At 52.0% G+C, this 104,521-nt stretch overlaps 1 protein-coding gene and 1 long non-coding RNA gene across 4 annotated transcripts; one reads left to right on the plus strand and one right to left on the minus strand.

Annotated features, from left to right (window-relative positions):
• Nucleotides 1–9,382: 9,382 nt before the first annotated feature.
• On the minus strand, nt 9,383–11,538 carry Gm16225. Its single transcript, XR_003955124.1, has 2 exons — nt 11,480–11,538; nt 9,383–9,528 (listed from the first exon to the last, which is right to left on the minus strand). It is a non-coding gene; the product is annotated as a predicted gene 16225 (long non-coding RNA).
• Nucleotides 11,539–11,806: 268 nt separating this feature from the next.
• On the plus strand, nt 11,807–69,152 carry Runx3 (runt related transcription factor 3). Of its 3 annotated transcripts, NM_019732.2 has the most exons (6): nt 11,807–12,325; nt 43,950–44,218; nt 46,444–46,600; nt 54,393–54,497; nt 62,271–62,420; nt 66,462–69,152. In NM_019732.2, exons 1-6 carry the CDS (start codon nt 12,268–12,270, stop codon nt 66,992–66,994), a joined length of 1,272 nt encoding a protein of 423 aa, NP_062706.2. In that variant the 5' UTR covers nt 11,807–12,267; the 3' UTR covers nt 66,995–69,152. The 3 variants fall into 3 exon arrangements, with proteins under 3 accessions (NP_062706.2, NP_001355979.1, XP_006538569.1); NM_001369050.1 differs by lacking the exon at nt 11,807–12,325 and having other exon boundaries at nt 43,707–44,218; nt 66,462–69,149; XM_006538506.4 differs by lacking the exons at nt 11,807–12,325; nt 43,950–44,218 and adding an exon at nt 44,638–44,893 and having other exon boundaries at nt 66,462–69,147.
• Nucleotides 69,153–104,521: the final 35,369 nt, after the last annotated feature.

The raw sequence follows: 104,521 nt of genomic DNA on the forward strand, positions 1-104,521 counted from the left end.
GTCTGACACCTTAACCACATACAAGAAAGGAGGCTTATCTAGCTGCCTTTGGGTGCAGCCTGCAGAGCAGGAGAGGAAGGTGTCTTGATTTCTTTCTTGCTTCTGGCTGTTCTACCTAGAAATGGCTTCTGTACTCTTGGTAGGGCTGGGGGAAAATGTCACTCATGTATCATGTTCAGGCCACCAAGAATGGCAAGGTCTTAGAGTCACATGGGAAGGGTCCACGCATCGGTTGAGTGAGCATGCAGTGATGGATGGCTCTGTATGCCCCCTCGGCTGTCACACCTGACACCCCAGCACATCTGCCTCCTTGGCCTGAGGCCTGCTGGGTCCATGTTCCAGTTGTGGGTGGGACCTGGTGACTCTGCAATTTATCTGCCTATGAGAAAGCCATTGTCGCTGGTCTTCAAGCAGACTTGTTGGTATTGGGGAGAGACAGGTGGAGCCCTGGGCTCTCTGAAGCCAGGAGTTTCTGGGGTACTGGAGATGTAGCTCAGTTAGTAGAATGCTTGTGGTGTGTGCACAAACCTCTGGTCCAATCTTTAGCATCCCATCAACCCTGTGGAGTAGAGCATACCTGAAGTCTTAACACTTGGGAGGAAGAGGCAACAAGATTACAAGTTCAAGTCATCCTTGGTTATATAGCAAGTTTTAGCCAGCCTGTGCTATATGAGACCCAAATAAAAAATGAATAAATGAATGAATGAATGAATGAATGAATGAATGAATAACAAATACTTCCCTGCTGGTTGTTAGTATCCAGTGCTTAAGTCCCTCTCTGTCCCTCACATCAAGCCTTGCCGCAGAGCCACAGTTGGCCTGCTGGCTGAAGGTCCAAGGTTTTGGAGGAGTTTCTTTCCGTATCCCATCTGCACGAGTCTGCTCTCCGTAAATGCTGCCTTCCTGTAGCTCTGTAGGCACAGCTGCCCTTAGCCGGCTGCATCCACCCTCTTGTGCCTTCCTGACTCTCAGATATGCACTGTGGCCTCCCCTCCTATGGGCCCTCAGTTTCCCAGCATCCTCCCTGCTCTCCTGACCCTGCCTTCTCAGCCATTCCTGCCAGGTCCCCGGTCCTGAAAAGGACACGTTAATGCCTCAAAGAGCTGTAAGTGAAGATGCCCAGTTCTGTGCCACATCCCCAAGCTGTCCCCACCCTCTGGCTACTCGATGACAACAGTTCCACCAGTGTCACCGGTCCTCTTAGACTCTCTCCTAGGGACTGCTCTTATTTGGTCACCTTCTGAGCCTGGTTAGTCACCCTTGAAGTCTGATGCAGCAGCCCCTCCTCTCTTACCCCAGCTCTGCCCTCCTGTGTGCCACAGCCAAGCCCATGCAGGGGACGAGTGCTAGAGTCCTCAGTTCCCCAGAGGGGAACATCTGCCTCTGGGAGGACTCCCCAGCCTGGAAGATCATCTACACCCTCACAGCTCTGGCCCGAGAAGCGCCACCCTAGTTCCTAGGGTTCTCTCCTGGTTCCCCGGGTTCCTATTTCCTAAGGACCCTTCTTCATTCCCCAGAGTCTTAGTTCCCATTCTACTGCTGTAGAGAGACCATGATCAAGGCAACTTATAAAAGAGCATTGAATCAATGAACATCATGACAGGAAGAATGAGAGCAGACAAGCGGGTGTGGCATTGGAGCAGTTGCTGAGAGCTTACATCTGGTCCACAAGTTGGAGGGAGGGAGAGGGAGAGGGAGAGGGAGAGGGAGAGGGAGAGGGAGAGGGAGAGGGAGAGGGAGAGGGAGAGGGAGAGGGAGAGGGAGAGGGAGAGGGAGAGGGAGAGGGAGAGGGAGAGGGAGAGGGAGAGGGAGAGGGAGAGGGAGAGGGAGAGGGAGACTTGGCAGGGTGTGGGTTTTTAAAACTTTAAATCCTGCCCCCAGTGACATGCCTCATCCAGTGAGTTTACACTTCCAGATCCTTCCCAAAACATTCTACCAACTGGGAACCAAACATTCAACCATATGAGCCTGTGACGGTTGATTCTCACCCAAACCAGCACACCCAGGCTCCACCCAATCTCCTAAGGCTCCTCCCTTACCCCTCAGGTTCCAGCCCTGAGCTTCTCCGCTCCAATCAGCTACTCTAGGCCATAGGAGGAGTCTGTCTTCACCCAGTCGACTTCACATCCCACTACCCTCCTTACCACCCTGTCCTGTTCCATCCCTCACTGCTCACTCCTGTTACCTCCCATCACTCCAATCCCTGTTTTCATTTGCAGAGTCCGGGGATGTCAATGGGCTCAGGGTAACTGTAGGCAGTGCCCCTCCCTCACAGCCCCCCTCCCCCCAGCTGACCTGCCGTGGGAAAACGGGGAGACTTTCTAACAATCTACTTAGCCTTGTGCCTGCCACACCCAGGCCTGGACCATGCTCCCCACAAATGTAGACCCGTTCCTGCTTCTTCAGCACCTGTAAAAGAACCCACCTCTTCCTGGCCCCTGCTGTCTCCCTCCTTTCCCAGACCTCTGCTCACACTCTCTGCTCCCATCCACCCTCACAAGCTTGCCTGCCATGCTTGGATCCCTGTCACTCCTGAATCTATAGATACTATGTCATCTAAGCAGCATCTATGAGTGAGGTTAAGCTGTTATGTGTGAAGTATTTGCTGGGGCTCTGGTTTCTCCGATTACATTCTGAGTCCTGTTTGGGGAGAAGAGGTGTCCTGTATGCTGTCTTCTATAGCCTGCCAACAAGCACAAACCCTCGCACAGGCATAGCCATGCAGTTGGGATAAAATGAAAGGTGAGCCTCTTAGTTGGGGTTGTAGTAAAGCAAAATGCTCATTAGATTCCTTGTCTTGGGTCACTCAATTATATATTCATTCAACAAACCCCTGTGCATGCCTGCTTTGTACCACGCCCTGTGCAGAGAGCTAGGGACACACTTTTGGTCCTCAAAAAACCCACAGATTGGTAAAGAAGGCTAGAAATATAGGAATCAGAGAATTTGAAAAGGGTAGAACTGCTGAGGAGCCCAGATAAGGAAAGGTGTCTGAGAGCCGTGTCAGGGAGCAGGTACCAGGTGGTGGCAGGCCACCCACAGAATCAAAGCCATAGTGCTGAGGGCAGACTAGAGCATAGCATGCCCCATACTGCCTAATCCTGGAGCCAGTTGTGCCAGTAAGGGGAGGGCAAGCCTTTTTGCAGAAAGCAGGATGTTGTAGAAACTGAGGCAGGCTCTGCTGACTCTACTTACCTGAGAAAGAGAGAGATGAAGAACCAATTGCTGATGTGGGAGTAAGAAGTGACATGAGGATAGACTGTGACTCTATGATAGAGCATGTGCATAGCATGTTCCAGGCCCTGGGTGCCATCCACAGAGCCAAAAAGCAAGATTGTGATTTGGAAGGGTTCACCAGCAGGAACTGGGGCATGGGGATTGGGGAGAAGATTAGAGGGCGAGCTAGGACCTGACTTGGGGAGAGGGGCAGGCAGAGCCATTCACAAGAGACAGTGAGTAGAGGCATTTTGAGAGCTGAAGTTTTTGCTCACCTAACAGACCTCTGAAGAGAGGATCTGGCATTTCCACACATCCTGGTCATTCCTCACCCAGCCTCACAAGACAGAAGAATCAGAATGTCTCCAGACTCACTACAACAGTGCAGGGACAGAGAGGGCGGTAGAGAATCCTCAAAGCACAGAGAAAACTTGACTTCAAGGGCTATTTCTATACCCAGCCAAACTATCCAGGAAGAAACTCTAAATCCCAGGTCCTATGCACCATTTCGAAAAAATATTCTGGAATCACACATACATACAGAGAGAGAGAGACAGAGAGACAGAAATGGAGAGAGAGACAGAGAGAGACACAGAAGAGAGACAGAGACAGACAGAGACAGACACACACAAACAGAGATAGACAGACAAACAGATAGACAGAGACCCTTAGAGTCCACAAGATCCAGAAATATTATTTGTAAGCCAGGCTGTCTTTCAGATGGAACTGGGAAATCTCAGGCATGAACCTAGTAGTTTTTGTTTGTTGTGTTTTTTGTTTTTGTTTGAGTTTGTGTGTGTGTGTGTGTGTTGTTTTGTTTTGTTTTTCGAGACAGGGTTTCTCTGTATAGCCCTGGCTGTCCTGGAACTCACTTTGTAGACTAGGCTGGCCTCAAACTCAGAAATCTGCCTGCCTCTGCCTCCCGAGTGCTGGGATTAAAGGCAAGCGCCACCACGCCCAGCTGTTTGTTTTTTTAACAGCGTCTCACTGTGTAGTCCTGGCTGGCCTAGGATTCACTCTGTAGACCAGGCTAGCCTCAAGCTCACAGAGATCTGCCTGCTTCCCTGACAGTGTGGCAGTCAGAGGTGGGAGGACAGTGGAGAAGATGCACGTGACAGTCAATTCCTGCCCACCACACATGCCATCCTGGCTTGTGCTGGGAAAGCTCTCAGGCTGGGTACCTGATCCCTGGGGAGAACAGCAAGAATGGTGGCCTGAGAACAAACATTCTGAGAGCACTGCTCAGAGACAGCGCTGGGAAATGGTGGGTACATCTCCACTCCAGCAGCTCTGCATTGTGTTCCATGAGGTCCCGACCTGGCTGAGGCCCGAGCAGGATAGAGCCGGCTGCTTTCCCTTGCCTATATCCCTCCCCACTTCCTCCTTCTCCTCCAACCACCAGAGATGGAGACAAACCCTCAGATATACTCCTTACATCTTCTGAAACTCAAAGTCTGCCTTTATGGAGACCCAAACTAAGACAGTGGTGCTGTCCCTGAGTAACCCAGCAAGTCACTGGTGGGGCATGACTTTAGCTGTGTGACCTAGGGAAAAATCTCTCATCTGTGCCTGGCTCCCTTAAGTGTCAGCCATACCTGTAGCCTCCCTGGCCAGCCTCTCACCCCACAGCACTGCCTCCTCCTCACAGAAGCTGTGAGCGAGCGTCCATGGGACTAACACAAGGTTGGGGAAGCCGCAGGCCTGGCTGGGAGTTGATCTTCTCATGTCCTGGAAGGCCGCTGGGATTCCTGGGATGCTAGCTCAGTGGCATGCGCCATGCCCCACCATTTCCCAACCACATAATGACAGCCCCTCTCCTTTTGCCTGGGTCAGCAAATTTGCCGGCCAGCGCACCCCTGCAAACCAAGCTATTATGACTGAAAGGGGAAGGAGGGGGGAGAGAAAAAAGGCTTCTCCTTGGGCTCAGGCCCTCATATGGAAAGGAAGTTGGGGCTGGAAGCTGGGAATGGAGCAGCCAGAGAAACTTGGATGTCGGGGTGGCGGGGAGGGGGAGATGGGGCAGGGTCCCAGCTACTGGGGTTCCAACATGGCCTTCACCACAGAGAGTCTCAGCTGTGCAGCAGAAGGTCGGTTTCTTTATGTCTCTGAGCTTTACAACCTTCTCAGTAAAATGGGAGAGAAAGGGTAGTAATGCCCCCTACACACACACACATTTGTTAGGATTACCTACAGCCACAGCTCTGTAAAGCACCCATAAGCATTTGCCGTCCTGGGGCTCCCATAGGTCCGAATCACGGCTCCTTATCCAGCTACGCGGCGTTTAATTTGCCAGGTTCCCTGAGTCTCTTTCTTTCCATCATGAAATGAGTCAGGGGACAGTGCTGTGGATTCTCTGGCCTCAAATGCGGCCTCTGGCTCTGCTGCTCTGAGCCCAGACTCGTGACAGTCTGTAATGCTCTGTCCTTTATCTGTGGCAGGATTGTTACGAGATCTGGGGAGCTGATTTATGTGGGGCCCTTCGAAGCTCCTTAGGTTCGTGGAAAATATCACTCAAGGGCAAGGTCATACAGCCTCTTAGCTCTTATTTCAGCTTCACAGTGAGATCATCAAAGCAAACCTCAGGCAGAGGGAGTGGGTAGCAGCCAAGGCCAAGAGCCTGTAGGGTTAGGCTCCTCATGAGGGTAATCCCTGTTGCCACCTCTGTGAGTAGGGGGGCCTCCTTTGCCCACTTCAAGCCAGGTATGGTCTCCTTGAAGACGTCTCTCACAGAGGCAAAGACCTGGCAGAGTTTGTTGATGTAAAAAAATGCATCGTTCTAACCAGAAGACAGTCAGGTGACAAGCAGAAAGGACAGTCGTTTGAAGTTTCTTTCTTCCTTCTAGGGCATCCAATCAGAGAAAAGCTCTGAGCAGGCCTCCCAGGCCTTGGAGGAAGAGGGAGGTTCCCACTGACCAGCATCTCAGGGATCAGGGCCCAAGCCCAGACTGGTCCATGTAGCATCCAGATCTGCCTGAATCAACCTATTTTGTCTAGGGGACCTTAGGCGTTGTCCCCACAAGGGCTGAGGGAGCTGTGGGTAGGTGAGCCCGCTGAGGAGTCACCCTCATGCCCCTCCTGCCTGCCCTTCCTCTACACATGCGTGTGTACACATATACATGCCCAGAGCTCTCCGGACATTCCTGAGCAGGAGCCATCCTGGCCCTGTACCCGTTGTTCCCTCCTGAGAGTGCCTCCCCTCCCCAGCCTTTAAGACCTAGCAGGGTCATTTACAGTTCCCTGGATACAGGTGAGGACAGTCCCTCCCAACAGCTGCATGGGCAACACTGAGCTGGGGCTGGGGGGCAGGGAGGGGACAGCCAGGTGGAGGTTGGGGGGGCAGAGCCATGGGGTGGGGCAGAGCCGGGGGTCGGAGGTCAGAATGCCGCCCTTCTAACATGGTCTGCATTCCTCAGTCTTTCTTTGGAACTTTAGGGGACGTGGCATGGGATGGAGGCCTAACATTGGTCTGAACTTCTGTCAGCTAAGGTATACACGGAGTTCTCACCTCTGTCAGCTCGAGTTTACTTCCTGTCTGAGGAGCAGCAGCCTGGCACCGAGAGCCTGCTCTAGAAGGAACAGGTGTTGGAGTGTTCGTGCTGAAGGACATGGCTAGGGATGAGGGAGACAGCAGCCATCACCCGTGGTAGCAAGGCTGTACCCTTGCCTGGCTCAGCCAGTGCCAGTCCCTGGGTGTCCCGCTCTCCAGAGGACACTGATCTCCAGAGAACCCTGTTGGGTCAGAGCTTTAGGCTGAGACTCACTGTTGAAAGGTCCTGAGGGTGAGAGAGACCTCAGGGAGACTTCTTCCTTGGGAAATAGCCGGCACACTCTGAGCCATCACAAGTGACAGCTGACGTCCCTGGGATGGCGGTGAAGGGGTGAAGGGTCTCTCGAGGCAGGAAGGTGGGGGAGGGGAGGGCTTGGCTTTGAGGGGGGCAACACAGACAACTTTTCAAAACAACAGGAAAGAGAGGCAAGGGTGGGTGGGGAGTGACAGCGGAGAATGCAGGCAGGCGATGCTTCTCTGGGCTGGGATTCTGCAACCTTGACCTGAGAGGCATTGGCCTCCAACATTTGTCCCTCCTTTGTCCACCTTTGTCCCTCCACAGAGAGCAGCAGTAAGGACAAAGGACAATAAAGCCACTCGGCAGGGGAGAAGTGTCCTCAGAATTATTCTCAGAGATAAGCCTCTGGATATGCAACAGGCTCTCAGCTCCTGGTCTCTCAGCCAGGCCTGGTTAGCCTGGTCCCCAGGAGGGCTGCGCTGTGTAATGGACAGCACCAGCCACCTTGCGGAAAGGCACATATCTGCCCTGGACACTAGCAGAACCCTCTGGCCAGCTCATATCACATGGCACCTCTTCTCTTGCGCACGGCTTGCTGGTGGAAACATAATCTGAACTCAGGCCCAGGGCTTAGCTCAAATCTGTGGCTGTCTAGTTCCAGCTGCTATGTAAAGCAGGAGGCCAAGGCGTGGCACTGGCTTCTCTGATTCCTCTTTTTCTTCCTGAAAGTGAGACCAGATGCAAGGGACTGGGGGGAGAGGGAGGAGCCAAGAGCTCAGGGAGGGGTCACCTTTGAGACCTGCTCCTGAGTGACAGGATTCCCAAGTCACAGGAGCCCAGCCCACTGTCAGGTCGAGGTCCCAGCTATGCTCGTGGTTAAGGAACAATTTTATTTCCAGCCCCAGGTACTGCTAGGCAGCACCTGAGCTTTCAGGTTACCCTGTGTGTGTCAGGGGTGGGGGGTGGGGGGCACTCTCTCTCCCAGCGACCCCTGAGCGTGGTGACAGAGCATCATTGGCTAAGGGGCAGGTTCCCCTCCCCTTGGTTCTCAAGCCAAGCTTTTTGCTCTCCCTCTTTCTTGCTAGAGACATCTCAGGCATGGCTGAGTTGTGCATTGTTTCGTGTGTGTGTGTGTGTGTGTGTGTGTGTGTGTGTGTGTGTGTGTGTGTGTGTGGTGTGCACACGCACGCGTGAGTTCCTGTATCTTGCCAGCTAGCCCTAGGTACACCACAGGACAGCTTCCAAGGGAATGATCTCTCGCTGCTGCCTCCCGTGCACGGTTTCCTGGCGCCCACAGTGTCATCCTGCCTTGCTCATCTCTGGCTCCTTTCGCTTCTGCTTGGCTCTCCTGTCGATGGAGGTCACAGCTTTCTCTGTGCTCACCCTCCGTCTCCCTCTTTCCTTGGTCCGGACCCTAATGGGGTGCTATCAGTCCCCGGGGTGATGCCTAACACTACACTCTGATTTTACGAAAATTAGGTTGAGCACTTCAAGAGATAAAGACAAGCTGCTAAGAAAAATACTGAAGCTGCCCCAGGCCTGGCAACCCAGCTACTCAGGAGGCTGAAGCAGGGAAATTATAAATTTGAGTCCAATCTGAACCACCAAAAAAAAAATTTAAAAGATTTATTTATTTTATTTATATGAGTACACTGTGACTGTCTTCAGACACACCAGAAACCAGAAGAGGGCATGAGATTCCATTACAGATGGTTGTGAGCCACCATGTGGTTGCTGGGAATTGAACTCAGGACCTCTGGAAGAGCAGTCAGTGCTCTTAACCGCTGAGCCATCTCTCCAGCCCCAAAATAAAATTTTTATCTCAAAAACAAAACTAGACGATATAACCCAAAACGACAGTGAGCTAAAGTCTCCTAGATCCTATTTTATAATTGCCTTTTATTTGTAGATACAATTGTTGTGATCCTGTTTATGTTTATTGTTGAGCTGATCCAACACATTGTTTAGCACATTGTAAGAGAAAGACGGGCTGTGTCATGTTTGCCAGCAGTATGGCTGTGAGTGCTGGCTTAGTCTGTAGTGTTTGCCTCAAGAGTCCGAATACAATGCTTAGTGTGGTGGCACACATTGTTATCCTATAGCTGGGAAGGTGCCCAAGGCAGGGCCCCGGGGCCACCAGCCAGCCCGGCCAGATCACTTGCCGTGCTTTGGCTCCGGGCTCTGAGAAAGAGAACCTCAAGGTAACGACCGCCCTCTGCAGGCACGTAGGCACACATGCACACATGCATGCACACAGACTTACACATAGACCTACATGCATACCAATACACACAGTGGAAGGGATGGAGGGAGGGAGGAAGAAAGGGATGGAGGGAAGGAGGGAGGGAGGGAGTTGGGACTGGGCTTCAACAATGAGTCGATTCTATTCATGGGTGTTTTATTTTTCTCTTTGGCTCCTCTAACTTCAGGGGATGGGGGGCGAGGTTGGTGGGGGGAGTACCACAGATGGCCACATGGTCCAGGAAACCAGGTTCAGAGAGTGAGGTCTGCAAGATCTCACAGCACCCTAGAAACAAAAGCAGGCTTCAGACACGGCTGGTTCTAGCCTCTGCATCCCCCGCCCCCAATGCCTGCATGAAGAAATTATAAGTCTCTCAAAGGGAAAGGTGGGTGAGGACCTTGCCTGGGATTCGCCAGTAATGGCTTGCCTTACAGGAGAACAGCAGCTCAGGACCAGAGGTTAGGATGGGCCCCTGAGCCCCTTCATACGCCCCTTAGGCTCCCTCCAGTTCCTGGGCCTAGGCTCAGTTTCCAGAAAGGGAGAACCCCTCAAGGTGATCAAATGACAAGGGCTTGGGGGGCACACGGAGATGTGGAAAAAACAGCGGGGTGGGGTGAGAAGTTAGAAAGTGGAGGGGGCGGTGTTGGCACAGTGGAAACAGCCACTGCTGGGAGCGGGGAGCAGGGTCCTGTTGACTCACTTGGGGTGCTTGGATGAGTCTGTCTACCTGGGGTTGGGGGGGCTCAGTTTCCACTTCTGGGGGAAGGGGGGTCTTCCTGCCATGTCGTTTTCTGCTCTGTCTCACATTGCAGGCTCCAGAGTCCTCCAAAGTCCCCCGAGCAGGTGTCCCCTCTACCACTACCCTGACACCCAGGGCCGGGCCAGGCCAGTTGACTGGTGGGAATAAAGTAGCCTTCTCCCTACACCACCGTGCTGGTTCCCTGCCAGGCTTACTCATAACAGAGCCCTGTTGCATCATGGAGACTCCACCGAGGAAACCAGTATGTGCCAAACCCTCAGTCAGCAAGGCTCCGCCGACCAAGGTGTCATCCCCATTTTACAGGAATACAAACTGAGGCCCAAGGGAAGGAAAGTGGAAGGCCCCAGTGCCTAGCAGTTTCAGGACCCAAAAGTGTCTCCAGAGCCCTTCAGCTACCTCCACCGGTCGGAACTCAAACTCCCTCCAACCTCAGCAGTACAGAAGGCCGGACCTAAACTTCAGACGGAACACTTCTTTCTGACAGAAGAACCCTGTTAACTGAGAGGCAGAAAGGGCCTAAATAGGCCCCTCCTCCCTAAGTGTTAGACCTGAGTCAAGGCCGGTCCTGGGGCCTGGCCCCTGGCTTGGATTCTCTGGGTGAGAGGTGGTATGGAGCCCAGGCTGCAGAGCATCTTTCTGAGGTCTGAAGACAGCTTCAAGGGCAGTGAAGGCCGCCATGATGTCCTGACTGAGGCCTGGGTAGGGGAGCTGACGGTGGGAGTTCTAATCTCGCTTTAGAAGGCTGTGAGTGAGAACTTGGGCTGTCTGCATGGCCTTGGCCTCTGTGGTGTGGCCAGTGAACTGGGAGGGAAGATCTCTTGAGGCAAAAAGGAAAAGCCACCCTCCCCTTGTCCCTTACCTGACAGATTTCTGAGATAACAGAATCAGACAGAGTAAGGTGTCTTCCTTGTCTTTTGAGCCTTTCTGAGCTTTGGCACACCCGGCAGGGGGCCTGTCCGGTGCAAAGTCAGGACGCTCAGGGTCTCTGCCTGTAACACCCTAAGAGCATCAAAGGCCCTGGACCAGTGAGCTCAGGCCTCAGGCTCCAGCAGGGAGGAGGGGCGGTCCTAGGTCCCAGCGCCACCATGCCACAGAGCTTTCCCAAGCAAGGCCTTTCTTGGTGGGCAGGCCACAGCAGCTGTACCTCATGTGTTTCCAATTTGTACATAAATCCCAACTCCCATAAAACCCCCTGAAGTGCCACCCAGCCACATATGTGGATGGCTCTGCCTGGCAGTGTGGTGACGGGCATGGCAGGGTGTCAGCCGCAGCCCAGGGCAGTGACAGCCATGGGGAGGGGTCCTCTGCCCTCTGGGGGAACCAAGCTTTGGCTCCTGGGGAAGAGTCAGCAGGTCAGTACTGCCTTTCATTATGACGGGGTCTCCGGGGCCACTGCAAACCACAACCCACTCAGCGGCTCCCAGCTCGGCTTCCTGGGTTCCACGGTAAAGCCAGATCCACAAACAGAAAGCCTACCTTCTCTCTCTCTTTTTATTCTTTTCCTTTCAGCCTCCAAAGGAGGGGGAGCATGTAGCCACAAGATCTTCTAAGGGGCCGTGACATCACAGCCCAGGTGACAGTGGCCTAGCCAATGGACCTAGGCCGCGAGCTGGCTTCTTGCATCCTGTGATGTGAGATTGGGTTGACACTGGGAAGGTCTGGTCCCTCAACCACAGAACCACAAGGCCAGGCCCTCGCCGCCTCCAGGGCCCTGCGAGGAGCTGGTTGGTTCCTGGTGTCCCCACCCCCTGGCCACCCTGGCCCCTGCCACAGCCTGGGCTCCGTGGAGGGTGAGCCTCGTTCATTCATTCATTCATCCAGGCTGCTGAGTCTGGACTGGCTGCTGCAGCCCCGGGCTCCTCCGCCCTGACTGCCCAGAGCCCCTTCCCACCATTTAATGATACTCTGCACATAGTGCTGTTGAAAATTTGTGGCTAGACATTCCTGTGGGACTGGGAAGCCAAATTCTTGGGTACAAACCGAAACTTTCTTTCCTTGGAGATTTTCTTCTCTCTCGCCCACAGACGCTCTCGCGTTCTTTCCCCATTTTTTTTCTTTCTCTTCTTTTTTTTCTTTTTTTTTTTTTTTTTGTAGCAGCAGGGGGAGAAAAAAAGAAACCAAACTTTAAAAAAAAAAAGTCAACACCTCCCCTTTTTTATTTTCGAAAGCAACTTGAAAAAATATATATAACAAAACAGCAGCCAACCAAGTGGGTCTGAACCCAACCCCCTGAGGCCGAGTCCTTGCCACTGTCAGCGTGCGACATGGCTTCCAACAGCATCTTTGACTCCTTCCCCAACTATACACCAACCTTCATACGAGGTAAGTGCTGAAGGCGGGGATCGGCTCAGCTCTCTCCGGTGGGGAGCTGTAATGTTCTCAGACCATTACTCTCTAATCCGCTGCTCTGGCCACCTCAGCGGCTAGCCTCTGAGAACTTAAGTGGGGAGAGGGATTGGTGGCCTCCGTGGTCTCCTGGTATGAGCGTCGCGGTGTGACTTTGATTCTCAGCTGGGTCAAGCTTGTGACAGTGGCAGTGGCCACCTATAGACCTCAGAGGGTTCTGGGATGGAGAGAGCAAGGCAAGAGCATGGCTCTCCGGTTCCTGCCTCCTTTACAGGGCACCGGGATAATCTGCCCAGACCAGGGCTCAAACAGACAAAGGTCAGATGTATCTGGGAGGCCCATGGGAAGCCAGCAGGGCCAGGGCTCTGCCCAGGCCTTAAGATCTTAAGGAGCACCCCCAGTATTCTCTGCGCACTCTCAGGACAGTGGGAACAAAGGGTGGAGAAAGGACCCACAGGCCTCTATGAGAATCTGCTCAACATGGGCGGATACTGTGGGAGACCCTGCCCCTGGAAAGTTTGAAGTACTGGCCACAGAGGAAGGTGTTTGGGGGTGGCTTTTGTCTCTATTCGTGGCACAGAAGGACTCAGAACTTTGCGATGTGTCCCTCAGCAAGGATCGGGCCAAGATGTCTGGTTTAGGCTAAATCCCAGAGAGGCCTGCCCTGCCTCTGGCCTTTGAGTTATGCTGGCTTCTCATACCTCGGCCACTTTCCTACTCCTTAGCAGGAGTCCACAAAACTGTCACCTGAGATCAGGGGACCCCAGGTCCCCAAGCTTCAGCCACACAGCTGTGCCAACCTCAACAAATGACCCGATATAGGCCACTAACGTCTCTGCCTCCGACAAGTTCCCTGTAGCTGTGGTGTTCTGTTGTCTGAGCTGTACAGGGGGACTAGCCCCTCTGGAGAATATTCTAGAATTCTAGGGTTGGGAGACAGTACCTTTTTTGAGTTGAAGTGGCCAGGTAAGACATAGAGGTCTGCCATGGTCAGCTGTAACCTGTGACCATGGCAGTGCTCAGCACTTGGTTTGGGACACTTTCGGGTCTGTGTGGCAAGAACCGGTCTAAGAATAAGGTGTATCTCTTTCCTGATGACCTGGGAAGCCTGAGGCAGGTTGCGCACTTTGATTGTGGTTGAGCCACGGGAGAAGGGATGCTTCCTCCAAACCTGGCTGTGGCTGACGATAAATGTTTGCCCTGGGTCCTGTAACATCCAACCACTGCAGTTGTACTATGTACACACCCTTTATAGTCTTCGGGATTAGTTCAAAGTAATTGCTCGGCAAGAAAATAAGAGTTTATAAAAACCATTTGCCCTCCGTGAGCAAGATGGAGAAGTTGAACTTAAAACAAAGGAACCGTAGAAGACAGGGCTAGCTAGTGCTGGCTGCCTTAGATGGGGGTCCTGACACAAAGCCCTGGACACGGCAGCTGGAGGCAGGACAAAGATGGGGTCATAGCAGCTCTGGCCCAAGAAGAAAGAGGTCATATGGCAGAGTGACTGGTCCCTAGTCAGCAGGTGGAAGGTACCGGGAGGCTGGAATCACCAGGCAGCCTGGAGATCCCAAAGAGATACCCTGCCCTTGTCTCCTATCTCTCTCCTTGCTCAGCTCTCTAATTTAGAACCCCCACAGCTCCTGCCTCAGGATCAGTTTCCAATATATTAAGACCAGCTTGTGAATTGTGACCTCGAGCCTCTCTGGAGACACCTGAGTGACAGCAGCCCTCCCTGTGGATTGAAAAACTAGTATAACTCGGGGTGTGGGGAGGGGAGTGCTGACGATAGACATAAAGGGTCATCTGCCATGACCCTCCGAACACAACCTGTGGTTTCCGTTAGTGGCACCGTCATGCTGGAAAAAAGATGCTAAAAGTTGTTTCAAGGTTGCTAACAGAGGGGAAGTTATCATTGTTTCCAGCCGGGGTGATGGACCCCCTGGATTTCTGCTTAGGTCATGAACCCCCACACCATCGCGTTCCCACACACTGGTTCTCAGGATCCCCCACCTTAGGAGTGTTGCAATAGAGATCCCTGTTGTGGCTCTCTCTCCTGCAGTCTCTCCACTTCCCCTGTCCTTCCTTCTCCGAACACCTGCCAACCCTCCTCACTCCCTCAGCAAGGCCCCAGCCCCACTCCTAGAGAGCTTGATCCCCGCCCCAGACTGTGGAATCAGCGTGTGTTGGGTTTAGATCTGAAAATTCATCCATGCCGATGAATTGGGCAGTGCTGGCAGAAAGCTCAGTCCTCTGGTGGTCACCAATGCCCATGTGCTGTGTGACTCCAAGCAAGGCCCTTGATGTCTCTGAGTGCCATTCTTTCATGGTAAATGAGGATGTGTGAGTTAGAGTTGGTGCTTTGAGGACAGGCTGACTCCAACCTCTGTGTGTCCCTGACCCCACCCAGGGTGGGTCCCCTGAGCTGTCAGGGAGCCCTGAGCCCCCCCCCCCCAGATTGGAAGAGAATAACTTCATCTCTGTTTTCTCTGGCATCCGTCTCTCTATGCCCTCCCTGCCTCTGGGCATCAATGCTCAACTGACAGTGTGGAGACTCTGGAGGCAACAGGGGACAGGCAACTGGGCCTTCTCGGAGTCAGGCAGGGCTTGCGTGGAACCTCCCAGAAGTTACCCAGGCCCCCTTCATGATTTCTCAATCCTGCCCTTGAATCAGGCCATTCACTGGGCCCAGGACACCCCATGGTTTTCCTCATGTTTCTCCTGCACCAGAAGCCAAGGAGAGAATGGAGGGCCAAGGGGCCATCTTAAGCTCTGTTGGGGACTGGCAACCCGAGGCCTTTCTTGGCATTAAGGTACCTCCAAGCTGCAGGTCCCTGGCATTGCTCATTCACAGACAGAACGTCAGGATCTGAAGAAGTGGGTGGCACTGCTTGCACGCAGACTTAGGGGCACCCTGTGCAGAGATGGCTTTCACTTGCTAATTCAGCCATTCCACAAAACGTGCACAAAACTTGCCAAGCTTAGACTCTGGACCTGGACTTTCTAGTTGAAGCCTAGATGCTGCCTCTCTTAGCTCACATGGGGGAGATCCTTTCGCCACCTTGTGCCTCAGTTTCCCCTTCTGCAGGAGATGGTGGGATCACCAACCTTCTGGGGCTATGGACAAAAACCAGATGAACAGAGAACCCTGCTCAGAGGCTGGGGTCAATGGGCAGCTCAGACCTTGGGGAGAAACGGGAACTGGGCTCTCGGGCGTGGGCATTCCTGTGTGGTAGCCGGGTGCTGGCAAAATGGGTCGCATCATGTCTAGCCTCAACTGCCTGACTTGGATGGCACCGAAGGGGGAGAGAGCAGGACAGAGGTCTATGTTCTTCCCGAAGCTTTAGCCTACAGCCAGCAACAGGGAGATTTGGGGGGATGTAGCACCCAGTATCTCAAAGCCCAAGGACGCCCCCACTGACAGCCCATCCTGTGCTCACCCTGAGCATATGACCCCATGGCCTTCTCCTCCACTGAGCTTGGTGGGAAATGAGTGTCCGCCAGTCTTTCCCCACCCACCATGGCGCCGTGTCTACCAGGCTTCTTTGATGGTGGCTCCTAAGGCCTCCCTACAAACCATCTCCTCAAACCACCCTGTCTCGCCCCACCCCCAGGCTGGAAAGAAGTTCCTAGTAGCCCCTCACTGCCCACAGGGTCTGGGTGTGTGTGAGCTGGCCCCACACAGTGGGACTGTGTATCCAGGCCTCATCCGCACCCACTACGGCCAACCGGCGGCCCCTGGCGGCCCTGCAGGTCAGATAGTGGGCCCATTGATGGCAAGGGCCTTGAGGTGGCCACATCAAAGCTGGGGCTTGCTTGGTTACCTGAAGGGGAGGGGCCTGAACACATGACCTTCCAGAAGACTCTGTAAGACAAGAAGAGAGGAATAACTGAGAAGGAAGTCTAGCATCTGGCAGACCTGACTTTCTGAGAGGTGGGGAGACAACCCTGAATTGGGGTTCAGTGCTGCATCCAGAAGGTCAGCTCATGACCCCAACTCCTAGGAAGCTGCCATTGGCAGCCTCTCTTTTTAAATATTTTTAAATGTAAAAGTTCTTAAGTTATTTTTTTTTTAATCAACGGATGCATATATTATATTTGGAGCATTTTTCTTCATATCCCCCCTCCCTCTCCCTGCCTGCCCCTCCCCCTCTACTTGGTCCTCTGGCCCCCTGGACAGTTTCACTTCCACTTTCTTGTCATCTATGCATATGTGATTGTAGGTATCTATATAAAAGTCTAGGCCCCACAAACGAGAGAAAACATACTACTGATATTTCTAAAGCTGAATTAATTTGCTCAGTGTGATTGTCTGTAGCTGCTCATCTTCCTGCGTGTGATGGGTCTGATTTCTTCTTTATGAATAAAAAATCCATATATATATATATATATATATATATATATATATATACATATATATACATACATATATATACATATATATATACATACATGCATATAGTACACACACACACATACACACACATACACACACATGCACACACACACTTTCCTTTGTCCTCTATGGCTGCGCTGGGGTTCCTTTGAGTGACTGCCCAGGAGTAGTATAACTGGACAGTGTGGAAATTCTATTTGTAGGGTGGCTTGTTTGTTTGTTGTTTGAGACGGGAATCTCACTACGTAGTCATGGCTGACCTGGAACTTGCTATGTAGACAAGGCTGGCTTCAAACTAAAGATATCTGCCCGCTTCTGCCTCCATAATCCCAGAAGTAAAGGTGTGAGCCACCACACCCAGCTATTTCTAGTTTCTTGAAGACCCTCTAACTGACTTGCACGGTAGCAAGATCAGCTTCTTACCAGAAGTACAGAAAGGCTCCCTCGTGCCTCGCCAGGCCAGAGTTTGCTGCTTTTCTTAATGCCTGTGGAGGGGGGTTTGCATGCAGTGTGGGTTTTGATTGTCTTACTCTGGGGACGCTCGTTTTTCAAACATCTATTGCCCATTTGCATTTCATCTTTGGAGAATTGTCTGCTCATTTTGTTGTTGATAATGTTGTTGTTGTTCGTATATTCTAGATACTAATTTGTCAGGTACAGAGCAAGCAAACCAGTTCTCCCCATTCTGTAAGCCGTTGCCTGTATGACTCGCTCCTTTTGCTCTATGGAGCCTTTCGATCTTTCATCCCACGAGGTCCTGTTTGTCAGTTGTTGGCCTTAATTGCCTGAATGAGAATTCCACTCAGAAAGGCAACCTGTATCTGGAAGTGTTTCCCTTACGTTTTCTTCCGACAGAGAGTCTCTGGTCTGACATGAAGACCTTTGACCCAGGGCTGGGGAGATGGCTTGGAGGTTAAGAGCCATCTTCTAGACTGCACAGCTTTGATTCCCAGCCTGCACACAGAGGCTCACAACCGTTTAAAATTCCAGTTCCAGGGTGTCTAGCGCCCTCTTCCAACCTCCACGGGCACTGCATGCATGCAGTGCCCATGCATACATGCAGGCAAACCCTCACACATAAGGAAAAAGTAAATAAGCCCTCAAAAAAATTCTTTGACTCATTTGGAGTTCTTCCTGTGAAGGGTGAGGTTAAGTACCCCTCTTTGCTCTCCATCCTAGGGGAACCCAGTCTTCCTAACATTGTCTGTTAAAAATGCTACCTTTATTGCAATGTGCATTTTGGCTTTTTTGTCAAAAATCACATGGCTATAGCTGCCCTTCTATTCTGATTGGTGTACATGTCTGGTTTTGTGCCATCCGCAGACCTATGCTTAGTGTGTCATGTGTGTTTCTGTGTGTGTGCTTATGTGCATGTGCATATGTATGTGCCTGTGAGTGTGAGCGTGTGTGTGTGTGTGTGTGTGTGTGTGTATTAAACTTAGAGCCCTGGGCATTCTAGGTAAGTGTGCTTTTGCTGAGCTACATCCCAGCCTGGCCTACATCTCCATCACCCACTCACCAAGAAGTCTCTCCAAGATCATCTGCAACAAACCAGAACCTTGGAACTCTGAGCCTCAGTTCCCAGAGCTATTGTCAGACTGCTTGAGTCATTTACTGAGAAGGGAGGGAGGAAGGAAAGGAAAGAGGGAAAAAAAGGCTTCCAAGCTTGGGTGTCCTATCTGGGCACCATCACAGACCTTGAAACAGCAGCTCCTGGAGAAGAGCCCTGGATGCTACTCATGGTGGAGTGGAGAGACGGGGCAGGACAAACTGGGTCTCGCCTTCAGCAGTCAGGACAAGAACTGAGACCAGTACCTCAATAAGAAGTTATTCCCAAGAAAGATGGAGTGGGCAGAAGACAGCACCCTCCTTGTTTCTTAGATGAAGAAAGAGAGCCCCAAGGAGAGGCTCAGGCTTATGAAAGGTTCGGTTTAGCTCCAGGGGAACCAGTTTTGGAGTTTTTCCCTCGACCCCTGGGGAAGTTGCTGCTCACCTTGCACTTAGTTCAGGGTTCATGGCTTGAAGCTACTTAGCAGCTTGGTTCCCTCAACCCTCAATTTTACCCATTGTTTGGCGGGAGCTGGGGCCAGGAAGGAGGCTCAGTTGGTAGAGTGCTTGCTTCCTGTGCGTGAGGTCTGGGTTTGAGTCTCAGCACTGCATCAAGTGGAAGGTGCCTATAATTCTTATCACTCGGGAGATGGAGGCAGGGGGATCAAGCATTTAAGGTCATCGCTCCCCTCTAACGGCAAGTTCAGTCAGCCTGAGATATTTAAAACTGTCTCAAAAAATGAGAGAGAGACAGAGACAGGCAGAGAAAGGGAAAAAGAGGGGGCAAGAGGGAGAATAACAGAGATAGAGTCAGACAAAGAGAGACAGACAGACTAAGAGAGACAGACAGACAGAAAGGAAGAGAGAGGAGGAAGAGTGAGACAGAGAGAGAGACAGAAACAGAGACAGACAGAGAATGGGGGAAAGAGAGGGGGAGAGAGGGAGAATGACAGAGAGAGTTAGACAGAGAAAAACAGAGGAAGACAGACAAAGAGGAAGAGAGAGGGAGAGAGGAAGAATAAGAGATAGTCAGAGTGGGGGGAGGAGAGGAGAGAGGAACTAACAGGAATTTCAAAGAGGAAAATTGACCAGTTGTATAGAAGGGGTTGAGGCTGGGAATGTGGTTTAACCCCCAAGGCCCCGTGCACGGCACAGGCTAAGAGTGTCTGCTGCACATTGGCCTCCTGTCTGAAGCCTCAGGCTTGCTCATTCTCCAGCATATGGCTCCCGCCTTTCTAGGGAGAGCTGGGCAGCTCAGAAAGACTGCGAGGCCCTTTGCACATGGTGCGTGGGGCAGAGGACACAGCACACAATTCAGCCGTATAAACCCGGCTCTAGACACGTCTTTGCTGTGCATCCTAGAGAGAAGTGCCTCACCTCTCTGTGCTTGTTCTCTCTGTGAAATGGGAGACATTAACAGCACCCAGCGCAAGCTGTTTGGGAGGCCTAGGGATAGAATGAGGGTAGTGCAGAGCTCGACACGGCCAAGACCTTCATTAGTGCCACAAAATATTCTGAATCCATATTCTTCCTCTTCCAGCAAATGAAAAAAAAAAGCTGCGAACTAATAGAAGGTAGGAGCCTTGCCTTTCTCCTCAAGACCCCGCTTCAAGGCCACCCTTTTAAGAGCCGTTTTTTCCCAAGAATTGGGATGCCTGTTGTCATCACCCCTCACTCTTGAAGCATCTAAAGAGAGTTCCAGGGAGTGTCCCTTGCTGCGGTGGCGCGGGGTGAGGGTCCGGGATGGGGAACCTGCGGGGTTGGTGATTGAGGGAGGGATGAGAGGGCACTGCTGTTCCACGCATGCGCATTTCCATGCCCTCCTCACTTCCCCTCCGCTGGCTGGTTTTTCTCTGAACACCGAGCCAGAGCTCTCCTAGCCTATGGGTGCTGGCGGCTCGGAGGTTTAGGTTCCTCTTTGGGGTTTTCTTTTAAGTCTGGGAAAGGCATTTTTGGCACAAGGCTCAGACTTGCGTGTGGGCGGAGAGGAGAGATGCGTCTAAGTTACAGTTTTGAAGGTTGCCACGGTCAGTACCACCCACCCAAACACCTTCCCGAGGAGAGTCCAGGGGAGCCTTAACTCCTGCCAGGGCTCCACTGCCATTGGACCGGAACTGATGTAGGTCCTTTCTTGTCTCCCACCTGAACATCTGTCGGGCAACATCTGGCCCCTTTACATCTGCCGAGAAGAGGGAGTGGCTAATGTGAGAGGCAGCAGATGTTGGGAGGGGGCCCTTGAAGGTCCCGAAGGAAAGGGAAGAAGATGAAGGGAGGGGCAGAGAACAGGAGAGCTTCCTTACCGTCCCAAGCCCACCTCACCTGGGAGTGCTGGTTGCTGCCCAAGAACTGTCCCTCGGAAGATGTCCTCTAGGTCTCACTCAGGTGCTGGAGGCCTCAGGTGCTTCTGGGAAGTAGCATTGATCCAGATCCAGGGTGTCTTAGGAAGGATTACAGGTCCTGCATGTGCAGGTGGGGAGCAGAGTTCCTCGTGGGTTAGTGGGGCCCGTGGGGAAACCCTGACATCTCCCTGGCCCCGTTCCCTACATGAAGTCAAGTCCCTTCGGCAAAGGGAAGGAAACCTCGCAAGGCCATCTTCGAGCAAAAAAAAATAAAGGAAAGAAAATGCCAGCAGCAGCTCCGGTCACCGGAAGCGAGCAGAGCCATCGGAGTCCAGAGGCTTTGTGGGAAGTTCTCAACATGGAGTCTGTGTTACTTATAGCAGTAGGAAGAAGACCCTGCTTTGTATTTCCAAAGAAAGGAAGCAGAAGAGGAACCCTGGCCTCCCGGGAGCCGAGGCTGAAGGACACCCACTCTCTCTGCTTCTCCTCACAGCTCCGTCTGCTTTCCCACCGTGGCTCTGGCCTGCTGGCTAGGGACGGCAGGATCTCCCCTGGTCAGGGTAGAACCTTGCATAGAGCAGATGCCCAGGCTGCGCTTGTGTCTGAGGCAAGGGCTCTGCAGCTCCCTGGGAGAGGCAGTCTGCTCCCCCTCTGGCCTGGTTGTCTCTTTTGTGGGTACTGCTGGCCCCTCTGGTGGCACTACTGCAGTGGTTCTCAACCTTCCTCAAGCTGTGACATTTAACACGGTTCTCCACATTGCGGTGACCCGCCCCCAACCATAAAATTATTTTGATACTACTTCGTAACTGCAATTCTGCTACTGTTATGAATTATAATGTAAACATCTGATGTGCAGCTCCTAAAGGGGTCATCACCCACAGGTAGAGAACTGCTGACCTACTGTGCGTAAGCACGCAGGAGTGTACACAGCAGGCAACTGTATTTCTCCTGCTGGGGCTAATATCCACCCCCCCACACACACACACACACACACACAGTTTACAGATAGGAGAAGCAAGGCCCAGAAGAGAGGCAGTCCTTCCCCAAGACTCATAGTTAAGGACTTCTGGAACCCTGAGAGCCTGCTACAGCCCTGCTTAGATCTCTGACAGCCCTGACTCGGCCTCCCGGGACCTCTATAGATGCGTATGAACACATTGAGTCTAATTGAACGGGCATCATGAATGAGGTCCAAATGCACCCAGATGTTGAGAGTTTGGTGGGTCCTGCTCCCAGCAAAGCCAAAGGAAAGAGTAAGGACGGTGGGAGCTGCACCTGCGGGAGTCAGGTCTCATTTCCACTTATCTTCCACGAGAATCCACGTAGTGGACAGAGTCGTTGTTATCACCATGTCACGGTTGGCAAAAGCAAGTCTCCGCAAGAGGTCAGTGCCTAGCAAATGGTCTGTGTGACATGAAAGCCACCTCCTACCTGGACCATGTCTCCTCTTCCCTACGGCCCAGATGCACCACATCAGCCACAGAACTCCCCCTGGTCATTCCCAACCCTGTTCAGAGACTTCCTGAATGTTCCTGAGGAAGACAGAGTCTGAACCAAATCCACAACAGGCAGATCTGGGGGGATAAAGACATGCGGAGTAAACGGAATGAAAGGGTCACACGGAGGAGTTAGTTCCTGGAGATGGAGCTTGTGTGTCCTGTGGAGAAGACCCGGGAGAAGAACAAGGAAGGAGACAGCCTGCTGTGAGAGCTGGGCATGACTTCACGGCAGGTGGAGTCCGGGCAGACTGCAGGCTGGGCAGTGGTGGCTACCCCACATCCCATGACACACAGGCAGCTCCCTGAAATAGGCCTGCGCAGATGTGCACAGAGGAGATAGGTTGCTCTGTATGTGCGTGCATGCATGAGTGTGGTGAGACCACAGGGCTCCCAAGCTGCCCGGGCCCCTATTTTTATCCCTCCCTAGACACACAGACAGACTGACAAAGCACACTGCTTCTCAAGCACGTAGACTGTGCCAGGGATGGCCATGTCTGTGGTCTGTCCAGGACAGAGCAGAGACTCCAATCAGCTAAAATGAGACCTAGCTCAGGGACACTCCAGGGGGAAAAAAAAGTGAGGATGCAGGACCCGTGTTCAAAATTCATTAAGTCTTTCAGGATAGAGATGGAGAGATGGCCCAGTAACCCAATGCTTGTTACAAAAGCATGAGGATTCGAGTTCCGATCACCATAACCCACGTAAAGCCAGGTACATCTGTGCACATCTGTAAGGCCAGAACCTCTACAGCAAGATGGGAGGCAGGGGGTGGGAAGTCCTGGGACTCACAGGCTAGCTAGCCTGGCCCCACACAGCAGAACAAAATACCCTAGGTTGTCCTCTACACACGCATTGTGACACACACACACACACACACACACAGATATGAGACTGCTGAGAGCAAAAACCACAAATTTCAGAGACATTGACAGCACCTGGACAAACAGTCCAGCCAACCCCAACCCCATAGCATTTCCAGTCATAAAACACCTACAAAATCCACGGAGTTTAAAAGCAACCTGCAGGGCCTCAGTAGTTAAGAGCACGGACTGCTCTTCCAGAGGTCCTGAGTTCAATTCCCAGCAACCACGTAGTGGCTCTGATGCCCTCTTCTGGTGTGTCTGAAGACAGCTACAGTGTAGTCATATAAATAAAATAAATAAATCTTTTAAAAAAATATATATTAAAAAATATTTATTTAAAAAAATAAAAAGCAAGCTGCAGACCCGCCCCCCCTAGACCAAAGCACCATCATTTGGTATCTTTCCTTCTAGAATGCTCCGTGGGGTGGTTTCCCACCGTGTGTGAGGCCACATGGAGAGTACCCCAGACCCTCAGGAAAACCATTCGCTGTCACCATGCCTGTAGGCTGAGAAGAATCCAGTGTCAGGGTCATGTCTACTCACGCCACTCACGACCACTATTGTGTACAAACACTAAACACTCCATACACAGCCTGGTGTAGCGAGTACACTGGATGTTTAACATTCATTCATTCATTCATTCATTCATATGTTTGTTGTGGTGGTGCTAAAAATTGAACCCAGGGCCTCGTGCATGCTGGGCAGGCATGCTGCCACTCAGCTACAGCCCCAGTCTCATTTTTGCTTTTTATTTTAAAACAGGATCTTGTTAAGTTGCCCAAGGCTGGCCTTATGAACTGAGTCTATATATCTATAGCTCAGACTGGCCATGTAAATTCAGTCTGTATGCATACATAGCCCAGGCTGGCCTTGTGAACCCTTCTGTATACATAGCCCAGGCTGGCCTTGAATTTTTGATCCTTTTGCCTCAGCCTTCCGTGTACCTGGGTGCCTGTGTCGTGAGGTCAGGTTATTAGCTTTATTTTAAAGATTTACTTTTATTGTTTACTTTAATTATGTGCAGGTGTGCGAGTCTCTGAGTGTGTGCACAGGTGTGTGAGTCTGTGTGTGAATGTGTGCTCAGGTCTGCGGGTGTAGATGCGGGTGCTCCTGAAGCCCAGAGACTCAGATCCCTGGGAGCTGGAGTTAGAGGCAGCTGTGAGCTGCCTGTCATCGGTGCTGGGAACAGAATGTGGGTCCTCTGGTACGGCAGCCATCGGTCTTAACCACAGGCATTCTCCCCACGCCTCCTATTAATTTCATTTTAACTATTCTCCTAAAGGCACGCCCAACTGTTTCCTACGTTCTCTCTCAGACCACGGGAGGTCTCGTGCGCAATGCATTTACAGTTTAGAGGACAACTCCTGGTGATTCTGTTTACTTCATCAGATGTTGCAGGGAGGGGGGAAAAAAAGCACCTAATAAGTTCAAAAGTGCCTCTTGGTGGGGGGAGCACTGGCTGATGTGGGGCGGAGTCAGACAGTGGAGGAGGGATGGGAGGACCTTGAATGGTGTCTGTGAATGGGGCCCACTCTTCCCTTACCAAGAGCTGCTGTTCCAATTCCTGTCTTTTTCCTAAAGTGCAGGAAATGAAAGTGGAATATCCCTGTGTGTGTTCAACACAGGTATTGGGTCCTGTACATAGGGCTCAAAATGTGCAAGACAGGGGCTGCTGTATCACACAGGGTTGTGTTGCAGGACTTGTCAGAGCCTTTGGTATGCTATCGAGCATGGTCTTTAGAAAGTTCACCCTACCCAACCTCGACATAGGATGTTTCAGGGAAAGATGCAATGCCCCCACCTGCCAGCAGCTCCAGCCAGGAACAGCAGAGGATGTCACGGGAGCGTGTTAGGGAAGAAAGTACAAAAGCAAGGTTCAGAAATCCACACTGTGGTCTGAAGTTGTTAGGGTCCTGGCATCTCTAACAAGCTAGGCTCAGCCACACACCCTCAATAGACCAATTAAAGAGAAGGTTAATTTAAAAAGAGAGACTTACTTAGTGAGGTCACATTAAGAAGGGGAACAGAGAACCAATGACTCCAAAAGTCCATCTTCAGGTCCTGACAGGAGGTTTCGGTTTAAATAGAGCACAAGAGGGGCGTGGCTAAGTCAGGTCAAGGTGTGGTCCCGCCCATCTCCTGACCATCACCCTCTGGCTTCTGGTCGATCTCTATAGCTAGGAGATGTGTCAAATGCTCAGACTGTGAAAACCTGTTTCCAGAGGACAAATTCCTCTTCAGCCTGGCACCAGGCTTCAGCCTTTTCTTTCTCTCAGCTTGAGACTCCGGGGGACAATCCAGCTCCTTGTAACCCTTTGTTTCTGTAAGGGACACTGGGGGGTCTCTTCAGTGCACCTTCATTCCTGCCGGGAGAGAAATTGTGAATTGAATCTCTAGAAAGTATGAGCGATAATGGCTCGACTTTTAAGTAGTCTCAGGATTCAGACACTGAGTGATTTCCATACCTCTGCTCAGAGAGCCTGGTTAGGAGATGCTAGTATCAAACCCACTTAATAAATGGCAAGGCCCAAAGAGATTGTTGCACCTGCCTGAGACCACACAGCCTGGGTTCAAGCCCAGGCAGCGGCCTGGGAGCATTCACACCTCACAACAGGGCAGCTACACAGAAATCTGGGTTTCCCTACGTGAAGGAACACTCTTTGGCTCCCCCAGGCTCCCTCAAGCACTGGTCACACGTCTCTCCAACTCTAGAGAGGGAGAAGCATGTATGGATGGCAAGGTGGTGGGGTGGGGGATGGGAGCGGGAGACAGTCTGTCACCTGAGGAATGGAACTGAGGGCCCAGAGGAGGAGGCCGTGGAACCTGGCTGTGAACTCTCAGAAGGTGGTGGACAGAGGAGGGAAACTGAGGCACAGAGAGAGGGCCTTCAGCCAGAGTGAGCTTTGATGGGACCTGAGGGTCCTGCAGAATCCTTCAGACTTCCGTGCAACCCCAGGTCCACACCACCCCCCTTGCCTGGGGTGCAGGTGAGAAAAGGAGAGGAGCAGAAGGACGTGGGGACATGGGGGCTTGTAGTTGGTACCCTGAGCCAACTCTGCAGACCAACCATGGACAGACAACCCAAGCTCAATGAGGCTCCTGTGGCCTCAGAGCCTGTCCAGGTCTGAGGGCACCTGGAGCCCAGGGACTTGGTCTAAAGTAGTCTGGGATGGCAAGAGGTACCACCCTTCTTGCACTGCCTGTGTGGACACTGGGGCTGGTGAGAGGGCCTTTGGCCCTTGGCTTTTACCTGTGGTGCTGGGGGGTAGCTTCTGAGAGGCCTGGTAAACAGATGTAGTGGGACTATAGCTTCATCAGCAACCGGGGCTGGGGTTGAAGGCAGTGGTACCTGGACAAAGAACCAAGCTAGGATCATGATTGGGGCCTGGTTTGTGGCATCTGGGGTTTCATGTCGGAGACTAGGGCTGCGGGTGGATGGTCACTCATGGCCACCAACTCATGGATTCGGAGTTTCCTCTTAGCTCTGACATCCGCAGCCAGGGAGCTGTGCCCAACCATCTTTGACTCAATATTGAATGCCGCACCCGAAGAGAACAGCACCCACATCAGGGTTGTCAGAGGCGACAGAGACAAGGCTGAGCTCCACAGGAGGCTTGCAAGGGATGCAGAGCCTGGTGACAAACTTTGCCACTGTTGTACTGTAGGAGCCCTGTTCCTGGGACGCCACCCTCCCCCGCCCCCATGCTCTCAGGGGATGAGATCTCCAGCTTTGACAGTTTGGCTCATTTGTCTGTATTTCCCCGTTTCTCACTGCAGTCTTGTGATTTGTGTCCCAGGGTGGGTAGGATGGCAGCTCAATTAATGCTTTTTATGAACCCCATTGTTTAAACAGACAATAAATAAGAGAGGCTAAGGCAAGGCAATTCTCCCCAGCAAGCACCCCCCAGATCCAGCTGCCCCAGGCCCTGACAGCACAGGGCTGCCAGCCCTCCTGTCTTCCACACAGCTCCAAAGTACACCCCCCCCCAACTTCTGTGGAACAGTCCCTCCCCAAGTCCTTCCCATCTGTGCCCTCCTTGGTACCAGATCAATACAGCAGCCAACGTTTGACCCCATAGCTACCTCACGCCCTGCATGCTGAGCCCTGGGCCTTGGGCTTTGGGCCTTGTGCCCACTTACTGTGTGGTGTGCATGCAGAGAGCCTCATACAGGCGCAGTCACTTCTGTCACTTCAGCAGCCAGGCCCTGCCACAGTAGATGCACCCACCTAGGCATCCCAGAGAGGCAATGGAGAGGCTGGGGGTGGGGGTTCAGTGCTAGACCTGCTTCTCTTACCAGGAAATCTCTCACACTCTTAGAGACCCCAGCCACATACCCCAGCTCCTGTCTAAACACAAATGTGATGGCATGATGTGGGGGTGGCGCTCTGAGAAGCAAGAGGGCTACGGAGACTCTGGTGGCATGCTACTGGGCTTTGAGCCCTTCAGCACTCACACAGGGGGACACCAGGGACCTTCAGGCCATTCCGGTCTCCTGTGCCAGAGCTGAGAAGCCTCTCAGGAGTGAGGTGAAATCCACAGCTCTCTCGGGGTGATGGGGAAAGACATGCAAATAGGAGGGTCCCCAGGGTCCTGGGCAACCCCAGAGCTCATTTCTGGCCTCTTCTTCCTGTGAGGCGGCCTAAAAATGAATCGTCTATCACCAGGGCATGGTGAATGCTTTGTCTTGGGGTGGGGGGCGGGGAGGGGATGCAGCACAGCAGGAATGAAGCCTGTGAGCACACAGGATGACTGTGGAGAGGGGCTCGGTGGAAAGTTCTCCCTGCTACCTACCCCCAAGCCCGCTCCACTCCATGGAGCAGTGAAAGGTGAGGAAGGAGAAACTCCCAGGGCACCGGAGAAGGGGACTCCAGGCAGGCAGGATCTGGCTACCTCACTGTCAGGCCTAAGCTTCACTCTGATGCCCAGCAAAGATAAGACTGTGGCCGCTGACAGCTAGCTGCAGGTGTCTCAGAGCAGGGCTCAGCTACCCAGACCACAATGCCCCCCAGTCCCTCAGCTCTCAATAACAGCGCCAGCAGCCTGCGGTGGAAAATCAGCTATACACGGGCCTCAGCAAATTCTCTGTGGGTGAGGCCCAGCCGTGGCATTTCTGTGTTCTCTGCTGTGGGACAGGAGGCAACCGCTCCCACCTCCAAGAACACAGATCTCCCGGATCCGGTGCCTGGCCAGCTTGGGGTTTATTAAAAAGTGAGCTTTGTCTAGCCTGAGGTCACAGCATCCTAAGCCCCGGCTGACCTATGACTATCCACTTAAAACTGAGCATCTCAGAGACGGATGGAAAGCCTTTGACATGGCTTGAATGGAGCACCGAAAAAAAAATGGGTGTCGGGTGTTCTCACCCTTGGATGGAGCCAGGAGTCGTTGGGTGTGAATTGGCTTTTCTTGGGAAGAAAAGGGACTGTGCCTCCAGTTTCTTGCCCATTAGGAACACCTGAGAAACAGCTGGAGGGCTAGTGGCAGAGCACTCAGTCCTGGCCTGGCCATCTCTGTTCCAGGATTTGTCCTAAGGGTGGTGGGGTCAGGGATGTGACCGATTCCATCCGAGAGGGTGTCCCTCAAAATGATGGAAATCCATGGACACCCTAAACAGCTGGGCTGTTGGCCCAAGGCAACACAATGGTGGCCCAATCTGGGGGCCAGGCTCAGCAGCCTCTAGTTGCTGCCATCATGGAAGGAACTCGATGACAGTACATGGAGTCATTTCAAACAGTGAGCACTGACCGTTCTCAGCATTATAGGAGGAAGCAAAGAAGCCCAGGGAGGCAGGGAGGTGGGGGTGGGTGGGGAAGGAGGCAGTAAGAGCTACACAGGAGGAAGGAGCATCCGAAGGGCAGATGCCAGCATGGTTCTGGGTGGCAGAGTTGGGGTGGTTTTAATTTTCTTCTCCATAATTCTATTATTTTCCAATTTTTCCTTAATGAATAGGTATTATTTTCATACCCAGAAAAATATGTGTTTTGTTTTAAGAGAGGAGGGAGTGAAGGATTCTCTTTTCCCTCTTGTGGACTCTGAACTCTAACACCGAGGCCCGGAGTGGGAAAGGCAGGCTTCACTCATTTGCCTGGTCTGCAAAGCTCTGGGAAGCCTCTGTTCCTTTCCAGAGAGCTGGAAATGACCCATGTCTGTCCTCAGGGCATCACAGTCCTGGAAAGGCAAGGGCCACCAGCAAGTCCTCACAGAACATCAGTACAAGGAGGCAGGGGAGTGTTGGAGGTAGTTTCACAGAGAGGGGAAATGAAGATGGGGCTTTGGTGTATGCATAGGAGTTTGGTAGCCATAAAATGAAGACCCCTTGGGCTAATAGAGACTCTGCTGTGAGAAGAGGGTAAGGAGGGAGACAGGGCTGGAATGTCCTGCTCCTCTTGAGTGCTTGGCATTTCCCAGCTCTTACACTCTGTAGCTGAGTCTCTTGGCTGGGTCTTGGTTTTGTCCCCTGGAAAATGGGTTAATGAGTTAATGACATCACCGGGCCATTACGCATAGACCGTTAGAAAGAGCTCAGCACCACTCCAGGTATAGAGATGGCTTGATTTTTGTTTTGTTTTCTTAGACAGGGTCTTGCCACGTAGCCCTGACTGGCCTACAATTCACCTTGTAGACGAGGCTGGCTTCAAACTTGTAATGTTCCTCTTGCCTCCAGTCTCCCAAGTGCCAGAATATTTGCTTTCCATTTCCTGGCCATGGTCTGGAGCCAGAGTGCACTAGGCTAAGCGCTAGAGCATCCATCCACTTGTTCCACCCATTAGGCAAGCATGTGCTGAGCTCCGGGTGTGTAGCCAGGATTTGCCTCAGATGAGGAGGAGGGACTGAGGAGCCACATACAATGCAGGACAGCCAGGTTTCCTGACTTCAGGTGAACAAGGAAACATCGCTGCAGTGGGGACAGGCTTATAGTCTTCCCATCTGCTCTGTGTGGGAGACTCTAGTCAGAGCAAAGCTCTTGTCTCCCAGTGACACAGGACACAGGAGACAAGAGCTGCCTGCAGAGCACTGATGTCTGCTGAGGAGCCGGACCCAGGACACTCGTTGCCTCTCTCCAGAGTGACCACGAGCACAGTGTGGCCAGAAATCCCAACGAGAATCCGACGAGAGCAAAGGACTGAGTTACACTCTGTTCTGATGCTGTGGGGTTGTCATAGTTGCTGGGTCCTGCTCCGGCTCCGTCCCATGTCCCTGGCTCCTGGCTTCCAGCGTCTTCCCATCCAGTGCTGATGGGTCCCATCTCCTCCCAGTGCCGGCTCCCCTGCTGTCCCCACAGCTCTCTGGCCTGTTCCCCATGCCTCTCTGACTGTTCTCATCACTGCCTCCACACCCACCTGCGTAGCCCAGACTAGTCTCCAAGCCACCTGCATAACCCAATTTACTCTTGGAGCCTTAACCTGCACGGCATCTGCTAAGTCCCCTTTGCCCTGTAAGATGATTTATCCCCGGATCTTGGGACTAGGAGGTAGACATCACTATGATTCTGCCTGCAAAGGGGGCTCAGAGAAGGAGGAGGGGCCAGGCAGAGTTGAATTGACTTGGGCACACAGACAGACAGATGGACAGACAGACAGACAGACAGACAGGCGGGCGGGCAGGCCAGCAGAGGCCTTGAGGCAGGGAGTAGAAGAGACTGGCATGCTCAAGATCTCAGTGGATGGACTGGGGCGGTGGAGGGACAGTTTAGAAGGAAACAAAAACAGAGCATAGGAGGGAACAAGGCTCACAGAATCCCATCAAGGCCAGTCAGAAAGGGGCAGGCAATCAGGGACGCCCCCACCCCTCCTTGTCCTCCACTGCCCCCAACCCTGTCCCAGTACAGCCCCATGCTGCTAAGCAGCTAGCCAGTCTGAGAGTGCTCACTTTTCAGGAAACCAGTGAGCGGGTGCTTACTGACGACAAGGGCCAGACTTCTTAGGGCTGCCAGCCCCAGATCAGAGAGGATTCCATGACGCATGAGGGATCTGAGTTCGAGATTCAGAAAGAACTGGAGTGGGCAGGATAGCTCAGGGGTAAGGGTGCCTGCTGCCACGGTTAATGGCTTTGGTTCGATCCCTGGATCCTACATGGTGGAGGGTAAGAACCAGCTCCCACAAGCTGACCTCCGCACACATGCCTGAAGATGCACACATACAAATAAATCCATGTACTACAAGTTTGTTTTGATTAGAAGACCTATCTGGGTACCAGAAAGAAAATGCCCATTAAGACTAGTAGCGTGCCATAGCCCTCCGCGGTCTCCTAGGTGGCCACTCAGTGTCCAGTCACTTCAGCACACCCTCTGTGGACCTGTGTCTCCAGTGAGGCAAACTGGACACAGGGGTATTCTGCCCAAACCCCTCCCTCCAGTGTGGGCCAATTGTCAGTCTCATATCTAAAACCTGGTCCTGGGGCTCTTGGGGGGTTCTTTTGTATGTTTTGAGGGAAGAGCCGGGGTAGCTGAGAATGGCCTTGAACAACTGATCCTCCACTATCCCACCCCATGCCCACCTCCGCTGAGATTACAGGCCTGAACCACCATCTCTAGTTCACTCGGAGCTGCTGAAGGTTGCGTCCAGGGCTTCCTGATGCTAGGCGCCCGCACCAACTGAGCTACATCCGCAGCCCAGAACTAAGACAAAGAACCTCTGACTCAGGCAGATCCCTCAGCACAGGAGCAGCAGTGTCCCTGTGTGTACGTGGGGCTAAGTCCCAAACCTATGTGGCACACAGCGGGAATAGGACAGTAAGGGAACACAATGTCCCACAACCTTTCGGGAGCCCCGACGACCCCTCTCTGGGATCTGGCACTGGCTGGCTGTGGGTCTCCAGCCTCCAGACCCTCCTCCTCACTGCCAGCGTGCCCCCATTCCTTTTCCTCCCCCCACATGCTGGGTGGCAAGGCTTTGCCACAACCACATGAAAAGCCATTTCCCCGGGGTGTCCCCACACCTGGGAAAGCCGGCAAAGCGCCCAGCGCGGCCCCGCCCCGGGGCTGGAACACCGGGCGAGATCAATGCGACCGGCGGGGCGTCGCCACCTTGTTCCAATCAGGGCCGGGCGCCTTCCGCTGGGGACCGTGCCCAGCACCAACCCTGGTCCTCCCAGACACAGCCGGTGACCCGCAGGAGTCGCAGCCATCAGGCTCCGGCCACAAGTAGTACCCAGGCAGCACTACCTGAATCCATCCCCTCTTCAGCCTCAGTTTCCCCAGCTTCCAGGAACCTGAATCCTTCTCTGGTTCTCATCTGGTTCTCAGATGAGATAAAAGACAGAGGACAGCCATGGTTAGATACAGGATGACAGGAGCCTGTGGGGAAGGAAGCTGGTGTCCTGCGGTGAGCTTGGCTACCAGCTGCTGGCTCTTTAAACCGTCCTCAACCCTCAGGGCTCAGCCCAAGTCACCTCCTCCAGGAGGCCCTTCCTGATTGCCCTAAGGCTCTCCTCAGCATCAATCCTTGCAGGTCTTCTGTCTTCCCTACCAGCTGCCACACCCCTTGCTGCATTCCTGGCCCCCCATGGCACACTGAGTGTGCCCAGTGTTATGGAAAATAGAAATTAGTACCTCCCATCTCATCTCTCCCTTTATCTCTACTTTCTAATGGAAGCACACAGCTCCTGAGCCCAAGACAGAAAGCCCAGTCCCTGGGGACCAGGTTGGGATGAGAACTGGCCAGGTCTGTAAGCTTAAGGCTCTGAGGTTCTGAGATGGGCTGGGAGAAAGACTCTGGGTCTGAGGACATTTGTGAGCATGTGAGAACCCTGGGCATGTTACACTGTGACCAGTGAGACACTCGCCCCAGCAACAAATGACAAAGGGCACCGCTGTTGGGAGACTGTGGCCAGGATGGCCAGGCAGGATTTATAAGCCCACTGTATCCCAGGGTCAGCTGCCCACATCCTCAGGGGGCTCCCTCCCCAAGACACGGTGAGAAGGGACAGCCAGCCACTCAGTGCGTGGGCTTAGATTGGGAAGAGACCTCCCAAGCAGCTTCCCCTCCTCCCCAGCCCCTGCCATTCACCCCTGCTGGCCGTCCATCCCCAGGATCCACTGTGGAGCCAAGCCCACAGACCCGGCCTGATTCAGCTCTGACACTCGCTGCGCTGCTCCGTTGTGAACTTTGGCCAAGTCACCACTTTTACCTCAGCTTCCTCCTGTGAGAACAGGGTTGCCTTAGAGTTGCCTAATCCCTAAGGAGACTGAGACAAACTTGTCTGCAAATATCTATCCGATGTATATTGTTAGGAGCTCGAGGGTCCGTGGGTGGGCGGGGCAGGGGGGTGGGGATGCGGTTGGCGCATATCACTGTGTCAACAGCCAGAGCCTTCCTCCATGTCTCAACCACACTCTCCCAAGCTGAATTCTCAGGCTGAACGCACTGTCACCTGTGAAGTAAACCCCGGCAGGGACCTGGAAGATTGGTGGTAGGATTTGTGGAGGTTGCAGGGAGCATGCTCAGTGGGCACTAGTTGCCTGCTGGGTACCAGGAGATGCCTGTGCCCTGAGGTATCTTTAAGAACTATCAGGCCATTGGACTGGGAGCTCAGGAGAGAGCTTGGTAGACTGGCAGTGTCAGTGAAACAGTTATTTAGCCAAGAACAACATTCCTGGGGCTGGGGACAGTGGCTCGGTGAAACCAACCTGGAACATGGGAGGTTGTAAGTTCAATCCCAGGCATCATAAGAAATCCAGAAATAAAAGCTGAAATGATAAGTAGACCTCATTTTGATGTGTCATGGACGGCTGTATAGCAACACAGATGTAAGCTTTTGTTTGCTTGTTTTGTTGGTAGTGATTTGTTGTTGTTGTTTTGCTGTTGTTCTTCTTCTTGTTGTTGAGACAAGGTCTCACTATGTAGCCATGGCTGTCCTGGAACTCTGTAGACCAATCTAGCCTCAAACTCACAGAGATCTGCCTGCCCCTGGCTCCTGGGTGCTGGGATAAAAGGCGCACGCCTAAATGTAATCTTGTTTGATCTCTGAGGTTTGAAAGACAGAGAAACTTTAAAGCCTTTTCTATTTACTTATTAACAGGATCTCGTGTAGCCCAGGCTGGCTCCAGAGTCCATGTGTAGCAGAGGGTCACCTTAAGCTCCTGATCTTCCTGCTTCATATCTCAAGTGCTGGAATTACAGACACACAGCAGTGTACTTTGTTTTTTAAGAATGTGCTTTGAGACAGGCCCTCTATTCCGCAGCTCCAGCTGTTCCTGAATTCACTATGTAGGCATGGCTGGTCTTGAACTCACAGAGATTCTCCTGCCTCCATCTCCTGAGTGCTGGGATTAAAAGCAGACTCCACCATACCTAGCCAGCTTAAATATATATGGATGTGTATGTACATGCATACATATAATATATATTGCTTGCCTTTAAAACATTTATTGTAAAGCTTTAAGCACAGAAGAGCATATAAAAATGATTTTTGTTGAACAATGAAAGAACGGCGATAAAATAAAGCAGGCAAGCCTCTGGGCCCACAGGAGACTTAGCTGTTTCAGATCCCCCTCCTACCCTGAAGGAGCCTCTCTCCAGACACACCCTCCTGACAGGGTGGGGGTCACTTTCTGGTCTCTGCATATACTGTGCCCTTTCTGAGTTCATTTTTAGTATATTTATTTACTTATGGGAGTGCACATGTGTCAGCACACATCTGGAGGTCAGAGGGCAACTTGCAGGAACTGGTTCTTTTCTTCTCCGTGTGGCTTCCCAGGAAAAGGTTTAGCGGCCTTTGAGTGCCTTTCCCTGGGGCGAGCCATCTCACCAGCATGGCCGTATGGGCTTGTGAGGGCAGAAGCAATGGAGAAGTGATGACCAACCCTGGGGGACCTGAGGGAGGGAAGCTGAGGAGAGAGAGCATGGAGGTGACTTGTTCTCTCCACACAACAGGTGAGCAGTTGACCTCAGGGAACTCCACGGTCACACAGCCTGAGGCCCAGATGCTGGCTCCAAGGCCTGACCTCAGCGGGATCATAACACAGCCTCGGACTCTCTCTCTCATTTATTCCATAAACCTTGCCCATTAGCTGACTCTGCCCTGGCCCCTGGACCTGCTTTAGCCTCCTGCCCTATTTGACAGCTGAATTCCTCACTGTCTAGTGTCTGTCTCTCACAGCATGCAGCTCACTAGCTCCATTCTCTTTCTAGAACATTCTTAGAACTTACTTTCCTTGTGTGGAGCCGAGAGCGAGCACTCCCCGTCTCCCCGTCTCCCATTCCACCTCAGCATCCTGTGGTCATTGCCACAGGGGGTTCTTCAATAGATTTAAAAGCGAGCCAGGCATGGTGGTACATACCTGAGATCTTAGGACCCAGGAGATAGACAAGGGAGGATCGGGAATTATCCTCAGCAACACAAAGTGCAAGGCCAGTTAGGGATCTATGCCGCCCTGTGCTGCTGCTGCTGCGATGATGATGATGGTGATGGTGATGATGGTGGTGATGATGGTGGTGGTGGTGGTGATGATGATAGCAGCCAAGGCTGAGGAGACAATTTAGTCAATAAAGTGTTTGCTATGCAAACTTGAGGATCTGAGTTCGATCCCTCAGAACCCACGTTTAAAAAAGTAGGTGTGGTAGCGCGTGTATCTACAGTCTCAGTGTTGGGGAGGTGGAGACAGGAGGATGCCTGAGACTTCCTGGCCAACCAATTTAGCACCAACAGTAAGTTCCGGGCCAACGAGAGATCCTATCTAAAAAATAAATAAAGTGGAAAGAAAGGGAAGAAGGCATTAGCCTCTGGCCTCCACAAGCATGCACACGCATGTACATGCAAACCTATATGCACATGCGCATTTACACACGTAGAAAACACCCAGACGCAAACGGAACCTGTTCATCGAAGGAGGACTTCTTACCCGGGGTGGCCCCTTCTCCAGAACAAAGCCCCCAGTTGCCTTAACAGCTTGTCATGTGACGTGGCTCCAATTGTCCTCCCCACGCCAAGGTCCCTGGGGGTGTCATAGGGCCTTAGCCAATGGGTTCAGTGATTCCCTTCCTCCAAGATAGGAATAGCTATCGGGAGCTGTGGTCTCTGAAGCCCCTGTGCGCCAGAACCTCACACCCCATTTTGAGCACAGGAATGTTCCCCACTTTCAGGTGAGAGAGACAAAGCTGGGGGAGGGGCACCAACAACCTGTCAATCAAGCAGGAGCCCAGGGCCCAGCCTAGGCTAGTGCTCTGCCTTCCAGGCCTGGAGGGTCCTGTTACCAATGAGCCATCTTCCTCTGATCCAGGCAGGTGGGCTGCTCTCTACCCTGGGTCACTGTAGGGCGGGGGAAAGCTCGGGTGCACGGCTAGGGTCTCTTCCCACTCCACCTGTGAAACAAATCCAATCCATTCTCCCATTACCGAGATGCAGCACTGCCCTGGAACGGTGCCCTTGTCCTGGGAGCACATGATGGGAAAGGAGAATGTCTCCATCCACGCCCGAGCCGGGGTCGCTTACTCTCCTCTCTCTCGATCATGCATGACTCTGAGGTCAAGGTACTGCAGAGCTGTGGGGGCCTGCGTCACCGTTGCATGATGACACTTGTGCCTGTGATCTCCAGGATAGCAGAAGAAGGGCCCACTCCCTTCCAGGCAGCCAGATGCATATGGCTCCCATGATGTAAACCCAAAGTCTTTACCTCAATACCTAAGGCCACCGTTTGGAGGAAGTCTGTGGGGAATTGGAACCATACGGGCCAGAGTGGGGATCGTTAACACCCGGTCAGGAAGTGTGGCTGTGACTTCCACACTTGGCACTAGAGGTTCCTGACAGGCCAGTGTGGCTATGGACATGGGATGAAAGCGGCTTCAAGTCAGTCAGTGCCCAGAGCCAGGGCCAGGGTCTTGCCAGCCCCCTGAGTGACCTGGGTAATTCAATAGTCCTTCCTAGCTCTCAGTTTCTCTAGCCATTGGATGGAAGATGAACAGATCTACTGTAGGTGGATAAATTCTAGGTCTCTTAGGGATGAGGCAGGTGCCAAGCCACTGTGTCCCTGAAAGAGAGCCCAAGACCCAGAGAAGGAAAAGACCTTTGACTCTGTCACACATCCCAGGCTCAGGCCAGTGACCCCCTCCGAGGTTTATAAATGGCACGGTTATAGAACTACCCCATGGTCCAGCCCTGTGGACATGGGCCAGGTCCTCCAGAGTTCTAACCAGGCTCTTCGAAGCACTTATCTTGTACTTTCTGTTATTTGGTAATAAGGAAAAAGCTTGACAGTGCACATGGTCACCTGGCCCCGCAAATAAGGAACACTGCAAAATGCGCAGTGGTTGGGGGTGCCAGGCGAGAGTGACAGTCCACAGTCGGAGACAGGGGGGTTGTCCTCGAAGCCCACTAGCTAGCCAGATAAGCTGTATGGTGAACTCTGGCTTCAGTTGCAAGACCTTACCTCGGTGAATAAGGTAGAGAGTAAACAAGGAAGAGTCCTGGTATCAACCTCTGGCATCCACATGTACATACATATGTGCCTGCACACAAAGAAATATACACAAACACACGCATAGGCACAGGCACACTCGAATGCTCTTACACACACACACACACACACACACACACACACACACTCCTCATTTTTGAGTCTGGGAGAACTGAGTACAAATGTTGACTTCTTTGACCTGTCATGCCTGTGAGCCTCTGCTCCTTTCACCTTACGAGCCAAGCCATGGCATGGGGTAGGTTCCTGGCCTGTGGGAGCTCTGTGGCCAGGAATGTATCCATATGATTTGGGGGAGCCCATGAAAAATAAAACACATATCCTTGTTCACCAAGGAACGAAACCTTTCAAAGCTGCTGCGGCAGAGCGTGCATTGAGCACAGTGCGTGCCCTTCTGAGGAGTAAGGGCCCTGTGACACGGTGCAGGTCACACCCTAGGGTGCTGGCACGACCTCAGAGACAGCCAGGGAGCTTAGACCCAGCCCAGGTGGAAGGGCTGAGGCTCTTTTCCTTAGCAGCTAAAGGCCTTCCACTGGGGCCAACCCTGTTCTCTGAGCTGCCTGTGGCTAAGAGGGTGACCGCTGGGCCCTGCCACTGACGGTGGTCATGGAGGAGACATAAAAGCCCAACTGTTCTCCACCTCGGAACGCCTGTTTTTATCTCACGCCATGCGTACAGTACACAGCTGCTTTCTTTCCGCAGAGGGCTGCATTTTTTTTTCTCTCTTTTCCAAGGGCGACGCTGGAAAAGCCATGTGGTTTTTATTGCTGGCAGGAATGTCTGCAGCGTTCCTCCGCACCACATAAACGGAGCCGTCATCTTCAGCCTTGTGAGGCCAAGGCAGCTCTCCTTCAAGTCGTCGGCCTCTGAGATTAATTAAAGTTTCACAAGGACTGACAGGCATTAAGACCTTTTTGGAGGGGTGGAAAATCCCTAATAGGACCCTGTGGCCCAGGCACTGCTGGGTGGGCTTTGGGGACAAGGGGGCCTACAGCCTACAGCACGGGACAGACAGAAGATGGGGACCCAGCCAGCAGGAGGTGGCAGCAGGAGATGCCCAGAGAGTAACCTGGCCTAGGTTCCGATCTCAACAGACCCTTCCCTCCTTAGGCCTTGGATCCGCTATTTGACAATGTCGGGGTCTTGGACTTGGTGTCTTAGAGCCTTCATGAGTGACACTAGAATACTGAAGCCAACCCAGGACTCTTCTGCGAGGAATCTAATGCTGCCCCATGGCTGTTACTTCTCTAATCTGATTCTGCTCCTTGAGACAGCAGAGTGGCCAGGAACGTGGGCTCTAGGGTCAGGCTCCCTGGAGGGAATCCCAGTTCTGTGGTTTCCCGGCTGTGCAACCTTGTGCAAGTTTCTTAACCTCTCTGGGCTTCTGTTTTTCTCTTGTATAACGGACATGATGGCCCCAGAAAAAAAATGCTTTAAGGTGGCATAAGTGAGCATGGGGTATAGAATGTGACAGAGGTGACTGCCAGGCAGAGGCTCCCTTCCTGTCCCTGACCACTGCATCCCTTGCTGTGGGCATCTTGATAGGTGTGAGCTGAGACAAAGGACAGATTTCTGTCAGAGGCCTTCTTGGGCTCCGGGTGCACAGTGGGAGTCGCTGCTGTGGTACAGACAGCAAAGAGGGAGGCTGGTGAGTGCTGTTGAGGTGCCGAGTCCCTACAGGAGAAGCTCATTCTTCAGGGAACCCCGGGGCATCCTGAGAACCCAGAGAATAAAATCTCTGCCCCTCTGATGCACACACAGGGAGGCTGAGCAGGCGCACACAGCAGGTGGTTCAAGAACCAGGGCTCTCAACGCCTGCCCTGCGCACACCCACCCACCCTGTACAGCAGCCATGGGGGTCATCACCTGCCAGGCTGGACCAACTCCCTCCAGATACAGAGGTGACAGTGATAGCGGGCTTCCTTTCCACCCCCCAAGACCCAATGAGTTCTCTCAAGATTGCCTCCTCAGAGCCAAACTGCATCCAGATAGGGCACACATGAGGGAGTGGGGATTCCCATCCCCTAAAAGGTGACTGGATCCTGAGAGTGCAGGAATGGCTTGTAGGTTTTGATCACAGACTAGAGAGCCAGATGGGACTCAGGATGACTTAGGAAGCTCCTTGCTCAGATGGGAGCCTGAGACCATAGGGAAACAACTTTGGTCCTTCCTGGCCCTTGCTTAGGACCCTAAAGTCCAGCACTGACGTGAGCTTAGCAGCGTTGCACTCCCCCCTTCCTAGGCCTTTCTGGGGGAACTTTCTGTCCCCCGGGGTTTGAAGGGTCTGCAGATGCCCCATCCCACTACACCGAATGGGCTGAGTGGAGTTATAGGGGACTCAGTCATATCTCTAAGGCCAGCAGACTGTCTGGTTTCTAGTCAAGCCTCAGCCAAGGCTGGGACTGGTCTTCTAGCCCAACCCATTTCAGGGCCAGTCCCCCTCCCCCTTCCCCAGCTGGGACAGAGCTGGGAAAGGTGTCCCAGCTCTCCCTCCTTCCCCTCCCTCCCTCTAAATCCGGTTCTCAATTCTGCAATTGGAAAACACACCCACCCATTCAGTAACCTTCCCTCAAGTCACCCGGGAGAGATGACCCCAGAGTTGAAACCTCTGAAATGGGGCCTCCACCTCTCTCAAGAGATTGCTTCTCAATTTAGTTACAGTACTCTGACCAACCGCTGGTTCTGACGGGTTCAGCAGGTGTGCTCAGTCGGGGTACATGACATCTTTTGTATTTCAATATTTTATACCGTGTAAGTAACTACACACGTCTGAAAACAGGATACAGAGTTGTGTTTACTAACAGCATTTTATGGCTTTCACTTTCTCTCAGCCTTGGGGAGGGAGTGCTCACTGCCCCTCTCCTGCCAGCAGGAACCCCTAGTTCCCCCTCCCCAAGAAAGAATGTTAGAAAGAAGTCCCTCAACATAGGAAAGTCCCCTGAGAGTTCCAGAGACTAAGCTGTAGGCAGGATCCACACTGGGTGCCGGGACCAGAATGGAGACACTCCATTTCTAGAAGGAACCGACACCTCTGGGGGAGAGGAAAAGGACTGTGGTGTCCATGGTGATGGTCACTTTCTACTTAGGTCAGGGCTGCTTGTGGGAGGGCAGTAGTGAAGGTCTGGAGCCTTGACAGCAAGAAGGCCCTCAAAAGTTGCCTTCAGTGCTAGCTCTATGTAAAGGCAAGCACCCGATAGTCTGTAGGCAGCAGGTAGCCCTCAGGCCAGCCTAGGAGAAAGGAGGAGCAAGGTGGCCACAGCTCTGTCCTAGGTTCTGAGTTCTAGAAAGCGCTGTGAAAGCTACCACCAGATGAGTGTTTCACAGGTGAGGGTGTGACACTTGGCAAAGACAGTTGGCGTGATAGAGCGTCTTTCTGGAGCAGTCCTGTGCCAAGCACTTCACACGTGATCCCAGATTCAGCTGTTCTCCCCTGTACAGTTGAGAGGAAGGCTCAGGAATATTCGACACAGGGTCCCTGGACCAGAGGGATGGAGGAAGCAGACTTAAGAACTAACCAGAGATGAGCCAGAAACAAGTGTGCTGAAACCTACCCTTCCCTGTCTCCTGACTTCCAAGGAATGAGACCCACTCAGTCCATTTCCTCAAAGACAGAGGCAACATTGCACAGCCAAGAAGCCTTAGTGGCTTGGAGGGCGGGGGTGTCCTCTCAGGATAAGAGCCTGCTGTAGATGGCCCAGGCTGGTCCAATTTACCCTACAATGGACATACACGTGAGAGAGGAGCTTTGATCTCTGCTTCCTGTCCCCTGTTGGGGACACAGTGAGGTGCTCTTAGAAGAGAGCATTTGAGAGAAGGCAGACTGTTGCCCGACTGTGGGACAGAAAGAAAGACGGAACATATGTACGCACGGTGGGGAAGGGAGAGGGAGCGATGAGTCCTGTTTGGTGGCAGCTCTCCTGGTCTGAAAATTTGACCATACATAAATAGTTCTAGGTTTGTCGGTCCAGAGAAGAAAGAAGGAAACTGGTCTGGTTCTAGACAGGTATAAGGATGAAAGTCTGAGCCTTCTATCCTATCCTCAGAACGGAGCTCAGGAACAGAAGTAGGGAAACAGGGCGGCGCCTTTCTGTTGAAGGGAGACTTCTGCTGGTTGCAGGCCCTTCGGTATCTGGGACTCCAAAGAACCGTATCTCTTTGTGAGAACCCGGGCAGGCAACCCTCGGCCTAACACCACACTATCCATTTACCTGATATGTGACCACTGGTATAAAGAGAAATCAGGCGCGCACTCTCCAGAAAGTAGCTCTTCCCCAACGCTCCGTGGCTTGGAAAACCCGTGCTGCCCGTGCTGCCCCTGCTGCAGGCGCAAGTCTGTGCTCTGAGTCTGGTGGGGGCAACTGAGCAGCCAGCAAGGCGCCAGCGCCAACTAGTGGGCGGTTCACGACACTGCTTCAGCCCGGGCGACCCTTCACCTGCGACCTCAGGCTGCGTACTGAAGGCCAGCACTTCCCCAACCCTTGGATCTGGTGCCCGCGTCTTCCGAGGGTTATAGCTGAGTCCGGGCCCAGGGTCAGATGTTGGGTCATTCCTGTAGCCCCACTTTCCGGAGACCCGGTTATTAATTTGTTGTAAGATCAGAAAGAGAAATCAGGCGGAGGGACTAGTATGGGGCAGATGCAAACTGGAATCACTCAAGAAATCGAATTTATGCATCGCATCGCAGAGGCTGCCAGTCACGGCCCACAATCGCTCGAGGGCAGAATAGACGACTCGGTCTGGGTCCTACCTGGTGACTAGCGGTGCTCCCTTTCCAGGGGAGCCCCCTGAGGGCCCATGCTCAGGGCCAGGCTTCCTAGATCCCCTCTGGTCCAGAGGCTGTTTCCATGGCGGCCCAAGGCCTAGTGATGGTCAACTCCGAATCATAGGTTCTCAAAAAGTTCCAGTAAGGGACCTTCACTGTCCTTGCTTCCCTGGTGGCTTGAGGCGCTGGCATAAGGCCCAGAGAGGGGCAGAATACAATTCTCCTGGCACTCGTTAGACTCAGGACATACCTAGTACCCCGCTGTTGTACACACAGCGCCTGATTTCGTTTTTTGACAAAATGGAGTGTTCTAAGCTGAGGTCAGAGCCAGGATGAGGTCTTGATGCCTCTGTCGCCATCGGATCCTAAATCGTGTCGCTTCTGGGGCTTGTATTGGTAGTTGCAGACAGATTCACTGTCGCTGGCAACGAAAATGCAGTCGAATTTCCAAAGCAGTGAGAGAAACACATGCATTCGTTCGTTGCTGCCGTCCAAGGAGTGCACGGGGTTGGGGAGAGCACAGCCCTCGGTGACCGGTGACCGTGGACTCTCTAGTTGTGTGTCTGTGCCCCCATGCCAGGCTTAGGAGACGGGACGGGAAAGAGTTGTTGTTAGTGAAGTCCAGGAGTTGCTGGGCCACGGAGCATGAGGAACACAGAGACCCCAGGGCCGATTTCCCACAGGGCACCTGACAGCTCTGTAGGCTCAGCGCTTTAGGGCCAAGAAGACTATGGCCCGGCCCTAGGAGGACCCCTTTCCATCCGTGGGGAGAAAGCAGTCTGAGCGTTAAGACTTCTTTCTGCCACAGACCCTCATCCACTTCCACTAGACGGACGGTGGTTGCATGCGTATGGTGTAGCATGGAATGTTCCAAAAAAGCACACTGTTGTAGGCCCCATTGTAGTTTTCAAAGACCCATGAGCTGCCAAGACAGAGGACAACTCCACGAGGCCTGCGCGATCCTGAAATTAGTTTTGAGTGGACAGGAGCCGTGTGGTTGTCCCCACCCCACTGTTGGTCCCTGTGGCAACCCCTATTCTGTCTGCCTCGAAGGTTGACACAGAAGCCACAGAGACGAGAGCCAAGGCCGCGCGGAGCTGTGGACTCCCTCGTGGGGTGGAAGCTCTAGGGTCAAAATCGTTTGTGGAGTGGAGGGAATGAGAAAACCGTCTTGGGTGTCACCGCGGCAACCAGCTGAGGGTGCAGGTTCCGGGCTGCGGTGGCCAGAGCTGAAGCAGCCAGGCTGCGACTCGAGGGAGGGGAAGCGAGCCGCAGCCAGGAGGCTGGAAACCCGATGTCTGCCCAGGTCGCAGCGGCCGCTCCTGACTCCGGGGACCGCGGCTCCCCGCGCGGCTACCGGGACGCGGGTGTCTAGACCCTCTGGGGCGGAGCCTGGCCCCTGCTTGGCTCGCGCGGGCCCGAGCCACCGGGTCCTCCACGGCGAACCCCGAGCCTGGGGGCTGCGATTGGCTGCGCCCCGCGTCGCTCGCACGGCCCCGCCCCGAGGCCCGGGGTACTAACCCCGCGCGGGCGGCCGCGTCGCCGCCACTTGATTCTCTAGGATCCGGGCTGGGGCCGCGGCCGCCGAGTCCGTGGGGCGGCCGCGCGCGCCGGATGCGGGACTAGCGGGCGCGCGGCCGACCGTCGGGGCGCACCCCCTCCCCCGGCGCCGCCCCTCCCCCCACCCCCCACGCTGGCCGGGCCCCGAGCCGCCGCCTTCCCGCCTCCCGCTTCCCGCGGCTGCGGCCGCCCGCGCCCTGACGGCCGCGGCATGCGTATTCCCGTAGACCCGAGCACCAGCCGCCGCTTCACTCCCCCCTCCACGGCCTTCCCCTGCGGCGGCGGCGGCGGCGGCAAGATGGGCGAGAACAGCGGCGCGCTAAGCGCGCAGGCAACCGCGGGCCCCGGCGGCCGCACCCGGCCCGAAGTGCGCTCGATGGTGGACGTGCTGGCCGACCACGCGGGAGAGCTCGTGCGCACCGACAGCCCCAACTTCCTCTGCTCCGTGCTGCCCTCGCACTGGCGCTGCAACAAGACGCTGCCGGTCGCCTTCAAGGTGAGTGCAGGGGCCCGAGCCGGGAGGACACCGGGGAACCTGGGCGCCCCCATTTGCAGGAGCCCATACCGGGGAGGACTTGGGGAGCACCTAGAAGTAGGACATGAAAGGGGATGTCACCCAGCTGGCAAGACACCGGGGTACCCGGGCGCCCCTACTGCAGGATGCCACTCCCGGAAGGACCCCCGCTGGACTCCAGGCGATCCGCAATAAGAGCCCAGACCCCAGAGAACATGGGAGGTACCGTGGTGGAAGAAAAGGGGGTCACCCGGCTAGCAGGACATAGGGGTGCCTGGTCACCCACGCTGCAGGAGCCCAGGCCCGACAGAACATGAGAGGAACCTGGGTGTCCCCGCTGCCCGAGCCCGGGTCCAGAGAGAAATATGGTTACATCAGTCAGGGAAGGTACCAGGAGGACGTCCAGGAGAACTGGGCGTGGGGAGTTCTTCTGCCGTTCCTATTCCAAGAGTCAGAACCCCAGACCTCCCGTTGGGAACGGTACACCGCGGCCTCTCTGCCGGAGGACACGGACACTTGGGGCGCTCCTTCTCGGTGGCACAGACAGCCTGGAGGAGCCATACCCCGTTCCACCTGGCCTTCACGGGGCCCTGCAGAGTATAGTGGCATGGAAACCGGAGGACTGGGGCTCCCAGATTCTTTGGCACAGTCTAACCGGTAACTGGGATGAGGACCGCCGGAGCTGGGCGAGGACCCGGGAGGTGTGGGGCACAGAGGGCGAGGAGGGCCTGGCCTAGCACCGCGCCTCCTGCTCTGCAGCAGAAACACTTCCTTCCCACACTCTCAACCTCAGCGGCTGAAGTGTTGCACAGGGCGACCGTAGGCCGGTTCTAAAGGGCTGCCTCCGGCATAAGTCTGCATCCCGAAAGATAGGCAGAGACTTGGGGAATGCCTCCATCCTGGTAGCCCCAGAGTCGTTCAGAGAATTTATTTTTCAACGATACCAGGGATAGGCAACTGTTTCGTTTCTCTCTCTCTCTCTCTCTCTCTCTCTCTCTCTCTCTCTCTCTCTCTCTCTCTCTCTCTCTCTTGTAAGGGGGGCAGCCAGATGAAACGAAAACGCCTTGGTTTTCCCCTAAACCTCTCACAGCTGCCGTGAGAAAGGACAGAGTAGGAAGGGCCAGCGGCTGGGAGGTAGTGATGCCCGAGGTGGCTGGAAACGCGGCTGCTGGCAGCTGAGGCCCTCCTTGCTCCCATTAAGACTTCAAATTGGAAAGGGGTGGGGGGAAGGCTGGTGACTCTTTGAGGTCTCCCGGGTGACATCTTAAAATACCATTGGGGGAAATCTCCCGGGGAGGAGAGGGAGGAGGGGAGAAGGGGGAGGAGGGGATGAGGGCCGTGTGACTGTAATCGTCAGATCGGAGGTTTTACTGTCACTTGGAGCTTAAAAGGAATCTTTGAAATTAAAAGAAGACAGGATGTTGACAGGAAATCTGGCCTTTTTAATCAGACCCCAAACATTTTCTCCTTGAAATCTTTACCATCTGGATCCCCAGTCCCTGCACACGGCAGCCACGTTTAAATGGCTGTGACTCTGTTTAAAGTCTGGTTCAAAAGGCATCTGCCTCTTGATGCGCCTTGGGTGGGAAGGAGTGGGGGAAGAGATGACATTTAAGGGGCATCTCCACCCACCCATCCAACAGTTCCCAGCAGGTACATGCTCAGTGATCGAAACCACCCTGTCCTCTTACCCCGGGGTTTTCTGGATCAACTTGCAAAAACGCAGTTTGTTTTGCATTTTGCATTTTCTCTGCATAACGAATCCAGGCTCTGTTGAGGCCATTTAACTGGGCCTTGGTCACACTGCAGGGCCAAATTCCGTACCCCTAAGGGCCAGTGCCTTAATTGACTGCAAGGAGTAGCCCGGTTATTAAGGTTGCTGATTCTTTGGCCGAGAACAGTGTCGTCTCCTTTGCCGCCCCACCCTTACCTGTGACCTTGTTGATTGATAGCTCTAGCCTAGACTTAATGTAATAAAAATGGATGCTTTCTTGGAGCTCCCATCAACCACTAGACCCAGGATTTGAGTCTGGAGGCTAGGAGCTCATCACTAGGCTTTGGTTGTATTGGGAACGGATCTACACGCGGTTAAGCCTCTTTCACCCTGACTCAGAACTCCTCAGAGAGCCTGGGACCTGGGCGGGCAGCTGCGTGAGCCCTTCCTTTTGGCTTTTCTAAGCCATCCTCTCTCCTGCCCGTTTCCTCAGGTGGTGGCCCTGGGGGATGTGCCGGATGGAACGGTGGTGACCGTGATGGCCGGCAATGATGAGAACTACTCCGCCGAGCTGCGCAACGCTTCCGCTGTCATGAAGAACCAAGTGGCCAGGTTCAACGACCTTCGATTCGTGGGCCGCAGTGGGCGAGGTGAGCAGGGGGAACTCTGGGATGGCAAAGGTGGGGATGAGAATTGAGGAAAGCTAGTTCGTCTCAGCAAGGCCCGGTAGGCAGTGCCACCCTTTTATGTGGATATGTCTGTGATCTCTTTCGAGTAAAGGAGAGTTTTCTCGCAGGTTCTCGCAGGGTTTAGCAACTTCTGAAGTCTCCGGTGCTGCCCTTCTCCCCCCCCCCCCCCGCCACCACCCCCCCCTCCCGCTAGCATCTGTGATCTCAGAAAAGATGCTGAGGGAGGTTCCTGTACGCACAGCTCAAGCAGGGTATAGATAGATGTCTTTCAGTTGGGGCCGAGGCATCCCAGCCTCTCTCCCCGGGGGTACAAGTCCTCTGTGGTCTCCCAGGCGCATGGTCTCCCCAGAGCTGGAGGCTTCTTCAGGTACTTTCAAATAGAGGATTCTGAGTGGGGTGATGGGATGTTGGAATGAAAAGTTTGAAGGCTGCGCCATCTCAGCCTCTGGCCAGGCTCACGCTGGCTGATGTGCCAGCCTGATCCACCCCGGTAGTAGCAAGAAAGCAGGACCAGACGCCACAGTGGCTGCCGCCAGGGGCTGTTGAGTGGGAGGTTGCTGGGACCCGAAACCCGTCATCATGTAACTCTGGGGTGGAAGAGCCCTCCCTGTTCCCATGCCCTGGGGATAGGGAGATCAGACTAGCCTGCTGAGTAGTGGCTGAGCAATCACCTTCCCAAACTCTGGGAGCCCTCCAGGGTTAGGAAGTGAGCCGGCTTCTGGCTGCTATTGCTGGGGCAAAATGGTACTTTTCAACACCAATAAACAAGACCTTCTCAAGGTTGGAGTTCCCTGCGAGCTGCCAGCCAGCTCCCACCGGGCATCTGGGCACCATTTTGTGCGCTGCAGCCGTTCAGTATATACATACAAATGTCAAACATATTTTTGACTTTTCAGCATTAATTAAAACCAGGGCGTTATTTGCATGTAATAACTGTTTACTTGTTACTTTTTATGAAACTGAAATAGTTTACATTCTTTCGAACATTTCCTGTTCCTGTTGGCTCCCTTCCCCACGCACAGATTTCTTTCAAACGTAGCCCTTAACTGGTTGCAGGTTGATGGGTGGAAAATGTTTGCTTTTATGAATTAAGCTTTCGTTGCTGCTCCTAATTAGTCCCCAAGCCCCCTTTGTCATCCCCAATCTCTGAGCCCTTTGCAACTTAATTGAAGGTCTGGCCCTGAGTGGAGTGCCACGGGTGTAGGGTCCAGGTGATGGGGGCGGGGGCGGGGGCACATTATAGCATGTCGCTAGCTAGGGAAGTCGGTGGATGGTGAACCCCAGGAGGCATTAGGCACTCAGGATTCTCTTCTTCCTCCACACTGCTCCCTCTCTTGAGAGGTAGCAGGGAAAGAAAGGGGTGATCATGATTCTCTTACTGTGGCCCCTCTGCTACTAAGAAGTTTTTTTGCTTTATTTATGTTGAGGCAGTCTCACACCAGGTATAGTATAGGCTGGCCTGGAACTTGTTATGTAGCCAAGATTAACCCCAGATTTTTAGTATTGGCTCTGCCTCAGTGCTAGGATCGCAGGTGTGTGCTACCGCACCTAACCCACTGACATCTCTTAGTGAATTGTACCGCCCAGATCCAAGGCCCCTCAAAGAGAGAGATGTTTCTAAGGTATCCACCGAACTGCATGCTTTTGGATCATTTGGTCCTGGGAGGGAGAAGGAAGCCTATGCCCACAGAACTCTGGGCGGAGCTCTTGGCTCCTGGTTTTCCAGTCTGAGCTAGGGCGGTTGACCTTGGCCTGAGTTCCAAGCCAGCTAGGGACTTGCTGGATGGTGGTAGGAAACTAATTTAGCCTCTTTGTGCCTCCATTTCTTTATCTGTGAAATGAGGGGGAGGGGATAATCGCACATTTTAATGAGACCTGGGGTGAATTAAAGACACCAGTATAAATGTGTGAGTTTCCAGATACTGAGGTCCAGGTACAGGGTAGAGCTTTTGTGCTATAAATGGTTGGCACTGGGAGAGCCTTTGAGGTCTCTTTGAGCACTAACACTCACTGAGTCTCTGATTGCAGTGTGGTTTGGCCGGGGGCGGGGGAAACCCAGAAGGTGTGCACTGTTGAGCGGGAGAGGCATGGGTGCTGATGTGAGGAGGGTAGTGCCATGGTCCAGAGTGCATGGTGCCACACTTCTGCCATGCCTGTCCCAACGCTTGGGAAATTCCTGTCTGAGAGCCTGCCTCTGACTGACACTGAGAACTAGGGCCGCTTTAGGGCCAGCTAAAGAACCCAAGAATTTTGGCTTTTTTTTTTTAATCCTGATTTCTGTCTGAATCCCAGAACACTTTTCAAAAAGGAAAGGCATGCACCAGCAACCCTGTTACTCTCACAATACTGCAGGTGTGAGCAGAAAGGAGTACGAGCCAGCCAAGCCCCCAGCCAGCCTCTGCACCCCTCCCTGCCCTTGATGTCTCCAAATCTGCACCACAGCTTCCTTCAGGGGCCATGGCCACCTTCTACCAGCAATCCCTAGAGCTCCGTCTTTCCGTAGTAGTGCCAAAGAAAAGCCATTTATTGCGGATGCGGATTTGAATATGTAAATGACCCAGTGAGGCCCCGCCTCTTCAACGCAGGCAGTGGGGCAGCGCACTCTTCACAGAACCCCCTCAACACAGAATGACAGGGCTCAAAGTGAGAACGTGGTCAAGCGTCAGCCTGTGCCAGGATTTGCTGGAGATGGGGAAATTCTTTACAGAATAGTGAACAGGGTTTTTGGTTTTTTTTCTTGGGGGGGGGGGGCGAGAGGTGTTCTGTTTTGGCTTTTTTCCGCAGAGCTAAGTATCAAAGCCTGGCTCTGATTCATGCAGGACAAACGGTCTATACCACTGAGCCGCATCTGCATCTGTCCCCCTCCCCCAGATGGAAACAAAACAAGACCCCCATCCTCTGAAAAAGAATCCATAATTTTGCTTTCGTTTAAGTAAAACTGAGTGTTTGTTTGGTTGGTTGTTTTTAAGTCCATTTTTCCCACCTAGGATAATCTAATTCTTTGTGGCCCTAGGCAGTGCTGGGCTTGTGTGTGCTTACACACACACACACACACACACACACATGCGCGCGCGCACCTGTCCACCTGTGCATGAACTTTAGTGAGCACGCATCCACCCGAGGGCTGGTGTTCTCCGGACTCTTCACCATGGCGAATCCCCAGCTTGTCATCTAGGAGACAGAGTAACCACTGGCCTAGGCACAAAGGAGTGAATCACTGAGTACCTTGTCCTTAACTGGCTGAGAAGCTGCAGAGGTGTGTGGAGAGAGGCTTGGGGGGAGAGAGCTGTATGTGCGGGCTGATGGCATCACTAGGCGAGGGATAAACGCATCTTGCTGAAGCTGGGAGGTTACAGAGCTGAGGGGAGGCCCCAGGAGTCCAGACAGCTCCCTGTGGGCGGGGCTTGTCAGTCATACTTCCTGACCCACTTGAGACTGCTGATTGGTCAGGGTTGCAGGGTACACGTGTTTCACACACCTGATCAGGACAGCCTTCCTACGGGCCCCCTCCCCCTCCTCCCCTAACCTTATCCCCATCCCCCACCCCTGCCGCCAGCAACCAGAGCCCACATAGTTTCTTGATTGCGACTCATGGCCTTGTGGCCTGGCACCATAGCATGGTTGCTAGGCTCTTGCCCAGCCAGCCACCTCCTGCATCTTCCTCTTAGTTCCCTGCATCAGAGAAATGCTCGCACTGAGCACCTCCAAGGAAACTGGGGACAGCTCACTCCACCCATCTTTCTCAAGGTCTCTTGCTCTTGGCCCAAAACCTGACTCCCTTTCCAGCTCTGTGGTTGGTTGAGAAGGCAAGGAGCTGCTGGTGACCTCAGAAGTGGCATGTGGTCTGTTCCCTGGGGCAGGTTGGGAGGTGGGTGGCAGATGATGAGTTGTGTGTGTGAATCTTGAGTCCTGCCTGGATACTATGGGAGCTGTGGTTACCCAGCTCCTCTGTGAGCCTCAGTCTTTGCATCTGGAAAGTTGGTGCATTTAAAATAGTTAATCCGGTCTCTATCATACACGGGGTAGCATCCTGGGGACTGGGGGTAGGGTGGGGTGGAGATAGGGTGACACTCTGGCCCCTGTGAACTTAGCACCTAAGAGAGAGAAAGTGAGCCAGCAGGCAGATTCTGAAGTGAACTTTGCAAAGAAACTTTTACACAGGTCCAGGGGCAGGAGGCACATGGAGCTGGAGAGGGGAACAGCTACATTTAGACACTGGGGAGGGGGATCATGGTGAACTGGTGGTCTGTGTAACAGATTCCACAGTAAGCTCCAACAGTGGTTCTGGTGATGACCATAACGTTGAGTTTATGAGGAGCACTGAGACTATTCAGAGAAATCTCTAAGGACTGTCATGTGATCTGTAAATGTCTGCGTAGCTTGTTGGTGACAAGGTCACAGGCACTGCTCATTAGACTTCTGTGGCTTGTGGCTTGCACTCTGGCTTGAGAGAGGCTCTTCCAGTTAGGGGTTGGGGACAATACTATTGCAGATTTTTTTCCTGTCCCAGATCCCTGGCCAGCTCTATACTAAGAAGGGCCAACCACAGAGGCCAAATTGAAAATCTCCACTCTGTTTGAGGGTTTTGGCCCTGGAGATGGAACCCAGGACCTGAAGCATTCTAGACAAACCTTCTAACACTGAAGTCAACCCCCCTCCCCCTGGCCTCTAAAATGTCACCTTTAAATAAAGTAGCTAGGGGAAGTCCTCATTGAAAAGGACTACATCTGAAAAAGGACTCTCCAGTACAGACCTAGCCCTCAGTCTGGAGTCCTGGCAGCTAAGGCTCCAGGTATCAGCCTACCCCACCCCACCCCACCCCCTTCATTGTGGCCCTAGAAGCAATGAGGTCAGACAGCCACTCCAACTTCCCCTTCGTGCCCCCATTGGTTGGGAGGAGGAGTCTAGGAGAGAAATGACCTCAAAATGAGAAGGCAGAGAGAAGAGTGTCCCCAAGGGGAGTAGAAAGGAATCTGAGGCCACCTGCCCTGTGTCTCCCCAGACTGTCTGCAGTTCTTTTTCCAGAAATCAAGCAAATGGTCCCTGGGCCTGGGGATGCGGCCGGGCTGGCTTTCCTAACTCAAACCTCCAAGGATAGATGCCTTAATATTTGTGTCCTGGGCTCTGCTGGCCACCTCAGGGACCTTCTTCCAGTGCTGGGTCTATTTCCCAGGGTGCTCGGTACTCTCCCAGAAGCCCTTGAGTTTGGAGGCTCAGCTGGCTGGCTGGCCTGGCTGCCTTAGCCATGCTCAGGCGTCTCCTGTTTCTGGAGCTAGAATTTTCCCTTGAGCAAAGAGAACAATAAGATTGCCTGTGTCCTCTTGGAGAGCAGGACTGTGAAAACTGGCCCTCTTCTTAGGGCACCATTAACATGACCTGTCTCCAGTAGCCTCCTGGGCATCTCTGGGGGCCACTCCAGAGAGACACAAATGCCTGGGCTTGGAGTGCCCAGGGGGAGTTCCCAAGCCACTAACTTGGGTTGAGAGTCAGTCCACAGAGGCAAAGCTGGACGTGGGGAATGGAGCTTGGGTCTCTGTGGAGTCCCATCTTGTCCCCACCCCACCCACCCAGGCTCATCTTAAATGGTAACGGCGCTGGCCTAGACATTGGGGAAACAGGCAGAGAGATGAAGCCCTGGACACAGACAGTGTACAGCGTGATAAAATGACTAAGATGGTAGAAAAAAATCAGGCTTGCCCTTTGACGTACGTCCCTAAACCTTTGGCCTTCAAGGTAGAGTACTTTGAAAGTACACCTTCATCTACTTCCTGCCTGGGGAGGTCTCTAACATGGACAGTAGAAGAAAGAGAAAGAGAGAAAGAGGGGGGAAGGAGGGGAGGACAGAGAGAGACAGAGACAGAGACAGAGAGACAGAGAGAAAATGGATCGTGAGAAAGAGGTGAAGTTAGAAATCAGACTATGGTGGCCACATAGCCTATGGGCCACAACCCATAGCTGCGAACAAGCTTCAGATGCAACAGTTGTCAAAAGTCCTAAAGCCCCAACGGGAAAGCCTCAAGAAGAGGAGATAGCGATGTGTGTTGGATTCTGGCGATGGATAGTGGCCAGAGACAGTTTCAGTCTCACTAGTACAAGAAAGGCAAACAAAACCAAGAGGAATTGAAGATCTTCCGTTGTGATAGACAGAAGCCGGGGCATTTGGGTGACGTGTGACCTCACGTCACTCCTGATGAGGTACGTGTCCCAAGAGAGTCAAGATCGGCCACCACAAACTCATCCCGGGCCTCTGAGGTGACACCCTCGCTCAATACCCCTTGTAACTCTCTGGGAGGAAGTTTACAGAGAAGAGATGTAGAAAGAGATTTTGACACATGGAAGGCCATATTTTAAATGGTAAAGAGAAAAAAAACACAACCAAAACCATATTATTTTAAAAGATTTTCCCCTCTGAGGAATTTTGAATGGAGACATTGAAGCCAAACATCTATCTAAAAATAGAACAGGGTTCTGGAAATAACAGTTGTGTCTACAGCTCCCAGATCGGCCCTCTACAGTGAGGGCTGCACACAACAGCAAGAACTTAACGGTGACATAAGGGGGTGGACCAATCAAAGCTGAGACTTCTGCCAAGGGAATACTTAGTAGCCATTAAAAATTGAAGATTATGGAGAGCTTGTAATGGCATGAGGAAAGAAAACAAGACGGGGGCCTCAGTGGTTAGAGTGCTGGCTCCTCTTGCAGGGGAGCTGGGTTTGAGTCCCAGCACACACACATGGTGGCTCACAACAATCACTAAGTACAGTTCCAGGGAATCTGATGTCCTGTTCTGGTCTTTGAGGGTGCCAGATCACATGCATGGTGCACATACATACATACATACATGCAGGCAGGCAAAGTAAATAAATAAATAAAATATAAATAAAAATAAATAAATAAACAAACAAGACAGGTGCTAGAATTGGGGAGGCAGAGACAGGTGGATCTCAGCAAGTTCAAGGCCAGCCTGGTTTTTACATTGAGTTCCAAGACAGCCAGGGCTACATTGAGAGATCCTGTCTCAAAACCCAACAAATTAAAAAATGAAAAGCTATGGATGTTATCACCATAACAACTGTGTAAAAACTGTTCCATCCGGAGGAGTGAAAGAGAAACTCCAAATGATGGTGGCCGTCTCAGTCAGTGGAACTGTGGGTGGGATTTCTTCTTCTTCTTCTTCTTCTTCTTCTTCTTCTTCTTCTTCTTCTTCTTCTTCTTCTTCTTCTTCTTCTTCTTCTTCTTCTTTTTGGGGGTGGGGTTCGAGACAGGGTTTCTCTGTGTAGTCCTGGCTATCCTGAACTCACTTTGTAGACCAGGCTGGCCTCGAACTCAGAAATCTGCCTGTCTCTGCCTCCCAAGTGCTGGGATTAAAGGCATGCACCACCAAGCCCGGCACTTCTTCTTTTTAAATAATGTTTTGTGTTCTCAATTTTTTTCCCTGTAAAGATCACTAATTGCTCTCAGGAAAAAGCACACACCCATCTTTACCTCAAAATCATATGAGTCCCTAAGTAGATGATCACAAAAATATAGTCTCATAGAATGAAGGAAGAAAGCCAAAAGGGCCCTGTGTAGTCGGAGGACAGCTAAGGCCACACCTCCTGTGGCCTTGAATGACAAGCCCAACAGCTTGAACTACACTCTCCCTGCCTTCTCTCTGTGATCACACGTGTTGGACTACTGGCGGCTGGGCCCAGGAGGGAGGCTGGGGGACTGTGCATGCACCTTTCACCAATTCCTGCCTTGATTTCCCCAGGGAAGAGTTTCACGCTCACAATCACCGTGTTCACCAACCCTACCCAAGTGGCTACCTACCACCGAGCCATCAAGGTCACTGTGGATGGACCCCGGGAACCCCGACGTAAGTGCTACTGAGCCCTAGTCAGGGCAAAGGGTCCAGGGGAGAAGGGCACCGGGGGCTGTACCTGTAGCTCTGTGTCTCCTTCCAAGCACTCAAAGGGTCTCAGTGCTAAACTTCAGCCGTCTGGGCTCAGCCTCAGGCTCTGAAGGGTCAGCAAGGAGACCAAGATGGCCCAGACTCTCTAGGGACAGCAGGAAAGAGGAAGGGCACCATGGCGGGCAGCATTTGGGATGAGGCTTAGGCCAGTCTGCTCTGCACCCCAGCTGCCTCTGCAGTGATGAAGGATGTAAGGGAACAGCTACCGAGGGTGCCATGAAACCACATCCCCTTCTGAAAGCCCTGCATCTTCGGAGCCCAGGCACACTGGCTACGGGATCCCTGGGCATCCCTGAGAATAGGGATGCAGTGAGTGTACACTGAGCATCACCTGCATTTGGCAATTCCCTGTCCCTCAGAGTCCGTCCCTCAGTGTCTGCAGCAGAGGGTGGAATTTGCACATGTACTAAAGAAGCTTTTCATGATGGCTGAGTCAAAAGGTTTCCCTGTTCTAGGAGGTGATGGCCCAGTGTTTGTGGGGACCAGTATTTGTGGGGGATATGCTCCTGCCTCAGGCTGCCAGGGCTTGGGACAGGAGGGCAGGGCCTGAGACCTCTTTCTGGTACCCAGGAAACTCAAAGGAGCGTGGCTCGCCAGGTCCACATTAGTGAGAGCCATTCCAGCCAAGAGTCAGGCTTCGCCCCTCACTTAGTGCTCCAGCAAGTAGTTCTTTGAAGGGGGGGTGGTGGGAGGCAGAGATGGACAATGGACTTGGGGAAGTCACGTTACCTCAGGGTCACCTTCTCCCATGCTCTGAACTGCAGGTCTTGGGCTGATCACTTTCAGCCTCATATTTCTTGTCTGAAAAATGGGTTTGCACAAGCAATTGCCTAGGATACTGATGCCTAGGCTACTGCTGTGCACAGGCAACAGATGCATCTGTACATGGCAACTTACAGAGGTGACTGATGTGCAGTCGCCTCAGCCAGGGCCTCAGCGACCGACCGTGTATGGCCAGGAGACAGGCACTGAGTGCCTTCTCTGTGAAGGGGCCTGATCTGATCTGATCCTGGCCCACAGTGGGTCTGGGAGTTGGAGGGCAGCATAGAGAGGTTCTAAGTGGCCAGGCAATGCCTGCAGGTCCCAAGAATATCCTGTGTACATCTGTTAGCCCTGTGCTTCTTGAGGCCTGTGGGTGAGGATGTGGGTCAACCTGCTCAGGGAGTCCTCTGCACACCTTGTCTTGGTTCCCCAACCCACCATAGCTCAGCTGGCCCTTTAAGGAATAAGCCAGCTGGGAGGGAGACAGAACAGAAAGAGATAGATGGGGTCAGAGGCTGGGATTGCTGTGTGGCCTAAGACACTTCGTATCCCTCTCTGGGCCTTCTTACTAGCTCATTTTTGGAACAGAGCAGAAGAGAAGGGCTATTTTCCATGTTACTCCAGGTTATCCCATCCTTGGGCTGTGCTAACTTCTGCCTATGGCCTAACTGACCCAGAAATCAGGTCTCGAGTTCCTATTCTCTAGACCCGACCTGCTTAGTATTCTTGGCTGGACTCAGTTTCCCTATATACAGGTGGGGACCCCCACAGGCAGCGGCAGCACTGAGAAACCCGGTATGCATAGCCTCATGCAGTGTTTCCATGAACTGACTCTAGGAGCATCCTGCACCTTGGAGAGGTAGAGCCACTCCTAAGATTGCCTTAGCATCTCCAGGCATCAGTGCATCTCCCAGAGGTACAAGCTGAGGGTGTGGGTCTGGGACTTAGGGGGATCATAAGAGTCCTGACTTATCACTATCATACAGGAAGTGTCACACACACACACACACACACACACACACACACACACACACACGGCTCTCGGGTTTCTGCAGTTTCCCCTTCCTCCACTTGCCAACCCCTGTGAGGTCAGAGCCTCTGTGGGTGGCTAGGGCTGGTCCAGAGTCTGGGAGTATCAGTCCTGCATCCCTGAGACCCAGCTGTGGCTTCTGTGGCCAGGTCGGTCCCCTCTAGTGCCCTGCAGAGTGTGCCCAGTATGCAGCCGGGTGGCCAGCTCAGGCTGAGGCTGATATAGTGGCTTCCTCCCTGTGTGGCCTCGGTCTCTGATGGATCCCTTTCAGTTAATGGGGACTGGTTCAAACGCAGGTTGCTGAGCTGAATCCAGCTCTGGGATGGGAGGTGGTTCAGGAGCTGGGCACAGCAGCAGTGGCCACAGCTGGGGGCAGCTAACTCTCCAGGCACAGCAGGTGCTGCTACCAAAAGTGTGGGACCCAGCTTCCATGCCCTTCGGGAGGCTGAAGGGATGGCCTGAAGCTTCTCTTCCTCTAAATGCCCACAAAGCAATTTCCACAAATATTTTCCCAGGCACGGGCTGCCATACCTCCAGCACTACCCGCCACCTGCTGGTCCCACTCTCCTGGGTCTCACATTCCACAGGAGAAAGGAGGAGACAGGTTTTACAGTGTCCACGGCCCTGCCAAATCTGGTGGTGGCCTCTTCCTCTCTTGTACCCTCTTCCTCCCTCCAGCTGCTGGCTTCTGCCAGGAACATTCCTGCCTCAGGGCCTTTGCACAGCTGCCACAGCATGCCAGAGTTATGCCTCTGTGCTGGTCTGCATGCTCCACCACACCAGCGTTCTCTTTTGCCTGTCTGCTACTTGCACCTGGCCCCGAGGATGCCCACAGGAGCGTTTAGCTGATATTCCTTAAGTAGGTCAGGACTGAGCTGAGTAAATCATTTGTTCGCTTCAACAAAGCTAAAAGGAAGCCATAGTAGGCAAAGGGTGGGCAGGGTGGGAGGGCTTCCTGGTTGAGGTTCAGTCCTGAAAGGGCGGAGGGGGCATAGCAGTGTGACCTCTCAGGACCTGGTATGGGCAGAGAAAATGGCCCAGTGCTATACCTGGGCCTTGGAGACAAGTGAAGGGCGGTGCCATCCTGGCCTCCAGGTGTGGGGAAGCTGAGAACAGGATGCTTGGGTCCAGAGAGACAGCCACTCCTGGTCATCAGTGCCCCCAGAGCCTGGGAGCACCCAAGGAAAGCCTGGCAGATCTGAGAGAGCCCGCCCAAGAGAAGGGAAAGGGTTAACCTCAGACCTCCCAACTCCCCTAATCAGGCCCAGGCCTGGAAGCCCCAGTTGCAGCCCTGGGCGGGAGCCTGCTACCTCCCTGCCACTGGCCCTCTGCCAGCCAGCTTCCCTGCCCAGCCACCACTGGTTTTCATCTGCTCACAGGGGGCCAATTCACAGCAGACCACCCCAGGCCCGGCACCCGCCTGCCATCCGAGCGGCTGATCCGAGTCCGGTGTAAATCTCCCCACAGGCCGCAGAGCAAGCCGCGGCAGCAAGCGCACAGTGGCTGCTGTGTGTGTGGGTTGCAGGCTACAGGGAGGCTGCTGGGAAACTCTGGACCAGCCCAGGGTCTGATGGCTGGGGACTCACCTTGTTCTCAGGGCCCTACCCGACTGTGCCTCTCTCTTTCTCTCTCTCTCTCTCTCTCTCTCTCTCTCTCTCTCTCTCTCTCTCTCTCGCTTTCTCCCTCTTTCTCTCTCTGCAATCTACCTCCTGCCTCTTTGAGGCTAGACATGGAGCTGGCCTCTTGCCAGCCAGAGCCCAGCTCTCCTCTGTCTGAGTCGGAGGCGCTCTGTAGGCTAGGCGGCTCACTCCAGGTTTTAGGATCACCTTGTGACCTCCGCCTTGCGCCTTCTCTTTCCCGCTGTGAGACTTGCAGGGGGCAGGGCGGCTGAGAGGGGAAAGGGAGCTTTTCGGAGGGTTGTGGCCTTAAGGTTATATGTGTGGTCCACCCGGCACAGGGATCCCAGCCTCCTCCTGCCCCACCTGCCACAGACAGGAACTAATCCTGGCAGAGGCTCGCTTGGCTCACGAGACACCAGGAAGTCTGGCAGGTGGAGGGACCCATGTTAGCTTGGTTGGGAGCAGTAATGAAGTCCCAACTGGATTATTTATGTATCTTTAGGAAATCTCCCAGTCTAAAGCCTTGGACCCGTGTCACCTGCCTGTGGGGTTCACTAATGGCTTAGCTCTGCTCAATGGGAGCTGTTGACCCAGGAGTGGGAATCAGGTCAAAGCAGGGTTGTCACCTCCTGTGAAGTTCAGAGCCTGCGGGGCTGTGTACTGCTTAGGTCTGACTCCACCCTTAGGGAGAAGGGAGGCAGCGTTAAGCTTTTTAATCCCCATTTTATAAAAGGAACAGCGGAAACCTAGTGGGAATCCGAAACATTGGCAAGGCTACCACTGCATGATGGCTGTCTTCAATGGGTCCGGGGCCACTGGAGTGTGCTGGCTGAGGTCTGCCTCCCACGGGCAGGGTCCCAGGCACTCGCTGTGATCAGACTCCCTGCTTGAAGCCCTTCTCCAGGCATCCTTCTCCCCAGGAGGACTCTATTTTGACCAGATCATCTAGCCCTGGGGCCAGGGGAGGGATTACAATAACAACCACTTGACAGACAGGGAAACTGAGGCCCAGAGGAAAGCCAGTTAGTCTGCAGTGGTTGTGTGCTTGGGACTCAGCCCTGAGTTTCAAAGCAAGGCAGAACCCTTCTGGGGTCTGCTGAGACCCTGTGTCCTAGTTAGGGTTTCTGTTGCTTTGATAAAACACCATGACCACAAGCAACTTGGGGGAGGGGGCGGACTTATCTTACAGCTCTTGGGCCACACCCATCACTGAGGGAAGTCAGGGCAGGAGCTGAAGGCTGGAGCCTGCAGGCAGGAGCTGAAGCAGAGGCCATGGAGAAACTGCTGCTGACAGGCTTGCTCCTCCTCAAGCCAGTCAGGTGGAGTGTGTGTGACCTGGGAGTTACAACTCTTTCCTTCCCTTTACTTTTTGGTCCCAGTGCTTGATCTCAGCAATAGAAAGTAACTAAGACACCCAGTCCTGTTCCTCTGCTCATGCCCCTCCCACTGCGTGCAGAGAGCACTCTGGGCTGGGCCCCAACGCCATAAAGAGTCTCGCAACCAGGCCCCTTCCTGAGATGGGCTTCTGGGAGAGCAGCGACCAGTTGTCTTATATCAACTGTCAGTCCAGCAGTGGCTCTTCCCAGCCTCAGTGTTTCCACCTGTACAATGGGGGCGTGTTGGTTCTTGTCAGGCTGGGTGCAGCAGGAGGCCGAAGCTGCCTCCTCTCTTTCCACTGGGGGCTGGAAGCCAGTTGGACCAATGCAAACTTCTTGTGATTTTTTTAAATCAGTGACTCTCCAAGGGAGGGGACATAGGTGAGCAGGTTGTGGAGGCTGGGGGGAGGACTACCACTGAGGCAGGAAGCACAGAGGGGCAAGACACGTGTGGGTGAGGGAGCCAGGCAGCTCCATGCTCTCGCTGTGGGAAAAAGAATGAAAGGCTTTTTCTGCGGCCACCGCCTCCCCGGGGCACCGGCCAGGCATCCTTGCTTCCGTTCAGTTCTGCTCCCAGCATGAGAGCCTCAGCCTCGTGGCTCTGAGACTCTCTGGCGCCCTGGCCATGTGGGGTCAGCAGACTCCCCTCTGCCCCTCCCTGGCAATGGCTTCGGGACTGCACAGGCACAGGAAGCATTCCTGGCGGTGTCCTCTCTTCCAGGGAGCCTGCCCTTTACCACAGGAGAGTAATGGGCAAGACACTGGGTCCCTGGAGTTAGGGATCTGGGCCGGCTTCCTAGTCGCCACCCTGGTCTCAGTGTCCTGGTGTGTCCTCTGCCTCCCCTGTGGTCAGTGTGTTAGGGGTGGTGCTTGTAGCTCAGGGTAGATGTGTGATGCGTGAGCTCCAGGTTATACCTGTTGGGGCCCACCCTTGAGCCCACAGTTACCCCGCGCCTACCTTCCTGCTGGCCATAGGAACTGCTGCAAACACAGTATACTGTGACTCAGAGTTCAGCGGGCGAGGACAATGACAACAGGCCTGAGGTTTTGCACCAGCATCCGCGTGGCCCCATTGGCTGCCTTAGAGCTGTGGTTGACTGAGACACCCAGTTCCTTGCACCCAAGCTGACTGCTCAGCCCTCAGCCTCCGTCCATCCGGTAGGCTTCCTGCCTGTTGAGATGCCTTGGACTTCATGGTCCCTGGCATCTCCAGTAGCCTCAGAGCTGCCCTTTGGCATTTCCACTGAGCCAGAAACAACATGAGAGCATCGTGACCCTAGCCAGGCATCCTCAGTGAGCCACAAGCCCCTCCTTCTGCCCAGTCCCTAGCCATCTTGCCTGTCTTATTGCAGACTTTCAGGGGTTGGGTAGTTGTGGGGAGGTTGGAGGAGGCAGGCCTTAGAGTCTGCAGCCAGCGACAGGTGCCCCCAGGCCACACCTTCCCCTTCACTTTCTAGAGCCTTGGAGTGGTGACAGCTGCTGCCAAGCAAACCACTGGACTTGGCTGGTGCCTCGTGAGAGGACAGCAGGGTTCCCTAGCTGTTGGCCACCTGCTGAACTGTGCCTTCCGGGACCTCCCGCTCAGTTTCTGAGGCAGTCCTGAGCTAGGGTCTGGGCATTGGGCAGAGATGCCAGACAGGAGGTGTGAGCTCATATGGACCCAGAAGGAGGCACTCAGATGGCTGTATATTGAGGAGAGGATCGAGAGGCAGCTACACCCCTAGGAAATGTGACAGGCAGGCTCAAGGGACATCCAATAATGTTGCTCTCTGTGTCATACTAGGGTAGCTAGGTTGGTCAGGGCCAGGTGACCAGAGCTCCCTCCCACAGCCTCACGTCCTCACAGGAGTGCATGAACTGTGGGATCCATGGAGTGTGGAGATCTGCATGCCACCCCTGGGGGCTTCTCCCGACTCCTTGGCAACCTGACTGCCTGAGACATTCTTCCAGGGAGCCAGGGTGGCAGTGAGGGCATTTCTGAGAGGCTAGTCGTTGTCCCCACCTCATAGGTGAGGACACTGAGCTTCCGGGATTGTCACTCCAGGAGAAAGTGGCACAGTCATACACACCCTCTCTAGAAAGTTCCATCAATGTCGTCTCCCTCTGTGGTTTCCATTCACATGAACCCAAAGAGCGGCTGAGAGGAGAAACTTGAAAGCCGATGGGCACAGGCCCTCACTGACAAGGGGTCTCTGCAGCCAGGGCTCAGTTCTGTTTTAGAAACTCGGTGTGTTGTTTGAGAAGTGAAAGATGGGTGACTGGGAGTGCTCGTGGCACTTAGTGACACTCCAGGTGTCCTCGTCCAGGTGTCTTCGGCCCTCAGCAGGTGCACAGCCAGCCTGGGACTCCTGTGTGCACTGTGTCTGGGCAGGGACCAGAAGCCTGTATACCCCCTAATACCACACCTCTACCCTCCTTCCTAAGGCCTCAAGGGGAGACAAGCTTGAGGGTAGCTAGGTTGGTCAGGGCCAGGTGACCAGAGCTCCCTCCCACAGCCTCACGTCCTCACAGGAGTGCATGAACTGTGGGATCCATGGAGTGTGGAGATCTGCATGCCACCCCTGGGGGCTTCTCCCGACTCCTTGGCAACCTGACTGCCTGAGACATTCTTCCAGGCCTGTTGCCTCAGTATTCTCACCTGTCAGACCACGTTGGGGAGGTAGTTCAGAGGTTAACATCACAACTTGCCGGTCCAATCAGAGCTCTGAGTGTGATGTTAAGAATGACCATTCTTCTGAGGAGAGATCAGGCAGTCTGAAGTGGCACATAGCTATGATCCCTGTTCTGTACAGAAAATCAGAGTTCCACAGAGACCTAAGCTAGACTCCAGGAAGAACTTCCTAGCAGGACAAGGCATTATAGTGGCTGATGGACTCCCCATGCTCCACAGGGCACCGGCAGAAGATAGAAGACCAGACCAAGGCCTTCCCCGACCGCTTTGGAGACCTGCGCATGCGTGTAACACCAAGCACACCCAGCCCCCGTGGCTCTCTCAGCACCACGAGCCACTTCAGCAGCCAGGCCCAGACCCCAATCCAAGGTACGGAGGAGCAGAGACCCTTGGGGAGCGGGCAGGGCGGTGGATAAGGATCCAGGATGCAGTCCATCTATCCCAGGCCAAGTCCCTGGGGAAGATGGATCCCCCACTGTTTATCGGTGGACAGCTGGGGCAGTCTGCAGTCTACACTCGCAGGTCTCCCGAGGGCTTCTCTGTACCAGGCCTTTGCCCACTCCCTCATCAAATGTTCACTGACTCATGCACAGTGCCTGACCCCGGGATGAGTGGGAACAGATGTGGCCATCCCTCCCTCTGAAGTTTATTAGTCCACGGGGACGCGAGGGCAATCCTGCGGTGTCCATAGAGCCATGGCAACTGTGTCCCCACTGTACACACAGCCCTACTACCTCAGCTCTCTCACAGTGAGGAGAGATAGGGTGAGGCTATCTCTTCCCACTGCTGGGTGTTAGTCACACCAGTAGCTTTGATAAAGGATGGCAGTGCTGCTTAGCTCAGTCTCCCCATCTAGAGTGACACAAACAGAGAGCCCTGGGGTCAGCGGCTGCCCCAGTCGCACAGATGAGGAAGCTGGGCTGCAAGCAAATCTCCCATTGGCCCCGCATGGGGCAGGTGCCTGGCCAGCCCTATGGCCGGCCTCATACTTCTGTTAGGAGCCAGAGACAGGAGGCTAAATGTAGCTGGCTCAGGTCAGTCAGGGGCAGATGCCAAACCACAGAGGCCTGAGGGCTAGCTGCTGCCCGGTGTGGTACCTGTCCCTTCTGATCACCAGTGCTGGCTCAGGGCCACTGTGGCACATGATTCAGTAGAGGCTGAAGCAGGTCGGGGCCTTCTGGTGGCTGAGTCTAATGTCTCCCTGGCTTGTCCTTAGGTGGGCCTGAGAGTGACCTGAACATTAGGATCAGAGTGGGCTATATGCTGGTACCTCTGTCACCTACCATCTGCCCTTCTCCACACTGGTCATTCCATGGGGGTCAGGCACTGCTGGGAAAATTATTATCCATGTGTTCTGTGCATGACACAGTGTCAGAGGCATAGTGCCACCATCTCTCCATGTGCCAGGAAGCTAGCCCAAGGTAAGGCTAGGCCCTGACCCCAGCATGCCTGAACCCATGGGCTTGTGAGTTGGAGATTTGGCATTTGAGCCCCAGGCCCTTTAGATAAGTGTTCAGCATCTCCCTCATGCTCAGCTCCAACCAGGAGTTTGTCCTTATGTCACCCCCTCAGGCCAGCACCTACAGAGCCTGGCTTAGAAGGGATGGGGTCTAAGCCAGGGACACCCCAGAGGCCAGCAGGTTCCTGTCCATTGGTTCTCATGAGAGAAGAATGCATGTTTGCTCTGTCACAGTGAGAGTGTGGTATTTGGACTGTGTGCTCCCAGGAGCCGGAATGAGCTTCCACACAGCCCTGGTCCTCACCTAGCTAGTATGGCATGGATGGCCAGTCCTTCTCTTACTGAACCCTGACATGGGATTCTTCAGCCAATGATAGCTCCAACCGGCGCTTTGGTGTTTAGGAGAGGGTCCTGGATGCCCTGGGGAAGAAGCAAACTCTCGGCCATCTTGTCAACCTGACCGGTTCTAGCCCTGCCTCGCACTGGCTGTGTGATCTTAGGCAGGTCGCCTAACTTCTCTGAGCCTGTGTTTTCTCATCCACAAAGTGAAGAGGCTCCTGTCACAGAGTGGCTTTGGCAGACTCACGCATGAAGAGTCACACTCCCTGGCCCTCCCTCCTGGTGGGACTCCCCTCAGGATGCCCCACCACTTCCCTCGGAGCCTGTTAACAGCCTTGACCCCTAGCTTTGGACACTGCAGGCAATGCCAAGACCCAGGGTCCCCCACCCCACCCTGCTGCAGACACCCACAATGGGGGCTTCTCACAGCTCAAAGGGCTCATTCAGCTGTATGCAGCAGTCGGGGCAATTTGGAGAAAATAAACATTTCCTTGAGCTGCTAGCTTGGCTTCCTGACAGTGGCCCCGACAGCTCAGATTTCCTGGGGCTGTGAAGCTGAGCATGGGCACAGGAGTCTGAGGAAGCTGCTGAGGGTCCGAGGGGGCACCTGGGGCATGTATGGCCCCACCACTCTGGAGGGGAAGCTGGGACAATGAGGACAGAGTCAGGAGGGAATACTGGCAGCTCCACATGGCCCAGGCTCTCAGCTGCAGGACCAGAGTCCCACTGTCCCCTCCCAAGTCTTGTTTGGTCTGCTTGGAGAGCAGGGTCCCCTGCCAGCAGGCATCTATATCCAGCATCCTCTCATCTTGCAGCATCCTCTCATCTTGCAGCATCCTCTCATCTTGCAGCATCCTCTCTGCAGGAGATGGGCATCAGCCATCTCCCCCTCCCAGGCCTCAAGACACACTCACCAGCCAAGGAGTCCCCAGTTTTTATTTCAGAACGCTCCAGTGGCCTGCCCCTTTGTCTGTTCTCCTCACCTGGCACCAAGGGCAACCCTTCATAGTGACCCACAGCCAGGCCCAGAGGCACTGATGCCCAGAGACCCAAGGAGTGCCAGTTACCTGAGGGTACCCGACACCCTGGGCAGAACCCAGGAAGTAGGAGGCCTGAGCTCTGATTCCTCAGGCACAACTTGATCATGGCCAGAGGGCCCACCCAGAGTAGTACCAACCCTGCTAGCCCAGGACTAGGGCCTCCCCTGGCCTTCCATGCATGAAGGAGCTGAGGCTGACAGGCCAAGGCTCTGGGCCACACTCGGGACTATGCCCTGACATTGCTGCCAGGGTACCAGGAGGGCCCTAGGTCGGGGTTTCATGTTATGACACCTTCATTTGCCTCTGTTGCAAAACTAAACACTAGCTGGAGGCACTTGGGGGTCCTGACCATCAGGGGTCTGGAATTCTCAAGGGGGCTCCAAGATAGGGGGTGCCAATCAGCACACCTGCTTTTGTGATCAGGGGTCCCCAATCCCAGCATTCACATGGGCAGCCACTTCTGGGGACCCAGAGCAAGGGATGTGACAGCAAAAGATGAGGCAGCAAGACAAATGGAACACCGCAGACGCTGGGCCTGGCTCTGTCATCTGTGTTTTGAGTTTACTCAATTTGATCTAGGTCCTTGGGAAATTGGTGCGGAGAGGTTAAGTGACTTGACAAGGGACACATGGGAGTGAGAGTCAAAGCCATGGCTCCAGAAGCCACCGGGAGAGTCCAGCTGCCTCCCCAAAGAGGCAGTAGCTATGGGGCCAGTGTTGGGACCCAGGACAGGGTGTTCTGTGACCTTCATGCCGCTCCCTTGCTTGGGTCACTGTTTTCCCACCAATGGGATTAGCTTTGCCCATGATTACAAAAGTAGGTATACAGATTGGCACTCTCTATCTTGGAGTCCACTGAGAATTCCAGACCCCTGGTGTTGCTGTGTGGTCCGGACCCCAAGTGCCTCCAACTAGGTGTTTAATTTTGCAACGGAGGTAGATGAAGGTGTCATGAGTGTAGTTGTGTGACCAACATGCAGGGCAGCCTTGAGGGACATAGGCTCAGGAAGTGGGGGTGTGGACCAGCAGATTCCCCCACAGCTAAGACACCAACCTACCACCAACCTATCTACACACACACACACACACACACACACACACACACACACGCACACGCGCACGCGCACGCGCACTGGCCTCAGCAGTAAACAGAGAGGCCTTCGGAAGCACTCTGGAACTTTCTCTGCCTGAGTGGGGAATCAGCCTTTCTGTTTCTCTGCCTCTGGTTTTTCCTCTTCCGAGGCCAGGACTCCCAGTCTCACAGGGTCCCTGGGGACTCTATTCACACCCTTGATCTTGTCAGCTCTTCAAAATGAGGTGGGAGCCCTGTCTGGTGTCTGTCCTAGCAGGCTGGGAAAGACACACAGGAGGAGGGAGGGCTGTCCCCTCTGTTTTGACCCAGAGTTCCGCTCACTCCAGATCTGCAGCAAAAGCCCTCTGCACAGGGCACAGCCCTGCACAGCACAGCCTGAGGAAGAGATCCCCAGGAAAGTCACCGCACAGTACGAGAAAACCCACAGTGGTCTTGGTCTGTGCACCTGATTGACACCCCCCTTTTGCTGTGTGTCCCTAGGCTCCTCAGACCTGAACCCCTTCTCCGACCCCCGCCAGTTTGACCGCTCCTTCCCTACGCTGCAGAGCCTCACAGAGAGCCGCTTCCCGGACCCCAGGATGCACTACCCGGGAGCCATGTCTGCCGCCTTCCCCTACAGCGCCACACCATCGGGCACCAGCCTGGGCAGCCTGAGCGTGGCGGGCATGCCGGCCAGCAGCCGCTTCCACCACACCTACCTCCCTCCGCCCTACCCCGGGGCCCCACAGAGCCAGAGCGGGCCCTTTCAGGCCAACCCCGCGCCCTACCACCTCTTTTACGGCGCCTCCTCCGGCTCCTACCAGTTCTCCATGGCAGCCGCGGGAGGTGGTGAGCGCTCGCCCACCCGCATGCTGACCTCCTGCCCCAGCGGCGCTTCGGTGTCAGCAGGCAACCTCATGAACCCCAGCCTGGGCCAGGCTGATGGCGTGGAAGCCGACGGCAGCCACAGCAACTCGCCCACGGCCCTGAGCACGCCGGGCCGCATGGACGAGGCCGTGTGGCGGCCCTACTAAGCACCCTGGAGACTCTCGGGCCAGCCGAATCCTTCCCTCCAGCCCGAGACTACAAGAAGAAACAGACTTTGGCCTGGTCCCAGGGGCCAGAGCTGGCAGTGGCTCCCAGAGCTCTGTCCAGCCACAAGTTTGAGCAGAGGATGTGGGGACCTCCCACAGGACACTGCTCCAACCCAAATCAATGTCCTCTCTAGCTGTGCATCCCAAACCCACCTCTTGTCTCCAGCCATGCCCAGGATCAATTCTAGAATCAGAGGCTACCCCTGCCTGTGTGGGGAGGGCCTTTGCTGGCAAGAGAAGCTCAGGCTCAGAGATGTCTGGACTTTCTCTCCCTCCCTCTCTCTCTCTCTCTCTCTCTCTCTCTCTCTCTCTCTCTCTCTCTCTCTCACACACACACACACACACACACACACACACACACACACACACTGCCCTGGGGACCATCCATGCCCATCAAACCAAAGGGAAACTCAAACCCCTGGGAAGGTTTCACTCCCCTGAAGAGAGAGAGGAGCCATATCTCTCTTTCACATACACACACACACACACACACACACACACACACACACACGTCCCCAACTTGACTTCCCCCTGGTCCCAGGCCAGCAGCCCCTGATCAGTCCTAACTTACCTGAAAACACCAGGCCCCAGAGCAGACTCATCCGGGGTGGCAGGTCCCTAAAGCAAGGAAGGCCTCACACTGTCCAGCATACTCCAGCCTGAATTGCCTACTGGGTTCTCAGGGGGCAGACAGGTCCTGGCCGAAAGTCTTACCATGGGGATCGATAGGGTGGTTAGCCCTGCGCACTAGGTCCAGCCAATCTGTGCTCTGGGCCTTGCCTCCCAGGCCACAGTCCTGCTCCCAACTTGTTTGTCCCTAGAAGCAGACAACTTTGAACCAAAAGCATCTCAGTCAAGCATCTAAAACAGGGGGCAGTCTGTGTATACAAGAGCCCACCTCCTGCTGTGTGATGTCATCAGGACACCCCCACCCTCACCCCACCACCAGGGTCCTGACTTCACATTCTTCACAGAAGGGGACAAGACCTCCAGGAGGCCCTGTGGAGTCTCTGGTGAGGTGTGCGATGGCAGAGCAGCATCCAAGCAGAGATCAGATGTCCTCTTCAGTCTGTGGGCGGGCGATTGTCAGTGGGATTGGTTAAAAAGCTCTTACCAGAGCTGGCTGGCCCACGGCTGGTTTTTCAAACTGAGTGAGCCCCGTAGTGATGGCCTCTGCCTTGTGCTTGGCCTTCCCCATTGCCTGCACCTGAAACAGCCACCCACATACACACTCTGGTAGGTCAGGGGGTCCCCGACAATCCTGGACAATCCTGAGCAGAATACCTCCTGTTACAGTGTCTCTTGTCCCACCCTTACTGGAGGAAAAAAAAAAAAAAAACTCTATCTCTTGGAAGTAGCTGAGGTAACCTTCCAGCTCCCTGCACCCAGAGGGGGCCTTCTCACCTCTTCTCAGGAAGCAGCTACGACCCATTGCCCTCCTACCTGCTTCGCTACTGGTCCATGGTACAGACTGTTCCAGATCACCAAGAAAGGTACTTTCAGGATCCCAGTGCCTAGCACTGGGTAAGCTACCCCAGACAACTAGCCTTCCTTATACCCAAACGCTGGTCGGTGGAAATAGAAAGTCACCCCTCCCCCATCGCCTCTTTCTCATCCCTGATTAACAGTGAAGTTTGAGTCTTGTCGTGAGTCCTACAGTGAGCACAGGCAGCTGGGGCTAATAAAAAAAGAAGAAGAAGAAGAAAAAGGAGAGGAGAGAAAAAAAACAAAAATGAAAGGAAAAGGGTCCTTATTTGCAAGGCTACTTTAAAGTGCTACTTGAAAGCACAGGCTAGACAGAAAGCACAAGGAACCTAGGGGGTTGATACAATGTTACTGTAATTGTGTGGGTGGGTGTCATCCTTTGTGACATTGTTACCCTGAGGTATACTCCCTGCAGTGAGCTGGTCTTCCTGAAGTGGGCCTGCTTTGCACTATAGGCTGCTTGTATGTTTGGTTTGTTGTTTTTGTTTTTTTGTTTTTTTTAATGCACAACTTGCTTGTACAGGTCAACTGTCCATCTTGGGTACTATTTAACTGTCAAACAGAGGAATCTGTGTTTGTTACAATAATATAACAGATGCCTTGAAGGACCCGCGTCAGGCTTCTGGAGTTGTGAAGGAGGGTGGGATCTCCTACTCTTGAGCAGGAGAGAGGACATTGGATGTGGTTGAGCTGGCTGTGTGGGGAGATGCCCCAGTGCTGAGGAGTCTACCACCCAGCTCCTTCAAGGTGGTTACAGAGAACCTGGAAGGCCACCTTCCTGGCTGGGCTAAGGCCCCAGAATATCAGGTGGGCCGTCAAGATTATACTAATCCTCTCTTCCTTGGTTGACTATGTTCATCGTACAGAGGCAGAAGCCACTGCATGGTCCTATCTGTCACCTGGATGCAGATTTGGGGAGGGACAGCCACCACGTTCATCTCAGCGGAGTCCTCCCTGGGGTGGGAACCCCTGTTGAGTGAAGACCTTCCCAGAGTAAGGGGGTTTTGGGGGATAGGGATCCCTCTAGAGAGCCCCTGTGAGGGAGCACCACCTCTCACCCATACTGGGGTCTGCTTGCTGGAACACTTGAAGCAGAGAAGACAGAACTGCAAATCGGTCATTTGGAGATGAGGTCCTTCTGACTAGCAAAGAGAGCTGTCATGCCTTCCATGGCTCCCTGGAGCTGGTGGTTGCCAAGCTGAGACCATAGCCTGAAAATTGGGGCTGTGGATAATGGTGTGGGGACCTAGCTTGATAATCCCCCTCTACTCAGATAATCCCCCCACCCCAAGCCTGTGCCCCTGACCAGATGGGACATACAGATTTTCCTAAGATAGATGTGGTTCTGTGGTACCCATTTCAGAGTTCTAAGATCTTTCCCTTTTGTAGGACCAGCCTAAGATCAACCGCCAACAAGAAGTTCCTGTTTTCCCAGCCTAGACCCTGGACCCTTTCCTACCCAGTAGCGCCACAGGATTCTAACCACAACTAATGCAAGACCTGTCCCCAGGTACACCCAGGGTGGGTCACCCAGCAGGACCCCTCCCTGGGTTGGAACAGGAAACTGTCTTCACAGCCCACATGCTTCTACTTGGTTTATCTGAGGGTGGACCTGTAGGTGGCCGCTACAACTGAAGAGCAAAACCCCTGACTGTATTTAACTCCTGTCACCTGCATCCCACTTGTCAAAAGGATACAGACTAAGAGATGTCCCCCGCTTAGCTGGAGGCAGCTGGAGGAAGCCATGCAGTTACCACTGAGGCCTGTAGGGGACGGAAGCACTGACTTCCAGGCAGCAGAGAGAAAGGAACGGTTGGTCCCCTCACCCCACCAAATCTCCCCCACCTTAAACCCCTTGCTTTGGAGAGGAATGTGGGCTGTTATTAGGAAGAACTCCCCAGCCTCAGGAGAGCCGCCCTTGCCCTGCCTGGAGTTTCCTCACCCAGCAGTGGCGGTGACAGTGACAGTAGCAGCTTCCTGTCTCTGCCCTGCAGAGCCACCCTCCTGGTCACATGTACCAGATGTTAGCACAGTCACACACAGACCTTGAGCTCCCAGGCCCCACCAGAAGACAGGGACCTGGAAAGAAGAGCTGAGTTCTGAGGAGAAAGCTTTGGAAGCCCTCAGGCAGGCTCCCGCACTTCCCACAATCAAAGGGTCCCACACTGCTCGCCCAGGCAGGATGCCAGTCTACTGCCAGCCCGGGAGCCTTGAGGTCTTCAGTGTCTCATTTGAGAGTCAAGGGATCCACTGCCTTGAGGATTTGTGACTGGCATAGTGGCAGATTTGAGGGAGCTCCCAGAAAGGCCCCCACCCTGTGGCAAAGCCTGCGATAGCTTTAACTCTTGTCCTGAGAAGTGCATATCCTTCCGGGCCACCAAGGGAAGAGAAGTCTGGATGGGCCGATGCTGTGGGACACGAGGACAGGGGACATGAGGACACAAGGACAGGACCTGACCCAGACCCAGATCTGCCTCCCTCTTAACCAACACCCCTCCCTGCCCAGACTGCACTCCCACAAACGGCCAGAACCCCAGCATGCCTTGGGAAGAAACAGCTCGCCCCTGCACACCACACCCCAGCCCCGAGCACTTCGGTGGCTCTGTTCAGCTCAGGGTCATAAATGAAATGAGCTGTCAAAGGAGCCGAGTGTAAGAACCCTCACTGGCAGAAACCCAGACCTCCCTCGTCCCCTCCCCATGGGACCCTTGCAGAGAGCGGGGTGAGGGCCCATGTCCCCCCAATATCCGCTTCCACACCTGTGTGGTCCAGGCCAGGGGAGTCTGGGAAGCCGGATTCCAAGCTTCCTATTTTTAGTTTGCAACTAAGAGTGGGCTGTTTGTTTTATATATTTATATCCACCACAGAGTGCCTGGCCGAGCCAGCCAGGTCTATAAAGGGATGGGCAGTCATGATGCTGTGGGTCCCCGTTCCTTGCTGTGCCGGCCTTGCTGGAACCTAAGCCTTCTCGGTGCTCTAATGCCTGCCTGCCATTGGCCACATAACCCTGCTCTGCCTCTGAGGTCAGGGGGACAGTATCTTCAAGGCTTTGGCCTCAACTCATTCCCCAAGTCCCGCCAGCAGATGAGCGAGTCACAGCAAAACATAGTCTCAAGACAGACAGGACAGCACGAGGGTTTGGAGGCGGTGGTGTGTCTTCCCCCTCAGACAAAATGGAGAGATGGGTAGATCATAGGCAGACAGGATGGCCTTCTCCATCGGGGACTCTTGTGGATAAAGGTATTGAGGGTCGGCTTGGGGTTGAGCAGAAGAGGACTGTGGTGAAGGGGAGCTGGCCTTGGTCATGGGGCACTGGGGAGCCAAGATGCGGAGTGTGGGAAAGAGAGTGGGGGGCCGCAGAGAGAAACTTGCTAGCAGGTCTCCCATTGGTCTGAGCACAGGAAGAAGCTGTGATTCAGGAAGAGCTAGATTACGGACGATGACTTCCTAGATGCCTCTAACCCTGATGTCACAGGAAGGACTCCATGCCCTTTGAGTTTGGACAGGCTCCCATTGTGTGGTCCTGGTTGACTTGGAACTTTGCTATGTTGACCAAGCTGGCCTCGAACTCATAGAGATCCACTTGCCTCTGCCTCCAGAGTGCTTGGATCAAAAGCATGTGCCACTGAGCCAGACCAGGGTGGAATGGAGCTTAACGGAGCCGTTGGAACAGTGTTTTAGGAGTAGACACTGTTACTGCTCAGTTAGCCCTTTGGGGATTTCCCTAGCCCCATCTCAGTTTCTTCATGATAAGCCTCTGACCAAAGCCAAGGATTCTGTGTCCCTCAGTCTGATCCAGCCACACCAGATGCTCCCCGCTGCCTGCAGATGCAGATGCAGAGGTTATGAGAGGAAAGGCACAAGTTCCCCGTGTTAACGTATTACATTTGAGAACCCCCCCCCCTTTTTAAGTTAGGAGCTCATGTAGCCCAGGCTAGCACTGAACTTCTGCTCGCCCTGCTCCCGCTCCCAAATTCTGAGATTATGGGTTTGAACCACACCTGCTAAATGGTGCTTTTTAAAGTGACATTATATAACCCTCAATCACGGAAGGAAAACCAAACAAAACAGGGCAATACAGATTCCTAAAAGGAACGTAAGAAAGTCGAACTGGTAATTGCGCCCTCTTTGAAAGTGACCACTGTGAACATTTGGGGGTTTTCCTCACATTTAAACCTTTGTCTTTTATTAAATATTTTAGTACTCTTAGAAACAAACATCTTTCTAGTCATTTACACTGTGCATTGTTTACCAATGTAGTTTTAAAACTAGAGCAAGAGCCGGGCGTGGTGGTGCACGCCTTTAATCCCAGCACTTGGGAAGCAGAGGCAGGAGGATTTCTGAGTTCGAGGCCAGCCTGGTCTACAGAGTGAGTTCCAGGACAGCCAGGGCAACCCTGTCTCAAAAAAACAAAAACAAAAACAAAAACCTAGAGCAAGAGTCGGGTGTAGTGGCTCATCTCACCCGCTCAGCACTCAGGAGGCAGAGACAGGTAGATCGCTGTGGGTCTGTAGCCAGCCTGGCCACAGAGTGAGTTCCTGTTTCCCATAGATCAAGTCTCAAAGTCAAAAGGGAGTCCCTCCAGAGGGTTAATGCCAGCCCCAAGGGGAAACAAGGCCATTTTCATTCTTCTGTGCTGTGCCTTCCATGACATAATTTTACTATAAAAACCATCATCAGAGGAGAAAGGGGAAGTAGAAATGAGAAAAATGTCCTTTCTTAAAAGCAGAAGCGGGAAGAACTCAAGGCTGGGGATGAGGCTGCACAGAGGAGCACTTCTCAGTATGCCCCAGGCCTTGGTTCCCCCCTCCTCCCCAGCCCCTCCCTCTCCCCTCCCCAGTCCCTACCCCCTACCCCCTACCCCCTACTCTACATCCCTACCTGCTACTCCTCCTCACAAACAAGACAGAGGTGCTCAGACCTGTACTTTCAGCACCTGGGAGGCAGAGGCAGGAGGATCAGGAGAACAAGGTCATCTCCAGCACTAGTGAGTTCCAGACCAGCCTGGGCTACACGAAATCCTGTCTCAAAAAAGAAAAGGAGAGAAAAGATAAATAGATAGATAGAGATATATAAATAAATAGATGATAGATAGGTATGTAAGTAGGTAGGTGGGTGGATGGATGGATGGATGGGTAGATAGACAGATAGATATGACAGACAGACAGACAGACAGACAGACAGACAGACAGACAGACAGACAGAGAAGAAAGGCTGTTTATAGCCCTTTCACTTTAGAGAACGGCTTGTTTTCCTGGTTGTATATGTATGTGTGCATATGTGGAGAGGTATGCATGAGTGTGCATGCTTGTGTGTATGCACATATGTATGTGTGCCTGTGTGTGTGGAGGCATATGTGTTTGCCCATTTGTGTGCGTGTGTGCATTTATGTATATGTATGTATACACACATGTGCCTATGTATGTGAGATGCCGGCTGAACCTTCCACCTGGCTGTGTGTACAGTGCTATCTTGTGTACGGCGTGGTGTCTCCCCAGCTTTGTGTCCTGGGAACCTCAGGATGTGTCCTGACTTGGAAACAGGGTCATGGCTGATGCCTTTGGTCAAGGTGAGGCCATGATGAGCTAGAGCAGGCGTTGTCCAAGTGACAGAGTCAGCATCAATGCTGTCATTTGCCGTGCTGGAAAACACGGACATTCATGCACACAAACACACATTAAATTAAAATAGGCAAAATTTTTTAATGATATCAGTTTTTTCTAACTATAGATTCAATGCGATCCCAATCAAGATGCAAGTATATTGTTGGAGATGTTGCAAACTGACTCTAATGTTTATACAGTGTTACAAAAGCAAAAACAAAAAACCCAGGACAGCCAGTGCAGTATTGACAGGAAAGAGCAAAGTTGAAGCATACATACAGATTGCTTAAAGTAATTCTTTTGTTTTGGTTTGGTTTGTTTTGGTTTGTTTCGGTTTGGTTTGGTCTTTTTCAAGATAGGGTTTCTCTGTGTAGCCCTGGCTGTCTTGGAACTCACTTTGTAGATCAGGCTGGCCTCGAACTCAGAAATCCGCTTGCCTCTGCCTCCCGAGTGCTGGGACTAAAGGTGTGTACCACCACGCCCAGTCTGCTTAAAGTAATTCTTAACCACTCTTTTAAAATAAAAATGGGAATTCAACAATTTTTAAAGAGCAGTTTTCGGGTCATAGCAAAACTGAGAGGAGGACTATATAGCAATCACACACACACACACACACACACACACACACACACACACACACACATGAGCTCCTCCTCCAACATCAATACAGCATTATCATTTAGAGGCATGACCACCATAGCCACACAACTGTCCCTGCTGAAGAACCAACAAGGACAGAGCACTTCTGTCCAAAGTCCTTGCCTGTTCCGTGTCTGAGAGTTTGCTCTCGGTTGGCCCTTCTGTGGGTTTGCACAGATGACAAAGATGTGTCAAATCTCTGTGAGCCAGCCACTCCACCCTTCACCACCTTCAGCACTCAGCCCCTGACCCCCTGACCCCTGACCCCACTCAATGCGATGATAGTTTTCGTTTCCTAGAACGTCACATACTTCTGACACCTCACATTATTTAGCCTTTCTAGACTTAGTAATATGGAATTAAGGTGTTCCCATCCTGCAGGAATTGGTTCTCCTGTTCCACTATGCTGGTCCTGGGGACGGAACTCACGTCATCAGGCTTGGCAGAGGTGCCTCTACCTGCTAAGCTACCTTGCTATCCACCCCTGCTGTCTGCTTGTTTATAAGAAAAATTCATTATGCCCACTGCGAGGGAACTATTGGATAGGTGGTTTCTCGTTCTTTTCATGGCTTGATAGTTTGTTTTGTTTTAGTGCTGAAGAGCATTTCACTTTCTGAATACACCAGATTTTCTATGCATTCACCTGCTAAGGAACATTGCAGTTGATTCCTGGACTGTGACAATTGTTATTAAAGCTGCTGTGAACATCCATGGGCCACTTTTATGTATGTATCTAAGTATTTTACTTTTTGGAGTGACTAACAAGGAATGAATGAATGAATGGATGAATGAATGAATGAATGAATGAATGAGACTGTGGCTTGCATATGTCATCAGTCCAACATGTACCAATGCATGTTATAATACAGATGAACTGTTGGGAGCCGCGCCCACATTCGCCGTTACAAGATGGCGCTGACAGCTGTGTTCTAAGTGGTAAACAAATAATCTGCGCATGTGCCGAGGGTGTGCTCTGCCTTCCCCGTGACGTCAACTCGGCCGATGGGCTGCAGCCAATCAGGGAGTGACACGTCCTAGGCGAAGGAGAATTCTCCTTAATAGGGACGGGGTTTCGTTCTCTCTCTCTCTTGCTTCTTACACTCTTGCTCCTGAAGATGTAAGCAATAAAGTTTTGCCGCAGAAGATTCTGGTTTGTTGCGTCTTTCCTGGCCGGTCGTGAGAACGCGTCTAATAACAATTGGTGCCGAATTCCGGGACGAGAAAAAACTCGGGACTGGCGCAAGGAAAATCCCTCATTCCAGAACCAGAACTGCGGGTCGCGGTAATAAAGGTTCCCGTAAAGCAGACTGTTAAGAAGGATTCAACTGTATGAATTCAGAACTTTTCAGCTGGGGAACGAGAGTACCAGTGAGTACAGCTTTACGAGGTAAGTCTGATCTTGAACTTTCTAAGGAAATTCAAGACAGTCTATCAGAAGTAAAGTGGAATATGTTTGGCCTTGAATTTTTTCTAGTGTTAGAAGCCCTTTTGTTCCTTTTCACATGTTATCAAGTGGTTAAGGCAGGGCGGATTCTAGATGAAATTCAGGACAAGCTATCAGAAGTAAAGTGGGGAGAGAGAGTAGGAGCAAAGAGAAAATATGGTACACAAAATAAGTATACAGGCCTTTCCAAGGGTCTTGAACCCGAGGAAAAGTTAAGGTTAGGTAGGAATACCTGGAGAGAGATTAGAAGAAAAAGAGGAAAAAGGGAAAAGAAGAAAGATCAATTAGCGGAGGTCTCTAGGAAAAGGAGCCTGTGCTCATCGCTGGATGGGCTCGGGGAGCCAGCTCTTAGTAGCTCTGAAGCAGATGAAGAATTCTCCTCTGAGGAAACAGACTGGGAGGAAGAAGCAGCTCATTATGAGAAAAAAGGGTACCAGCCAGGTAAAGTGCTAGCTAATCAGTTAAGGAAGCCAAAAGCGGCTGGCGAAGGCCAGTTTGCTGATTGGCCTCAGGGCAGTCGGCTTCAAGGTCCGCCCTATGCGGAGTCCCCGCCCTGCGTAGTGCGTCAGCCCTGCGCAGAGAGGCAGTGCGCAGACTCATTCATTCCCAGAGAGGAACAAAGGAAAATACAACAGGCATTTCCGGTCTTTGAAGGAGCCGAGGGTGGGCGTGTCCACGCTCCGGTAGAATACTTACAAATTAAAGAGCTTGCCGAGTCGGTCCGTAAATACGGAACCAATGCTAATTTTACCTTGGTGCAGTTAGACAGGCTCTCCGGCATGGCACTAACTCCTGCTGACTGGCAAACGGTTGTAAAAGCCGCTCTCCCTAGTATGGGCAAATATATGGAATGGAGAGCTCTTTGGCATGAAACTGCACAAGCGCAGGCCCGAGCAAACGCAGCTGCTTTGACTCCAGAGCAGAGAGATTGGACTTTTGACTTGTTAACGGGTCAGGGAGCTTATTCTGCTGATCAGACAAACTACCATTGGGGAGCTTATGCCCAGATTTCTTCCACGGCTATTAGGGCCTGGAAGGCGCTCTCTCGAGCAGGTGAAACCACTGGGCAGTTAACAAAGATAATCCAGGGACCTCAGGAATCCTTCTCAGATTTTGTGGCCAGAATGACAGAGGCAGCAGAGCGTATTTTTGGAGAGTCAGAGCAAGCTGCGCCTCTGATAGAACAGCTAATCTATGAGCAAGCCACAAAGGAGTGCCGAGCGGCCATAGCCCCAAGAAAGAACAAAGGCTTACAAGACTGGCTCAGGGTCTGTCGAGAGCTTGGGGGACCTCTCACCAATGCAGGCTTAGCGGCCGCCATCCTTCAATCTCAGAACCGCTCCATGAGCAGAAATGATCAGAGGACATGTTTTAATTGCGGAAAGCCTGGGCATTTTAAGAAAGATTGCAGAGCTCCAGATAAACAGGGAGGGACTCTCACTCTTTGCTCTAAGTGTGGCAAGGGTTATCATAGAGCTGACCAGTGTCGCTCTGTGAGGGATATAAAGGGCAGAGTCCTTCCCCCACCTGATAGTCAATCAACTGATGTGCCAAAAAACGGGTCATCGGGCCCTCGGTCCCAGGGCCCTCAAAGATATGGGAACCGGTTTGTCAGGACCCAGGAAGCAGTCAGAGAGGCGACCCAGGAAGACCCACAAGGGTGGACCTGCGTGCCGCCTCCGACTTCCTATTAATGCCTCAAATGAGTATTCAGCCGGTGCCAGTGGAGCCTATACCATCCTTGCCCCCGGGAACCATGGGCCTTATTCTCGGCCGGGGTTCACTCACCTTGCAGGGCTTAGTAGTCCACCCTGGAGTTATGGATTGTCAACATTCCCCTGAAATACAGGTCCTGTGCTCAAGCCCTAAAGGCGTTTTTTCTATTAGTAAAGGAGATAGGATAGCTCAGCTGCTGCTCCTCCCTGATAATACCAGGGAGAAATCTGCAGGACCTGAGATAAAGAAAATGGGCTCCTCAGGAAATGATTCTGCCTATTTGGTTGTATCTTTAAATGATAGACCTAAGCTCCGCCTTAAGATTAATGGAAAAGAGTTTGAAGGCATCCTTGATACCGGAGCAGATAAAAGTATAATTTCTACACATTGGTGGCCCAAAGCATGGCCCACCACAGAGTCATCTCATTCATTACAGGGCCTAGGATATCAATCATGTCCCACTATAAGCTCCGTTGCCTTGACGTGGGAATCCTCTGAAGGACAGCAAGGGAAATTCATACCTTATGTGCTCCCACTCCCGGTTAACCTCTGGGGAAGGGATATTATGCAGCATTTGGGCCTTATTTTGTCCAATGAGAGAGCAGCGTTGGGGGATAATGTCGATATTTCCACTCCCAATGACGGTGATGTATAATGCTCAAGTATTCTCCTGCTTTTTTACCACTAACTGGGAACTGGGTTTGGCCTTGATTCAGACAGCCTTGGCTCTGTCTGGACAGGTCCAGACGACTGACACCATTAACACTTTGTCAGCCTCAGTGACTACAGTCATAGATAAACAGGCCTCAGCTAATGTCAAGATACAGAGAGGTCTCATGCTGGTTAATCAACTCATAGATCTTGTCCAGATACAACTAGATGTATTATGACAAATAACTCAGCTGGGATGTGAACAAAAGTTTCCGGGATTGTGTGTTATTTCCATTCAGTATGTTAAATTTACTAGGGCAGCTAATTTGTCAAAAAGTCTTTTTCAGTATATGTTACAGAATTGGATGGCTGAATTTGAACAGATCCTTCGGGAATTGAGACTTCAGGTCAACTCCACGGGCTTGGACCTGTCCCTGACCAAAGGATTACCCAATTGGATCTCCTCAGCATTTTCCTTCTTTAAAAAATTGGGTGGGATTAATATTATTTGGAGATACACTTTGCTGTGGATTAGTGTTGCTTCTTTGATTGGTCTGTAAGCTTAAGGCCCAAACTAGGAGAGACAAGGTGGTTATTGCCCAGGCGCTTGCAGGACTAGAACATGGAGCTCCCCCTGATATATGGTTATCTATGCTTAGGCAATAGGTCGCTGGCCACTCAGCTCTTACATCTCACGAGGCTAGACTCATTGCACGGGATAGAGTGAGTGTGCTTCAGCAGCCCGAGAGAGTTGCACGGCTAAGCACTGCAATGGAAAGGCTCTGCGGCATATATGAGCCTATTCTAGGGAGACATGTCATCTTTCATGAAGGTTCAGTGTCCTAGTTCCCTTCCCCCAGGCAAAACGACACGGGAGCAGGTCAGGGTTGCTCTGGGTAAAAGCCTGTGAGCCTAAGAGCTAATCCTGTACATGGCTCCTTTACCTACACACTGGGGATTTGACCTCTATCTCCACTCTCATTAATATGGGTGGCCTATTTGCTCTTATTAAAAGGAAAGGGGGAGATGTTGGGAGCCGCGCCCACATTCGCCGTTACAAGATGGCGCTGACAGCTGTGTTCTAAGTGGTAAACAAATAATCTGCGCATGTGCCGAGGGTGTGCTCTGCCTTCCCCGTGACGTCAACTCGGCCGATGGGCTGCAGCCAATCAGGGAGTGACACGTCCTAGGCGAAGGAGAATTCTCCTTAATAGGGACGGGGTTTCGTTCTCTCTCTCTCTTGCTTCTTACACTCTTGCTCCTGAAGATGTAAGCAATAAAGTTTTGCCGCAGAAGATTCTGGTTTGTTGCGTCTTTCCTGGCCGGTCGTGAGAACGCGTCTAATAACAATGAACCTTAAAAGTGTACTCTAAGTGAATGATAAGATCACACACACAGTGCCATTCCACAGTGCGACCATTGTCCAGAACAGGCAAGATCAAAGAAGGAAAGACCAGTGGTGACTAACACCTGGGGAATGGGATGTATTTTTGAAGGTTCAAATATCCCTGGGGAGCAATGAACATATTATACAATTAGTGGTAATTGTTGAATGACATTTTAATTAATAAATAAATGCTACTAACTAATTGACGTCTAAGCCAGGACCAAGGGCATGGCAGACAAGTAAGTGCTCTCTACCACTGAGTCACATTCCCAGCCACTAATTAATGCACAGGCTAATCAGGGGCTGGAGATGTGGCTTCATTGGTATAGTATATACTTCCCAAAGAATTCTGTTTGCTCTCCAGCAGTGCATAAACTGGGTGTGGTGGTACATACCTGTTGTCCTAGCCCTTGAGAGGTAGAGGCAGGAGAATCAGGAGTTTGAAGCTAGCCTGGTCTACATAGATAACATAGATAAAGGTCAGCTTGAGCTACATAAGACCCTGTTCTCCCACTGGATAGATGATAGATAGATAAATAGATAGATAGATAGATAGATAGATAGATAGATAGATCATAAAAAATAAAGGTCTGGAGAAATGGCTCAGTGATTGAGAATACTTAATTCTGAGCTTGTTTTCCAGCACCTATGTTAGACAGCTGACAACTTCCTGTTACTTCGGATCTGATGCCTCTGGCCTCTGAGGACACCAATGCACACACGATCATATTCTCACAGGAACAGACAGCACACACACACACACACACACACACACACCCCAAAATATAAAATCAAATTATCTTGAAGTCCGAGGTTAGGATCCGGTAAGGATGGCAGACACACTCTCTCCACATGCTGATGGTCCCTGTGTCATAGGACTGTCAACAGAGCCCTGAGCTCTCACTAGCCCTCCAGCTGCTGATACCAGGCTTCCTTGGAATCCCCAAGCCTGTGTGCTAAAGCACGAGCCGTCCCTGGGGAGCTCCTGACTCAGCCGCTGCAGCCCGGGAGTCTGCATTTCTGGTAAGCTCCCCAGTGGTGCTGACGCTTGCATAAATCCATCTGCAGACAGTGCTCTAGGTCCTGATCCTGCACTGAGGACACAGTGTCCTGCGAACAGAACACACTGCCCTGAGCCCTACAGCTAAACACCGTATGCTATTGTCTTGGTTTTCCAGTTAAGGAAACGGAGGCTCAGAGAAGACAGTGACTACTGGTAGTCAGGAGGAGGGCAGAACATGACATGAGTTCATGCCATCTGGCTCTGGTTTGAAGACTTGTCCCAGAACTGGGGTACGAAGGGCACCAGATCTCTGTCCTCACCCCATTCTTCATCTCCCCACTGCTCCAACTCAGCCTGACTCAGGATATGCTTCCCTCCTTCATGCCACTCTCCCTTCCTCTGCTCGCTCTGGAGTAGAGATTCCCCACCTCCACTCCACCTCACACCCCCCGCCCCATGCACATTCCCCCAGTCTGGTATTGTTAACCTCTAACTGTCAACTTGACACAGCCTAGAATCATCTGTGAAAAGCTTCAGTGAGGGACTGTCTACATTGTCTTGTCTTATCTTGGAGAGTTGTGGGTATGTTTGTCAGGAATTGATGTAGAAAGACCCAGCCCATTGTGGGTGGCACCATTCCCTACTGCAGGGGGTCCTGACCTACCCAGCCCATGTGGGTGGCACCATTCCCTACTGCAGGGGGTCCTGACCTACCCAGCCCATTGTGGGTGGCACCATTCCCTACTCCAGGGGGTCCTGACCTATATAAGAGTGAAGAAATCAGACTGAGCACCAGCAAGCAAGTGAACACGCATGCATTCATTACTCTTGGCTCTTGACTAGTCAAGATGTGCCCAGCTGTTTAACATTCCTGACTTGACTTCCCCACAATGACAGACTGTATTAGGGATCTGTAAACTGAAATAAACCCTAAGCTGCTTTTTGTCAGGGTATTTTATCACAGCCATAGAAATGAAACTAGGGTACCACTCAACCTGGGAACCTGGCCTGCATCACAGCAGGTGCAATCAAGATAGGCCAGTCTGAACCAAGCTACAGAAGACATGATTCTGAGCTCCCCAAAGGGGTCATCTATAAATAGTCCTAGCTGGCATGGTGGCTCATACCTGTAACTGCAGCCCTAGGAAGGTAAAGGCAAGAGGATCATGAGTTTGAGGCCTACCTGAGTAACATGAATAGACCCTGTGTGAAATACTAAAGACAACTAAAGATTCCCACAGTGAGTCCTGTGGAGCTTGTTCAAGGCCATGTTCTATCAGTGGCTTCCAGAACTAGCAGTCACAAGTACAGAAAGTGGCCCTCCCCAGGCCTCCTTTGCACATGGAAGGAGCCTTGTTCTTGGCCTTTCATTCAATGCTTCAAACATTGCCTGGCTCTTACTCTGTCTGAAACATACTTACTTGGCTTTGGGGACAGAATTTGGAATTCAAACCCAGTTGTAAGAACTTCCAGCTAGTGAGGGCACCTCTGGCCTGAAGCAAACATTGCAAAGGGTGTCATAGCTGCACACCAAGAGCCTTGTGCAGTCCCCAGAAGACAGCTGCCCAATGTGGGGGAGAGCATGAATCACCCCTAACTTCTTGCTACGAACCAAGGTGGCAGCACAGACTGGTCCATCTCAGTTGTTGGAGGGGTGGAGAGACCAGGGAAGTTGATGGCCAGGAGGACCAGGACCTGGCTTCTTTGGGAGGCTCAAGTCTTTAAAATGTGCTGATTCTCAAGGGCTCCAATCCCTGTTTGCCAAACACAGTGGTCCCAGTGGGGGGAGATGCTGTGTTTGGGCATCTCTGAGTGGCTGGGTTTGTCCTGTTTTAATATTTCTGGAATTGGGTGTGTCTCCACCGCAGCTGCTGGCAAGACTCTCTTGTTGCCTGCCGATGCTGAACGTCGCATTTGCAGGGGACTCTGTGGCTTGGGAGCACCCTCAGAGACAATGGGGGAGTGTTCTTTCAAGTCCTAAAACCCAACCGTTGTGGGCAAGGGTGGAGGAGGTGATGAAGCATGCGGGCTCAGCAGCATTCCTTGCTGGGGAGTCGCAGACACTGGCCACACAATGGCACGACCTGTGCCAGCGGCTCTTTGCCATCTGAGAACACTGAGAAAAGAACCCCCGCTTCCAAGTTCAGCTTGGTGACTCACGCCTGCAATTCCAGCCCTTGGGAGGAAGAGACCAGAGAATCAGGCGTTCGAGGCCAGCCTGGGCTACATGAGACTGTGTCACAAACAAAAAAAACAAAACAAAACAAAAACAAGCGCACGAAGAATAAAACAAGAAACAGCACCAACAGAAGCTTCGTAGGTAGAGATGGGCTGTGGAGCTCCATCTGTCTGCTGTGACCCCACAGCTCTCTCTGAACACGGTAGGAGTTACATACACTCTGTGATGAATGAACAGGTATGCCAGAGGTCAGAAGCCGTGAGTTGTGATGTCTGCCAATTCCCATGGTGTAAACACACAGGCATGCGTGCATACACATAGACACAGACACAAAGACACAAACAGGTGTACGCACACATGACGTCTATAGACCTAAAATAACACTAAAGGACAGAATAAAAAGTTCTAAGTGATATAAAGTATTACAATTTTATTGGTGGCATTTTTATTCCCGAGGGTGTGTAAAATAGAAATGTGTCTACTTTGAATGATGTCATAGACCTCTTGCTAAAATAGAATCATAAGTCCTTTTTTTAAGGCTTCTTGGTGCTCTCGAGAGATGGTAAAACACTGATCCAGGAGTTAAAACTGAGAGATGGGGTTCTAGGTGGGTAGTGTTGTGACTTAAAGCAAATCAGTTACTTTGGTTCCCCTACTTCCAAAACTGGAATAAAATTGCTCTCTACCCTACATGGCTATGGCATAGACGTTGAGAAACACTCCATGCAGGATTGTTGATCACGTGCTTTAGAGAGGCAGCTATTAGTAGGGTCGTCATGGCCCTAAATCTCCCTTCAAAGGACCAGACAAATGAAAAAGTGCCCCACCAGTGTAGAAGGGGCCTAAAGATCATGTGACATGGATGCAGAAGGAACAACCAGACAGTAACTGGCCATGTCACCCACAGCCGAGGTAGGAGACACCCTGAGAACAGTGTGGCAGACTTGTGCTCACTTCCACATGTGGGAACATCTGTCCTGTGGTCAGATCTGCCATCCTGGCCTGGCGTCTTGCTCACTCAGAATGGAGAAGTGGCTATGGGAATGACTCCTGTCTGCCAGGGGCTGACGTAGACCTGAAGACATAGGAACCAGGCTCCCACAGCTGAAATGGCTCATGGGACCTTACCCTGCTGCCCAGCTGGGCAGGAGTGAAACCAGATGGAGTGAGCCTTCCCAGGCAGACTCCTGCCTGAGAGCCCGCCTCACTAGCCACGCCACCTCTGCACTCTCTGGACAGTGTGGATGATAACATCTGCTGCTGGGTTCTCAGAGAATTCCAGAAGATGACATCTACACAGTGCTCAGCAGCCCCACATACTGTGGGTGCCTCCGTTGGCACAAGTGTGGGGAGACAAGATCAAGTTCCCTGAGTGCTGTCCATACCCAGCACATCAAATGCTATAGACAGGGAAATTCACACTGAAGGCAACATCGTGCTCAGTAGAGAGGAAACCCGGTGCTGTGGAACAACATAGGGTACTGTCACACCGCCTTTGATGGGGAAAGGTTAGCAGAGTATAGGAAAGCAGGCATTGCTGGCTGGGGACAACCTTCTGCTTCAAAGGCAAGCCCAACTGGCTTTAGGATGGGACTGAATAGAGGTCCACGCTTACCGATCACTATAGCCAAATGCTCAGGCTCTACTGGCCTGGCCTGTACTGACGCACTCTGGCTGCTGCCTGTGGAGTTGGGAGAGTGAATTTCCCAATGTCCTAAGTTTAAGTGGAAATCACCACGACAGAGCTAGACTCCAGCCTTGGTTATGCGCTTCTGTGCCCAGGGGGATTGGCCTGAACACTGCCTTTCCCAGCCTTGCTGTCAGCTGCTTTCCAAGGGTTTCTGCCAAGGCAAGGAGCTAAGGAAGGGCATGGGGAGAGAAGCTGGAGTGTCCTGCTTCTCTCCTGCCCCAACAGGTCCCCAGTGGCAGCCAAATCTCCTCTGTGTCCCAGCTCCCATCCCCTCAGCCTCTGGTGGCCCCAGTGGCCAAGACTATGGATCACCATCAATTCTACTGGTCCTTCCATCCTCCGGATGGTAGCCGCTCTCCCAGTGACTCATCTCACTGTCTCCTTGTCTCATTGGTCTAAGCTCCCCTATAGCCTGTGTAACTAACACCCTAAATTAGGTCCTTTTGTCCATCCAGAGACAAGAGTGCTTCTGGGAGGGCAGTGGTGGTCCACACCTTTAATTGCATCACTTGGGAGGCAGAATCAGGTGGATCTCGAAGTTCGAGGACAGCCTGGTCTACAGAGTGAGGTCCAAGACAGCCAGGGCTACACGGAGAAACCCTGTTTCAAAAAAAAAATCCAAAAGCAACGACAAAGTCCTTCTGTTTTGTTTGGATCAAGAAGGATACCAGCCCCTCCTGACGTTGTGGATGCCAGGTTGATCTGGAAGATTCTTTATGAACCTGAGTCTCTGGGCTTAGGCAAGGGCATCACTATGTCCTTCTGTGTGGATGGAGGCTTCCCTGGGATGGGCAGAAGACAAACCAGCCCCACCTAGGCTGCCAAAGACCCAGCAACAGACACTTTCCTTTCCAAAGGATGGAAGAGCAGCAGAGAGGTAGCAAGAACTATCCAGAGTACTGGATATGGTCCCTAGCCCCACAGCTTTGCAGACTGGTATCCACATGCATGCCTAGCAAAGCCTCCAAGAGCCTTGGAGCAAACAACCTCCACCCCACACCCCCATTTATGAGTGAGAAAACGGAAGGAAGGAACTGTCTCAGGGTCAGCCAACAAGCAAGGGGTACAGATAGTCTGGAACTTCCGGGCTTCCGCCCCTGCCTGGGATTCTGTCCCCTGGCACATCCAGGAACAGGGTCCTCAGTGCTTGCTGAGACTGGCTCAAGATGGGCCTCTGGGTGTGTCTTGTCAAAGGACAACAAAGCTATGCTCAGGCAGCTAAGGTCTAGCTAGCCTACATTGGGGGGACCACCACTTAGTGATATCCCCATGCAGAGTCAAGGTTGATGATACAGTCTCTTTGAAAGGGAAGCCCCAAAAGAACTCCACAGCTCTCAGCAGGCAGTTGGCTGGAAAGCAGAGGGCATCCAACCCTCTACTAGCAGGCAGCTTGTGGACAAGTCTGCCGTGGCCACAGGAAGTGCAGCAGGAAACCTCCACAGTTGCAGTGGTCTGAACAAGTATGTCCCCAAGGCTCAGATGTTCAAATATTTGGTCCCCAATTCGTGGCATTGTTTAGTATGTTTAGGAAGTGTGGCCTTGCTGGAGGAAGTATGTCACTGGAGGTGGACTTCAAAGTTTAAAAGCGACAAGCCATTCCCAGTGCACTCTCTCTGTTTGCCGCCACAGATAACGTAAGTGGTTGTGAGGAGTAGGGGGTAGGGGTGCACAGTAAAGAAGATGAGGGGCAGGACACGGCCAGCAGGGGTGAAGTGGAAGGGATGGGTCACAGGACGTACGGATGGATTCTTTGATTCCCTAGGGTCTCTTCCACCTAAGTGTATGACCCACGACTGAAGAACTCGGGACAAGGACTGTTTCCGTTACTTTTCTATTGCTGTGATAAAACCCTAAGAGCAAGGCAGCTTATAAAAGAAAGCAAATAGTTGAACTTACAGTTCCAGAGGGTGAGAGTCTGTGATGGTGAGCAAAGGCTTGGCTGCAGGTACAGCTGAGATCTCACATCTCTATCAGCAAACAGAAGGCAGAATGGTATAAGTCATTTGAAACCTCAAACCCTGCCCCAGAGACACACCTCCTCCAGGAAGGCCACACCTCCTAATCCTTCCCAATTAGTTCCACCAACTGAAAACCAACTTTTCTAACATGAGCCTACGACGGCCATTCTCATTCAGACCACCACAAAGAAAATATCAATAACAGTCCCCATTGGCTGGATCTCCACTCTTGTCACACCCCCTGTGCTGAGGGGCCTTGAGGTGACATCATGCCTCACAGCAATGTTGAGCTAAGGTACCCGACTCTGGCAAAGTCACAAATAAGGAAAGATTCTGGGAGGCTGAGATTCCAGAAGATTCCATCAGACTCCAGTACCAGGAGGATAGTGGGTAACTCCATTCACATCCAATGCCATAGGTCACAGCGGTCAGTTGAATCATCTTCCAAGCTGGTCACTGGAGTCACTGCTTGTTGGAAGACTGGGAGTGGACCCAGGGGTGTTTTAAAGTTTAGATTAACATACAGAGTAATGGGTTAGAACGTCTTCACACATATGTTTGTTATACATGTGTTTGTTCTCCGTCTGTCCCCTCCCCCACAGCCCTCCCCGTTGCTCTGCACCCTCTGGCTGGCTCCCTTCCTTCCCCCAGACAGTCCTCTCTTCTCGTTCCTATAAGCTCTGTTCCATCCCTCCCTTAAGACCTCTTTCTCCTCTTCCCATGGTCCCCTTTCTAGTTCCATGTAAACACATGCACATATATGTGCACACACATTCACATGTAATTTTAAGTCTAGGATGAGCATTTGAGAGAATCACGTGGCACTTGTCTTTCTGAGTATGACTTATTTCTCTGGGAATTCTATGATTCTGGTCCTGTGCATCTCCCTGCAAACGCTTCATTTCCATCTCTTTTGTTCACCTTTTCATTCTCTCGCAGCTGCACAAAGGTCCACGGTGTTTCTGGACAGATGTCTCAGTCCACAAAAAGCGAGCTTGCTGCACGAGCGAGAGGCCTGGAGCCTGACACCCAGAAGCCACCTAAGAAGCCAGGCTTAGTGGTACCTGTGGTGTCAGCCCTGGGGATCCCCAGAGCTCAGCAGCCAGCCAGGTGACTCGGTAAAAAACTCAAACCAATCCAATTGGTCTCAAACCAATGTGGAGAGCTAGTGACTGGGACAATCCTGATTACCCATGTCCAGTCCTGGGACCTTTCTAATGGAAGGAGGGAATTCATTGTCTTCTGACAGCAAGCTGTGTCACATCGGTACCCACCCACATCCACAAACATGAAACAAAGATGTGAAAAAATAAAAACGAGACAGAAAGTAAGGTGGAAAGTAATTGTAAGAGATCCCCAGCGACAACCTCTGGCTTCCACGTGCACGCTCACAAAGTGCACACACACCTATGTGCACACACATATGTACCCATATACGCATGACACATACATGGAGCACATGCACACACACACATGCACACAGCATCATCCCTCCTGCTTTCTCCTCGACCTGCACAGATGTGACTGTTTACCGGACATGTGAGAACCCCATTTTCCAGATGGAAAACTTACAACCCCAAAAGCAAATGACAGCTGCCTGAGATCACGGGAAGAGGAAAGAGGCCGCTCCCAAAATCTGCACCTTCCAAGTCTGGGACTAAGGATACCTTCGGGGACTGGGAAAGGTATCCTTAGCATGGAGGAGGGAGATGGAAAACGTGAGGTTTTACATGGAGCTGGGAGGGAGGTCTTCAGCCTCCAGGAACTTGACTTTGAAGGGGGCTATGGGACCCCAATTGCTACCATCCTAGCTATAAGGTGAGCAGTCATACCCTGTGCGTCAGCAGCCACCACGATGGACAGGTCCCAAAGCACCATGGCCAGTGGACCACAGGCTGAAACCTCTAAACGCAGCGGTGAAAGCCAGGTGTCTATAAGGTCCTTGTCCCAGGGTGGAGAACAGCATGATACAGTGAGGACACTGACTCAGAGGTGAGGGGCTGGGTGAGACAGACAGCTCCCTCCATAGCTTGCTTGTCCATGTTAACTCAGCCGGTGCTGATGTGACTAGAGATGGCAGGAGTCTTCTCATCTTCTCAGAAGAAGGAACACAGGTGTGTGCTCACACAATCCCAGAAGACCCAAGCGCTTTCCCTGCTATGGACACTTCCCACACCACACATTAGCCCTGGCCACTGAAGCCCAGAGACAGTTGAGGGCCATGGGTCTGAGCTGGTAGCAGTGGCTGGTGGGGCTGCGGAGGATGAAGGACGGCTCTGCCCGCTCAGGCTTGTGACTTGAAGTTGAGTCTTGAAATCCTGTCTGCTTCCACACATGCACAAAAAGTGAGGTTGCCCTCCCCTCCCCCAATCTCTAGTAGTGTCGGGCCCAGAGTTGTCACAGTGCCCTGGAACCACATCTTAGAATTCTCAAAATAAGACCTGGCCCCAACACCCGGGAGGAGACACGCCCACACATGAACAGTGGCAGATCTGGGGCGTGAAATTGCGGGTAATTTTTATTTCCTCCTTAGTACTTTCCCACAGCTTCCAGATTTTTCTCTACAGCAAATATGCATTGCTTTTATATAATTAGAGGGGGAGGGAAACACTGTGGTGGGTTTTCTTCTTTCCTCCCTGGGGACATAGCGTCGAGAAGTCTTTCAGCCATCGAGTGTCAAAGGCGCCGAGCTTGTAAACTCGGAAAAGGAAACAGGAAAACGAGAAGGGACCACCCTCGCTGGTGCCCACCATGGGCAGATGAGATGGCAGAGACCCCATCCACTGTTTCCACTCATGTAGAGTCTGGTGCTCTGCTCCAGTGGGGATACTGAGGCATGCAGGTGGGGCACCTTGCCATGTTCACTCAGTCAGTGCATTGCAGAGCTAAAATGGAAGCCAGGACCATCCTGCTCCCTCTTATCCCTGTAGGAAATGCAATTTCAAAACATGCAGAGAACCAGTCATTGAAGAACTCTGAAGAATAGGGTCTGGTTCCTCATGACAGAGACGCCCCTTCAGCCATCAAGGAACAACACCCCTGAATGGTTGTTGACACCTGTCATTTGTCTTTCTCATTTCGTTTTTAAAGATTTATGTGAGGCCAGGCATTGGTGGCACATCCCATTAACCCCAGCACTGGGGATGCAGAGGCAGACAAATCTCTGAGTTCAAGGCCAGTCTGGTCTACAGAGCAAGTTTCAGGACAGCCAGGGCTACACGGAAAAACTCAAAAAAAAAAAAAAAAAAAAAAAAAAAACAGAACAAAACATTTGATTTTTGTTTGTTTGTTTGTTTTTTTGTTTTGTTTTGTTTGGTTTTTTTGGTTTTTTTCGAAACAGGGTTTCTCTGTGTAGCCCTGGCTGCCCTGGAACTCACTTTGTAGACCAGGCTGGCCTCGAACTCAGAAATCTGCCTGCCTCTGCCTCCCAAGTGCTGGAATTAAAGGCGTGCACCACCACCACCCGGCTAAAACATTTGATTTTTGATTGTGTGTGTGTGTGTGTGTGTGTGTGTGTGTGTGTGTGTATCTGCATGTGTGTCTCTGTATGCATCTCTGTGTATATGTGTGTATCTGTGTATATGTGTGCATGTATATCTCGGTGTGCAAATCTGTGTATATGTGTGTATGTGTGTATATGTGTGTGTGTGTGTATGTGTGTGTGTATCTCTATGTCTGTCTCTCTGTGTATCTATGTATGTGTGTCTCTGTGTATACATGTGTGTATCTCTATGTGTATCTGTGTGTGTACGTGTGCATGTGTTATCTGCGTGTGAATGTATATCTGTGTATGTCTGTGCACATGACAGCAGAATCCTTCAGAAGCTAGAAGAGGTCACTAGATGCCCTGAGTTGGAGTTATAGACGGTTGTGAGCCAGCACTGTGGGTTCTGGGAACCAAACCCAGTTCCTCTGCAAGAGCAGCACATGCCTGCCGTTAACGACAGAGCCACCCTCTTAGCCTCGTTTGCCTTTTCTTCAGGACTGAGGCCTGATTTATGTTCTGTGCACGTTGGCTAGACTGGCAACATTAGTGCCTAATACAGAAACAGTAAAAAGTGCCCACCATTGGCTTTCTTCTCTTGGAAACAATAACCATGAATGTGAAAAACCCTGCTGACTCTGGGAGTCCTTTGGCAAGGATGGGCTGCTGAGAAGAATCTAGAAAGAGGAAGCCATGTGCAGAAAGGTGTCTGTGTCAGCATCAACTTCCACAGCAAAGGATTTCTATTCCAGTAACCCGATGGGAAAGATTATAAAAGGGCATTGTCTACAAAAGGTAAATAGCGGTGCCAACACCGGCCAGGCTGCTGGTGATGCCACTTCCTGATGAAGCCTCCTAAATGGAGTTAACTCAGTGGCCCAGAAACGAGTACCTCAGCCAGGCAGTGGTGGCGCACGCCTTTAATGCCAGCACTTGGGAGACAGAGGCAGGCAGATTTCTGAATTCGAGGCCAGCCTGGTCTACAGAGCTAGTTCCAGGACAGCCAGGGGGATACAGAGAGACCACACCTTGAAAAGGGGGGTGGTATAGGGGGAACAACAATATGAACTAACCAATACCCCCAGAGCTCCCTGGGACTAAACCGCCAACCAAAGAAATCACATGGTGGGACACATGGCTCTAGCTGCGTATGTCACAGAGGATGGCCTATCATCAATGAGAGGAGAGGCCTTGGTCCTGTGAAGGCTCTGTGCCCCAGTATAGGGGAATGCCAGGGCCAGGGAGTGGGACTGGGCTGGTGAGCAGGGGGAGGGGTTAGGGGATTTTCAGAGGGGAAACTAGGAAAGGGGATAACATTTGAAATGTAAATAAAGAAAATATCTAATTAAAAAAAAGTTTAAAAAAAAGAAAAGAGAAGGGGGGTGGTATTGGCTCCAGGAGAGAGAAGGGATTCTCGAATAGAGCCAAGGCAGGAAGATGGGCCCTGGAAGATGTGAGGAGACAGACACATAGTACCTGAGCACAGGTAACCAACCGTGTGGCAGGATGTAGATTAGAATAAATGGGATAATTTAAGTTATGATGTAGTCAGAGAGAACCCTAACTATATGACCGAGGTATTTGTAAATATATTTTGAGCCTGTGTCTTTATTTCTGGTAACATGGAGCTGAGAGGGAGAGCCAGACCTAACGTCAACATCTATGGCTGTTTTACACACTGGCACATCTGTCTATCACATGTGTGTGGGACCCTCAGAAGTCAGAGAGGGAGCGGGCTCTCCTGGAACAGGAGTTACAGATGGTCGTGAGCCACTGGGAATGGAACGCGGGTCCTCCGGAAGAGCAGCCAGTACTCTTAACTGCCAAGCCATCTCTACAGCCCCAGCCCCTCTTAGTTTGCAAAACTTCTCCTGTGCACTTGTACCAGCCGTCTTTCAGGCAACAGTGGATCTCAATGAAAATTTTAAAATGTTTTGAAGATTGTTTATGTCACTAAAAATGTGTGGTTCTATTTTTAAAAACGTTCTAAAACAATTATCTCCCACTCGTTGTGTAAAATGTGGATATATATGGCCGGACGCAGACACACACACACACATGTGCACCGGGGTAGGCGGGGTGAGAAAAGCTTGCGTGCACACAAGATGGGAAAAGAATGCTTGTATTAGGAGCTAGGCTTTCTGAGTAACTTAAAATTGTTAAGCTTATCATTTAAGGAGCATCACTTTAGGGGCTGGAGAGATGGCTCAGTGGCTAAGAGCACTGGCTGCTCTTCCAGAGGACATGGGTTCAATTCCCAGCACGCACATGGCAACTCACAACTGTCTGTAATTCCAGTTCCAGGGCTTCTGACACCTTCACACAGACATACATACAGACACAACATCAATGCATATAAAATAAAAATAAATTATATTTAAAAAAAAAAAAGAAGTATCCTAATGCCTTGCAAAAGATGAAAATACGGCCAAGGTATATAACACAATTTCTTCAGGGTGTCTATCTAGAAAGCAAAACACAGCCCTCAAAGGAGTCAAATTTTTACTCCCTAACAAGGCTGCTGCCCGGAGCATCCTTCACAGAGACTCCCTATGAAGACTTGCCTGATTCACTGAGCAAGAAGGCAGAGCGGTTCTAGCCTCATGGTCCAGCCTGGCCTAGAGTGCAGCCACACCAGGCAGAGGGGAGGAAGATGGCGGCCTGACCGGCAGCGCACAGTTGTAGAGGGAGAATAGGGGACTGTGGACCTGGGGATTCTTCCTGGTGCCCTTGGGTCAGGAGCCCTGCAGAGCATCAACCTGGAATCCCGCAAGCTGTGCTACAGTGGAGAGGATGATTAACTGGCCTGGAGCCAAAACCTCCGCTCCCCACAGTCGGTGCCACGTGGCTTCTGCTGGGAGTCCAGCGCGCCGCAGCTGTGCCACGTGGCTTCTGCTGGGAGTCCAGCGCCGCAGCCGTCAGCTGTCATAGCAAGAACACTGACTGACTGGCAGCCCCTCCATGATTATGGTCGCCTTGCCCACAGTCCTCAGTAGCCTCTCTCTACTGCGATGCCACAGACTGGGCTGAAGAGCTGTCCCCGGTGGTGTCCCAAGTACCAGTCGAGTCCACCGTGCACCTGCAAGGCAAGTCCCTCAGTTTCCTCACCTAAGCACTTCTGGTCCTCCTGACCCAAACAGGTAGAGGGTTCTCGAAGCTTCAAATCTGTGGAAGAAACCACAGAACTGCACTGCAAAAATAAAAACGCTCCACAAGTTTGGGGATGCAGCTTCAGAAGACGGGGCCTGTCTAGCATATGTGAGACCCCACGTTTGATCCACAGCAACACACATGCATGTGCGCACACACACACAGAGAGAGAGAGAGAGAGAGAGAGAGAGAGAGAGAGAGAGAGAATTAAAACAAGCAAAACTAAAGAAAAACACATACCACAAAGAGAACACTAGAACCAGGGCTGGTGACATACATCAAGCTACTTGTCACACTTGTCAAAGCCTGAAGACTCCAGTTTGGTCACTGGAACTTATAGAAGAAGAAGAAGAAGAAGAAGAAGAAGAAGAAGAAGAAGAAGAAGAAGAAGAAGAAGAAGAAGAAGAAAAGACTCCCAAAAGTTGTCTCCTGACTGCCACACGTGTGCTGGAGTGTGTGCTCGCACACGCAATACTGATAAGAATTAAAAAAAAAAAAAAAACAAACTCTCTCAAGTCATTAACTTAGAAAGAACACAAGAAAGTTAGTCGAAAACAAGATGCCAGTGGATAAGATACTAGCCAAGAAACAATGGAAAGTTAAAAAAAAAATGGCTGGGCCTGTGGACATTGCTCAGCCGCAGGAGCGTGGTTTCCATTGAAGCTGAGAGCAATGGAATGGAGCAAGACACACCCCCACCCCCACCCCCACCCCACCCCCATAGTACCTATCAAAAGCCTTAAAACAGCTCCATTTTGTTCACATTTTTCCTCTCTTTGTCTGTCTTTCTTTTTTATTTTTGTCTGTTTGTTTATTGGGGGTTTTGGGTTGTTTGTTTGTTTGTTTGTTTGTTTGTTTGTTTTGAGACTGTTTCTCTGTGCTCACACTCAGAGATCTGCCTGCCTCTGCCTGCTGGGATTAAAGGTGGTTCACATTTCTTAATCTGTTTCCTAAGGCTATGCTGGTGGAACACTCCCCGCCCCAGCCAATGCCCCCCCCCCCACATACTCTCACACTTTCATTTCCCATTTCTGCATATTTCCTCTGCACTCCATACACGGAGTACAGCCCCAGATGCGTGCTCAACGACATCACCCTCCGGCTGTGACTAAATGTGTCACCATGAGAGCTGGAAACAACCGAGCCCTGCTCATCGTGGGACAGGCGAGCAGGGAGGGGATCTGACCAAAATCTAGAGTTCCAGATGACGCGGAGATACTTGCAACATAGTCGACTAGTGACAGAGAATAAAGCCCTGCCGCCCTCACAGGAAAAGAAACCCCTAGTCAACAGGCTGGAGACACACCGCAGTAGGCTGTCCCCGAGGGCCAGTCGCAACTCAGGGTGGGGGGTAGGGGTGAGGGTGGGGGTGGGGCTGCTGCCAAGCCTCTTGCTTCCGGTGCTTTCCAAACATTCTCAGTGAGCAGAAAGACTTTCGTCATCGCCTAAGCAATAAAAATAAAATAAAACAAAACAAATAAAACAAAACAGCGGTACTCTTTCTTCTTCACCCTTTGTCTTTTTCTCTCTGCAAAGTTCCTTCATGGGTCAGTTGAGGTTGGTTGGGTAAATGTCTGTGAGGGTGTCCGTAGCGGCGCGTTCGTGAATCAGCCTCAAGCCTGGCTTGCACTGCCTGCCTGTCTCTATTTACATTGCTCTCCCTTGCTATTCCCGATGCTTGTGGAAGACAGAAAAACCCAATGTCTCTGTTTAGTCACATCTAGCCACGACACTGATACTGGGAAAGCATCAGGCTGCCCCATACAGATGTGTTTTAACCTGAAATGGACACTGGGTGTCAAGGATTGCCTGTGGCCTGGCGCCTGGCGAGTGGCATTGTGCTACCCCAGAGCTGGAGAGACCCGTAAAATCTGGCAGGAGAGGATAAAGATACAGGTGTGGCCCCATAGCTACGGCCCCCATCCACCCACCCCACCCCCATCCTGCCCCCATTGAGCCTCGAGGGTTTGTACCAGATCAGCACTAACCCCCTGCAGTCCCTCTCTGGCAAGGAACTCCGGCCTTGGCCATCCTTGTCACACAGACGCTGGAGACAATCCAGCTTCCTGCTGTCATGATTGATTTCTACTTGACATCAGATAAGGAAAAGCAGGTGTAGAATGTCAAGTTCAAATGTGACGGCAGAGCCCTGCTGGATTTTCCCTTCAAAAACCAACTGCCAGTGGCAGTGGCAAAACTGATCCCGGGCTGGGAACTTGGGATGGTCTGTGTTTACAGTTATTCACATTTCCCGATCAAAACTGCAAAACAGGTGACCTCGAGGTTCCTGCAGGGACCCCTGAGTCCCAGAAGGATCTGTAGGAATAGGGAGCAGGTTTGGTTTGGTTTGGTTTGTTTGTTTGTTTGTTTGTTTTTTAACTTTTAAAGAGGAGGCAAAACATTTTTCTGTTAGCATACAGATGTGGTGTGAGGTCATGGGGTGTGTGTGTTCTCATCTGTACGAGTGGGCATATGTAGGCTGTAGGCGTGTCTGTGACGTCCCAAGGTTGATAGATCTGCCTCCATTGTCCTCCATCTTGTTCATAAAAGTAGGCTCTGTCAATTAAACCCTGGGCTTAACGATGGAGGGCTAGTGTCATCTAGCCAGCTTACCCAGAGACCTCAGTCTTCACCTCCCCAGGGTTGCCATGTCTACCCAGATCCATTTGTTAGCACTTTATCCACTGTGTCATCTCCCCAGCCTGGGGCAAAATTGTTTGGATGCTTTGAAGGAGTTTCTGCCCAACAGAGGCTGACCTCCCAATTCGGGCTTTTTTTTTTTTTTTTTTTTTTTTTTTTTGGTTTTTGGTTTTTGGTTTTTGTTTTTTGGTTTCTTTGAGACAGGGTTTCTCTGTATAGCCCTGGCTGTCCTGGAACTCACTCTGTAGACCAGGCTGTCCTGGAACTCAGAAATCCGCCTGCCTCTGCCTCCCAAGTGCTGGGATTAAAGGCATGAGCCACCACTGCCCAGCATTGACCTCCCAATTCTCCCCCCAACCTCCAAGTGCTGGGATTCAGGTGTCCCAAGCCTCCTCTAATCCTCCTGCTTTCCCCAGACCTAAAATCCCTGTCGGACTGAACAGGACCAGCCTCTTCCACACCCCACTGAGCCAGAGCACGCAGCGCAGCAGGTGTCCCTGGGACCGCTGGACTCTCCTAGCATCCCCGGAGAGACTGCTGAATATCCCCTTGGTAAGATCTGGGCTGCCCCACTGCTGGGCCAAAAGTCAATCTGGCCAGCCCCTGCTAACATGGGAGATGACAGCATCTAACTAGGCACTAAAGGAGGAATGGAGGAGGGAACAGAGGGAGAAAAAAAAAAGAGGGAGAAAAAGAGGGAGAGGGAGGGAGGAAAGAAGGAAGGGAGGAAGCAGGTTACTTTTCTGTTAAAGCTAGTTGAATGAAAATAGTTTGCTCTAGCCTGGCATGGTGACACATGCCTTTAATTCCAGCACTCAGGAGACAGAGGCAGGAGGATCTCTGTGAGTTTGGGGCCGGTCTTATTTACAAATAGTTTGCTCTTGTTTAGGGAGGGAGTCAGAGAGTAAGGGGACTCTTGCTTAGGACTGTTGTCCTAGGTGCTTCAAGATACTCCACCCCTCCCCCACTCCTCCTTCCTCCTCTCCAATGGCCCTTCTGAGTGCAGACCTAGTGACACGTTCTATTAGACCCTAAGATACTTTTTATGAAGATAATGTCACCGATCTTTAGAGATATTTCGTGCACTGTCACCTCTTTCTTTTAGGTGGCACCTACCTACCGCTCAGTATGGCTCAGGCCACAGCCATGCATGCACCGTGCTGGGAGCCACCGGGGTCCAGGGACCCCTAGAAAGATGGCAGCAGCGCCTTCTCTCCACCTCGACCTAGCTGCCACGCAAACCTGGCAGTGTGCCGGGCACAGGCGAGAAGAGGGTGCAGAGGCGCAAAGGGCCCACGCGTGAACCGATCTTGCAGCAGGTGTCGCTCCTCCCCCTGCCCCGCCTGGCCCCCGGGGTGCGAAGTGTCAGGGTGCGAAGTGTCGCTCGCTCGCTAGATGGCTGCGTCCGTTCGCCACAGGAAGGAGGGAAGGAGGCCGGAGGTGCCTTCACGACACGCCGCGGCCCTGACAGATCTGATAAAGAGGAAGGAAGCCGGCGACGCTGCGGATCTGAACTGACAACTCCCCAAACTGCCGGCGTCCTGCAGCTGGCCCCGCGCGGTTTGCAGAAGTGGCGCCTGAGAGAGGGTCGCCTGCGCCCTCTGCCGGCTGTTTGGAGAAAGCCTTCGCCCGTCTGGTGACAGCCAAGGCTTTCAGAGCAGGGTCCACCTGGCCTCTTGCCACGAAGTATTAAAGCAGGTGTGCACAACTTGTCTGGGCTTCTTAACTTGTGTTTGTTGCCAGAGACGTGCCCCCAGAGAACAAACCCAGTGTCGGGTGCGCCCTAGACGGGCCTCAGTTTTCCTGACAATCTAATTAGTTTGGTTGCCAACCTTAATGAGAAAAGGAGTCAGGCTTCTAAAGATTACAGACTTCATGCCGCTACAGTCCATCTTCGGAACTGTGGTTTCCTAGCTGTGTACCAAACAAATGTCTTACACCCCTGGGGTTGAGTTTCCTTATCCAGAAATGGGAACTTTCTATATAAGGACCATAAAAGAGCTCTAATATGGTATGGCATTCAGAATAGTTGCTAATGTACTATTCACACGTTTGTTAAATGAAGGTGTTGAAATGGCAGTGTGTGGCCAGGAAGCTTGGCAGTGGTGCCTGAGAGGGGATTGTCCTAGGGACTGAATTACAGACCAGAGTACCTGCTCTGCTTTGCTAGACTCTGCTCCATGGGCCCTTCAACCTTCCCTGAAGCTGTCGAATGTAGTATTTCTCATAAATCAGTTAGGTCTATTTGGTTGCTATTTAACTCTGTCCTCTCTTTCTCTCCCCACCTCTTTTCTTTGGAACAACAACAACAAAAAAAATTTTTTTTTTGAGACCGGGTATTATATCCCAGGCTGGCTTTGAACTCACTATCTAGCCAAAGATGACCCTGAGCTTCGTACCGTCCTGTGTTTACCTCCTTAGAGCTGAGGTTACAGATCCACACAGTAGCAGGATTGAACCCAGGGCTTCAGGCTTGCCAGGCAACCAGTGCACCACGGGATCCCCATCACAAGCCCCATTTCTGCCTTACAAAAGAATTAGAGCCCTATTCTGCCCGTTTGCCCTCCAAGTGGAAGGTATCTTCCCGGATTATGGAAATTTATAGGGCAGACTTCCCTCATTAAAGATGCCCTGTCCCCCAGTTGCAAGGCCACCCTGGTTTCCCTGTGGTCCCCTCACTGGCTCTGCTCCGTCCGCTTCTCGGGCCGACTTCAGACTGCTTTAAAGGGTGGGCAGTTTCACCATGATATGTTTAGGTGTGTTGAATTTGTTTTTATTCTGCATGGACTTTAGAGAAGTTTCATAGATTTGAGGTTGATTCCTTTATTCAGTTTTTAGAGAGATCTCGGGCACTATTCATCAAGTGCAGCTCCTGCCCTGTTGCCCGGGACTTCATTACACAGGTGCAGGCTGGAGCCCATGAGACTTTCATGCCGGTCTGGCTTTCCTGGTTTTCAGTTGGTTTGGACCTTTGCTGTTGTCTGCTTTAGATAGTTCTCGTTCTCTCTCTCTCTCTCCTCCCCACCCCCGTATTTGTGTGTGTTCTCCTAAGTACGTGCACATGCAGAGGTCAGATTGTCTCCACAGATCAGCATACAGTTCAATGTATTTGCTAGACTGACTGGCCAACAAACTCCCTGGTCCTATATCCCCAGTACTCCAGTAAGGACACTTGGAATAAGGGGTACCCTACAGAATGACCATTGGAGTCTAGCTTGTACTGCGGAGCAGTTCTTTGGTTCATCCATACTGTGCCATCTATCACTACCTCGTGCCTTTTCCGGGCTCATTATACAGACCTCCATGCCAGCTTATCCCCTAGTCTGAAGGCCGTGGGAGCTGTCTCTAGTATTTGAGTGCTGCAGACAGCAGAGCTGTAAAGATGATGTGAATACAGTAGTCCCTGTACCCTCCTGCTCTCCAATAGTCCCCCCTCCTGCTTCATATCTAAATTCTTTCCTTCTCCCATCTACCCTCCCAGCTCTTTCTAGAGCCCTCCCTTGCTCATCACTGCCCCCTTCCACTGACTTTAATCAACCTGACCAAAGTAGACTATATATGTATGTGTGTATGTATATACATGCCATTTATATAGGCCATATATACAATATATATATTATACGTATGTCATTTATATAGGCCATATATACAATATATAATGTATATTATATAAAAATATATGCCATTTATATAGGCCACACATATATGTGTGTGTATGTGTATAGGCCAATATGTGTGTGTGTGTGTGTGTGTGCGTGTGTGTGTGTGTATGTGTGTGTGTGTGTATAAATTTGAGCATACCCAAACCCTACCACCCTACCTCCATGGCCTTTCCCTTCCCCCTAGTCTCTTTTGTCATCTCCCCACCCTCAGAGTTTCATTTCTCTTTGCATATCATCTGCGCATATGTGCCTGCATCTAAACAAAAATCGAGGGCTCACAAATGAGAGAAGTCAGGCGATGTCTCTCTTCCTGAGATTGAGTTAAGTCACACAGTGAGATCTGTCATGGTTTTATCCGTCTTCCTGTAGAGGACACAACTCTCTTAGTCTCTCTGTCTCCTCTTCTTTTCAGTTAGTGGATGTTTATGCAAGCAAAGCTAAGCAATATAAACACTTGAGAGAGGCTGGAGCAGATGGCTCCAAGGTGGAGAGCAACTTCATTCTGTATGGCTGAAAAGACTTCCATTGTGGATACACCACATTTTCTTTATGCAGTGCTCTCTTGTTGGACCCCTGGGCTGGCTCTATAGCTTTCCTATTAGCAATAGCACTACAATAAAAACCGATGTAGGTGCATCTCTGATATGCTGACTAGGAGGCTTTTAGGTACCCGGAGTGGTAACGTACTAGTGGGTAATGTACCAGCTCTTGTTTAAGTTTTTTGTTTGTTTGTTTGGTTGGTTGGTTTTTTTTTTTTTTTTTTTTTTGTTTTTGTTTTTTTGGAGACAGGGCTTCTCTGTATAGCCCTGGCTGTCTTGGAACTCACTTTGTAGACCAGGCTGGCCTCGAACTCAGAAATCCGCCTGCCTGCCTCTGCCTCCCGAGTACTGGGATTAAAGGCACCACGCCCGACTCGGTTTTTTGTTGTTGCTGTTGTTGTTTTGTTTTGTTTTTGTTTGTTTTTTGAGAAACTCTGTTTTTATTTCCATAGCGGCTGAGCCAGCTTGCATTCCCACCACCCTGAATTAGGGCTGCTCTTGCTCACATCCTTGCTAGAGCTGTAGGCAGTTGTGAGCCTCTTAGTGTGATGCCCGAAAGCAAATTCTGACACCCCCCACCCCGAGACACACACACAGAGAGAGAGAGAGAGAGAGAGAGAGAGAGAGAGAGAGAGAGAGAGAGAGAGAGAGAGAGAGCCCTTAACTGCTCAGCACTTTCTCCAGCCCGAGAAGGCATTTGTTTTCTTGGTAACAGCCATATTCTGGCTGGGAAAAAAGCAGATTCTCAATATAGTTTCAATTTGTATCTCCCTGTTAGCTAAGGAGGGTGAACGGTTTTTCATATATTTATTGGTCATCTGTTTTCTTCTTTTAGGGTTGTATTCAATTTGCCCACTTATTCATGGATGGTTTTTTTTTTTTTTTCTTTTTCCCAGAAACACCAGAAGAGGGCATCAGATCCCATCACAGATGGTTGTGAGCCACCATGTGGTTGATGGGAATTGAACTCTGGAAGAGCAGTCAATGCTCTTAATCTCTCCAGCCCCTAACAGTTGTTTTGAGTTTGTGATTGATAGTCACAGATCTCCTTTTAATGACATACAACTGTGGGCTAATAGGGCACTCCACTCTTCCCTAGCCCTCTTTATTGAATTCCCCGTTTCTCCCTGAGTCCTTGTTTCTGACCGATGTCTTTCTTGATCCTTCCCCCACCTCTCACTGAGGATTAAACCCAGGCCCTTGTACTTGCAAGACAAGGGCTCTATCACTAAGCTGTATTCCCAGCCCTGGATGGTTCCGTTTTTAATTCCAGAAGAATCTAGATTCTAGATTTTTAGATTCTAACCATTAATCCCACCAGATGTGTAGTCGGTCACGATTTTCTTCCAGTCTCCAGGCATCTCTCCACTCTGGTGATTGCTTTTGCTGGGCAGCAGCTTTTTAATACCATGCAGGCCACGTCTGCTCTTACTGTGACATCCAGAGTTATGCCTAGGTTTTCTTCACCTGTGGTGGTTATTTTTAAATGTCAAATGTCTAGCCATGTTGCTAAAACCTAGAATCACTTGGGAAGAGCCTCTGTGAGAAACTGTCTAGATCAGGTTAGCTTGTGGACATGTCTGTAGGACATTTAACCCAGCCTACTGTGGGTGGCACCATTCCTTAGGCTCAGATCTGAACCATAAAAGCATGAAGGAAGATGGCTCAGTAAAAAAAGCTGGCAGCAGAGCTGCATCCACTTGATGACCTATAACATGGAATTGTAAGCCAAATAAGCCCCTCCCCCCCCAAGACACTCTTAGGCAGGGTATTTTGCCACAGCAACGGATATGAAACTAGGACATTATCTGTGCCTAGGTTTTACACGTGTTTTCCCCCTAGCTGTTTGTCTCAAGCCTTACAGTGTGGCCTTGATCTATTTTGAATAACTTTTGCACAGGGTGAGAGCTAGGTGGCTAGTTTTGTTCTTCTACATGTGAATATCTACTTTGCCCAATACCACACATTTTCTCCATGTATGTCTTTGACACCTTTGCCAACTATAAGGTAGCAGTAGCTATGTGAGTTTATCTGTATTCTATTCCGTTGGTCTACATTTCTGAGGTTGTGCCAGTACCATGCTGTTTGTTACTATGGCTCTGTAGCAATTTGAGATCAGGTATTGTGATATATATAACATTGTTCTGTTTATAGTGATTTTGGATGTTTACGGTATTTTGTGTGTATATGCTAATATATCTCTCTCTATATATTAATATGATATGTATCTCCATACACACACACATACCCTAATTTTTTTGGGGGGGGGTTGTTTTTTTTGTTAGTTGTTTGTTTGTTTGTTTTTTGGAGACAGGGTTTCTCTGTGTAGCCCTGGCTGTCCTGGAACTCACTCTGTACACCAGGTTGGCCTTGAACTCAGAAATCCACCTGTCTCTGCCTCCCAAGTGCTGGGATTAAAGACATGCGCCACCACTGCCTGGCCTGATATAATTTTGTGAAGAATGTTACTGGAGTTATGGTGGGGAATGAATCGAATCTCTTCCGAGAATGGAATCAGAAAAAAAAATTTTTTTCAACAATAGCTTCAGAACCCTAAGTATAAATCTAACCAACGATAAAAGATCCCTGTGATTCAATTAGTGGAAGAAGATCCTCCCTATACCCCACCCCAGACCATCCTAGAGACACAAGCCCTCGGCTCCATTCACAGGTCATTGTACATTGTGGGAAATTGACAAAAAAAAAAAAAAAAAAGCACAGCTGAAATCTATGACCGGATCTGACTTCCAGTCGGAGTTAGTTTGTATCTTGTAAAGAATTGAGAGTGTTTGCATTTAGGGGCATTGGGAAAGATTTGCTGTACTCCTGCTTTTCTTCTGGTTGTTTGCCTTACTGCTTTCTTTCTCCCCTTTGCACTGGGGGTTTCTAGCTTACTGCGTTGGCCATCACAGATCCTTTCTAGCTGCCTGCTCGTGCAGTGGCATGAGGCGCATTCCTCAGCCTCCTGTCTTCTTCCCCAGTCGGGGTTTAGGGCTTCTTTAAGCGTCTTCTGCAAGGCCCGCTCAGCAGTCACGAACTGTTCACGCCGGTGCTTGTCCTGCGATGTCCTCTTTGTTCTCTCAGTTTTAAGAGAACAAAGTTTGCTGGATGTAGAGATCTCAGCTGGCAGTGCTTCACTTTCAGGACTTGAGATGATGGATGCCAGGTTTCCTGGCTTGCGGGGCAGGTTTCCATCGAGAGCTCTAATGCTATTCTGATGTTTCTGTGCACTTTACTCTCACACACTTTTGCACCATCTATAAGGTAGCTTCTTCTCTGATCACACCTATTTGGGTTCTAAATACCTCTCGGGTTTGGATGTCTAGTTCTTTCTTTAGATTGGGGATTCTCTGCTACAATTCCATTGACTACTCACCACACGTGAGCACGTGGGTAATGCGTGTTCACCCACACATGCACCAAGGGAGGCAAGGGGTAGCTCTTGGGGTCCTCTTCTACCCTCTCCACCATTCACTCATTCATTCATTCATTGAGACAGAGTCTCTTTAACCTGGAGATTGCTGTGTCTGCTGGACTAGCAAGCCTGAGAGCCCCTGGAATCCACCTGTCTCCGCCCCACTCCCCACCCCCCTCCTCCAGGCTGGTGTTTCATATGAATTTCCATGACTGTGACTTTGAAAATCTAAGAACAACCTTGCAAGTAAGCTTATGTCTAATATTTTGCCAAAGCAATGGAAAGTTGGCATGAAGACATATTTGAGACAGATTGGAATTCTGCTTTTATGAACATGGTACATCTATCCATGCCGGCAGATTTCTATTCAGCTTTTCAATCCTTGGTAGTTCCCACCACAAAAGAATCATATATGCTTTGCTGGACTTGACTTTACATAGCTAACAACTTAGGACTGGTTTTATATCTTAAAACATTCTCTTGAAACAGGTACTTATAGAGCCCATTTTTCCTGCTTATTTTCCCTCCATCAGCCAGGTTTCCTCCTGAGGAAAGCGATGTTAGCAGTTTAACTTCTCCTCTGCTTTGTATGAATATATGGCATTTATACTGACTTTTGAAATCTTTCAATTCTTTTTATGTATCTGGCTGTTTTGTCTGTATATCTGTGCATCACATGCATGCTTGGTGCCCAAGGAGGCCGAAAGAGGGTGACAGATCCCATAGGACTGGAGTCATGGAGATGAACCACTTCTGTGGGTGCAGGGAGTAGACCTCTGGACCAGTGCTCTTAACTGCTGAGCCATCTCTGCAGGCCCTGAC

The sequence above is a fragment of the Mus musculus genome, chromosome 4, assembly GCF_000001635.26.
Source record: "Mus musculus strain C57BL/6J chromosome 4, GRCm38.p6 C57BL/6J".
Taxonomy (NCBI): domain Eukaryota; kingdom Metazoa; phylum Chordata; class Mammalia; order Rodentia; family Muridae; genus Mus; species Mus musculus.

Coding starts and splice junctions, on each gene's coding strand:
- Runx3 (NM_019732.2), top strand. CDS start 12,268: ATGGCTTCCAACAGCATCTTTGACTCCTTCCCCAACTATACACCAACC. Junction 46,601..54,392: donor CGTGGGCCGCAGTGGGCGAG/GTGAGCAGGGGG, acceptor TGATTTCCCCAG/GGAAGAGTTTCACGCTCACA. Junction 54,498..62,270: donor TGGACCCCGGGAACCCCGAC/GTAAGTGCTACT, acceptor CATGCTCCACAG/GGCACCGGCAGAAGATAGAA.